At 42.4% G+C, this 142994-nt stretch overlaps 9 protein-coding genes across 34 annotated transcripts; 4 read left to right on the forward strand and 5 right to left on the reverse strand.

Annotated features, from left to right (window-relative positions):
* Positions 1-16769: 16769 nt before the first annotated feature.
* Positions 16770-19972, reverse strand: sod1 (superoxide dismutase 1, soluble). The gene is made up of 5 exons (XM_085798470.1): positions 19842-19972; positions 18469-18565; positions 18299-18368; positions 17652-17769; positions 16770-17169 (listed from the first exon to the last, which is right to left on the reverse strand). Exons 1-5 carry the CDS (start codon positions 19911-19913, stop codon positions 17062-17064), a joined length of 465 nt encoding a protein of 154 aa, XP_085654596.1. The 5' UTR covers positions 19914-19972; the 3' UTR covers positions 16770-17061.
* A 599-nt stretch (positions 19973-20571) lies between these two features.
* Positions 20572-32792, reverse strand: scaf4a (SR-related CTD-associated factor 4a). 2 transcript variants are annotated; one of them, XM_085798472.1, is made up of 19 exons: positions 32594-32792; positions 31067-31150; positions 30897-30941; positions 30631-30792; positions 30389-30521; positions 30023-30159; positions 29714-29905; positions 29507-29592; positions 29283-29367; positions 28856-29035; positions 28621-28694; positions 28283-28473; positions 27992-28092; positions 27488-27601; positions 27217-27373; positions 27007-27134; positions 26559-26712; positions 26056-26211; positions 20572-24132 (listed from the first exon to the last, which is right to left on the reverse strand). In XM_085798472.1, exons 1-19 carry the CDS (start codon positions 32621-32623, stop codon positions 22952-22954), a joined length of 3390 nt encoding a protein of 1129 aa, XP_085654598.1. In that variant the 5' UTR covers positions 32624-32792; the 3' UTR covers positions 20572-22951. The 2 variants fall into 2 exon arrangements, with proteins under 2 accessions (XP_085654598.1, XP_085654597.1); XM_085798471.1 differs by having other exon boundaries at positions 29720-29905; positions 32594-32763.
* Positions 32793-44774: 11982 nt separating this feature from the next.
* On the forward strand, positions 44775-55691 carry hunk (hormonally up-regulated Neu-associated kinase). The gene is made up of 9 exons (XM_085798473.1): positions 44775-45541; positions 48355-48647; positions 49415-49470; positions 49780-49915; positions 50030-50157; positions 51765-51891; positions 51980-52148; positions 52282-52444; positions 53246-55691. Exons 1-9 carry the CDS (start codon positions 45302-45304, stop codon positions 54034-54036), a joined length of 2103 nt encoding a protein of 700 aa, XP_085654599.1. The 5' UTR covers positions 44775-45301; the 3' UTR covers positions 54037-55691.
* A 4841-nt stretch (positions 55692-60532) lies between these two features.
* Positions 60533-66820, reverse strand: mis18a (MIS18 kinetochore protein A). 2 transcript variants are annotated; one of them, XM_085798476.1, is made up of 6 exons: positions 66419-66820; positions 65201-65267; positions 64814-64936; positions 64199-64301; positions 61207-61312; positions 60804-60928 (listed from the first exon to the last, which is right to left on the reverse strand). In XM_085798476.1, the coding sequence occupies exons 1-5, from the start codon at positions 66735-66737 to the stop codon at positions 61232-61234; spliced, it is 693 nt and encodes a 230-aa protein (XP_085654602.1). In that variant the 5' UTR covers positions 66738-66820; the 3' UTR covers positions 60804-60928; positions 61207-61231. The 2 variants fall into 2 exon arrangements, with proteins under 2 accessions (XP_085654601.1, XP_085654602.1); XM_085798475.1 differs by having other exon boundaries at positions 60533-61312; positions 66419-66816.
* A 585-nt stretch (positions 66821-67405) lies between these two features.
* haus1 (HAUS augmin-like complex, subunit 1) lies at positions 67406-70449 on the forward strand. The gene is made up of 9 exons (XM_085798474.1): positions 67406-67550; positions 67652-67826; positions 68504-68639; positions 68761-68895; positions 69092-69215; positions 69777-69842; positions 69958-70029; positions 70190-70237; positions 70326-70449. Exons 1-9 carry the CDS (start codon positions 67530-67532, stop codon positions 70368-70370), a joined length of 822 nt encoding a protein of 273 aa, XP_085654600.1. The 5' UTR covers positions 67406-67529; the 3' UTR covers positions 70371-70449.
* Positions 70450-72025: 1576 nt separating this feature from the next.
* On the forward strand, positions 72026-83235 carry eva1c (eva-1 homolog C (C. elegans)). Of its 4 annotated transcripts, none has more exons than XM_085798479.1 (8): positions 72026-72530; positions 74536-74741; positions 75021-75144; positions 75329-75481; positions 80498-80641; positions 81199-81276; positions 82312-82416; positions 82496-83235. In XM_085798479.1, exons 1-8 carry the CDS (start codon positions 72434-72436, stop codon positions 82852-82854), a joined length of 1266 nt encoding a protein of 421 aa, XP_085654605.1. In that variant the 5' UTR covers positions 72026-72433; the 3' UTR covers positions 82855-83235. The 4 variants fall into 4 exon arrangements, with proteins under 4 accessions (XP_085654605.1, XP_085654606.1, XP_085654603.1 ...); XM_085798480.1 differs by having other exon boundaries at positions 74539-74741; XM_085798477.1 differs by having other exon boundaries at positions 72172-72530; positions 82309-82416; positions 82496-83123.
* A 1098-nt stretch (positions 83236-84333) lies between these two features.
* Positions 84334-86979, reverse strand: cfap298 (cilia and flagella associated protein 298). 2 transcript variants are annotated; one of them, XM_085798482.1, is made up of 8 exons: positions 86816-86979; positions 86441-86610; positions 86151-86318; positions 85650-85717; positions 85404-85562; positions 85089-85220; positions 84893-84988; positions 84334-84804 (listed from the first exon to the last, which is right to left on the reverse strand). In XM_085798482.1, exons 2-8 carry the CDS (start codon positions 86577-86579, stop codon positions 84694-84696), a joined length of 873 nt encoding a protein of 290 aa, XP_085654608.1. In that variant the 5' UTR covers positions 86580-86610; positions 86816-86979; the 3' UTR covers positions 84334-84693. The 2 variants fall into 2 exon arrangements, with proteins under 2 accessions (XP_085654608.1, XP_085654609.1); XM_085798483.1 differs by having other exon boundaries at positions 86441-86607; positions 86816-86950.
* Positions 86980-87525: 546 nt separating this feature from the next.
* Positions 87526-113413, reverse strand: synj1 (synaptojanin 1). Of its 20 annotated transcripts, XM_085798503.1 has the most exons (35): positions 113203-113413; positions 112155-112312; positions 111904-111990; positions 111213-111480; positions 110728-110953; positions 109662-109745; positions 109288-109365; positions 106973-107034; positions 105099-105195; positions 104220-104395; positions 104055-104136; positions 103799-103951; positions 102308-102473; positions 101877-101900; positions 101278-101469; positions 100680-100767; positions 100276-100416; positions 99992-100184; positions 99278-99436; positions 98967-99123; positions 98611-98737; positions 98249-98461; positions 98082-98160; positions 97704-97869; positions 97131-97313; positions 96966-97001; positions 96503-96625; positions 96305-96343; positions 95156-95203; positions 94364-94402; positions 93531-93583; positions 93267-93447; positions 92863-93179; positions 92556-92579; positions 87526-91269 (listed from the first exon to the last, which is right to left on the reverse strand). In XM_085798503.1, exons 2-34 carry the CDS (start codon positions 112276-112278, stop codon positions 92559-92561), a joined length of 4182 nt encoding a protein of 1393 aa, XP_085654629.1. In that variant the 5' UTR covers positions 112279-112312; positions 113203-113413; the 3' UTR covers positions 87526-91269; positions 92556-92558. The 20 variants fall into 20 exon arrangements, with proteins under 20 accessions (XP_085654629.1, XP_085654612.1, XP_085654610.1 ...); XM_085798486.1 differs by lacking the exon at positions 92556-92579 and having other exon boundaries at positions 102308-102464; XM_085798484.1 differs by lacking the exon at positions 92556-92579.
* A 207-nt stretch (positions 113414-113620) lies between these two features.
* LOC146974823 (lysosomal proton-coupled steroid conjugate and bile acid symporter SLC46A3) lies at positions 113621-120543 on the forward strand. The gene is made up of 6 exons (XM_085798505.1): positions 113621-113686; positions 114198-114411; positions 115242-116121; positions 116642-116725; positions 116931-117087; positions 119267-120543. Exons 2-6 carry the CDS (start codon positions 114214-114216, stop codon positions 119364-119366), a joined length of 1419 nt encoding a protein of 472 aa, XP_085654631.1. The 5' UTR covers positions 113621-113686; positions 114198-114213; the 3' UTR covers positions 119367-120543.
* Positions 120544-142994: the final 22451 nt, after the last annotated feature.

A 142994-nucleotide genomic window follows, 5' to 3' on the forward strand; every position in this document is an offset into this window, starting at 1 on the left:
GAAAGAGAGGAGACAGAAGTCGCTAACCTATGTGTACTGTTTGTGGGGACAAGACACACACATTCACAGCTTTTTACCTCGGGGCACACGATGACATTTCAGCACCTACCTCAGACATTACAGCTGTGTCCCTTCTTGCCTATTTTCATTCTTTTGTTCAAACGTGTTTGTATGTACATGCACATATGCCGTCTGTCGGCCTGTCTCCTCTCCCAGCACCTGTCCTCTCATCAGACCTCTGTCTCCTCCTCCCAGACCCGTCTCCTTCCTCTCCGTCGCCCCGTTTTGTTTCTCTCTGTTATCTAACAGTGGAGCTGGAAAAGGTCGTGTCCTGCTGGAAGCCGGCTCAAACAGGAAATAACCAATCCAGAAGGATGAACAGCGACTTAGACAACCGGTTCCCACACTCCTACCCAAACACGCCAGTTATTGGGCTGTAATGCAATTATACAAAAGAGTGGGAAGGAATTGGTTAGTGGTTTAAAGACAATCCAGAGCAATAGCTGCGATGGCATGTTGGCACAGGCCGAATACTGAAGAGGTAATAATAACAACAACAGCAGGTGGAGGATGTTATGTAAGCAGAGACGAAGGCTGGAGATGTCATGGGGGGGGGGCTCTTTCTTTTTGTTTGCTTGTTTTGGTCTATCTGCTCTGGTCCCTCGGCGTGCTGCTTTTTGTAGTGCGAACGCGCTCATTGTTTGTTGTCAGCTGTGCGCTCTGCAGTTAGACGGCGAGGAGTAAATGAATATCAAAGCCCATTCGCCGGTCGTGGCTTTCTGTTGAATACACAGGCTATTTGGTAGCAGCGCTGTAAGTGTAGCTGCGGTTTTGGTCCCCCCCCCTCTCCCCTCTCTTCCTGCACACCTGAGCTGGCCTTTCAGCACAATAGACTCCACCTTTCAATCCTTATCAGATGTTATCACAGTGTGTGTGTGTCTGTGTGTGTGAGAGGATTGCGGGTGGCAATATCAGTAAAAAGGCCGACGGGATGACACACAGATTGGTTTCCCATTTCATGCCTGCTGCCATTTCTGTTGCTAAACATATCATATTGAAATTCATGAACATACTGTACTGGGGACAAAAAAAAAAGGTATGCACATATACACAGTCAGGATGCCCATTTTTTCCCCCACCCAACCAACACCCACCTTGCCAGATTTGATAAAAATCATTTTCACCAGCCATGCGAGTGGAGCTGATGAATAATGTATGCACTGCTGGGCCACAATAGCACATCGCTTCTGGCCTGCTACCTTTTTCTTGAGTCACATTAGCTACCGGTTGCTAGTTCCACTGCTTAGGGTCATATCAGCTAATCCCTGTCTGCCACTATTACATTTCCCATTAGCATGGCACACCTCTATATATATGCACGTACGCTTTGGAATGCTCACAAAGCATGTGCTGAATGTACGCACACACATGTGCACAGAGAATAAATTGGACAGGTATACTGAAAGACACAACTACATTCATTAATAGTGAGGACAGATGTGAGTGACAGGCCCTCAGACTGCAGAAGAAGCAGGCATCAGGTGTTCGCCTGCTTCCCTTCATCAGCTACACAAAGAGACGTTGATATGCATCAGGTGTAATGCTGTGATGGACAGCTTGGATTTGACACGATAGGTGACACGTCAATTACTTCAATCATTGAGTGTGATCATACATGGGCCCAGCCTCCTCCAAGGCCCCTATGCCTCACCTACACTGAGAAAAAAAAAACAACCACAAATGCGCACATGAAGGTAAGAGTTCATGCTCATTGTGTCTTGGATTGGTCTCAGTAAATGTCTTTGGCCCAGCCAAGTCAAAAAAAAAAAAACACAAAAAAAAAACAGGAATATCCTGTCTACTGCAGTGTTTTTCAACCTTGGGGTCGGGATCCCACATGGGGTCGCCTGGAATTCAAATGGGGTCGCCTGAAATGTCTAGTAATTGGGGAAAAAATTACTGAAACAAATGTTTTTTAAAACTAATTCTTATTTTTTTTAAACTTAAGATTAAAAACACCACACACAATCTTAAATAACTGTATTCTACACTTTCACTTTCTCGAATATAAATAGAGTTCAAATAAAATGCAGCATATAAAAATATGGCCGCGATCACGTGATCGCCAGAAATTTGTGATGTCAAAATGGGGTCACAAGCCAAAAAAGGTTGGGAACCACTGGTCTAGTGTAAGTGAATGGATCTGGTAAGAAAACAGTCAAGTTATTGTTAACATTTGCTAATAGACCAGTAGATTCTTGTCCCTTCAAGGTCACACAGCACACATCTGTGCAACATGCGCCCAGAGCTATGAGTCTAATGAATATTCAGAGGGGAGAGGTTAGCTCATTACCTGCAGTGCAATTAAAAAATCAGAAACGTTATATATTATACTATTTATTTTGGCTATTTTCACTGTTTCACTGCTGTTCCTCTCACAGTACAAACATGACCCTCAGCCCTTCACGTGTTTTCCTCGGAGAAAACAATCAGAGTTGGTTATATGTGTGTGTGTGTGTGTGTGTGTGTGTGTGTGTGTGTGTGTGTGTGTGTGTGTGTCTGTCTGTCTGACTGATCACCACACATCAAGTATTATGATTAGATTTCGGTAATATTTCAAAACAATAGCGAGAGCCAAATCATACAGGGAAAGGTGTCCTCAAAATTTGATGTGGTGTAGTAGTTTGGGTGGGAAAAAGTAGCATATTTGTTTTTCAGTGATAATGTTTAATGTTCACAGTTCTATTTTCTGTATCACACTGCATAAGAATAAACATAACAGTTAAAAACACAGTCAAAAAACTTAATCAGTTAAAAGATAAAATTCTAAATATTTCCCTCATGTCTTATTAAGTATAAAACTACAAAGAGAGAGAAAAAAAGCTACATTTATCCTAAACCAGGTGGACAGATGCTCTTCATTTACTTCAGTCCATACTAATAAAGCACTGACTGACAATACACAGTCTAATTATCTGATAACACACTGAAGTTGCAGTTGTTCCCTCGCACACAGCACAAATAGAAGCGTATAGACAGAAATCCTCACCCTGGGGACACCACACAGTTAATACTACACACTTGTGTACAGTATATTTTTCTAGTTTGTGCTGAGATAAACAGAAAGATGAATGAAAAAGAGTGAGTGCCACCGTCAGCACCACTTTATTTCAGGATCAACCCTGTTTAAGACATGATTGTGTCCGATGTGGATTGAGATTGAGACCAAGATAAGCAAAAAATTATATTTAAAGTATCTTGCAAGGAGGCATCATGTGGCGCAGTGGGTGTCATTCCCCCTCTCTCTGCCTCCCCATTTCCTGTCTCTCTCAACTATACCATAAAATAATGGCCAAAAATATACTTAAAAAAGAAAGTATCTCGCAAGAGCCAGAGAAGTAGATCTAACCTTTCAACAACCGACTACTCAAGGCTGCTGATCATTCCATCTGCAGGTCTCGGAAGATAGATTCACTGTAGCAGTGAAGTAGTCAAGGTATGTCTTTAAAGGTCTGATATTGTGGAAATTGAGATATTGATGTTCTTTTGTTTATAAAGTGCTTCCAGGTGCATATCAAAGCTGTGCCATCCACGGATAATGCATACAGCCTGTATTCAAAAAGTGTGCCTTTCGGGACTTGTGTAACTTTGTGATGTCACAAGAAAACAGTCTCCTCCTCCAGGTATGCCACCTGGACCCAGCATCGAACATTGCAGGTCTTGGTTCCTCCAATGGTTTACCAGAAATCAAACTGCACATGTCCTTAATGACTAAAATAAAAATAGCCAATCATAAAAAAACTAAGCCTTTCTTCTAATTGGCCGACTTAAACGGACAACAAGGAGTTTTTTGGGGGGGTTATAAAGAAGTCATATTAATGTGGATGAATCTATGTTACCCACACTTGTTAATGGATCCATTTTCGGTAAATACTGTATATTGTTTTGTCTTTATAGTTATTTTGATATTATTATTAGTGGTCTGCTCGCCCAGCATTTCCTAGTTTCGGTTTCGCGGACGCTGCCCGGTGAGTCATGAGAATAACGCCGCCAAATCGCCGTTTATGGTCGAAACTACGACGGTATCTGATCGTCTTCGAACCTCTGACTTTAATTCTTGATGAATGAAAACATGAGTCTGTCTTGCGCCGGTCAAAGAATTTCACGGTGCGCGGAGGCTCATAAATGTAGTGTGAAAACGCTTTGCTTTTCCAAAACTCCTTGTTGTCCCTTTAACTGTCATTGCTAGAGCTTCAGGGAGAAACACTGAGGAAGAGATACACTGAGTTGGTCTGTGATGGTTGAAAAATAAATATAAACAAATATATACATCATTTTATGGATATAAATGCTCGCGAAAAATAGAAAATATGAGACTTTTAAGAATGTCAACACTGGATAAACTTTAGTCAATAGCCAATAGTGGGAGGAAGATGTTCAGCCATACTGACAGCAGCACAAACACACAATTTTAGAGAGAGAATGGAGAATATAGACTGACACACAGTCATCAACTGGCATGCAGCATTATTGGCAAACAAAATCAGCATCAGAAAATCACATATAATAACTAAGACAAAGTATCACATAAAGACGTATTCTTCTTCTATACTATACATGCTGGATACCTTCAGATCAGTGGTGTAAATGTACTGTATCCTCCTCATCAATCATCATAATCCCCATCAGTGTAAACAGGGAGCAGCATTAATTAGGGTGCTGCACTCAAAGATGATTATCTGGGATACAGGCAGATGGGAGGAGTGGGAACAGTGTATGTCTCTTTTGTTTTCATGCTGAATTACAATTTGGGTCTCGCTTCCCCCTCATCTCGCTCGCTCTCTGATTCCCACTTGTTAAAGCAAAGAACAAACAAACAAAAGCGCGGCAGCAAAGGCATAAAAAGTGTGTGTCTGTGCGAGCAGGTGACAGCGCAGGATGCGAGGGAGTCGTCCGAGAGAGGGGGGGAGTGAGTGAGAGGCGGCTGCACACACCACACAACCTCCTGACCTTGTCACAAACTCATGAGCGTAAACTGCACAGTCCATTTCATTGCTCACACACCCCAGTAACCCAGCCTCTCTGGAGATACACACACACACACACATCATTCTGTGCTTTTGTTATTAAAGCACACTCCAGTCACATCAGACACAACGGGCTCAAACCTTTCTCACAAAACATCAAAAGATCTCACTGCTCATCAGAGACTCTTGGACAAGGACGATAATGGATTCTGACACGGCATCCTGGAAAAACCAGCTGGCCTCAAGCTCTGATATCACATGTAGCACTGACAGGCAAACAAACACACTTGTACATGTGAAAGACGTCTTTGCCACAGAGTGGATACGAAGAGGTAGAGGAAGATAAAAAGGGATCTAACTCCCAGCAAACAAAAGTTACATTTAAGCTGCTGTGACATTTCACAGGAAAGATAAATCAATGGGATTCGTTCTCTGGTAACAATGAATGTCTGGAAAAATAATAATTGCAGTCACTGAGGCTAGGTTGAAAAACATTCTTTGATTTCATTGATCTTAATTGGAATAATTGGAAATTGATTCATATGAACCCAGACATTTATCTTTTAGATGTGCTTGTGTGAAGCTAACTGTTTTAGTCTCACAGGATCTGGTCATGTGAAAGACAAAAACATGGCTGACAAGGCTGGGTCCACAGGCAGATTTTGGATTTAAAAATTATGAACTTGGATGAAAGCAAAACAATATGTAAGATGTGGAAAAAGAAGCTGGAAGAAGATGTGTGTACTTGTTGGTAAATACTGCAGCAGGGGGACAAGGGTTTGTCAGCAAAGCACATTACCTACCAATTTACTGTACAATTGACAAGAGAACATCAGTTCTCTTGGAGTCTCATTCATTTCCAAGCAAAATTGGTGCTGCAACTGAAACCTGAATCAAATCAGGAATCACGTCAAATTGGGACTTGTACTTATTGCACTTTCAGCCTGGACTACAGTGGTGAATCTACTATCATTTCCATACAAAAAGTCTAAGCTAAATATTATCATGTTTAATAATGTGTTGCTGTTTTTAAGTGTTTAACTATTGAATGGATTGTCATAATATTTAGAGGTGATGATACCCACAGTATGAGCTGTTGTTTTTTTCAATCTTGCACAACAACCACAAATGTTTGCATGTTTATGAACTAAGGTGGTAAAAGGGATAGTTCAACATTTTGGCAAATTGGCCCATTGCCATAATCCCTATAGTTTTAGGAGTAGGTTCATTAATGAACCAGTTCAACTGTCTTGAACTGTCCCTTTAAACATTACACCTTGTTCATTATATTTCATGTTGTATTCAACCCCACGTCTGAACTTCTTGCTCATTACAGAAACCTCCAGTTTCCTGCCTGTATACATCCTTCCTATGTAACATATAGTCATGTAAGATCACGCCTTCTGCCATGCGAGGCTCTCATGTTGCACAGACTGAATATTACATTATACAGAGTAAGAAATAGCGTTAAAGGCTAAATAATAGAAAGGAATTCAAAAACATCAACGCCGCAGTCACAGCATGTGAAACAATGGTACAATAATATGAATTATATTTCACACTGTGTGGTACCACTGTTATTTAATACTAATTCAATCATTTATATTCTTTTTCAAGCCTTTTGACATCAGATTAGATGATTTGAACATCTGAAAAGCACAAAGCTGACAGTTAAATCAAAATACCGCGGCACTGAATTCATCAGAAGGAGCTCGAGCATCATCACAGCTTTTAACATAACCACCGCTGCTGCATCTACTGACTTTTAGCCACTTCAGCTGAAAGTTGACAGCGCCAGCAAAAAAAAGAAAAAAGAGGAGGGAGGGAGGAGAAAAAACAGGAGATGAGGTTAAGAGGTTGAGTGTGGGAAAAGGAGGGGAGGAGAGGGAGGAAGGGATTAAAGCATCAGAAGGTATAGTGTTCCTCAGAAAGATGACGGGCTGATGGCTGCTCCCACAGGACTGACTGGAGGAGTAATCCCCCCAAATGGAAGAGTTTAACAGTCACCACCCACAGAGAGAGATACACAGAGACAGAGACGAGACGCACCCACACACACACAGTATACACAGCCACACGTACACAAACATGTGCAGCATCCACATAGGCACAGACAAAACATGTCTATCTCAGAGCGCTAAGCTGATATAGGGCATTGTGACAATGGAGAAATTACGTACAAGAAAAAAACAAACAAAGAGTGAAGACTGATGCATGCACACACATGCACACACAAGCACGCACAAATGCTCGTAATTACAGTGAAGTAATTACAGCCCAAAAATTTAACTCACAAAAAGCACATGTTGGCATGTCTTTCTACTGTAAAGACCCTTTAATAATAATATAATGCAATAAGCATTAAACAGAAGTAACTAAAGCAAAAACATGATCATCATCTTCTCGCACATTTGTGGACAACACTGAATACAGAAAATGTTCAAATATGCACTAACATACGAAATCCCCTTCAGCCTGCAGAGGTGGAAGATACTGTGCAGTGGGAAATCAGGCGAAGATGCCTGACACCCCGCTGCATCCTCCAACTCTGAAGCTTTCTGTGAGCATCAGCAAAACCGAGGATGTATGAAAAAAATAATAAAAAAATCAGGACAGTGTTTTGCTGTTCTCCCCGTGTCTGTGGCAGATTTGCACTGGTGTGACCCTGCTAACACATCAGTGCTTTGATAGGTTTATGCCGCGTTAGCTGGCAACCTCAAATAATTAGAAGCACAAATTGCCAGAAAGAGGCAGACAACAGGAGGCAGAGAAGGACGGGATTTAGTTGGGGCTGAGAGATGCTGCCAAGCTGGTGAAGGGTTTTAGCTCAGTGAACCCCACATAGCCTCAGGACAGCCCATACTTCATCTGCCCATTTGACTTCAGAACTGAGCACACAGAAAAATAAGAAATTATTCATGGTTATATTTAACCATGAATTCATCCAAAACTGTGTCTGTGTTTCCATATGTTTTTGTGTAGGACTACTCATGGCTCACTAGTTCTCTCCCATATGAATTGATTTTTTCGATTTCTTTGTTGATGACATGTTTAAGGGATTAATTTATTGTTTCATTGTCTGCTGCTGTCAATATTATTGGCCTACTTACATTATAGGTATTTGTGAGATATTGTTCCCATTTGACAAATTAGCTTTTTTTGCAATTACCTATCCGATACTGACTTAATGGATTACTGAATTGATTTTCAGTTAGTGGATCTACACGGACAGCACCAGTCATATGTCTCCATTACGGATCATAAATATCATAAATAGAGAGGCTTCTACACACATAGTTTACTGTGGCCCTGGGTTATATTAGAAGGATGGCTTTGACCTTTACACAGTGGATGTGAAGCAGAAGAAAGCTGTTCCCCATCCCATTAAACACCAACCGCTCGTTCCTCTTTAGATCACGGTGCTTAGAGTATAAATCAGCACATTCAGGTAAGATGACCTCTTCCCTTCGCAACTGATTTATTGAGCATTAGGGTTTAAACTAAAACAAAAAAAAGGCCAATAATAAATCAGCAGTTACTATAGAAACAAAACAAAAAAGACCTACATATAATGCACCAACAAGGGCATTATTGTGGAGTAGATAAAAAGGTGCCAGTCAATATTTTTAGTCACAGATCTGAGAACGCTCAATGTTAGATTAGTCAGTGAACTATAATTGTTATTGAACTATGCCAGTAGGGGTTACAGCTAGGGAGGGAAACCAACTGCTGGTGGCAGAAATAATCCATCTCACTCAAACCTTCTCCCTGTAATTGCAGGTGTTGATGTCTCACCTCCTACGGCAACAAGGCACTAATTATAACAGGTTAATTGCTGTCCAAGACTAACAAGACTGAGGGCCCCGCAAGTAATTAATACGCTAACTTTAACCACCAGTAAAAATGGATTTACACCCCTGCACACAGACACACACACACTTTATGACCGACTGACTGTGAATAATGTTATAAAAGTGACTAACATCTATGGTAGAATGAAGGGGAAACTTGAGAGAAGTATCTATCTGTTAGTGTGCTGTACCCCCTGGCTAATGCAAGCAGGTTTACATTAGCTGTCCTTGGATAAACCTAAGGACCCAGTAGAGGTCAAGAGGCCTTGGGCTGTACTGGCCACCATCGTGTCAGTATTGTGATTTAAAAATGAGAGAAGAATAGATATCTTTATGAGATCAAGAGCTTAGAAGAAAAGAAAATTCACATCTCAGACAAATGGGTCATTTGCAGATTTCTTTCTGGGTTTTTCCAGTTGAAATGATGAGCCAATTAATGAAGTACTATATCAACAAAAAATTGAATCATTTTTCAAGCCAAAATGACTTTTAAAATGTGTTGCTCCCAGCTTCTTAAATGGAGCGTCCCCATTTTCTGAGACTTTATAGGCCAAACGATTAATTGAGAAAACAGTCTGCAGATGCGGCCCCTGTCTCGTTACAGTTCAGAATCTCTGAACATACTTTACTTTCCAAAATCTTTTCAGAAGTAGATGAATAATTAAGCAAAAACGTGGGGTGAAGTGTATAATTTTGGCCTGGGTAATTCAAAAGAATGCAAAATATGCGCATATCAGAGCAGTAATTTCATCCTTCATCTCGGAGAGCGTGGGGGTCAGAGCCCAGACTCCCTCCATTATCTGTAATGGACAGAAAGTAGCAAGAAAGAAGAGCAGAGGAAAAGAGGAAAAACATCAGACACAGGGACTAAATGGTAAAGGAGAGGACAGTCTGTGATGGGGTAAAAAATATTCCCTCTGGTCTGGTTATGCACTGCAGAGTTTGTATTTTCAAGGAGATGAACAGCGGAGCATCAGTGACCTCTCTCTCCCTCTTTCATTCCCTCCTTCTCCCGGTCTTCTTCCTTCCTCCCATCCCCCCCAGTCTTCCCTCACTCCGTGACAAGAGGAGTGCATAGTGGTCTCCATTCTGCTGGGAACCGCAGAACACTTCACACCTGAGCAGCACATCTCACACACACAAGAGAGTCTTAAATGGAAAACTCACCCCAACACACGCCCATGCACACACACAGAGTGCACATCAGAGGCTCTCGTGAAAGAAAATAATATAGAAGCATGAAATCTGGACAGTGTGACTCTGCAGGAAAAGTCACCTTGTAGGCGAAAATCTGTATAACACACTAGTTTTAGTGTGGATAAAGACAGATGTGTGCGTCAGAGCCCTGAACACAATGTACAGTATCTCCTAACTGTGACACACCCTTTCCTTTTCACTGTCCTCCCTACGATTTAAGCTGACAACGTTTGGCAAACTGGTTTGCTCTTGTCTTGTTCACTACTTCCTCTCTCTCCATAACTCCCTGATAAATATTTGCTTTGATAACATTTGAGGTGGGGAATGAATTTACATAACAGAATCCAGACTGTGCCTGCAAGGGAAAATCAGCATGAGCAGGTTTTAGAGAACAGTGCAGAACATCTATAGTAAGATCTAATCATAAATCTGCTCGAAACAATGTGTGAGGAGGATTATATATGTTGTACATTTTATCTAAATTATGTACACAAACACAAAAGCATGTGTATCATGTCATATTAATGTTTAGTCTATTTTATATTATCAAATAATCTGCAAATTATTCTTAGCCATGCTAGCATCATAGGTCTTGGTATGACAGTGCCACATTTTATATACTTTTTATATGGTGGCACTATCAGGTTAAAATAACCAGTACTTTGGTCTTGGAATGCAACTCCCATTAGACTCAGCTATACCTTCAACTATTAGCACACTAACTTAAAGGAGAATTCTGGTCATTTTCTAAGTAACTCTCTACAGCTCTAGGTCCCCCAGTGCGAACATAGGAAAAAATCTGAGAAAAATATGTGCAGCCAGGACCTAGCTCTCCTCCTGCTAGCTGTGCTACACTGCAGTTAAACAGCGAAGTAATGGGGGCAGTTCTTCTAACCGCAACTTTGGCCTCTAGCCTATATAATGCTCAAAATATCACTACAACTGCTTTGCAACATCCACCAGTTCCTTACCACACAACACTGAGTGTGCATAACTCTGTTAATATGAGAGAGCAGTAACGTGTGTTTTTATCACATATCTCTGCTTAGCTTCCTGGGTAGACCTATTAGTCGACTGTCTCGGGACTGTTTCCATATCAACAAAGACAAAAAGGCGAGTATAACATCACAGAGCCACTAGCTCTAAATTATTTGTGACACTTATCAATTGATTATTTAGTAGCTCATTATTTCCTAAAGTTTTTAACAAAATTGCTTGTCTAGCTCCAAACACCAAAACTTTCAATTCATATTGACATAAAACAGAAAAAAAACAACAAATAATTCCATTAAAGGAGCTGGAAACAACATGCATGGATGCTCGATAGATTATTCAAATGATCAGTTATCATTAGCTATAAGCCATTAATTTTTTTGGCAACTCAACTCTGCTTAATCAACCAATTCTATAGCACGCATTTAGTTGCCAAAACGTGTAAATGGTAGGTAGAAAGGATACGGTAATAGTTAAATTAAATTTTCCTTCACACTGTTTTACTTTGCTGCGTCTACTCTTGATCATGGTCAACATATGTCATATTCCTGCCATTGACCATTCAGGAGTTAGACACAGGAGCATCTCTGGAATGTCGCACAAGGTCAGCGTCTGGCAACAAACCCAGCTGCCAAATATCCAATTAAGTCCGTCTCCCTGCTTTTCCTTCATGCAGCAACCTACTGAACGGTGTTGGAAAGAATCCTACAGACGTTCATCCGAGAAGGAATAATAAGCGCCGTCTTGAGCAAAAGTGAGAGTTATGGTTGGGGCAGGGTCTGCAGGTCGCTAAGTTCAAAGGTCAGACCTCGAGACTGCTGTTTGACCATGGATGAGAGGGGGGCTGTGATGTGTTAAATGGACCTGTGAATCCCTCTGGAGTCATCTCTACGCAGCACTGCCCCCACAGTGTGGCCCCACCCTGCAGCTTCTGGGCCACTTCCACATATTATAAATAATACAGGGTTAACACACCTTTCCATTTTCTTGCCCAAACAATGACTCTGAAGAGATGGAGCGTAAAAATGATGTCAGGTGCATCCGAGGGGAAAATGACCAGCACTGAAGAGAGACTGGCTGCTATAGGTGTTGATGGGCGCCACTCTCTCATGATCACATGACACAGAGCACTAGGGGTCAGAGGTTAGGTCACAGGGGCCTTGTAATTAGTCTTGTCTACCAACCAACCATGTCTCATAGGACGGGCACCATTTATGGCATCTCACCCCTGACCTGTGGCTCCTAGCCTCTAAAATATCCCCACGATGTCAGTGGCATAGACAGTGGTACCGGAAGGTGAACTCTCTCACCCCAGAGAATAGAGGAGAGTCACAAGGGAGTGAGTGCCAATATCTCAATAGGAGCATTCAGGCTGGAGAGCAGAATAGGTTTTTGTGTTTGTTTGAAAACGCGTGCATGTGTGCATGCAGTTAGCGGACTGCCACATGTCTCTCAAGGGAATAACAGCTGTACCCTAAATCACACCAACCTAATACAATCTTCCTGGATGAGGCCAACCGCTCTGTTAGGAAGCCACTGACCTAAATGAGCTTTTCATTTTCCCAGCGGCTGATAGCAAAGAAATCAAACGTACAGATTGTGGATGGGTGGGGATGTAGTATGTATATGTAACAACGAGCAGCTGTTAAACAAGTCAAAGCCTGTCAAAAGTGTTCAGCTCGAGTGGCTGGGGCCATACAGTACATACTACTGCTGCTGCAGCCCTGGGGGGGAGAACGGTAGGGAGCCACCTCCAGAAATGTGACCGCACCGGTTCTCGTCAGCAGTGCTGCAGAGCGCAACGCTGAATGCTTCTAGACCCCGGTGGTGGTGGTGACTGCTCATGGATAAACTATACGCCTACAAACAGAGGTACACAGAAGCACACAACTCCACACACGTACGGACACATGCCAGGAAAAGGGCACTTCTCTCCACTTACGTAACTCGATTGAAAAGAAGAACTTCCACCTCTGAGTCATCTCGGAATGAACACCAGAGGCGCAGCCTTACCACCTCTGAATATGACTGTGTACATGTGGGTGTGGGATATCAGTTATAGACTAGATATTCACTTTTCACATGCAGTCCCTGTAAACAGGTGTAACCCTGCAAGACTGGTTCAACAGTATTTATGGGAAGAACACTATGCAACCGCGGTGTCATATAAAAATCCTGAGGCAATGGCCGCTGAGGAAAGAATACACCTGAGGCATTACCTTTCACCCGAAAGCATGTTGACAGTGACAGTTATGTTCCAGGTCTTACACAAGAATACCTGGCGTGTATTTTCGTTGGCTCCAAAGTTTGACAGAAGTTGGAGGGTGAAGGCCGATGCTGATCGAGCTTTTGTTGGTATGTTTTTAGAAATCTAAAGCATTCTCCTGGAGGTCCTATGACACAACACTTAGACACAGGGCAACAGCAACTCGGATATTTCAGATGTGAATGCGGACGAAGTTTAAATGAAAAATGTCGTCCAACACAGTCCGTCAAATATGTTACATCTGAGATAGAAAATAGCGATAAGCTGATCATCAAAAAGGGCCAATATATTATGGACATGTCACCTCCAACTTGATATTCTGTCAACAGCTGGTTAGTCAGTGCTCTCTCTGTCTTTATCATTTCATTCAATGCTATTCTTTTTATCCGAGGTCTCTCCTGCTGTCACGGCCTCTCCCCCTCACTGTCAGCGGCATTGGTAGCCTCTATTATTCATCACCTCCACTCCCCGGCTATTTATACCAGCTTTTACAGTCAGTCTGTCTTTCCGCTCTGCTGGCTGCCTCTGTCAACACTAATACGGATGTTCAAACTTGTATATGCAGTTTTGGGGCTGCCTTTGAGTTCTTGGCCCTAAAACAGCATCACTACAGGTAACCAAAACATACAATAGGGGGAAACATACACATGCACTGACTAGCATATAGACAAACATATTCTGGTACCCTGAGAGGAGGGGATTGCATTTCTATATTGTAAAAGGGCTAGACATTCCTCAATTAAAGCCCACTGGTGGATTTTACTGTAAAGCAACAGCAGATGTTAATTATAAGGAAAATAACAAGCACTTGTGGTGCCCTATTTTTTATTTTTTATTTAGCACTGTCAACAATTTTGCTGCCTGACTTCCTTCAAAGATTAAATGTATGAGCAGTAGATTAACAGCTGCTGAGCAGGAAAGCAGTGAAAAAGACATGTTCCATATGCTAATACATCCATGTCTTGCAATATATGTGATTATTCCACTGCGCTTATTCAGAGCTAAACGTGTCATGTATGAATTTCAACTTCACACACTCTGCAGCTTGCCTCTGGATTTAAGTCTATTGAGGGACCCCCAGTCTCTCATTTCCCTAGAAGAAGAGTGTGCCAAGTCACTTCACATGGGAGCATCCGCCATTCCCATGCAAAGGAAACGGCTTTTAAAAGCATACAGTTCCTACAGCCGTGTACAGGCCTGTATCTGTATGGAAGGAGTGTGTGCTGTGTGAGAGGTTATCCATGTGTGTTACTGTGTGTGTGTGTGTGTGTGTTGACGACTGCAGGGCACAGCTGTTCTGTTTAATATCATGGATGAAGAGCAAAGACCAGATTTCCAATTTCAACACAAAGTTTCCAATCAAAAAGTGCTATTCATATTTTAGTAGGTCGGCTCACATGGCCTGTCTGAGATGTTCATGAAATGTAATGTTTTTATGTATGTGCAACAGCAAATTAATAATTAAAAAGGAGATCATTCCTCCCATTGCAGCATTTCCCATCATCAGTGCTGGACAAAAGTATTCAGTTGTGGACATTTCCCACCACTTGTATGCACAGCTGTACTCCTACAGTGTAAAAATATACATAACCCCCGGAGAGCATTTCTAACTCTTGATGAGGGTGAGCTGAGCTCTTTGTGTTGCTGTATCACAGAGTCAAGAAGAGGCACAACGCCCTCTAGAGGATGATATGCCTTAATACAAAAAACATATGAGGAACCAAACTTTATGGTGTTTCACTGTTCCTGAACCATCCTGCCTGAGTAACGCTTTAAATCCTACCTGGTGGTTCTTTTCCCAGAGCAATTTTAGGTGACAACTCTGAATCAAACCAGTGTCTCCTAATGAACCTGATTTGATTAACTTGTTTTTGTTATCCATAACTTGTATTGTTCTTACCTGTAGCCAGACTTGACTTGAAGATGTGATGTGCAGCATCATGACTGTGTGACCAACAATAACCCCGTCTGAAGTCTGACATAACTGAGGTGTCAGGAATCTGTTGTAAAATAAACACACAAATCAAACACCAACATTCACAATTGAATTCACATATTAACTCTTGAGTTAGATACAGTATGGTATTGCAGCCTACATACACTGTATCTGCTGTTTTACCTCACTCTAGGCACACAGTCTTCTCTAGGCAATGGATGGATGTATTTCTGCACTACTCCAGTGATGGTAAATTTACTAGAAAAAATACGTCTTCTATGCTCCAACTACAAGTCACCACAGAAGATGACGAATTACTGACACTAGACATTTATACAGATTAATACATTATAACACAGAACCAAAAACCAAAAACATGCTCATATGTCAAAAAAGATAAATACAATTTTTTGAACCTTTACCAGCCATATTAATGTATGGCACTAACATACACAATACCCTGGAAAATTAAAGTGAATTGTTTATTATTAAAGTGAAGAAATAACTTAAACAGCGCGAAAAGTTTATGTACCGTAACTGTAATCAAGCTAGCTACAGCTAGCGGTTTGCTTAGCTAAAGCTAACTTACCCACTTCTTCCTAAAGCCTGTATTTCAAAATAAATAATGCTATTGTGACTAAATGTTCTTACCATATACCATAAACATGTAGCAGGCATTAAATAATCGGCTACAAGGGAATAATGTAGTTTATGAGTCATTTCCTGACTTACCTGAGGATTTGGCAGATGCAGAGGTAACAGCATCTTCTGTTGGGCCTTATCAACACCCTCAATGAGGAAATTTACATAATTTTAATTGGCAACATTAATAATTCAAAGGAGTAACAGTGTTGGTTTAGCTCTGAAAATGTAATCACTTCATGCACATTAACATTAATGTTAGAGGTCACAAACAAAAGGCTTGAGAACCACTGTTAAAGGAAACATAAATGAGTTTTATTTATGACAATGCACACTTAACTGAAATAAGGTATTTTGTGAGTAGTCAAGAGGAACTGCAGCTGCCAACTTTGTAATCCAGCCCTAGTACTTCATTGTTAGTTTAAAAAAAAAAAAAAAGTAAATGCTATGATGCTGCCATAAACAGACATTAAGACTTCAATCTATTGTGATCACTAAGGTGCAGTCAGGCTGAAATTCTTAGTCAGATGACAAAAATGTGATGGCAGATGTCAACATGTCTGCTGATGACACAGACCAGACTTAATTTACCCAGACTGGAAGTTCCACTCAGTTCAGTCAATCAGCTAGATTATTGAGCAAACATCTGTTATCAAGCACACAGCACAGCTATTCATGTTACTAATCAAACACCTATGTTTAACAACTCAAAATTTCCACTGTGAGAGACTAGTCAAGTTGCCAAACCAACCTTTCTACACAACTGAATGACCCAGAAAACAAGACATCTACCTATCCTAGATTTATTTCCACTGTCAAACATCTACACACACTGCAAACAGAATCATCATACACCATTCAGATGAACTGACAATTTATTGATTAACTTGTAAATTGTATACATTTGTTTATCATTTGTGCGTAACCAATTCTTTGGGACCAAACCTACTCAGCAGACATAAAAATCCATACATACAATTGTCATAACAGGGGAGCAGGGTTAAGCATGGCTCATTTACTCTTGACTAGTCAATAAAAAGCCATAGAGTATTGAAAAGGAGAAAGTGTCACATCAAGTAGCTATGTTGGTCTTTATTAAGTGCTATGGGGAAAAAGCTATTTCCAGTGCTCTGAGTTCTGGCAGACACTTTACTGGGTGATGCCAATGACCCCACAGGCCAGACGTCCACCAGCATTTCCTGTCTTTAGACTCTCCTCGTTGCCTCCTTTTCCCAGGTCATCTGCCTTCTCATGGATCTAAACCACAGGACAAAAAGCACAGAGGGTTATTTACTCACAGTTTAGATGCTCAACTTCATAAAATATGACATCCAGCAGGTTTTATTTCCCTATACCACATACAACATGAGACTGACCCACACTTAGGGATTGTTTCATGGAGCCAAGATTAACAAGTTAACAGTTTGTATATAGCATGGTACTTTTACTCAGGCACATTAATGTTTCTTGCACCATTGAAAGTCACAATACCACAAATGCAACAATCAACCAGCAACTCCTGTGTTTTTCCTCAAAGGAGCCTTGTGTTTTTGAGCAGCACAATGAAAGACCCATTTCAAGTTTTTAAAAAAAGGGGGTCTGATTCTTTATCAAGTGGGCCCATCTCTGGTTTAAAAAGTCCCAGGGTCACCTCTGAACCTTAAGCTAAAACCTGGCTAACTAGTTTCCAATTTTGTTCAGTGGAAATTAAATAGAAAACGAGAGGCGATCTTCCTTACCACCATGGTTCGGCCAATGATGGAGTAGGGGCCAGTGAGGGAAAGCATCTTGTCTGAGATGTCGATCTTGGCAACATTATCTCCTCCAGCAGTCACATTCCCCAGGTCTCCGACATGCCTATTTTAGTAGAGAATAAAAAATATTGCATTAAACTCACTTTAAACCATGGCATCAGGTATCATTTGACTTTATGAAATTAAACAAGCTTGCCAAGAAAAAATAAAGTTTATTTCTTGACATACCACTTAAATCCTGATAATTTCTAACACCATAAATATTTCCTGTGCAAGGTCCACTCAAAATGCAGTTTGAACTTTGCTCTCTGTCTTATTTTCTACCAAAACAATAAAATGTGGCCTGGGCCACACTACACACACCTTTGTATGAGCAGACAATTTAGATAAACACGGGTAAATACAAGTAAGCCATGTTGTTTAATTCACAGGGAAGTTGTTGCTGAGCCAGAATGTGACTCAATTTATTGTACCATCCACTATAATTAATCAAACTTTCTGTTTGTCCCTCCTACAGAAACTCCCATATAAACAGGTCCCTCCCATCAACTGAAATAACAGGCATTGCCAAGTTTCATCTGCTGAACACTGTAATGGCTCAGCACACTACTACCGTTCCCTACTGAACTCACCTCTCTGCATCAGTAGGACCAGCATGATTCTTGCTGTGGGGATTGTAATGGGGACCTGCACTGATGCACCCTGGGAAAGAGAAAAAAAAATCCCATGAGAAAACACTTTTCACTGAGTTTGAGTGTGGGTATAATAAAACCAGAGAACACAGAAGCAGTTATTGACTTACCATTGGTGTTGTCTCCAAAAGCATGGACATGGAAACCATGCTCACCAGGGGTAAGACCTTTGATTTCTCCTGTCAGCTTCACAGGAGCTGAGTCACTCTAGCGGAGTAGGATAACACAATTCATGAGGAGAAAACAATGACACAAAGGAGCTGTCAAAGCCAGGCGGTTAGGAGTTGGCACTAAAGTAAACAAAGCAGGGATTATTTCTACATCTCAAAATCAGTCACATACCACAGACTGTTAGCAGTCCAGTGCAAAAAGTAAAGAGAATTCATTGTAATACCTTTATAGAAAAAAAGAGAGAGAAAAAAAAAGGCACAAACATGACCAAATACAGTTTGCAAAATAAATAAATAATTAATAATAATAATAGCCTACTAGTAATAACAAACTCTGTTGTCTATGCATGATTCAAGCAACCTAAAATTATTCAGTGTTACATCAGGTACTGATATTTTCCACCAAAACAGGATAACAAAATAAACTCACACTGAGCAAAATTATCCAGCACAGTTGTTGGATGTAAGGTTGAGTATGCAGGTTTATGGATACTATGTATAATCATCTATAAGGTATAAATATATGAGTACGCAGTAAATCACCTTCTCTCCCCTCCATGACTCATGGTTTTACTCTTATCAGAGCAAAACAAGGAGGAAGATACGCAGTGACTCAGCAAAAACGTCCAACCGTGGACCAGCGTTTATTCTTTAGTTTTTTTTAAGGCCACTTTTGGTAGTGCAGCAGGTTAAGTCAGCAAAACACCTGCAAGCTAAGGTGTATCATCCGTTTGAATGTGATCCAGCGAAACTACGTAAGACTGTTCATAATATCCGTGTTATCACAACAAACCGACACTGCAGACGTCCAACTTATGCAACAGGCGTTTTAATACACGCACCGTTGATCATTAACTAAACACAGGCCGTTAACGTCCAAAGGTTATGGCTTTTATGGATAGCACAGATTTCTTTTGACAGTTATTTATGACTGGACATCTATTGCATGTTTAGATGTTTACTCTGAATAAAAAAGAAATGCGCACTGAGCGTCAACGTTAATTGCCGTTTTGAGACGTCCAAACGAGGGTTAATTTGCATTAAAAAACTGTGCACACGAGTGGGCAAACCGATGCAAATTAGCGGCACGGGGCGGCTAAATGTAAAATCTGATGAAAATAGTTGCCTGCTCATTCATATATAACACACAGCTAGCTAGGTTAGCTTCTCCTAAAACACGACCTAACTTAGCTGAAGTGCTAAAGCTTGTGAATGGATAAGTTAGCTCGTGTAGCATGCGAGCGCTAACGCTCCCGGGAGCATGCACGCAGGCTGGACATTTCCTCCTCTAAATGCATGGTAGCACCCCTCACCTCCTGCTCAAAGAAAACGGTCCCGGTGGTCTCTCCGGCTCCTTTCAGCACACATACAGCTTTCAGCACCATTTTTGCGGTAGTTTCAAAGGACGCCCAAGTTCCTGTCGTGCGCTCTCGCTGTAGACACCGAACAAGCTTGCAAGCGCTTAATAGGCGGGACTATAACGGAGACAGCCAATCAGAACAACGCTCGGTCAAAAAGGCTCAGTTTGATTGGTCGCTGGCAATGACAGCGGTGAGCTGCGTATTAGGCCAGTGAACAAACTAGTTTTGACATATGATATGAATGGAAATGACCTAGGGCTTCTTCCATTCATAAGTTATATATTATCAATGTCAGAGTTTATATTATAAAGTTATACTGTCTCTCTTTTATGAGCATTAGGAACAAAAAGCATGTTTACACTAATTTGAAGCCCTGGGCCGAGGAAATGGTCTTCTACATGATCATGAGACTCTCAGGAGAGAATATGTGTGGCTGCAGAAGTGTTTGTCCCATTAACTTTAACTGTGGAGACCTAACGAATAAAGAAAACATTACCTGCTTCATTCGTTACCATGGATATTAAAGCATTAGCTGAATAGTTCAAAACTCAACAGCAAATATTAGGTGTTTGGTTAAATGGATCATTACAAATGTGTTGGAGATGATTTTGTTGAGTGTGGGATAAGAACAGAATATCATCTGAATGAGCAAAAATGATTTGGTAAAAAAATAGTTTATTAAAAACAATTTCCTCTGGTTGAAATATTGAAGATTTTAAATCCATGTCTTTTGTTGTTTTTTTTTAACAAATCATAGAAACATCTCTTTCAACTTTCGAACCACGAGGAATCAAAAACATTAAAGCAAAGGGCCTCTGTTCTTCCTTCCAAGTCAGCTTGTTTCTCTCTGATAAACGAATCACAGATTATAAACAACAATTACCATGACCTTAGAAGTGTCAGGGATACAAGCATATTTACAGCAGTGTCCCAAGCAGTACTCTTCATTCCATCACTTTAGCTTTTGCCCTCAGTGTTAAAATTATTCAAGAACGAGAATGGGGCTTGCAGAATCTGAGCTTCAAACGTTGACAATGTAATCAATATGAGATACAGTGTCTTTAGTGAAACACTAACACCAAGTTTGAAAGCTGTGTTTATCAAAAGACAAAAAATAATTCAGCCACAGGGTTTCACTTTGCATTTTCATGTGGACAAAAGGTATTTATGAGTTTGACTGATACACATTGGACAAATAGAGGAAGATACCAGTACAAAATGCAGCTCAGCTCTGATCTACTTTGCCTCCTTCTTTCCTTACACACAGGGCAAAGAAAAGACTTCCATTAACATAAAGGTTACCAAGTTTGTGGCCAACTTGTGTTTAGACTAAATGCTCAAAAAGCCAAAATGTGGCCTGAACTTTTTTTGCACATTTTTTGTGGAATATGGGTTTTCCTGTTGGAGGTTCAGGAGGATTTGCTTTATTTCATTTACTGAAAAATAAAACATACACCTTTTGGCAGGAGTGTGTAATTTACACTTAAGAAAAAAAAACATTACAAAGTATACACATTGGAGGATTTCCAGAGGAATTAACTTCAGCATAACTTGTATGATGTTAGTTTTGAAAAACTGACCATCTAAACATTTCACAGATACCTAGATGAGAATCCATCTGTTTTTGAACAGCTGTTGCTTATACGGGTCAAAATTCATTCCTTTTTATGTCCTTCCAACCTCTGATATGAAGCCCACTTACATAAAGCCACATTTCTTTATTTCCTATATATCCCAAGGGAGCTAAACCACGATACAACTGGACATAAGTTATCTTTCTCTGTCAGTTGTGGTGCATCTTACGTTGAAATGTCTTGTCTGAAATGCCTCTTTAGTCCATTAGTGACAATGTCTAAACAAAGGAAAATATATTATGCCAACGATAACGTTTAAGTCCTTGGTTTTCAGCCTCTACAATGATTGGTTTGTCCAATATTTCTGTAATGAAACTATATGAATAAAAAATTATCATAGCAACTTTACTGTAAAGTCACATCTGGGTAAATACAGTACAGTCAAAGAATGTAAAACATTCTTAAATAATATTAGAATGAAAATCTTTTTTTCACAAAGAATTGGGTGTAATTCCTGTTAACAATAAAAAATAAAAAAAAGTCTACTAAGTTAGATTCAGAAACCTTGCGAGAAAAAGCTCAGCTTCAAATCATTCCTGTGTCTGCAAGAGTCTCAGCACTGACGGTACTAAAACAATTCTTAAAAACTTAAATTAAACATGTCGAGAGTGGATTTTTTTTTTTTAAGGACTCTGGGTATTGGCCAGTAAATGTGAACGTCACAGATACACCAGTTACTGGACTGATGGATGTTACCACAACATCAACAAGGATGTTGTCCCCCAATTCATAAAATACCTACGAGCAACTTGACTGGAGTTTAAGGCCACCATAGTCCTTTCAAAGCTGTGCCTCACTGGCTGACAAGAAAAACAAGGTGAAATGAAAACCAAGGATTGATTAAGAAGAAATTCAGTGTTTGACATGGCATTTTGGCAAGTAAAAAAAAAAGAATATATTCACACTTTGTTGAAGAGTGCCAGCTATAGCACAGATGAGGCCATGAAGTAAAAATAAGTCTGTGCCATAGAAATCATTTTGTTTCCTCTGCATATCAAGATGAGTAAAATAATGTGAGCTGCTGTCATCACATTAACCTCTGATGAGCAGAGCTAAGTTAACATGCAAGCACTAGTATGTTTAGTCTTACAACTTACAGGAGGGAGAGAAACTAGAGGTGACAGCCAATATTCAACTACAGCCATTATTGCAAACAGACTTTCACGAGGTTGTGTGTTTTGAGACATCGATGCAAAGCAAAAAACTTTGACCGTGAATTCTAAAAAATATTATATGTTTGACGACGTGTGTGGGAGACGTTTGTTCACGAAATGCGTTATTTCCCAGAAAGTGTCAATCATCAACTGACAAACTGTGATGGTGAGAATTCGTCTGCCAGGAGTTGAGGTTGGCTACCATGGTGAAAAACACCGTTGTCATGTCTCAGTGGTTCACAGCAGTCTCTGGCTGAGGGAACAGTGAGCCAGTTTATGAAGCTGCTTCCTCTTGTGTTTCTGTGGGTGCACTAGGAGCCGAGGGTGAGGGTGAGGGTGAGGAGGGCGCCGGCTCTCCTGCTGCAGCGCTCGCCTCCGGGGCCGAAGCTACATGTTCTGATTTAGCCTTTTGTTCAGAGGCGTCCGCCGCGCTTGGTTCTTTACTGGTTTCCGCGGCAACTGCAGGAGTCACACAAGGTTGCTCGGTGCTATTAGAGGTCCGAAATTTGTCCATGTTTTCTATTTCGGCCAAGCGGTCGTCCCTGTCCCAGCGCGTGGTCCTCTCTCGTCGTTCGGACCGCCTCGGCCGGTCCCCTTCTTTCCCTTCGGCTCCTCTCCCTCTGTCTCGACTCCCTCCGTCTCCCTTTCCTCTTTCTCCTCCGTCCCCTCTCCCGTGATCCCTCTCCCCGTCGTCGCCCCTCCCGCGTTCTCTGTCGCTGTCCAGGCTGCTTCGCCTCTCCCTCCAGTCCCGTCTGTCTCTGTCCCGATCGCGGTCTCGGTCCCTATCCCTGTCTCTGTCTCTGTCCCATCCTCCGCGGTGGTTGCCGCCATCTTCCTGCCAGCCTCCGAGCCTGTCCCTCCCGTCCATCCTGTCACCACCCCCTCCTCCTCTCCCTCCGTCACCGAATGGACGCCTTCCACCTCCAAAACCTCTGTCTCGCTCTCTGTCCCTGTCCCGATCCCAGTCTCTGTCCCTCTCTGGCTCTCGGTCCCTGAAACCGGGCCTGTCTCCCCTGAACGGTCTGGCATCCATTTCTTCAGGCCCATCCAGGCCACGAGGACCCCCTGGTCTGATAAAAGGAGGCGGGGGGCCCTGTGGCGGAGGGCCGTGCCCATGTGGAGGGAAAGGAGCCCTCATGTTGTGGGGAGGGGGCATCCCAAACCCTCCTTTAGGCTGAGGGGGCTCGTGGTGCATCAGCTGAGGGTGCGGTCCCCTGGGCATCATCTGTGGGGGCATAGGGGGCATGTTGGGGTGAGGAGATCTGGTCACGTGGGGTGGAGGGAAACGCTGCATGTGTGGTAGTGGGGGAACAGGAGGTCGCTGGAGTGGGATTATACCAGGCCGTGCACCAAGCAGACCACCAGAGGGGGGCTGCATGTTTCCTGGAGGGCCGCCCGGAGGGAGACCCGAAAGAGCACCTGGTGGCGCACCTGGGTGTATACCCAGTTGGTTACCTGATGACAAAACAAACACAAGGTACAGCTTTAATTTCAACCCCTCAATCTACTGTACTGACTTTATTGTATAACAACTAAGGATTTTCAGAGTCAAATTTGATTCGTCAGATTTTGCCTTAAGGGGATAGTTCAACATTTTGGCAAAGCGGCCCATTGCCATAATCCCTATAGTCTTAGCAGTAGGTTCGTTACCTTGATTTGTCAGTGTAAGCTATTTTTAGAACGGCAGAGCAGAACCGAGAGCTGCTCACAGCTACGCTACGGAGGCTCATGCAATTTCTTGGTTTCCCTCATCAAACTCATCAAATACACAATCCAACAACTCCAAAGCGCTCTCGTGGACAAATTGTGACCTGCACATTCAACACGCTATGAGATAATAACGGAACCGAAGACCGAGTTGTTTTCGAGGCAAATGCAGAGACTGCTTGCCGAAAAACTCCCCCTGATGGGAACACGCATCAGCGGTTTTTCATGAGTTTACCTCGAAAACAACTCCGTCTCGTAACTGCTCCGTTATTATATAAACTTTAGGCCCTCCATTGAAGGGAAACGACATCAAGTAGAGAGAGCGAGAGAGATGGGTGCTCCAGTGCTTGAGCACTCACTGTAATGTTTGTATCAAAATAGTCACACCTATATTATAAGAAAACAAAAAAAGCATATGTAATATCAGATGTCCAGCAGCAGGGAGCACCCCTATATATTCAGAATGGTACAATCTTTTTTCATAACCACATTTTGCAGTGATTCGCCAATGAGGTTGATAGTCAAATCAGACCGAACTGACTCATCAAATAGTCCACTATTCGGGGTCGCCCCTAATAATCCAGGGATGCAAACGGGTCAGGACCAAAAAAGAGAGGAATTTCCCGGGGGGGGGGGGGGGGGGGGAATGCCGCTCTGCTCTCATCCGAGACTGGGATCAAAAGATCAGAGAACACTGACCAAAAACGATAGAAAAAAAGAAAAGAAAAGAAGCGAAAGTCTGTTTAACTGACGTGTTGTGCCGCGGGGGTCCGTCATCCAGCCGCAGCAGACTCTCTGTCCTCCGCGGTCCTGGTGCTCCAGGTCAGCCAGCCAGAGAGTCTGCCTCGGCGGACGGACACTCCGCGGCGGGCGGCTGTGGCATGACTGTGTGTGTCTCTTGCACCGCGGATGAGAGCGGGGCAACATGGTTGCTCTGTCTGATCCCCCCGCGGGGGGTCAGACTCGGCTTATTTTGGTCAGTGGGAAAGGGGCCAAATGCCGATTGTTAGCGGGTCGACCCGCGTTTAAAAAACCCGCGTCGACCCGCTAATTTTAGTGGGAAAACGGCTTTAGTTTCACTTTTTGAATTGAACACATTCTACATCGCGGAGGCGACGTCTTTCCACTCAGGGCTTCCTTCACCTCTGAAACGGGGCAGAGCTCCGTGGGAGACACCTGCCTGACACAGCAACGTAGGGAACCGTGCATGTCCACGGCGCACAGCTCCACGGACATGCACGGGGGGAAAAAAACGGCGTCGCCGTCGCACCGACTGCACGCGGCTACGCGCAGCTTTAATGAGAGCGCATGTTGCGCGTCTACATTGGAGGTAGGCTGTTCAGAGACAACCATGAATGAGTTCGCCTCAGTTTCACGTGATTGTCACTGTCAGCCTGTTAGAAAAACATTTTACTGACCCCAGCTGAGACGCTGAGACCCCCCCCGCCCCCAAAATAAAAAAAAAAACTCTTCGGATCTGAACGATTCACACAAGTCACCTAATTGGTCATGAAAAAAGCGAGTTTCGCTTTTCGGCGCGCTGTTTGCATCCCTGATAATCTCACACACAACATAACTTTTTTGAGGTGATGACAACTGGCCCTAGTTTTAATGGCCACATTCATGTTGACAGACTTTCTATGATGGGGTGAGAAACAACAAATCACTGACCCATAGGTCCCATCTGGTTGTTGAAGATGTTGGAACCCTCTGGGACCTCGTCATTTTTCCGGTTTCCCAGGCCTGCCAGGTCCAGAGCCGGGTCCTCAACCCCACCTTTGGAAGGTGGTGGGGGACCTAAAGGCATGCCACCTGGGGGTGGAAAGCCTGAAAGGGGAGGGGTGAGACAACTTAGGTTTCTTCCTAGAAAGTATAGTCCAGTTCAACTGAACAGAAAATCAAACAAACAGACCTCTATTACAGGAAATCTGCATGAGCATCATCACAGATGTATTAAATCATTACACATCATGACGTTCCTGTGTTATTTTTTGCAATTTAATATAAAAAAGTGAAAAAAAGAAACCTAGCAACTACACATAAAAGATCTTCTTAACATCACAGTACAAGACGCTTCCCTTTGACCATAATTTGAGAGCAGGCACTGTGTGACAGAAAGCGACTACATAAAAGCCAGTGAGAAAAGGTGTGATGACGGTCGTAGGAGGCGCTACCTGGAGGCATCTGCATAGGGTTGAAGCCAGGCCTGATGAAAGGAGGAGGTGGGACGCCTGGGGGGAAGGAAGGTGGAGGTATGCCCATGGGACCAGGAAACACAGGAGGCTGGAGAGAACCCACACCAACCATTGGCTGCTGCATTGGAGGGACCTGAGAACATGTGCAGGGATTTAATGCAGATTTCAAATGAGAAAGGATTTGTTAGACTTCTAAGTGATACTCTGGTTATACACAGCAGGTAACTTCCTGAAAGAATAAAAATCATGCTATTTTATCTATTTGAATGCAAGTACGGAGCAGATGTAACATCATTTTAAATATTACCTCCACAACAAAATGAAACACCGGCATAGATCAAGTTTTCTGTATCTTTACCAATATTTATTTCTTCTTAATGTTGATCTTGTAATAGAACAACAATACAATGTTGCAGCTGTGGTTTACCTGTGCAGGAGGAGCAGCTACAGCAGACACAGGTAATCCCTGTGTCTCCTCAGGCTGCTGTGGCTCTGAGCGGCCGTTGGGGGTGTGCTCCTCTGGGTGGTCTAGACTCTTCCTCGCTCCACTCCACTCTGGAAGAGATAAACAATTCAGAGTTGTGAGATAGCAAACAATTTCCTGTCCTAATATGTTTGTGCCTGTCAGGCATTTCACCTGGTGATAAGGTGTCCACATCCAGTATTCCTCCTTCTTTTAGCTCCTCCAACTGATCCTCTCTGATTTTAGACCAAGGTATGTAGGTGACACCCAGCTCCACATCCCAGTACTGCTTAAACTCAGGCTTTATGCCTTTATTCAAGGCCCAAGCAATCTGGAAATAAATAACAAAAAAACTCCCAGTCAATTAAACATTTCCCTATCTTTTATTTTCTGACTTTTGGTTTAACAGTTTATTACTTCACAAGCACCTGTGTGGCACACTCACCTTGATGGCCTTCTGGTTAACTTTGTATGATCCTCTACTGAGCTTCTGTAGAGCCCTGTAGGCATCTTGCCTGTGTATCATGACAATGTAGGCACAGCCACGTGGAGGGATCATCTGAAGAAGAGAGGACAAACGGATAGATGAGCAAAAAAAACAAGGTGATTGTGTTTTCCTCAGAGGCTTAGACTTCAAATTACTCCACTGTGGTCCCCCTTTTAAATAAGTTAGTATATTTAAAAACATACTCACATTAATTTAAGTATTAAGATTAGATCATCATCAACATCAGTAACTTTCAGCATTCACACTAACTACATAGCACAGCTGTTCAAGTAATGACTTACGCAAAAAATATATATTATACCATTTCACTACAAGAAGACTAGGAGAGATGTTAGGGAAAAAAAACCTTTTGATCTCTCACATAGATGGGAATATACAATTTCTGTTGCTACAAACCACAGGGTGTAGTCCCAGCTGGCTGATCTCTACAAGTCCACTTACATTGATGGATTCTATCTGCCCAAACTCCTCCAGTAAACAGGCAACATCTTGCTGTTGTGTTCTTTTGTCCAGCTGGCCAACCCACAGAGTTGTACTGCAAACTGAAAAAGGAAACATAAAAATGTATCATGAATCAGAATCAGAAATCCTGTATGAAAAACAACTCAGAAATTCAAAAATATATGAAATACTTGGTATCTGATGGATGCTATCATCCATTGTTTGAAAAATCTACTTTCAGGTCCCATTCTCCCTGAATAAATGGAGACAGATAAAAGGTTCATGACTCACTACTTAGTGTCTCGCTCTTGAGTGGTGGGAGGCCTTTCTGCCGCCGCTCTCTCTCCTTCTCTCTCTCCCTGCGCTCCTGTGAGCGAGAGCGTGGGGAATGGTGACGGCGGTCTCTGGAGCGCGAGCGGGATCTCCTGTGCCTGGACCGTCGTGTGCGGGAATTAGACCGTGACCTCCTCCGCTTTGGAGACCTGAAGAGAAATAAAAGCAACGCGATTCATATTACGGTTATCACAGATTCACATAGCAAGAGCACATGAAGGGAGAATAAATAGAAAAGAACAAATTACGCAGAAGAAACCAACTTTGAGAGGTAGTGACCCATTTCTAATTCTTACCTGGAGCCTGAGTGTGACCTTCGACCATGTCTTCCATCCCTCATGGATGAGCGGTCCACATCCATGGACATATCCTGAAAATGATAACAGTATGAAGAAAATACAGTCATGATGAGTAAACAATTCTTTGTCTTCCAGCTCAGCCGCCATGTTATACAGATATCTATTCACAGAATTTAACCTTGTTACAAAAATATAAATACATTAATATTTCTTGTATCAGTATAACGTCTACCTGTTGTTGTTGTTGGGCTGCGTTGTGGGGAGGGTATACACCTGGGAAGCCTGGAGGCCCAGCAGAACCAGGGAGGGGCTGCCCTGGCAGGGCATGGCCCATAGGAGGTATCATGACTGGGAAGTTTTGCCCTGGTGGTAAACCATAGGCCTGGAGCTGACCGTTAGGAGGGAGATGAACCTGACAATCAGAACCACAGTAAATATTCTCCTGCCATCCACAAATAAACATGTACTGCACAGTGCATAGTACATGTATTATGTAATGAAACATAAGCAATACTGTTAAATGTGAGAATTTTATACTATATTTTGCATTTAAAAATAAGTATGTTAAAAAAGCAACCGATCAAACAATGAATTAAAAGAACAAGACTTGTCAGGAAAGGTTATTCCTTCCACAATAAAAAAAAATACAATCCTTCTACCTGTTGTGAGAGGTCTTGAGACACGTTGATCATTGGTGGTTTAAAGTGCTCCACGTGCTGTGGGAAGGCTGGAGGCTGCTGCATACTGTCATGATAAAAAAAAAATACACCATCAGCTTCATAGCTTTCATTTCATTTCTGAGTAAAAAAAAAAATCAATCAAAGCTTCCCACTCCTTGGCATCACAGATTGGTTGTAATATTTGAAACACATCAAGCGCTTACAAGGAGGCCTGTGAAGCCATGTCATCCTTCTTTGTTTCTTCTCCAACCTCTGGTTCATCGTCATAGTCAAAACGGTCCAGCAGTTTCTGAAGAGAGAGACAGGTAATGGGTAATGTTTAAAATGGCCAAAAAAAATGTTTTTACTCCATCATACTTCATAGTGCTGCTGTTAATATAGCTGCATGAGTAACATAAAAGGAAACACACCGTAACCTTGTCGAAAGCTGTTTTCTGTTGGATGGGCGGAGTGGGTTGGGTGGGCTGGAGGAGCTGTGGGGTGACCATGCTCGGCATAGTGGTGATGTTTTGGCCCTGTGTTTGGATGGTATGGAGATGAGGCTGAGCGTTGGCGTCAGGCTTCGCTGGCTGCTGCTGAAAGTTCTGGAGCATCTGTTGCAGCTATAAATGCCAGTGATAAAAAAAAATCAATATTGTTTGGTGGTTTGTCTAAGAGATGTGCAAGAAATTACAACAATATAAGGGTAGACACATTGGGCCACATTAGTACAAACTCACCTGCTGGCCCTGTGAGGACTGGAAGAGCTGCGCCACAGCAGCAAAGGCATCAGAGGTTTGCAGCTGAGCTGCAGATGTCATGGTGGAGTTTGCCGTTACTGCGGTAACTGGCTCTTTGGCTGGAGGCGGAGAGGAACCTGACGGAAGAGAGAGAGAGCTTTAATATGTGTGAGGAGCACACAGATGCATTCAAATGCCAGCATTATACCCTGATACTTCCACCCATCTACATTAGATTTTTTGATGAAATATTGTGTTTGTCTTTTGGCTGATCACCACACACATGTTTTTGAATTAACTTGTGTTTTTTTTTCCTAATCAATCAATCATATCAGTTGTACACATGTATATATACACACACATTACCTGGCTCATCTGCACCTGTATAGGGTGCAGCAGCACTGCTAGAGCCGGCTGCCATGTCCAAAAGAGGCTGAATAACCTCGATCTTGAACACCCCGTTCTTCTGCCACAGATTCAACACCCGCACAATCTTGCTCTACGAAAGGGGAATTAAAACACAAGGGACAAGATGAAGCAGGGGCAATAACAGGAAGAGATAACAGAAGTATTTGTGACTGCAACAGTACTGTCACAACTGTTCTTACCCTGTCCTCGACCGGGCAAAGGCAGAGGTTCTCAAAAGTCCCTGTAATGTTTTTGGTAAACCTTGGGCCAAACACGTCCTTGTCCGATCCAAACTGATGTCTGGACTGCCTGACGATGGAATCAACCACATACAGGCCTGCTACCTTGTACTCAGGCTTGCACTGAGGAGAGCAGAGAGAGAGAGTAAACAGATTCCCGAGTGAGCGTACACAAATTTAGCATGGAGAAATAGTGCTATAACTGAATTTAGACCTGTGTGTCTCACCTTCTTGATAAACTTTTCCACAATCTGTACCACATGTTTGTAGAGCTGAGAAAAAGAGGAGCAAGAGATCATGTCAGAAGCTAGATATTGGCTCAAAAGTCAAGCTATATAAGAGAATATAGCTCAAACAGACAGAGAAGTGACCCACAACAAGGAAAACTCATTCTTACTTTCATAGCTTTGATGGCTGATTTGGTGATGGAGATCATCTTCGCCCGAGAGATCGGGGGCTTGGAGTCCATCAGTGAGAATAACTAGAGACAGAGAGAAATAATAGATGAATGACACAAGAGCAAGCCTGGGAGAGGAGGAAAAAAATGTACGAAAAGACCGAGAGGGCACTGGTAGAGGAATGACAAGAGTCGTCATGTCGTCGAGTTCATGCCCACTGGTTTTCATTTCCAAACCCACATTTCATTCAACCGTGATACAGTCAATGTTTCTGTCACAAAGGTGGTGGAATTTAATCTGGTATTATCGCAGTCTTAATAGGCTGACCATCATTTAAATGTCTATTTGTTTATGGGATAGATCTTTCACTGGATGCTACAACTGCATAATCTGAAAGATGACTCTCTGTTGGTTTTGTGATTGTTTTGCAATGTTAAGTTGTGTGACTGTTGTATTCTTCAGTATTCTCTGACAAAGACCTGGAACTGTGTTGGGACCGGTGATGTGTGTTGTAACTGTTCGTCACTTTCATTTCCCACCCACTCTAAACCCTCGATGCCCACAGACTCAAGTCTGATGAAATGCAGCGATACACCACCATGGATGCTCTCAGGTGAGGATCCAGGGGTTCAACACAGCTGTACAACTCTCGTTATGTTACATGACAACATTAAAACTTAGTTACTATGATGGAAAGAAATTGGAAATAAACTGCACACAGCAGATGAGTGTCAATGGATTTTGCTATCTTTACTCTGAGCTAAACAAAATGGTTGTGTGTCTGAGAGAAACTCCTTTACACAAGCCCACAGTGCATGTTTGCCTTTATATTGACAATATGGACAAGTATAGGCAGACATATCTGTCATGAGTCCTAACTGTGATTTGCATACAGGGTAGACTACCACTTTCTCCGTTTCTGTGCAATTGAAACTGATCAAAACTGTTCAAGAAGAACCAGAAGGTGCACATAGCCCTGGGGATTAAACAATGTGGTGCAACAAACAAGTATGAGCATGAGGACTGGCTACAGAACCGATAGCATCCTAAAACACCTTTAGGTGACTGGACCAGTCCACTAACTGAACTTTTAACGGCTTCAGCTGACTGGACAAACACAGATTATAGAGACAGGTCTGTTTCTAGGCTTACAAAGTGACAACAACCCCAGAACAGTGCATGCTGGGTGGCATTGTAATCAACAATGTTAGTGACCACACTCCCACTGCCCAATATTCACGCTGGTGCAGGAGCCAGTGTTGATTGGCTAACGTTGTGTTAGCTTCCCAGTTAGCACATAATACTGTAATTTGTTTGACTAACAGCAGTATTTGCGCCACAGGGTTGCAACACGGACGCTAACTCGGTTAGCCCATAGCCATTTAAGACGGACATGTCCAGCTAGCTCGGTGAGAGAGGCCCACAGGTCGGTCCTGCTCGGCTAGCTCCGCTGCTGCACAGCACCGTGACCAGCACCGCCGGGCTCGGTGAGTCCGGGGTCTCACGGAGCCCCGAAGGCGGCTTACCTCCTGGTTGAAGGCGTTGACAGCGTCCATGGTTGCCCAGCGCTCCGAGCCTCCCCCTCGGCTCCCGGTTCTCTACTTACAGCGGTGTTTATTCAAGGAAGGGTCGGTACAACATGTCCGCCTCCCGGTAGCTAACGGCAGTTAGCCTAGCATCGGTAGCTGCTCGGGTCGGCGGGCACGGCAAAGCATGCTGGGATTCAACCATGTGGTTACACCGCTTGTCCGCTGGGTGGCGGGCTGCTCCAGGGAGAGGAGCATAGGGCTGATGGATTACAGAGAACCAGCCATAGGGAACCAGCTCATTAGCTTACATTATTTTCTGAATAATCAAAAAAGAAACAAACTGTACACTGAAGCATGACACAGAATAAAAACAAGTCATAACAACAACCACCTCTGTCTCTCCTACTACTACCCAGTCACTTTAACATTCAGATTCAACATAGGGGAGTAAAACTTTGTCTCAGCTCCTAACTTCCTTGTGGTGGAATGAAGAGGTTGTGTGAAAAATAATTTCCCTAGGCCTATATGACACAGTAAAAGTCTAAAAGTTGGTTCATCGTAGGGCTCTCAAATTATAACACATAACTCATAACAATGCCTTAAACTTCGAGAGGTGTAAACTTCTCAAACTAGGCTAATTCATTATTTGATGTTAAATGCAAAGTGTGCCACTGTTACAACTGTTGTAACACAACCCTGGGGTCAAATTTAACAGTGAGATTTAAAAGTAAAAACTGAGACCACACCACAAAATATTCAACTATGTAAGTTTTATTGTGCATGTTCCAACACTAAAGCACTTTTAGTAGCCTATGAAGAAAAATAACTCATGACTGATGGTTAAAATGAAGAACAGTGTCAGTGTTTTTTTCTTTTTTTTAATTTAAGAAGGACAGTGCACATTAATGAACATAACAAAAATGTAGAAGTGCCAGTGTTAGCCAACGGCTAGTTTCCGACTCCTCCTGGCAAGGCGAAAAGCCATTAATGTTAGGATGGTGTGTGCATCCTAACATGAGAGCTTTCAAGAACATATCTGATAAAACCAGTGAATGGTGTAGTATGAATGGAAACTTTCAGTAGGAGGTCAGAAGCAGATCATAATCCCTGTACAATTCCAGGAAAGATTGTGACACTTAACACTTAATAAATAACAAAGGTAAAAGGTGTTACAATCATCCCCACCCCTGTGACTGTACCAGGACAATGGTTTGAAAGGAACATCGATGAAATGACTCACCTGCTCTTCAGTCTCATACCTAATTCAAACTTCCTAAGGAAATTAGTAATTAGTTTCTTTCCTAAAGAGAAATGTATTGTTTTGTTTTTTGGCTGTAAAACCTACACACTTCTTAATACAGCCATGCAAATTCACATGCAAGGTCAGGGAGTGGGTAGCTTACATGATATTGATCACATAACTCTAATGGTAACCCTTATTGGTGAAAGTGATGCTGTTACAACCATCTCCGGTCTCCCTTAGCCTTAACCATACCCATCCATCATGCAGACAGGGTGTTCATGCATTACCCCTACACACACAAGATAACATGTAGCCTAATCATATATTTTGCCCATACTCCCATAAAGCTACCATGCAGGGACACTATGTGACTCCAGATTAAACCATGAAACCAATATGAAGGTACACAATGCAGTATCGTCGTCGTCGTCATCATCATGTGAAACTTTTTAAAATGTGAATTATGTAGAGCAATGATGCCAGATTATTAGGGCCCGAGCGGCGACTGCAAGTCGCCCAGCGAAAGCCCTATTGTAATTGCTCTGTTTATTATTATTCTTTCTTTCTTTCTTTCATTCTTTTTCTCTCAAAAGGATCGCATTTTTGGAGGCTTCAACATGCCCCAAAACGCGTAAATTTTGGCATGCACATCAGGACTGGCGAAAAATTTGATATTTTAAAGTCGTTGGAAATGGGCGTGGCCAAATGGCTAAATAGCGCCCCCTAGAAAATTTCAAAACATCAGCCCCGCCTTTGTGTGTCACCTAGACGCATGAAATTTGGTGGGCTTATAGAACATGGCAAGACGCACAAAAAAGCCTCTTATGTCATGGTGAAATCACAACAGGAAGTCGGCCATTTTGATTTGAACTTTTGACCTGTTTGATCTAACTTCTCCTACAGATTTTGTCCGATTGACTTCAAATTGGCTGGAGACCACCGAGATGCCACTCTGATCAAAAGTTGTGCTCCGCAGGTCTCTAGGTCAAAGGGCGTGGCTTCTGGGGCCTTGAGGATTTTGGCGACTTTTCGTTTGCTCGCCATTTCACCTTCGAACAGCTCTAACGCCCACATGCTTTATCCGAGCAGCTTCAAACTTGCTAGACATGATGACGGCTCCGCCCTGAACGTCCCCATATATTAATTTCCTACGTCACTCATAGCGCCCCCCGGTGGTAACAGGAAGTGGCCAGGTTTTACCTTAACGTGTACAGATGGCACATAGTTCACCCCATCAACTTCATTCCACTTCTAAAACATGCAGACTAAGGTGGTGAAGCTACATCATGAACGCTGTGAAGCTACGAGTAATGGCGTCCGTGTGGCGACGCGGCGACCATTCCTCGCCATGACAATACGTTTGGCTTAATGATGGCTTTAATGAACTCGTATCAACATGAAAATTGGTACACAGGTCCAGGGTCACGACCTCAACGTCTACATATGCTCATAGGCGATCTCACTCATGTTGCCCCCTAGTGGAAACAGGAAGTGGCATATTTTACATCAACATTGTCCGATTTCCACGAAACTTCACATGTGTGATGAGGGACTGACCCTGAACACACCTGCACGCATCCCATTACTGCCCCCTAGTGGACGAACCTTTAACTGCTCATAACTCCCTCATGCTTTGTCTGATTTCCAAGAAACTTCACATGTGTGATGAGGGACTGACCCTGAACACACCTGCACGCATCCCATTACTGCCCCCTAGTGGATGAACCATTAACTGCTCATAACTCCCTCATGCTTTGTCCGATTCACTCCAAACTTCACATGTGTGATGAGGGACTGACCCTGACCACACCTGCACGCATCCCATTACTGCCCCCTGGTGGATGAACCATCAACTCATCATAACTCCTTCATGCTTTTTCCGATTTGCTCGAAACTTCACGTGTGTGATGAAGGTCCGCCCCTGAGCTCATCTGCCTACATCTGGTTACCGCCCCCTGGTGGATGAACGAAATATTGCGTTTTTTTGCTCCTGCCAGGGTTTTTCTCCCTTCTCACCACAGCCCCCGCGTGCCTAAGGCCCCGCGGTGGCGTGGAGTCGCGAGGGCCCGATCATCGCCGCTTGCGGCTTTAATTAGGGCCCGAGCGGCGACTGCAAGTCGCCCAGCGAAAGCCCTATTGAAATCGCGCTGTTTATTATTATTATTATTCTTGCGTTCTTAAAACCCCAATTTCGCCCCTTTCCCAAAGGCGAAAATGCGTCTACTTTTGCATGGGCGTCCGGCCGGATCCGAAATTCGATATTTTTGAGTGGTCGCACACGGTCGACGCAAAATGGCGGAATAGCGCCCCCTACAAAGTCCAAAAATGCCCATAGGGAATTTTGCTAACTTTGTCCTACGCTCACAAAATTTGGTACACATATGTATTATACCCAAATATGCAAAAAAGCCTCTTGACCTCATGACCTCAACCCAACAGGAAGTCGGCCATTTTGGTGTAGATTTTTCCCGCCAAAAATTAACTTCTCCCAGAGCGTTCGCCCGATCAAGTTCAAATTAGGTACACCACATCTCCAGACCTAGCTGAGCTTATCTTGTGCTCCGTGAGTCCGTAGGTCAAAGGGCGTGGCTGTCAGCGCTCATCAGACTTTGGCGTTCTCGCCATGTCCATACGTGTGGCTCTCACGCCCACATACTTCATCCAATCAACTTCAAACTTGCTGGACATGATGATGGCTCCGCCCTGAACGTCCCGATATATTAACTTCCTACGTAACTCATAGCGCCCCCCGGTGGTAACAGGAAGTGTACTAAAATTTGGAAAATGTACATACTTTGCCCCATCAACTTCATTCCACTTCTACAACATGCAGAACCAGTTGGTGAAGTTACATTACGAACGCTGTGAAGCTACGCGTAATGGCGTCCCTGTGGGGGCGTGGCTAACATTCCTCGCTATGACATCGCGCTGTTTATTATTATTATTATTCTTGCGTTCTTAAAACCCCAATTTCGCCCCTTTCCCAAAGGCGAAAATGCGTCTACTTTTGCATGGGCGTCCGGCCGGATCCGAAATTCGATATTTTTGAGTGGTCGCACACGGTCGACGCAAAATGGCGGAATAGCGCCCCCTACAAAGTCCAAAAATGCCCATAGGGAATTTTGCTAACTTTGTCCTACGCTCACAAAATTTGGTACACATATGTATTATACCCAAATATGCAAAAAAGCCTCTTGACCTCATGACCTCAACCCAACAGGAAGTCGGCCATTTTGGTGTAGATTTTTCCCGCCAAAAATTAACTTCTCCCAGAGCGTTCGCCCGATCAAGTTCAAATTAGGTACACCACATCTCCAGACCTAGCTGAGCTTATCTTGTGCTCCGTGAGTCCGTAGGTCAAAGGGCGTGGCTGTCAGCGCTCATCAGACTTTGGCGTTCTCGCCATGTCCATACGTGTGGCTCTCACGCCCACATACTTCATCCAATCAACTTCAAACTTGCTGGACATGATGATGGCTCCGCCCTGAACGTCCCGATATATTAACTTCCTACGTAACTCATAGCGCCCCCCGGTGGTAACAGGAAGTGTACTAAAATTTGGAAAATGTACATACTTTGCCCCATCAACTTCATTCCACTTCTACAACATGCAGAACCAGTTGGTGAAGTTACATTACGAACGCTGTGAAGCTACGCGTAATGGCGTCCCTGTGGGGGCGTGGCTAACATTCCTCGCTATGACAATACGTTTGCCCTTTGGATGGCTTTATTGAACTCCTATCAACATGAAAATTGGTACACAGGTCCAGGGTCACGACCTCAACGTTTCTATGTATTCATAGGCGATCTCACTCATTCGCCCCCTAGTGGAAACAGGAAGTACCATATTTTACATCAACATTGTCCGATTTCCACGAAACTTCACATGTGTGATGAGGGACTGACTCTGAACACAGCTGCACGCATCCCATTACTGCCCCCTGGTGGACGAACCATTAACTGCTCATAACTCCCTCATGCTTTGTCCAATTCACTCCAAACTTCACATGAGTGATGAGGGGCGGCCCCTGAACGCACCACACCACATGCGGTGACTGCCCCCTGGTGGATGAACGAAACATTGCAATTTTGGCCTCCTTCCAGGTTTTTTCTCCATTTCTGCTCCGCGCCACGGCCCCGGCGTGCCTCAGGCCCCGCGGTGGCATGGGCGAGCGAGGGCCCGTCATCGCCGCTTGCGGCTTTAATTAGAATTAGAATTAGAAAAACTTTATTGTCCCGCCAAGGCAGGAAATTCATCTTTGGTCTCACTTATAGACAAAACAGACACAATACAAACGCTTGCCAGCAAGGCTTACATGAGACAAAACAATTATTATGTAGGTACAATGTAAAAGAAGATGAGTAGGTGGCAAATTAAGGTGAACCTTATTTTATCTTCTCTAAACATTTGAATGCACATGATATTGTTCAGTGTTATAGTAGGCTACTTAATAACGTAACATGCTTTTCTCTTACAAGGTGATTAACCGCAAACGTCAGAACAAATGTTTGAGCCATGAATCCACCACTAACTGTTCTGGTTCAGTGACAGTTTCTGTGGAAACATCCTCTCCATCATGCTGTTCACATGTTGACATGATGAGACCAAGACAACGCCTAACCATCCATCAACAGCCTACCTGGACATGTCGAGGCTTCAGATGGGATGTTGTCAGAGGGAAGTGCACTGAGCTCAGAGTGTCACAGAGATTCATCAGCAGACTGGAAGAGTCACAGAGACACAGAAGTGGACGTCCTTTGGCCACAAGCCTTCCTGCAACATGAATTTCCCTTTGGGGACAATAAAGTTGAAAGTTGAAGTTGACCGCTGTCAGTAGGCCTAATTGTTTAACTGGCTGTCCCACAGCGGTTTGAAGTCAACATTGATGAAATGACTCACATTTTACCAAAGAACCTGCTCTTCTGTCTGATACAAGTTACCTAATTCAAACTTCTTCTGAATCACTGGGCTACTAATTAAAATATAGGCTTGGTCCAAAAGAAAAATGTTGTTGTTTGTTTTTTGGCTGTAAAACCCACACACTTCTTCATACAGCCATGCAAACTCACATGCAAGGTCAGGGAGGGAGTGGTACATGATATAATGTTCACATACAGCTTGATTTTATTGTATTTCGTGAAAAAAAGTGTTTTTCAGGGACCGAAGCAGCTTTAGAAAAGTTTTTGCATTTGTTATTTTTGTAGTTTTGCATGACAAGTGTTCTTAATGTGAAATGTCTTTTTAGCCTAATACAAGAGCTGCCATAGCAGTGTCGTACCCCTCCCAAAGCATTTATATAAAATTTAGATTAATTAATTTATTGTGATATATCATCATTGTCTATACTCCCTATTGTAGCAAAATTCCAGTCACAGAGATGGTTACACTTAATAAAACAACAAAGATAAAAGGTGTTACAATCATCCCCACCCACATGATACACTCCACTAATTTATTTATTATTTATTTCCTCGATTATATGGAACAGCTCCCAGTTTGCCCTCTGGGGTACTTGCCATTTCAATGTTGTGTAGAGTTTGTGTGGATGTGTTCTATGTTATGTGTTTTTTTTGCCTTCCTGCAACATGAAGTTGAAGTTGAAGTTGAAGTTGAAGTTGACCGCTGTCAGTAATTGTTTAACTGGCTGTCCCACAGCGGTTTGAAGTCAACATTGATGAAATGCCTCACATTTTACCAAAGAACCTGCTCTTCTGTCTGATACAAGTTACCTAACTCAGACTTCTCCTGGTTACTAGTCAGAAGGCTTGGTCCAAAAGATTAGTTTCTTTCCCAAAGAAAAATGCTGTTGTTTGTTTTTTGGTTGTAAAACCCACACATCTGGGGCGGTGCGTGGCACAGTGGTTAAGGCCTCCATCCCATGTAGAGGTTACAGTCCTCAACGCAGGCGTCCCCGGTTCGAATCCCGCGTCGGGCTGACCTTTGTCATTCCCCCTCTCTCTGCCTCCCCCTTTCCTGTCTATCTCTACTATGGCTATCAAATACAGGCATAAAAGCCAAAAAAAAAAAAAAAACTCACACGTCTTCTTCATACAGCCATGCAAACTCACATGCATGCAAGGTCAGGGAGGGAGTGGTACATGATATTTATGTTCATGTTCTTGATTTTATTGTATTTTGTGAAAAAAGTGTATTCCAGTCACAGAGATGGTTACACTTAATAAAACAACAGGGTACTTGCCATTTCAATGTTGTTGTTTGTTTTGTTTTTTTGTTATTTTTGTAGTTTTGCATGATAAGTGTTCTTAATGTGAAATGTCCTTTTAGCTTAATACAAGAGCTGCCATAGCAGTGGCGTACCCCTCCCAAAGCATTTATATAAAATTTAGATTAATTAATTTATTGTGATATATATCATCATTGTCTATACTCTTTATTGTTGCAAAATTCCAGTCACAGAGATGGTTACACTTAATAAAACAACAGGGTACTTGTCATTTCAGTGATGTGTAGTTTGTGTTCTATAGGCTATGTTCTGTGTTTTTTGCCTTCCTGTAACATGAATTTCCCTTTGGGGACAATAAAGTTGAAATTTGAAGTTGAAGTTGAAGTTGACCGCTGTCAGTAATTGTTTAACTGGCTGTCCCACAGCAGTTTGAAGTCAACATTGATGAAATGCCTCACATTTTACCAAAGAACCTGCTCTTCTGTCTGATACAAGTTACCTAATTCAAACGGCTACTAAACAAAATATAGGCTTGGTCCAAAAGATGACTTTCTTTCCCAAAGAAAAATGTTGTTGTTTGTTTTTTGACTGTAAAACCCACACACTTCTTCATACGGCCATGCAAACTCACATGCAAGGTACATGATATTTATGTTCACATTGGACTGCTTGATTTTATTGTATTTTGTGAAAAAAGAGTTTTTCAGGGATCAAAGCAGCTTTAGAAAAGTTTTTGAATTTGTTATTTTTGTAGTTTTGCATGATAAGTGTTCTTAATGTGAAATGTCCTTTTAGCCTAATACAAGAGTAAAAAAGCTGCTATAGCAGTGTTGTACCCCTCCCACAGAATTTATATAAAATGTAGATAGGCTACATGAATGTATTGTGATAGTATATCATCATTGTCTATACTCTTTATTGTTGCAAAATTCCAGTCACAGAGAGGTTACACTTAATAAAACAACAAAGATAAAAGGTGTTACAATCATCACCCCACCCACATGATACACTCCACTTATTTATTTATTATTTATTTCCTCGATTGTATGGAACAGCTCCCAGTTTGCCCTCTGGGGTACTTGCCATTTCAATGTTGTGTATAGTTTGTGTGGATGTATTCTATATGTTCTGTGTTTTTTTGCCTTCCTGCAACATGAATTTCCCTTTGGGGACAATAAAGTTGAAAGTTGAAGTTGACCACTGTCAGTAGCCTAATTGTTTAACTGGCTGTCCCACAGCGGTTTGTAGTCAACATTGATGAAATGCCTCACATTTTACCAAAGAACCTGCCCTTCTGTCTGATACAAGTTACCTAACTCAAACTTCTTCTGAATCACTAGGCTACTAATTAAAATATAGGCTTGGTCCAAAAGAAAAATGTTGTTGTTTGTTTTTTGGCTGTAAAACCCACACACTTCTTCATACAGCCATGCAAACTCACATGCAAGGTCAGGGAGGGAGTGGTACATGATATTTATTTTCACATTGTACAGCTTGATTTTATTGTATTTTGTGAAAAAAAGTGTTTTTCAGGGACCGAAGCAGCTTTAGAAAAGTTTTTGTTATTTTTGTAGTTTTGCATGATAAGTGTTCTTAATGTGAAATGTCCTTTTAGCTTAATACAAGAGTAGCTACTAGCTGCCATAGCAGTGGCGTACCCCTCCCAAAGCATTTATATAAAATTTAGATTAATTAATTTATTGTGATATATATCATCATTGTCTATACTCTTTATTGTTGCAAAATTCCAGTCACAGAGATGGTTACACTTAATAAAACAACAGGGTACTTGTCATTTCAGTGATGTGTAGTTTGTGTTCTATAGGCTATGTTCTGTGTTTTTTGCCTTCCTGTAACATGAATTTCCCTTTGGGGACAATAAAGTTGAAATTTGAAGTTGAAGTTGAAGTTGACCGCTGTCAGTAATTGTTTAACTGGCTGTCCCACAGCAGTTTGAAGTCAACATTGATGAAATGCCTCACATTTTACCAAAGAACCTGCTCTTCTGTCTGATACAAGTTACCTAATTCAAACGGCTACTAAACAAAATATAGGCTTGGTCCAAAAGATGACTTTCTTTCCCAAAGAAAAATGTTGTTGTTTGTTTTTTGACTGTAAAACCCACACACTTCTTCATACGGCCATGCAAACTCACATGCAAGGTACATGATATTTATGTTCACATTGGACTGCTTGATTTTATTGTATTTTGTGAAAAAAGAGTTTTTCAGGGATCAAAGCAGCTTTAGAAAAGTTTTTGAATTTGTTATTTTTGTAGTTTTGCATGATAAGTGTTCTTAATGTGAAATGTCCTTTTAGCCTAATACAAGAGTAAAAAAGCTGCTATAGCAGTGTTGTACCCCTCCCACAGCATTTATATAAAATGTAGATAGGCTACATGAATGTATTGTGATAGTATATCATCATTGTCTATACTCTTTATTGTTGCAAAATTCCAGTCACAGAGATGGTTACACTTAATAAAACAACAAAGATAAAGGTGTTACAATCATCCCCACCCGCATGATACACTCCACTTATTTATTTATTATTTATTTCCTCGATTATATGGAACAGCTCCCAGTTTGCCCTCTGGGGTACTTGCCATTTCAATGTTGTGTAGAGAAACCCACACACTTCTTCATACAGCCATGCAGCAAACTCACATGCAAGGTCAGGGAGGGAGTGGTACATTATATTTATTTTCACATTGTACAGCTTGATTTTATTATATTTCGTGAAAAAAGGTGTTTTTCAGGGACCGAAGCAGATTTAGAAAAGTTTTTGCATTTGTTATTTTTGTAGTTTTGCATGATAAGTGTTCTTAACGTGAAACGTCCTTTTAGCCTAATACAAGAGTAAAAAAGCTGCCATTGCAGTGGCGTACCCCTCCCAAAGCATTTAAAATTTAGATAATTGAATTTATTGTGATATATATCAGCACTGCCTATACTCTAAATTATTTAGTTAGTTTCATTTATTGTCCACAATGTGGAAATTTGTCTTTGGTCTCATAAAAACAACAAGCAGGACAGCGGCAACAACAACACTTACACACAAACATCTTCAGGGCAAAAAACCATGATATAAATGCCAGAACAAACTCTCAGGCCGTAATGTAACAGGTGCACATTTCAAGTATTCTTTGTCACAAAGTGAAGGATTACCAGTGAAATAACCACCTTGACCGTGAGGTTGGACGCCTCTCTGCATTAAATCAACATGAGCAGCATTTCCCTTTGACAGCTTAATGACCTAATGAAGGGCTGAGGAGCCCGAAAGGATGTCAGTAAAAATATTTGGAGCATAACGAGGTTGTGTGGGCTGTTTCTTTTTTCTTTTCCCCTTTGACAGCTTTCAAAAACAACCTTAGATTGAGAATCATTTATCCAAATGTCTGTGTCTCCCCCTTGAACGTTTCACCTTTATGTCTGGTCTCATGTATTTTATGGGCTCATGTTAAACTTCAAGGATTTATTCAAGGACTAAGCCATAATTTCATTACAGCACTACTTGCTGTCAGGACAAAGAAAAATGGCCTTCAGATCAAGTTCACCAAGGCCACAAGTCTTACTAATGTCTAGACTTGAAGGACTGACAGTGTGTCCCTGTAGTAGGCCTATATAATCATTTCCAATAGGTGGCGGTAGAATACTTTTGGTTCCACGTCTGGGTGTGTGGTTTAGTGTCTAGAAAGCATGGTCCAGCAGGCAAGACTAACCACATGTGTGGATACAGCTCTCACTCCCTCTAGGAACCCAGCTAAAACAGAGCACATGTGTATTCATAATGAAATCTGATGGCAACACCTCAAACTACAGCCATAAGACACCACAGATTTGTCTCAACACATTCCAGACAGACTCATAGGTAACACAAGCTTCAGTGGGTTTTTCTTTCTTCTTTCCTTTCTTAAATGTCCTTACACGGTCAGGTGTTTGTTATTCTTCCTCAGCTAGAACAGATTTGCATAAAACCACCCAATACAATTTAATTTGAGCCAAATGAACCCGAGCTGGGGCCAAATATACAGGAGCAAAACGTGTCTGAAATCGTGACCGATCCCTTCAGGTGTCCTCCTTTGATTGATGTACGTGTTAATTAGGTCAGTGAACACCTCCATGGGTGAGGGAGACAGGCTCCTTTGTGCAGGAGTCTAACTTTAATACCTGAAGGCACGAGATGAGCCAGACCCAACGTAATCCTGACATGTTAACAACATCTGGATGATGGCTCGTCTTTATCTCAACCTGATCAGTTCTCACAGGCAAAAATTTATTTGAGATTAACCGCAAACCACTAATGATGACATTCACCTCTGTGCCGGTGTGATGGAAACGCATGTGCGGCTGCCTCGTGCAGCGGTGTACGTTTGGGCATGCTGTGGACGCACAGTTCAACCTAAATGAACCTGGTAGAAAAAAAGAAAAAGAATGGGATGGATGCAGCAGACACATGCATCAGGCGGTGCTGTTGTGAAGGTGTTGCTGTCTCCCTGCCCCGCTACAGATGTAGTCTTTGTTCACAGACATGTACAGTCTGAACGCACCATGCGAATCGGAGCTCGGGGGCAGCGGTGCCGGGCGGAGTTGCCCCCCCTCAACCCCCCCTTCCATCCTCCGCCTTGTTCTCACATGCGCTCCGCCCGCCCCGCGCTGATTGGATTGAAACCACCACAGTGTGAGAGAGGGTCTGTGTGAGTGTCTCTGTAGCTACATGTGTGTGTGGGTTTTTTTTTTTTACACTCACAGTCACACTAAGCAACGCCCACCCAGATGACCGGGAAAGTCACTTCAAACTGAACAACACGCTGCCTGCTCACAGACTCCTCGGGAGGCGCTCATGTATGGAGTGTGTGTTCTTACCGGAGACCGACACACTACTGCTACTGCGGCTTCTTTTTTAAAACCCAACAGGTCTTAACACAGATTGCGTCAGTTATTTACTTTCCATGATAGAGTCTGGCATTCTTTTTTTTCCATGTGTGTGTGTCATTTCAATCTGAGCGGTGACACTAATAACTTGGAAACTGCTGAGTGCGCTCACTAGATGCTTTGGATGAACAGGTGGCGCGAGCTCCGGTTCCCTTAATTTGTTATTAGGGGCGAGACGCACGCACGCAGCCCGGGAGTTTACGCACTTTACCGGACGTTAAGTATTTAATACCTGCCTTGTCGCTAAGGTGGGCGAGAACTGTCTGTTCTCTCCCTTTTCTTTTTTCCACCACCTCCTCCTCCTCCTCCTTGTTAAAAGGAGACGCTTGACAGGGGAGCGGTGATGCCAGTTGCGGACAGCGACATGGTAGTGGACAACAGCCACGCGTTGTACGAGGGCAAGACCCCCAACAGCGCCGGGAATGAGAACATCCTCCCGGGCTCTCTGAGCAGCCCCGCCGCGGACATCCTCAAGAACTTTTACCACACCAAGCGGGTCGGGAACTATCTGATCGGGCGGAAGCTGGGAGAGGGCTCGTTCGCCAAAGTTAGAGAGGGTCTCCACGCTATGACTGGGGAGAAGGTGAGCAACAGTGTTTTGGATATATAAATGTAAATAGTTAAAGTTATAGCTAGCTATTTAAAAAAATAATAACTTTTGAAAAACAAAATAAAACAGTTTATTCTGACTATTTAGGGGGTCTGGTGTGGTTTTCAATTTCATTTCATGGACAGTGTCAGCTGTCACTTGACCTGTGCTTGCTTGGTAGGCTATTACATTCTCCTCTGCTGCCTGCATGTCATTGTCAACACTTCAACCTGCTCAGATCTGGAGCTGAGCCATGCTTGTGTGCTTATTACAGAGTGTCAGTCCAGGTCTTACTGATAAATCAGCTTTTAGAAAGTGATCAGCTCTGTTTGCAATGGGAGCCTTTGTTAATGAGCTCAGGAGGCAACCACCGGCTGTTGAGCTCCACCACATGCACAGTAGCTAGGGCTTGTTTTCTAGCCAAGGCTGTGGTGACAATATTTACCCTTTCTTTCTATGTGAGTGTGAGTGTGTGTGAAAGAAAAAGAGAAAAAGAGAGAGGTGTGTGTCTGTCTCCATACATGTGGCTGGATCATTTCTGAAACCTTCTGCTTTGTCTGCTGCTGCTTCTGCTGGTGGTGAGCTCACTGCTGTGGGCGCGCAAGCCTGTGATAGGGACAGAGAGGGAAATTGCCCGGCCTATGAGGGAGCAGAGTTGCTACTTGCATATGAAATCCTGTCGTTGATAAATGGGCTTCAGGCTCATTATAATTCCTCCAGCACAGGGCTTTGATATGGGCAACCATTGGCCACTGGTTGCCTTTGTCTCTCCTAGGTTTTTTTTTTTTTGAAGAGCAGCCAAGACATTTGCATTTTAGAAAAACAAGCACTCCCCTTTTCCGTACATGTTTCTACATGTAACCACTAGTATTGGCTCTATGTATGCACACAATAGAAAATATGCCAGTGTGCCACTGAAACTCACAATGTGCGTATTATAAATGACCTCATCTTGAGACCCCCTCCCGCACCCCAACTCCCATTCTGTTGCTGTGGGGAGGGAAAAAAAGCACACCTCTCCTCATCCCTCCTTCCCGCACTCTCTTTGTTGAGGATGATGCAAACACTGGCAATCTGAAAACCAAGCACATCCCATGCTCTCGCTCTCTCTCTTCACACACACTCACACTCTCTCTCTTTCTCATTCATTTGCATAAAGGGTCCAACAGGCGAAAGGGAGGGAGTGGAGGGCAGTGAGTTTATTCAAGCATAAGGGCAGTCAGGGGGGAAAGGAGCTGAGAGAGGACTCCCACATCCTTTTTTTAGCATCACTAAGAAACTCAGTGTGGATGCAGGGATGATGAGGAAGATGGGGTGTTTTTAGGTGTGTTTAGGGAGGGGGGAGTGAAAGTTAGGCGAGGTCAGAGATGGTGTTGTCATGGTCATGGGGCTGGGGAGGTCATATGCATGTGTTTTTGATGTCTGTAACCCACTTTCCCCTACATACTCACCCCTTCACCTCCCCCTCCCTCTTTTTTTCCCTGTCTGAGGGGCGCCTGATAAACAACTGAATCCCCCAGAAGCCCCCTGGCAGGGCACACCCCTCCCCCCCCTCTTATATCCCTCAACAACCCCCACCTACCCCCCTTGCTCCTCATATAGACCAGCCTACTGTAAATACAGTGCCCCATCCCCCCACATGCATACCCTACACCCCCCTCTCTTATCCACGCCGCTTGTCGTAAACATGGGCCATCTATTACTGTATCATGACAGCTCAATGAACACACACACACACACACACACACACACACACACTCAGCCAGCTTTAATTAGCAGCCGTAAAAAAGGTTTTCGGAGGTGAATCAATTATCAAAGATAAAAGGACGAAAGTAAAACAGAAAGACAAGCTGAAGGACAGAAGAAAGAGGGGACACACACACGCATGCACACATACACGTACAAAACCACACAACCACTTTGGCCCTCACCATTTCATTAATGGATATGGTGATTAGTTTCGGTGGTCATGCCTTTCCATGTCTGTGGGCTCTCCTTGAGATGATTTGCTGTATATGGTAGCCGCGCTCTTGAACTCGAGTCTAGACGGGACACAAGGAGACGCAGGATGAAATAGTAGTAGACGGGTGTGTTATTGGAAGCAATTAGCAAAGTGTTCGTCATTCAGGTAAAGGACGCGTCCCGAGGCTTTTTTTATGAGGAGATTGTTCAAGGTCCCACTTCTTGATTAGGCAACAACAACTGAGGAGCACAAACAGATGATGACACGATGAGTAATCAATGGAATAAAACAACAACACCTCTTCACAGGAAACTGAAATGTTTCAAAAAGCTGGCCCCCCGTGATTTAACCCCACTCGCTCTGAGTTCCACATTTGTCACCCACTCTCCTGTGTGTGTTCAGCTGCAGCTAAACTCTGTGGCAAATGGAGGGGGAATAGTTACTGTCCTTTTGGCCTCGGCGCCTTTCTCAGCGGATAGGGTAACATTTGCTTTTCCCCCTAGTTTATGATGGTTCAGTAACCCCTTCAACACACACACACACACACACACACACACACACACACACACACACACACATACACACACCTCCCCCTATAGCAGCCGCAAGGCCCTGTAGCGCCTGTGTTGCCCCACATTTGGAGCAGCTGTGAGGGAGAGGTCAGTGTCGTGTTATATACCCTGCAATGGAGACTGAGCAGCTTGTCACCTGTTACACGCAGTCCCCGAAAAGAAGAAGAAATCTAGAACCCTATTCTCCGCGGGTATTACTCACAATATCATATAGTGCAAAACGTCTCATCCTCTGTTTCTCCGTCTCTTCCCTCCTGTCCCAACCCCTCCAGGTGGCGGTGAAGGTGATAGACAAGCGGAAGGCGAAGAAGGACTCGTATGTGACCAAGAACCTGCGGAGGGAGGGACACATCCAGCAGATGATCCGCCATCCCAACATCACGCAGCTGCTGGACATCCTGGAGACGGAGAACAGCTACTACCTGGTGATGGAGCTGTGCCCCGGCGGGAACCTCATGAACCGCATCTACGACAAGAAGCGGCTGGACGAGCGGGAGACGCAGAAATACATCCGGCAGCTGGTGCTGGCAGTGGAGCACCTGCACAGGGCAGGAGTGGTGCACAGGTAAGAAAAGAAAAAAGAAATTGCACGGAGAAAAGAAAATATTCAGGATTATCTATAGTGTAATGAAGGGAGTTGTAATTGCAGAGTAAACATCAGAGAGATTTGTGTTAATGGGTTAAAGCTGCCTAAATGATCTCCGAGTCAGACATGATCCTCTTTCTCAAAGTGTGGGTTTAGACCTTATTGTGCACATTACTGTTAATCCATAAATAACTAGATCGGTCTCAATAACTGCAGTAAGATGATTAAAGAAAAAGAAAAGAAATTTAAAAAAAACAACTGTAAATCCATGCACTCTACAACAAACTAAAAAAAAATGTTTTCCTGCAAATAAAGTTACATCTTATATAAAATAAAATGTTTGATTTGATTGAAGAAAGAAAACGCGTAAATTGCATCTCTCTCATTGAAATCAAATTTCACATATACCGCTCTCCCCAGAAATATTTAATTCTCTGTGGCTCTGAGCCTGGGAACTACTTTTCTCTAGATGACTGTGTAACAGGATTTCTGACACTGACGACGGATCTTGGGGAACACAATAGATCCTGAAAATCAGCCAGTGTGACCCACATTGGGAGGGCTGTGTATATGTGTGTGTGTATGTGTCGGGGGATTGTAGGGACAGTGGGTGGGTGGGTGGATAAAGGGGGGGATTCCCACTGACCTCTGTCCTGCTTGTGCATTGTATGACGACAGCTCAGATAAGTGATCTAATGTAAACACCGAGTCTGTGCTGGCACTAACGTCTCCTCTTTGTCTCACAGGGATCTGAAGATAGAGAACCTCCTGTTGGATGAGCAGGACAACATTAAGCTCATAGGTAAGTCGCACGCTCTTACATTTACAACATCTATCTCAACTAAAATCTCAGAATTTCATTAAAGAAAAAAGATTTAGTTAAGTAGCTAATAAAAGACTTACTTTAAATGCCAATTATTGTACAGCAGAAAAAAAGAGAGATTTTCTCAGTTGCGGTGTGCCACATGTGGCGATGAGCTAAAAGCAATTCAATAAACCTTTATAGGCTCTCACCGTAGTGCTAATCTGCTTCTGTTTGTGTGTGTAACGAGTTTAAAAAGACAGCAATAAACCCAGAAACAACACTCACCCCACCTCTTCTGTCCTTCAGACTTCGGCCTCAGTAACTGCGCCGGCATCTTGGGATACTCAGACCCGTTCAGCACCCAGTGTGGCAGCCCGGCTTACGCCGCCCCCGAGCTGCTCTCGAGAAAGAAGTACGGACCCAAGGTGGACGTCTGGTCCATGTAAGTGTACTCTCCTTTTTTAAATTCTTTTAAATCACTTGTTGTCAAATATATATTTAAATACAGCTGTTAAAATGTGCATTCAGAGCTAAAGTGTAAATTTTCATTTTCCAGTGGTGTGAACATGTATGCAATGTTGACGGGGACTCTGCCGTTCACTGTGGAGCCCTTCAGTCTCCGAGCACTGCACCAGAAGATGGTTGACAAGGAAATGAACCCTCTACCCCCGTCGCTCTCAACAGGTAAATGCCAAACACACCTGTTATGAACATTATCATACCTTTGAGGTCAACAAGCTATGACTCAAGTCATTCCAACAACATCCACTGTGACATTGGCAGTGACATTATAAACCTGAATAACTGTCACACGACTCAGATAATTATAGGTAATACATACACGCAGGGACGGTGACATTTCTGACTTAAAAACATTCAAATGTCTGTCATGTGCAGCAAGAAAGGCAGATTGAAATTCAGAGCTGCTGTGTATCGCTGAAGAAACTGTCAGATGCCTTGTATGTGCGCGTAAATGAACGGCAGGCTCATGAAAGTATCTGCTGTATTATCCAACTGACCGTCAGTCCCTCATGTGTGGTCTACACAATCTGCTTTACCAACATTAAACTTAAAAAAAAGCCAGCCAATTAAAACAAAGTAAATAAAAAATTTAAAAAAATTACAAGAATAGCGTCATATTATATAATACCAGTTCAGTCAAAGCCAGCCAATTAAAACAAAGTAAATAAAAAATAAAAAAAAATTACAAGAATAGCGTCATATTATATAATACCAGTTCAGTCAAAGCCAGCCAATTAAAACAAAGTAAATAAAAAATTTAAAAAAATTACAAGAATAGCGTCATATTATATAATACCAGTTCAGTCAAAGCTGTCACATGTCATTATGATGATTTAAGACTTTATTTCCACTCCGGCGCTCACACAAACAAAGGGCAGCTGTTGAAAAACATTTCTCAAGAAGTTGCAAGGCTATCTTGGCAGAAATTCAGAAGTAAACATGATGAAACCTTACCTGTCCTGTTAAGCAAGGGTTGCAGAGAAGTCATTGGCACTGCATCAAAAATAATTTAAAACCATTGTTTTGACTGAGAATTCTTCAAATTTCTTCACAAGATGCACCTACTTATTTGCATACAAGTCAACATCTTCATGTTAACCTTTGTGTTCATATTTGACCTTTATTGTAGTGATCATATCTAATGCTGCATTCCAGGCAGGCTTTTGAACCTGTAAGTTACGACTTGAACCCACGACTTACGACTTTGTAGCGTTCCAAGCAACCCGTAACTCGTGTTTACAGCATATTTACATCTTTGCATATTTACAGCAGAATGTAGAAACGGGTGAGGAGGGTAAAAAACATGTCACAGCAACACAGGTGATTGATTTCACTGGAAGTTGTGGCACATGTACAGCGTCCTCACCGCCCCGCGTTGTCACAACAGTGTCACTGACTAAAATGCAAAGTAAGCGATGGATTAACCCACTTACATAAGGACCGGTTAATCAAGCTAATGACACAGATATGTCACCTCATCTGCCTTATGTAATAACGCAGCGAAAGCAGATGAAACGGATGAGGGCCGGGGTTTGTGTTGGGCGTGTGCGCACACCACGCTCCGACTACTCCTGAAACCGAGTGGTTTGGTAGACGGCAGGGAAACGAATATCTTCGGTTCCCCCAAAGCTGTCAACTATAAAAGCCGTCACATTTCTGACGATAAATCTATAGTAACATGTTTTAATATTGTAAAATCCTTGCTCTATAGGTATTTAGCTGAGCGTCGGTGGCAGCGTATGAATGTCTATTCTCTCTTTCTCTCGCAGCTGCCATCTGTCTTCTGAAGAAGCTCCTTGAGCCAGATCCCAACAAGCGTCCCAACATCCACCAGGTGATGGCCGACTCCTGGCTACAGCTGGCCAACAAGAACACCGGAGCACCGTACCTCAACAGGTAGACTGCTGCACATTTGTACTAGTTACTCTATAAATATCTGGTTTTAAGCATTAAAAAAACATTAAACGTCTTGGTCTGCGTTCAGGATCCACATTGAGGAAATAAACCACACGGTGTTGCTGCATATGACGGAGAAAATGGGCTACAAGCACAGCGAGGTGCTGAGCGCCGTCCTCACCAACCGCGCCTGCCACACCCTGGCCGTCTACTTCCTACTCAACAAGAAAATGAAGAGACTGTCTAAAGAGTACAGGGTAAGGGGAGAAAAGAGTTTTCAAAATGTTTCTTAATGACGAGTGAATTAATTCTGGTTTACACAGCAGCAACACAGTTTGTTGAATGCTGCAGGGTTTTTTTAATGTCGTCCGCACGTGTCTTCCTTTTAAGGAAATGCAGTTCCAGGAGAAAAAGAAAGGCGAGAAGCAGAAGAGCGAATACTTCCAGACCCAGTGGAGGAAGCACGTGGACAAGCTCACCATTCCCCCCAAACAGACGCCCGTCTACCTGGCCGTCAGCAAGGGGCCCAGCAAGGAAAAGAAACACAGGACAGGTGAGAATTCCTATGATGCACTATATTAAAAAATATAAAAATAAATGTGTAATACAGTTTATTTATTCAATCTATTTTATTTACCTTCATACAGGGTAGGTTGACTGAGCATGCATGTTCTTGTACATCAACGAGCTGTTTCACACATCTGTAGTTACCCAGTCATCCGTCCATTCATCCATCCATCCACCCCTGCCTTCCATTGTTTGTCTGTCCATCCATCCACCAACCCATCAACCCATCAACCCGCCCATCTATCCATCTGGGAGGATACAACTTGGACAAGTTGTCAATCAAACACACAAACACGTTTTTTGGGGGTTTTTTTCCTGTAATTTGATAGAACCTTGTGACTGAGAAAGTGTACCGCTGAAGCATTTAAGGGATTTGGAAGTCGCAGCTCAACGGGATTAATTAAATTCAGTTCTTTCAACTAGGCCTGGGACTTTTAACAAAGAGTAGTAGGTGGTTGGAGTCAGTCAGATAAGATTTCCTAAAGAAGAGCTTTCAAGTGACAGACAAGGACCTGGGGGCAAAGCGGAGGCCTAAGCTCCTTTGCCTGTCCTCATACAAGTGTGATTGAGAGAGCCCATCAGGCTTCCACACTGAGTGCTGATGTAGCTTGTCAGGACAGGCTGTTCTTAACAAGGTTAGAATTAGGACAAGCTGTACCGGCATCCTTACGCTTGGTTGTTACATGCCATCAGACGTTTATGCCGGTGAAAGCTACATATTCATTGAGGTATTGATTACACCTTATATGATGTACGAATATTAAAAAGATCCTTATTTTCTCCCCAGGTCTATTGCGTGCCATAACAGGAGGCCATCGTAATTCACCTCTAGCGCCCCCCGGCACCGTTGCTTCATCTTCGATGGAGTATCTCGAGATCCATCCGCTGTTTCCCAACACGCCTCAGCAGCGCAGGCGACTGGCTACCCTCCCACAAGTCAATACGAGCCCAGAACACAACATTCCCGCACCACCGGCACCGTCACCCATCGGCATGCATTCCTTCGGGTCCTTGGCCAAAGCTGAGCAAATCGAGGACACCCCGTCTTCGCCCTGGTACAAGCTGACAAACGGTACGCTGTCTCCGCCCCGCCACGTGTCTGCCTTCCAACCCGACTCCTCTTACTTGAAAAAGGCCACGATCCCAAGCCCTCCGGTCCTCATCGTAAATCCTCAGCCCAAGAAGAGCATCTCGTCAGATTGGTGCGGTTCCTCCGACACCAGTGGCAGCCCACCCAGCACCGTGGGTAGCCCCCCGGGGAGCTCAGCTTTCAGCCCTCCAAAGTCCGCCTTTAGTCCGCTCAACCCCACCTCAGCGTTCAGCCCTCCGTCCAACAGCAACAGCAACAGCAACAGCAACAGCAACAGCAACAGCAACAGCAGCAGCAGCGATCCAGAAAGCCCGACACACCGCAGCAAGTTCCCTTCCATGGGTATTGGACAGATCCTAAAGAAGAAGGTCCAGCTGCAGCCGTTCACCTTCCGGCCAGAACAGGTTGTCGAGGAAGTGGTGTCGCCGCCTCCCTACCCAATGCAGACTCTCCTCTGCGCTTCAGGTGCACTCAAAACCCTCTGTTGAGGGATCCAAGAGGAAGGAAAATGAAAGACAGTCAGACTGAAGTCAAGGCCCCTCGCAACATTTTATTTAGTTGGAGAGGTCTTCCAGAGCGGCCTTTTGAACTGTGAACTGTCCCTTTATTGCGACTGAGCCACTTTTCATTGAAAAACTTGATCCTTCAAATAAGAAAAAACAAACAAAAGGGATAAAAGTGAAAGTATGAATTGTTTTTATCTCTCATTACTGCTCTTGTTACGTAACAAGAGGTGGTGACATAGAGAAGATGAGATTTGAAACAGATCCCAGAGCAATGACTAACCCTCGCTGTGTCCCAGATAACGAGTGGTCATGGGACATCATGTAATATGGGCCTTGCCTGCAAGGTGTACACACACACATACACATGCACACGCATACACACAAACCACTGTATTATACACTGAGTCAAGAGATACTCTCTTATGTAATATTACTGTAATTGGTTACTAATTAAGCCGCAGACTGATTCACACCAGCTAACAGACCCTAACCCTAACCCTGATTACATGTATAAGTGTTTGTCTCTGTGAAATCTCTTCTTAAGATACCCACTGACTTCCAGCCAGCTGGCAACGTATCCTCAATGCTGACTGGACGAGAAGCTCACTGCACTATTCTTGAAAACCAAAACCCGTAGAAACAACAGTGTTTACCATCTTTTTACCTCACTGCATTATTCATACACTAATGTATAACCGCAGTTGATTGTGACATGCTTGTGTGGACTTTTGCCACGGTGTTGCAGTGTCTGAGCGTTAGTGTCATTAGAAACCACACTCTGAAATAGAAGTAGGTCCCGTGAGCAGAGTCATACTCTCACTTTTTTATAGTATTCTCAGAAACAGTCACACAACACTGATAATAAATCACAGCTATAACTTTTTTATACAAGTCTTACATCACCTCTTTAACCCACAGGGAAACTCAAACTGTTTAAAGTCTCAGTGACTTTCTCACAGCTGGATGTACCTATTCTTAGTCAGTTTTTGAAACAAAAAAGAATAAAGAAAATATATTAAAAAAAAAATAGAGCATCAAAGGCCTTATGAAACTGAAGAACCTCGGCAAACGCTGGGGGTCTGAAGGTGGAAAGAAAAACTGCTACTAGGATCACGTAACATCAATGAAAATAATTCACTTCCTTTTGTCTTAATGCTGTAGTTTGTGCAATAGTCTTAAGTGTTAACTGCAATGACGAGTATTTGCCAAGAGCTCTCCGAGAGTGATGTGAAAATTGTGCTTGTAAATAACAGTACGACTCCTGTGTTCCTGTTACCTACAGTACGTATGAAGGGATTCTGAAATGGTTGTCGACCCGACACCTTTTGCGTCTTAAATGCTTCACGGAACTATTAAACTATTAAAAGACTTCCACAGGCACATGAGGCTTCGCACTGTTAAGATACTACAGAATCTCTTCCTGTCCAAATGAACAGTTGCATGCAAATGTTTCACCAGTTGAACTGTACTGTCAACATTTGAAATTACGTCTTTGTACTGTCTTTTTTTTTCTCCTGGTTGATACTGAGATTGATACAGACTTGGGGGTCTTTTATAAGATTTTGTAATGGATGGTTTTGATTTGAGTGTTGAGAGATTTCTATGCTGTATAAAGTATTTTAAATATTTATACTAAATCCATTATGTGTCTGTCTGGTGCTTCGACCACATCTGTTTACTGTCTGGCTTTATGTTGGGCTCACATACATACACACGCATATGAATATATACAACTTTTACTATTAGCTGAAAAAATATAGAGAGAATAGTAAAAATGTGTTAATTAGGTGACTCTACAATTATCCACAGAATCCTAAAATGCTTCTTAATTTATGTATAATTCACACAATGCCTGGGGCTTATCATTTATTCCTAAAGTTCTTAGCTCCTGGAAGACTTAATGAAAATCGTCCGCTCTGCTCTGGAGAGGTCTGCATTGCTTTACAACCTCAATGTGTCACTTGTCTCACATACCATATACATTTCCCACAAGACACCTGTGGTGGGTAAAAAAAGAAAAAACACACCCTTGCAACAGCTGAAGGGTACACACATACTACAACCCCTCCCTCTTTAGTCATACACACACACACACTGTAGACACTAATCTACTCAGCTGTGGCTCCCCCGTCCCCATCATAAACCTCTTTGGGTGACACTGCCCTGACGAGACAAAGAAGGGGGCTCACCGGAGCTCTGAGACAAACACACACATGCACGGGACAACACAAACAGGGCTGTCCGATTAAATCGGCGTGGCTAAGCTGATAAAAGCCGAGGGGCAAGAGTGGCTCTGAAATGCATTAGAGCCGGAGCCTTTTGTTTATCAAAGACAGGCGGACAGTTAGTCAAAATCCTGGGGCGGTCTGGTGAGACAAACATGCTGAGGCTTAAGCACAGCGCTGAGGGAAAGGATAGAGTAGATGACAGAGGGTGAACAGGTAATACCTGCACCTGAGTGTTCAGAGCTACTCTGTTGATACCTGTAGGAGGTGTGTGCACAAAATCAAATATTAACTTCTGACAGAGCCGAGCTCCCAGAGAGCCTTCTCTGGTAATTTACCTCTCTACTGATGATTATGTTTTAAGAAACACATCAGTCAGGTGGGAGATAGCGACGGAGAATAGCAGATGTGGCAACTATTTAATGAGACTGTCATGGAGCGGAGAACTGATCAATAGCAATTTTTATAATTAATTAAAACAATATGAAACGATATGAAGATCTGCTCTCGATGTTAACCTCATATCTTTACGTCTTAGACAAAATGATCCCCGATGGACATTATCACTCATTTTATAGATGAAACTATTGAATGGAATAAAAAGCAGACAGTGTAATCAATAATGAGAATGTAAGGAATGCTTTCCATGGGACTTAGGCAGGTTATTAATCAATGTATCATCTCAGGAGGAGTTACTACAAAAAATCCATATTGATGAGATAAAGATAAAAAAAAAAAAATCATTTTACTTGACACAAATATCACTTGATTATTTCAAAGTTAATCTGTGTGTAAACGGGTCAAGTTACAATGACCAAGCTGTGACAAACAGACCCCCCCCCCATGCCACCATCCCAGCGGGGGTGAGCAGTAAGTCAATATTTTTCATCATAATCATATTATGGATATCTTAATATTATGGACAGTGACTTACAATTATGTGGTCTGGGACGATAGCGAGCAGTCGCCGCATCATTTGCTGGATGAAAACATTTGATGGATGGTTTTCCATATGTTCCATCCACATCTAAATTTAAATTTATATTAAAATCACAATGGAGAGAATCGTGCCACACCCTGAAGAAATTTAACAGAATATTAAACAGCCAATATAGTTGCTATATTCAATCTGAGTGATGGCATTTATAAATGTCCACAAGTGCCTGTTTATTAACGGCCATTGCCCAAAGAAAAATGTTTTAATATCCAAATTACTTTTAATGTGATGCCAAACTGACCACTTAGTGTCCAGCAGGACTTTGTTTCTATCAATCTGTTCAGGCTTAGATCCTGATGACATTAATCCTGTTTTTAGCCCCCATCTCGTCACATATACACACACACACAGACACAACTCACACCAGGGTGTCACTGGCAACAGGATGAGCCTTTGTGTCTGAGAAAAACAGACGATTAACCCGCTGCACAGTAACGGACGCCGGGGACGTTGTCACACACACACACAGACACACACACACAGAGACTACCTGGGCATCCTGGTTCAAGCTCACAGACCGGTACCCGCCTTCCTCTCACACACGCAGAGGACGAGGGGGAGAGAGTGAGAGGCTGCCAGACTACCTGGCAGACGCCGGCGTACACAAAGACACGGGGGGAAATAAACAAGCAGATGTTTCTAATGAAGTAGGAGGCTTTGAGCACTCACAGGGGATTTGGGTTATGCCGTCAGACGAGTCACTGACCGGCCGGCCATCCTTGTCCCATCACAGACACAGATGAAGGTGATTAATGAAACAAGGAGGCTGTGGCTTAATTGTGAGATCTGACGCTTTCGCCAAAGAAGTGCTGTTACTTACAACAAACAAGGCTACATTTCCCACATGCTCTTGACACCGAGATCATCTTACAACCACTGACTCTTGAGATTAATCTGATGAAGGAAGGTTTACTGACTGACCTGCCGTCTCGTCTGGGTGACACAGAGACAATGAGACCAGACTTACTTAATGACTTTAGATCTTAAAGGGAGATTTTGAGGAAAATAGTGGTGAGCAACCAAGTGGAAAAAATTAGTTGACTTCTCACCCAAATAGTTTTTTTTTAGTAGAACTGGTAGTAGAAGCGTGTTTAGTTGGTTTTTCATTATATCATAATTATTTTACATTACATTTTTTAGTTGGTTTTTGGTTATATCATAATTATTTTACATAGATTTTTTTGTATTCTGTTTAAAAAAAAGCATAATCAAAGTAAATATATTATAATATATTATTAAAAAAAAACAAAAAAAGATTTCACTTAACTAATGCTGAAATATCACAAGCACAGCAATGAGAAAATACACCGTTATGAGACTGTTATGGAGCACAGACCTGAGGGTTGTACTCTGTACGCTGCGGGAAGTCAAGAGTTAAACTGGAAATTGGTCATAAAGAGGCGATGAGCAACTGGTGGGGTGTGGTTCTTTGTCAGGGGATAACCACATCATATGATGGGGACGCCAAAAAATGGCAATTTAATAGCAATTTGTGATGAAAATGATCATTCAAATGAGGCAGTTTTCATTTGTGAGTGGACAAAAGCCCACACACTTACACACACACACACAGATACCTCAGCATGAAAAAAAAAGTTTCACCAGTGCTTCTTTTTGTTTTTTACAAGAAAAAAAGTGGCATTGAGTTTACATCTCTTAAGCCTCTTAGAAAGAAACATTTTCTTTCTCCTTCGTAATCCTTTTCACAAACATATTTTCTAAGTTGGCACACAGGTGGCACTCCTTGAGATTCTCTCTCTCTCAAAAACAAGATCAGAAATTCAATCAAAGAGCAGAGCTTGGCCAATCAGATCTCAGTGTCTGTGGCAACAGCAGCATCAGTCCGTGCAGCCATTGGTCCGATGTTTCACACAGCGGAGGCAGTAATTGGCTGATGGCGCGCCGAGGCTTCATTGCCTCCATGGCAACATTGCTTCCTTATTGCTTAGGGAAGGTGAAAAGGAGGGAAAGAGGGGAGGCGACTTTCACTCAGACGCTACCTCTGCATTATTCATCCTTTGTCCCCGAGTGCTCGTAGAATGTGTGTAGATGTACTGACTGATGCATGTGTGTGTTTGTGTGTTGGTCTTGATTTGCCTGGTAGTGATTGGTTAAGACTTTAAGGGGTGAACGGGGTGAACCCGGTGCAATAATTGCACTCAGCAGTGCAATGCATCCAGCAACATCATGTCTATATATAAAACGGCTAAATGAGTTCAGAGCCCATTCATAGTGATGCTGACTTCAAACACGGCTACTAGCCTTTAAGCTTTATTACTCCGAGTGGAACAACAGAACCATTTGGGACTTTATTCTCCAAAAATCAGTTTGGTAGAGGGAGCAGCGGCGCACATCTGGACCGCCGAGCGGCTTGCATCATCCGCATTCTGCTCAGGCACCTCATCCGTAAGCCAGGACTGGATGAAGACAACAACACCACCCACCAACAACACCCTCACCACCAGAAACAACAACAAAAAAAAAAAACACCACGCGGCTTGTTTGTTGTTGTTTTGACTTTTTTTCCCAGCAGTTGAGGGTGGGGAGAATTAGAGGGAGGGGGAGGGAGAAAGAAGGGTGAGGGTGGGGTTAGCAGAGAGAAAAACATCACACAGAGATTAGGGTGGTGGGATTGTGACGGAGGGAGGAGGAGGGATGGGGGGGGATTCAGGACTCCTCCCCCGTGTATGTGTCTGAGCATGAGTGGGGGGGTGTAACGTCTGTTGACAGGCATGCCGGCCAGCGAGCTGGCTGGCTGTTCCTCCGGCAGTGAACACGATGACGAGATGGCAACAGGCACTCAGCATAGCACGTGCTCTCAGTTGCCATCGCAACCTGCCCTTGGATACAGCGTGCTGGTTGGCCGTTTCTAACTGTTGTTGTTCTGTGAGGCTGATGAAACCTCGTGGGTGAGGGAGGGCAACCGCTACAGCATGTAGCTGCTTCTCCTGTCTTTTTAGAAAGTGTTGCTAGGCACATTAGGGGTCAGTTGGTAAACAAACACACCCATTAATATATAACCAACCCCCCCACACACACACACTCAACCCCAAAGACCCTTAACTTGCTGTTTAACTCCTAAATCAGATGGATAGTTCTAATTAGAGACAAAGCAGGATGATCCACTGACTGTTGGTGAATAAAGACAGAGAAACAGAAACAAAAAGATTATCCTGGCAGTTTTAACTTGTTTGTTTTAGTCCTGTATGTTAAAACTAATAACTAATGATATTAAAATAATTTCCTCTTTTTTTTTAAACAGGTGAACATTTTATTATACAAAAGAACAAGAGACAAAACAGGCATTTACAACTGTAACCAAACAAAAACAAAAATGAACAAACCAATAAGGAGGAATCTGATAACAATAAACGAAGGGGCACAAAGCTGTACATTTTAAATTCCAATGATATGTGATATCTTTTGATGATCCCAATAATGTGCCCAACCCTGTTGCAACTTGAATTCTTGTTGTTCAGTACCAGCCACTGAAAGCATGCATTCAGCAATACTGTCTGCCTTGGAGGAAGAGAACAAAGACAGAGTGTATGTGGCCTTGCGTGGCCCGATCGATACGGCGTTGTGCTGAGTGTGCAGCTTGCCTGATGAAATCCTGGACAAATAAACATTCTGCTCTCAGCTTACATTCCTTCTGCACCGAGACGCGCAGGGAAGATGGTGCCATGAGCCACGGGAGTTGAGCTGACAACATGATTGATTACAAGCGCAGGCAGTCTTTGTTTCACCATCGGTAATCAGAACAAAGCGGAGTGGAACATGCCTGTGTGTGTGTGTAAGTATTTGTGCACAAGGTGAAGCTAGGACAAAATATATGAGATGGAACTTGGAGGAGGAAGCTTTAGAGTAAAAGTAGGAAAAGGGAGTGAGGGTATCACATCCGTATATTCAACACCTGGACAAAGGACCCACCCACACAGGCTGACGTCCATCACTGTCACACCTCATCACAGTCGTCCTGAAGGCCGATTTCGATATCCTCCAGCCTCTGTGCCATGGACATGACCAGCATTTTCATCTGGGGAGGGTGGGGACAGAAGGTAGATTTTTTAACAGTGCCCGTGATGTACGTGCCAGCGAACAGGAAGGGTAGAACACAGCAGAAAGATGAGTTGAGAGCGGATGGAGGTTACAGGAGGGTTCAACAAGGGAAGAAGCGGAGGAGAAAATTGGACAGGTGGGAAATGAGGGGAGCAGCAGGAAGCAGTGAAGAAGAAAGAGAGGAGGAGTAAAGATAATTTGAAAAAGGGGACAAGGAGGGAGGCTGAGAAAACCCAGAGGGGAAGTGGTCGAGGATGGATGGGTATAGAAGGGGAGGGGGTGGTGGTGAGAGGAGGAGGTGGGGGGGGGGGGGGGCTGGCAGGTCAGTGAGTGTACAAGATGGAACACCCAAACAAGTGTCTAGGAGTCAGACAGACAGACAGAATACATTAACTCTGGCGGCAAGGTTGATGGGCATCGGCGTCATCACATACATAGCTGAGGACAAAGACTGTGTATGTACGACCTGAGTGGAAGTCGTCTGAAATCACTCGTGACGCCCCAGACAAACTTTTTTTTTTTCCAATAACCTACTTTGACAAACAGCAAGGTTTTACTTCTTTATGTAACAAAAGAAGTGGGGCAGCAATTATAGTGATTTTCCATCTCAACGTTTCACAACCTGTCAGCTCGAAGCTCATCCAATTAATCACCTGGTTAATAAAATCAGCTCGAAATGCCTCAGGTGACCTCTGGCATATCATGTTGTGTCCGACCGACAACCCCAAACCCAAAGATGTTCGATTTAAACTTGCTCAATAGTTTCTTTTTAAAAATCCCAATATTATTCTTTCCTGAAGCACTAAACATTACATCAAGCAACACTTTTTAAGTATGGCTCCCTTTGTGTAAACTACCTTCTTATTAGCACTGTTGCATGTATATACATGTTTTTAATGTTGTTATGGATAGTGTATTGTTACTCTTCTCTGGGAGAAGCCAAAGAAACATTTCCACTGAGGTGACTCATCCATTTAAATTTCATATTCAGCTTCACACTAATTGAGTCATCAATGAATCTACTGATCAAAAAGAAGAGAAGAGAAAAACTAAATAAAAGCTACACTACAGGAACTTTGTCCACATAACATACATTTTTAAAAAAAGGCACGACATTTATTTAAATCAGAGCTGGATCATTGACTTGTTGCCACAGACATATTTTTGAGGCCACTGAAAAGTGTTGGATTTCAATGCGTACAAGAGGTGCGGACGGAAAACTCATCACATACCAATCATAGTGTGTGAGATGAACTTAATGTCAAGCTGGCAAAACAGCTTTGGGCGCACATTTAAACACAATGCTGATGAAAAGTAATTAGAGAAGGTTATTTGGCTCAGATGCGATGAAGAAACCACTGGTTTAAGTTCTTGATGACATTAAAGGTCTCTATAATCTTGTTATAATGCACCAATGGGTAACGATGGATGATGGCGATAAGACCACGAAATATTAATACAATCAGTGAGCAGCAACAGTCAGATTAACCCTCACACTGATACTAAACACACCCAATGACAAGGTGGATTTACGTGCTAACCTACATATTATCATAACCTACATATTAACATAATTGTGTCTATTCATTGAGCCTTTTGTATGAGTGACACATGGTGAAGCTGATTCACTTAGAAATGTGTTTGTTTTGTTTTTTCCAAAGTGGAGCAGAGCTGGACGTAAGTAATTAATAATGGGAAATAATTACAGCCGTCACACACACAATAAAGACATGGTAATTAATGTGCTAATGCAAACACACACAGACTTTGAATCTCCATAACAAATATGAAAGTACAATTCATGCTCTGCTGCTCACATGCAGTGTTTTTTTTTCCATCCTCTGTTTATAAGTAGTCTAACCCGTTTAAAATAAACACGCTGGCTAGATGTCAGCTCTTAACACAATGGATCGGTTCTGACTTGCAGAAAACTCATTGAGCAGTGAAGAGTAAACAAAATACCACAAATACATCCAGCTATAAGGATAAAAGCACATGAGCAAAACATGTTTTTCCTCCAACAAAGATTCCTTAGCATGCTCCCCATCACAGCTATTGTCCCTGGTTCAAGAGTGTGGGAGGGCTGCTGGGGACTCCTGCATGCTATCACCACCTACTGGCCAATTTGAGCATTTATGGGTATTTTTCAAACAAAGGATGCTTTAGAATAACTTTGGGAATCAGTGCATTACTCCAATGAAAAATGTAGATTTTCAGATTTCTAATACTGACGTCCCAATTAAAAATATACAGTTAAAATATGAAAGGAATTAAAAGTGAAAATTATACAAATGTATGCTTAGAAACATCTGGATGTTGATGTTTGAGTCCTTCAAATGTATTTTGTTGTTGTTGTAATCTACTCTAAAACAGAAGAGAAAATAAACCTGTTTGCAGAGGGGTGACATGGAGAGATGAGGTAATGTCTGATTTAAGAGTCTGCCCATCAGAGCAGTGAGGGCTTCCCAGAACTGAGCTGATGTCATCACGAGTGCAACCTGTACATTGATAATCAATGAGAAAGAGCTGTGTGTAATTCACTGAAAGCAAGACGATACACAAGAGAACACTCACTGCCGCCGCCACTGACGTAATGTGTATATCTGCTCTTTCCTCATGTGTTTTGTTTTTTGTTTCAACCACACAAAAACAATACAATTCTTAAGGACTGAACTTTGTCTGTGTTTGGAAAAATAGGTGTGGTTATACATTGCAATGAGCTTTACAGCAACAACTCACAGCAAGACACTATCAGAGGAGCCAAACAAAGAAAAGCAGCAGCAGCAGCAGCAGTAGCAGCAGCAGCAGCAGCAGCAGCAGCAGCAGCAGCAGCAGCAGCAGCAGCAGCAGCAGTGTAATTTACCTCTGTCAGCTGTTGTTCAACAGCGCCTCTGTACTCCAGTGTGACCGGCTGCTCTTTGGGGCCCTCTGCTGCCAACATCTGGTTTGCAGAGCCAAGAACATAGCTGAAAAAGATTTACAGTATAATATTAACAGTAGCAAATTCAACACAATACACCAGCCAATGCATCACCTGTGTAAAGCTCATCACATTCAGTCTTATGTGCTGTGGTACTGTGCATAATTTTCAAATTCGGAACATGACTCACAGTATAGCTCATCCTACTTTCAATTCATTATTTAAAACATATGGGAGTTTGGCTTTCAGTTCCATATGCCCTTAAACACAACACCACTGGGTTTATTGCGATATCTCTAAATCTTGTAAATGGGACATTTTGTTGTGCTAACGTCATTAAGATGAAAGTTTTCCTACATGAGAGTCCATGTTCTTAAGTTTGGGGCAAGATACTGGTGTCCATTTTTCCAAATATAGTCAATGAGGAAACGGTTGAAATTAAGTGCACCTGCATGATGTTTATTTCATTTACAGGACAATAAACAGTGACTCAAGGAAATGTTAACTTGTGCCTGTGTATTCAGATATTCCTACCAAAAATCCGGGCATTGAACATACCTGTCGATGCTTGCTACATCAAAACAGAATGCAAATCTCTTGTGGTCCAGGTTCTTAGGTGTTGATGCATAAACCATACCGAGCACAGAGTGGCAGCCTTGGCAGAAGAGATCTGTGACCAGGCTGCAGTGGGAAAATTACAAGAAACATGAGCAGAGTTTAGCCCAAATCAGACAACAAAGTGATACAGATTCAATCAGATGAGTGACAAAAAAATGCACCTGTAATTTTGTAAATGAACCAAAGAAACACATTTTAGTGTTAACTATCAGGGTATGTTTCTTTCCTCTGTATTCAATTATTGAATGAAATTGTAGTTTTATGAGGCTGATAAAATTAGGTGGTAGTTTGTGATCCCGAGGGGTGTGGGGGGAACACTTTTCTTACCAGAGAGCTTTTTTGCCTGCTTCAAACAGACGAGTCTCGTCTCCAACCAAGACGTTTTCAGTGACCCCTGAGAACAAAACACCACAAATGTCAGCACCATAATGCAGCATTATCTTCATGTCGCATACTCCAAATGTGTAAATTCCTGACGTCTACAGCTGTTTGTGAATCAGTGCATCACTAAAGAGTTTTCAGGCAATATGCATCTAACAGTCTTAGCTGATAGCATTCAGATTGGATGACAACTGTTTTATGGTTAAAGAGGTCTGAACATATTTTTTTTAGAGTAGCTATCTTAAAGCAGAAGTAAGTGATATATTTGTGTTAATATAAGTCTTAAATAGTTATATCTTCCGACAGCAATCACTTACATAGAGTGTTTGGTCTGAAACACGGGTCTGTCAGTCACTCTGCTCTGCTCTGAGCCGAGGAGAAAACATTTATCGTATCCTACAGTTTTTATCCAATGAGGGGAGAGAACGGCATGCAGGGCTGTGTGTGCAGCCAAGGGACACCGTGAATGTGGTGACGTAGGGACGAGGACTGTTATGGTGCGTTCAAGGAAACTCGTAACTCGTGTTTTTCCGACCTGTGAAGTCATACCAGTTCAATCTGGTACGAGTTCACGGGTCGGAAGTTACGAGTGGCCGTTATAGTGACTTTCACAGGTAAAACAGGTCGGAAAAACACGAGTGGGTTGCCTGAAACGCTACAAAGTCGTAAGTTGTGACTTGAAGCTGTAATTTACGGTTTCAAAAGCCTACCTGGAACGCAGCATTAGCCAAAACGACCGGATCGCTTACTTCTGCTTTAATATGGATTTAATTGTCAGGGTACATTCAATACAATATCATTTGATTTTATGTAATAGATTGTGGTGATAACAGTGTGCTTAACAGTTTAAATCTTATCTCACTAAAAGGGTTGTGCCATGGACGATGATGCACTCTGCAACTGATCATGTCTTTGCAAACATACTGATATGATTTGCTTTCTTAGCACGTGACAGAGCTTTGTAAATACGTAATTATCACTTTCTGTCTTTTTTTATCCTATATGCTCATTTGTTCTCATTGTATGCCAGAATTTGCGTGTCAGGTCTTGGCTGTTTTATATCAGTGCACTTATTTTTTTTGTTAAGCTCTTTGACAAAATGATTTTTATTTCTATACCACAACAAAAAAAACCGGACAAAACCAGTATAACTCCCATACTCACGCTTCAACTTGATTTGGTTTTCGCCGTCCTCACTTCCATCCCAGGCCAGTGAGTCCCCGACAGGTAGTTTGCACTTCCCGCAGATGAAGACCACGGGTCCGTCCTCACCGTCCTCGTCCTCCTCTGCATGACCGAACAGCTTCGCTTCCACGGCGGTCGAGTCCACACTGGACGTTTCAAATGTGGTGTTCACTCGTCTCTGTCGATGCTTTTTCGACTTTGTTTCGACGATGGTAGAGTCTAAACTGGACGTGTCAAACGCAGCACTTACACTTTTCTGTCGGTGTTTTGCTTTAGTTAACTTTTCTCTTGTCGCCATTTTTACTAGTTCCCCCAAAACAAACCGTTTCAAACTTTGGCGGGTGGTTGACAGTGAGAGTTCACCTCTACGTACTTCCGACTTCGTCTCGCCACCCTGTTGTTTTTCCTGTTTTGACATCGGAAATTGAAGCAAAATTAGTAGTGGATATGAAATGTAATACCTCGGTTTTGCTTAGGACTTCTTTGTGAGCTGGACGCAAGCATAGATGTATGTTTTTAATCAATTTATTTTTTTGCACGCCTGATAACTCAAACGTATGGCAAGCCGGATATGGCAATGAGTTATATTACTTTTATACCTTTGTTAAACGTCAATAAACGAATATAAACTCTAAATGTATATTTTCAATGTTTCGTACATGCATCTTGACAACCTTATATTGACAATAAGAGACAGACCACGGAGTTTGTTTCCCTTCGCTGTTAAGTTTCGTGAATTATCTTGACCAGTTTTATTTATCTTTGAAACGTGGACCGGATAACATTGTTTAAAAAGTGAAATTAATTGTCTTCTATTGCCTATCTCGCTTGTACTCAACTTAATCAGTCACCAGTTTTCGTCTATTTCTATTTGGTAGTTTAAAATATATATATATATAAATAGTCGTTGTTGGTAAACGTCATAATGAACCTATTTTTCATTGGTTGGCAACTAGGAAGTGATTAGCATAATTGTAGGGGCGCGAAACCAAACATTAAATAGTTCTCGTTTTTCCTGGAGCTGCAGGACATCTGGAAGTTTTGATGAGATTCGTTGTTTTGGAGTTTTGCATCTTTTTTTTAATCCATAATGTGTGATAAGATCAAGAAGGTAACGTTTACTGCTTCGGTAACGCGATGTTGCAGGTTAATACAGGGACTGGGGTTGTTGCTAACTTATTTGTTTACCTCCGGTCCTCTGTGGCTCCTCAGGTGAACAGCTGGCTCAGCGCGGTGTTTGGGGATCAGCCGGTGCCGCAGTTCGAGGTGAACACCCGGACGGTGGACGTCCTGTACCAGCTGGCTGAGTCCAGTGAGGCCCGGTGCAGCGACACGGCTCTGCTCATAGAGGACCTGAAGCAGAAAGCATCAGAGTACCAGGCTGATGGTGAGTCAGTGGTAGAGTAGAGGCCAGTGCTCTGAAAGTCACTGATATCACTCTGTTTGTGCCACTGTGATATTATTCTTTTCATTAAATAATTCAAAATAAAACGTTTTACCTTTTATTTACTAAACACCTAGCTACACTGTTCTATAGGACACTAGCTTTGATCATAATTTCAGCAAATCATAATTATCAGATTTAAGTCCTGTTCCTGATGACATATCATCCACAATAAGAGTTGCTATTAACTGTGCTGAACACAATTTAGATCCAAAATAAAGCAATTCTTATTAACATTGCTACTGTGTATGATATACCAATACTGTCTCCTACAAATAAATCAACATTCATCCCAGTGGTCACTAGTGGGCCACGCTTATTTCACTGTCATATTTAGTTCTTAGTGGTTAGATTTGTTTTGTGAGAAACCCGCCTGTTGATCTGAATTAAATCTGTACCAGGAGAAAAAATATGTTGCCATTTCAAAAACTAGGATTCACTCTTTGTTTAAAAAATAATGTATGATCATTTGTGTTTCTTAGCAAAGTCTCTCCTTTTCCAGATCACGTGTTCAGTAAAATATTAAATGTTATTAATACTGACAGGAATAGCCAAAACTAAGAATCATTAACAAAGTACTGACAGCATGTCGGAGATCTAACATGTGTTTTCTCCACCAGGTGCTCATCTCCAGGATGTTCTTCTACAAGGTGTTGACCTGTCCCATGCAAGCCTGTCAAAGCCTGCTGCTGACTACCTGTCTGCTTTAGTGGACAACGCCATGGTGCTTGGAGTGAGAGACACATCACTGGGGAGGTAATGTATTGTTACACTGTCAGCGTCTGTTTCCTTGTCACCGGTCTGTGAGGAAAGACATGACAACTAGGAGAGGAAAGGAAACATCTTTGTGTCATCTTTGTTATCATTTCTTGCGTAGCTTCATGCCGGCAGTGAACAACCTTACCAACCAACTCCTGGAAGCGGAGAAGTCAAACAGAAAACTTGAGAGGGAGCTCAGAGGCCTCAGGAAAAGACTCGGTGCTACTCTGGTGCTGAGGGGCAACTTGCAAGAGTAAGAACATGCATGCTGCTGTACTGATGCATTATGTGATTATTTGAGTTTTTATCATTATCACAGTAAACACAAATAAACATCCGTGGGCTTTCACATACTGTATAAAGACACATGCCAAAAGTTAGAACAGATATAACATTTTCTGCTACCTGCTTGTTCTTCATCTTTACTCTCTTCTCTTAATCATCCTCAGGGACATCAATAAAACAGTTAAATCTCAAGCGGTGGAGAGCGCTAAGGCAGAGGAGAGACTGCTCAACATGGATTTTGTGAGGGCAAAATCTAAAGAGCTCAGCAACAGACGGGAGAGAGCAGAGGTACGTTGTTCTGCATCTGTACTAGCTGCATTGTGCTTCTTAAGGTGTTGGTACATGATACAATATACTGTTATGAAGGAAAAGGTTGTATTATTTCATCCTGTCTCTGCTGAGATATTGGTGTCTGAGTGGGGCAGTCGTGCTGGGTTAGGAGACTGAACAAAATGTTACTAATATCAAGTCACTATGCAGCTGAAAGCGGCATAAATTATTGATGTCCGCTGCCTCCAATTAAAAAAAAAAATCAAACAAGCAATGGCATAAAAATAATCAATTAGAAGGGTGAAAGATGGAGGGGATGAGAAGAGTGTCTAAAAACTGGAGAGGAGACAAACTTTGCCAAAAGTAAATAAATTGATTAAATAGTTTGCTGACTGACAGGGTGTTCTCTGACCTGGATTTAATGCGGGCATCAAGTTACGGCCTCTGGTTTAGAAAACAGAGGTGATGCCAACATGTAACGCCCTTCGTATCATTGTCGGGAGAGACCAGGATTTCATAATATCGCCGCCGTGCCAGAGTGTTGACGTGGAGCTTTATCCAGTTCTATCGATCCTACAGGCTCAACTTGTATCCAGGAAGATGGACAATTCTATCACCCACCAGGCCGTTGTGCAGCTCTCTGAGGTATTTAAGCTTGTACACATGCACCACCGTCATCACCATGGAAATGAAAAACGCTGTAGCGCTTTTGTGCTTTCACAGGGTTTAAAACGTGTCATCTTATTTGTCCTCTCTGCAGGAAGTCACCACTCTGAAACAAGAAATAATCCCCCTCGCAAAGAAGCTGGAGCCGTACATGGACCTGAGCCCAGTATGTTTGTTTTCAGTCTTGTCTCACATCATTCCCTCTTCTTCTTTCAGAATCCTGCTTTATGTTTAAGTCCATGAACACTGAACTAATCTTCACTTTTTAGGAAATGTGTTGCTGCAGTTGGTTTTACTGATTGTTTTCCCCCTCTAAACCTCAACAGAATCCGTCTCTTGCTATAGTGAAGATAGAGGAAGCAAAAAGAGAATTGGTGAGTATCTAAGAAGTCCATTCTTTCACAAACAATATATGGATGCTCCCTGTTTTATCTGAAGGCAACTGTGTTTCCTTACTTACAGGCTGCCCTCGATTCCCAGTTTGAGATGAATGTGGATTTCAAGTAAAAATGTTCTGTTTTATTAAAATCATTTCTGTTTTTCTGTTTTTGAAAAATAAAGTGTATTAAAGTTATGTGTCTGTCCAGAGAGCCCCTGTGTTATGTCAGCCGTTGAATGCCTTACTGAGCTATTGTATTATATTTATAGGAAACCATCAGATTCTCAGTTTTGCAAATTACAATTTATTATCCTCAAACATTCTTTTTTATATTTGCTTAAATCTCCAAAATCTATTAAGTTAGCTTTTGAAAACATGCACAGACACCATTAACAGTCCACGGCAAACAAATTATTACTTCTTTTTGACTCATTTACTGTACAAATCTTTGTAAGTTAAGAATATGTGTTAAACAACCTCTCGTCCCTTCAGTTGGACTGATTGTCTTTATCTCTGTTACACAAAACACTAATCAAATGTTTTGTCTTGGTCTCTGCAGTTCATTCATGGGGTTGTCTCGCCATGTGGTTGAATAAGTTTGTCATCATGTCGTGGCAATATTTTCTTTAATCAAGTTTATTCCTAAATTTGCCTCATCCATTAGGTATGTTTCTGTAGGTTGATAAGAATCTTTGAGATGTACCGAAGGGCCTTTCTCACCGTACCACAAAACATGACTCTAATCGTGTTATGAGTACATTCACTCCCATGTAATTTGCCTTCCTGTTTAACCTATATGTCTGAGGGTCGTCTCAAAAAACAAAGTCCAGGAAATTTTTTCCGTTTGACAACAAAATTCCAGCGGCTTTGGAGGGATAACAGCACATGAAAGGCTGTTTTTGTGGAGCCACTCCCTGTGCGCCTAAAGCTAAAGTACAGCAAACGGAGCTAACTCTGGTGGAAGAGGGGGATGTCTGCTGTCCAGTTTGTATGCAAAATGTCACCTCTCAATTCCATCCCCCCCTTGCCCGTCCCCTCTGAGCGTGGAGACCCCAACGTCTCCGTCAGCTTGACTGTTGTAGGTCTGACATGGAGATTGACCGGTTACCATGGAGTGGGTCATGGATGTGGGCCCGGGAGCTGTTTTACCCAGTAGGCCCCCCTGTTTCATTCAAACACACCACGGGCTGGGACATGAGCAGTTTATGAAAAGACACAGAATCAAAATATTGTTCACTTGAAACTGGATTCTTGTAGATTATAAAATAAAAAACTGAAAAGTGCTGAGCCAGTATTTTATGATAGATAGATAGATAGATAGATAGATAGATAGATAGATAGATAGATAGATAGATAGATAGATAGATTTTGCACAATTTGACACAAATTTCCCTAATATAAAATGAAAGGAGTATGAATGAATATCAACAATAAAAGCCTTTTAAGTTAAGTTTATTTGAACAGGTTAAAAACAGATCAATTACAATCAACTTTATTGTCCACCATTGTGGAAAATTACATTATTTTAGTGCAGGGAGTGGAAACAAATCCTCTTTAATCCTAAATAATTTACATTTCAGGAAATGAAAGTGGGGAATGAACAGAATGAGAGCATCTCTGCCATAATCCAGAAAGTAAACATGTGCCTCATGGGTAGGTGGGTGGTAGGTGGGTGGGGGCCAGTGCGTCATACCATTGAGCGCGTCGCCCCTCTCCGCTTTAAAATAGTTTTGATGTGCCACGCCCACTCTATAATTCCCACTCAGCTGTTACTGGAAGACGCGTTTAGTTTCCACACGCGTCCATTCACAAATCTACGCCGTGGAGCTACAGGACAGTCGGTCTGGGACTCATCATCACCATCACCACCATCCTCATCACCGCCATCATCATCACCACGCGTCACATTAATCAGCTGTCTCTCACTTTTGAACAACTTGTTGCGCAGCTGCTATTTCTCCCCCTGCGGTGCGTCGCCGCTGTTATTTGGCAGCAAACAGTCGCTGCTTTGTGTTGCTGTGATAATTTTTTTTTTTCTCGCACGTGAACGAACCACGTTTCGTCAGAGATGAGTCTCGACCCTCGGACTCGTTTCACCTTTCCGCGTGAGTCTTCCTCTCCATGTGAAGTCCCGGAGCCTGCGCTGGTTCCTGGAGTCTGGACCTCCTGAATATGAGCCCAGAGCCGGGGGATGCGTCCCAGTCCCGGACCAGACTGGAGCCACAGCCTCCTCTACCTGACTCTGCTGCTGTGGACCAGGCGCCTGGACGCACTGGCTGACTTCTCAAGTAAGATGATGGTGGTGGTGGTGGTGGTGATGATGATGGTGTGATGGGGGGGAGGAAGAGGAGGTTGATGTTGTAAATGGTTGTACTTTAGTGACCCATGTTTCTGCAGATGATAGGTCTATATGGTGCAGACTATATGCTGGTTGCAGTTTTCTTTCCACATTGCCAGTGTTCTTAAAATATCATCCATGTGTCCCCAAGATCCAATTTGAGATTTGGCATGGATCAGCTCTGCACAGCAGTCAAAGATGCCATGACAACAGTGTGAAGAGTGCAGTATATGTCTGCCAATGTAGATACTGTCTTGTTATAACACAATAAAGAAGCGTACACTGTTCTCGAAATTGTGCCAGATTCCTCCTCTGGAAAACAGATAATGTAAACATCACAAGATAAAACTGACTTTGAATCAGACGTAACTTAATCAGCATGCCACACAACAAAGGTGGGTCACATTAGGTTGGAGTGCCAGTTGGCAGAATTTGCCACCCAGGAAAGAGGACTGGCAGTCAGGCAGCACTTTGATGGGCGACTTTTCAGAGCAACATGAGACAACTAACAGAGCCGCAAGGAGGCCAAACGATCTGATCCCAAACCCAGATGAAACAGACTGGGTTAAAAAAAAGAAAAAAAAGAAAAAGAAAAGTTGCTTCTTAGTTAAAATCCTTTTTCATTAAGTTTGTTGTTGTTGTTGTTGTTGTTGTTGTTGTTGTTGTTGTTTCCTTTTCTGTTGCTCCTGTAAATAATAAGAAGCCTATAGGCTGCCCCTGGAACACACACACTTTGGTTATATAATGAAGGGGATTTAAGTTGTTCTCCAGGTGTTTTCTGTTGCTCCTCTGTTGAATTAAAGGATCCACAAAGAATCAGATTTAAAACTTAGTGGTGAAGATATAAAAAATAAAATATAAGTCTCATGCACCACCTTTTATGAGACAGCTTTCTCCAGAGCCACAGAAGACAGTAAAGCCCTGTTTTCACCATGAGTGAACTGGACTACACAGAACTCCCCTCCAATACAGAAATAGGCAAAGAGTAGTAATTTGTGTGGAGCTATAGATCTTGGTACATGGTACAAGCAGCACACCCTTTATTTTTAAAGACTTTATATGAATGAGTGAGTTGTATAATAATTCCACCCCTCCCTGTACAGTCGTCATGAGAGAGGAAATTAGCTGTAGAAATGAAACCAGAATGTAAACATGTCTATTTTCTCTAAAGTTGGCCATTTTAACATGGGAGTCAGTAGTCGCTTTTGGAACCAGTCTCAACTGGTCATTCACAGGATGAGAAGTTCTCCTCATATCAGGACAAGTAAACGCAACTTAATGTGTAGAACTGGTTGAGTGTCCCTTTAAATGCTCCGTATACTCAGAGATGGACAGAGTACTCCACCCCAGTACTTGAGTAAGAGTACAAACACTACTGGTCAAAATTTACTCCGTTACAAGTAAAAGTAGCTCAGTCGACATGTTACTCGAGTAAGAGTAAAAAAGTACTTGCTTTTAAAGGTAAGTATCCAAAAGTACATGCTTTTAAATTTACTTTAAGTAAGAGTAAGAGAAAGAGTAAATTTCTTATTTTTCACATCAATGAATTACTATAATTTTTCCTAAATGAATTTAAGGACCTTTTAACTCTTGTTTCTGAGAATTAATTCTTTGAAACCACCTGATGTGCTGCTTTTAGGGGTTAGGGTTTCCTTCTTTGACAAACACAGCTTGTGTCCAATAGGATTTTAGAAAAAAGAAAAAAAAGAGCAGACCTGAAAGTAACGAGTACTTTTCAGCCTTCCTAGAAACTCGAGTAAAAGTAAAAATATTTGTCTTGGAAATGTATTCAAGTAAGAGTAATAAGTAGCAAAGAAATCTAATAGCCTACTCAAGTAAAGTACAAATCCTCTTAAGTACAGTACTCAAGTAAATTTACTCCGTTACTGTCCACCACTGCGTATACTGGACTGAATGTGTACTACGGCCTATAATAACCAGTGTCCTGTGTGCAGCAGACTACCTGTCCAGGATCATCACCAGTCACTCTGCTCAGGCCTGTGACGGTCACCCTCTGCGCCTCCACTGCCCACGTCACTCCACCATCTCCATCCAGTCGGCCTTCTACGGAGGCGGCGAGTCGTGGCAGTGCAAATCCCACCTGGACCCTCCACCCAGACCCCACCACAACCACAGCTGCTCCGCTTTTACTGCTCTACAGGTGCGTTTTTTATGGGATATACTGTATGGCACGTTTCCACTCTCAATGGGACACTGTGAGAGGGTGGGTGTTCACCAGTTTCAGCTGATTTATTTGAGTGGTTTTCTCCTCCCCATGTGTGTTTTACATTAGTAGCGAACGCACCACCCTAAGGTTAGCAAATCATTATGAAGGCACAGCTCACTCTCTTCCATTTATTAGATTATTTCATTAGCCCACTGTGAGTTGAGGCATCACTTCCTGTTTACTGCTGAATGCTTATTGGTGTTTTCTCTGCAGAAGCTGCTGTCTGAGTGTCAGAGCTACAGAGACTGCCAGCTACCTGTCAATCATCTGCTGTTTGGGAAGGACCCCTGTCCCGGCACCAGTAAATACCTCCATGTGGACTACAAGTGTAAACCCAGTGAGTTTAGCAGCTCAGCTCCCATGTGTTCCTCCTCCTGTTAAACCTCCCCTCAGTCTCCATGTTTCTCCATCAGTTTCTTTCACACTTACACTGGGAAGTGGGCGTGGACACAGCCACACAGCCACACACATAAATCCCACCATGGCTCCCCTCACCCCCCCATGTTTCCCTCTTCACTCAGCTGAACACAAAAGACATGTGGCATGTGAGGGGGAGAACATGTTCCTGCGCTGCAAGCCCCCCAGGGTGCTGAACATCTACGCAGCTGTCTATGGCAGACGTCTAGGAGAGAGTGACACCTGCCCCTCACACCGGACCAGACCACCCCCGTTTGGTGAGTCGACAGGATGTTCAGTTTTTCCTCACATGGTGGTGACTGAGAGATGGTGAACCCAAGAATAATACTAAGTGTTTAGGCTGAAAATCTGTTTTATTTTAGCACTTTACACAGGGAAAGAGGAAGTTAAAGGGAAAGGGAAAGTGCAACATTTTGGCAAATTGGCCCATTGCCATAATCCCTATAGTTTTAGGAGTAGGTTTGTTACCTTTAATTGTCGGTGCAAGCTATTTTTAGAACGGCGGAGCAGAGCCGCGAGCTGCTCAGAGCTACACTACAGAGGCTGATGGGATTTCTTGGTTTCCCTCATCAAACTCATCAACTACACAATCCAACAACTCCAAAATGCTCTCGTGGACAAGTTGTGACCTGCACATTCACCACGCTATGAGATAACGGAACGTTACGAGACAGAGTTGTTTTCGAGGCAAATGCAGCGACTGCTTGCCGAAAAACTGCCCCTAACAGGAACGCACATCAGCGGTTTTGCATGAATTTACCTCGAAAACAACTCTGTCTCATAACGTTCCGTTATTATCTCATAGCGTGGTGAATGTGCAGGTCACAACTTGTCCATGAGAGCGTTTTGGAGTTGTTGGATTGTGTATTTGATGAGTTTGATGAGGGAAACCAAGAAATCCCATACGCCTCCGTAGCGTAGCTCTGAGCAGCTCTGAGCTCCGCCGTTCTCAAAATAGCTTGCACCAACAATTAAAGGTAATGAACCTATTCCTAAAACTATAGGGATTATGGCAATGGGCCAAATTGCCAAAATGTTGAACTATCCCTTTAAGCTTTAGCTTTAAGTATTACTTTACACTAATGTGAAAAAGAAATCAGTTTAAGGGTGCAACATAAAGCACTTTATAATGTATTTCCACTTGGTGTTTCTTCATTAATCCATATTATGCAGAAGATGTTTTGGTAACACTTTATAATGAGTACACACTATTAAGCATTAGTTAAGCATTAATAAATATTGAATTCATCATTTATAACACATGAATACTCATTAGTATGTAGTTAGTAAACATAGTTATAAATGTTTTACTCATCATTGATAAGCACAGTAGTTATGGATTAGTAAACACTGAATTCATCATTTATAAAGCATGTTTCTGACGTAAATACTCATTAGTAAGTGGTTTACAATCACAGTTGTAAATGTTTTACTCTTCATTAATAAGCTCATCTATATAAATGATGGATTCAGCATTTCCAAGCGCTCTTACGCGTTCAGTATGAATGGTTAGTGAGTGTTAGTAAATGATTTATAAAAACTCACAAATTTCATTTCCAATGGATGACTTATAAACAGTTATTAATGCAGGAATTCATGAATTCAGGCAGTTACAAAGCACTTACTACTTGTTAATTAAGTATTTTGTGTGAGCTCATCTAAAGTGGGCACTATCTATGCCTTATAGAGCATTTACAAATGAGATATTAAGGCTGCAATGCCTCAAGACTCATAAAAGTCTTGGTTATCTTAACAGACCAAGGAGAGACACAACACAAAGGGATAGTTCATATTGCATTGTATTTATTGCAACTTCCCAACATATTGTAACTGTTCTGTTGATGTAAAACAAGGGTAAGCATGGCAGAATAAAAACGCCAACAGTGGATCACAGAAGTTTAAGTTCAGCAAATAATTCTTTGAAAAAAATCCTTCTGTAGCCTATTTAATTTGTTTTTTTCTGTATCAAAAAATTAAGTCAGTTCCTTATATTTGCTGGGGGCAGCTCTCTGCGGTTGGAGCAGTGTTCCGGTCCATCCCAACACGCTTGAAAGCAGCAGACCAAACGGCCAGAGAATTTTCTTGTACCGGGAAACGGCCTGATCCAGATTTTGGACTGCAATTTAGAGAACAAAAAAGGAAAATTAGCAACAGTTTAAAAATAAAGAAAAGAGGGGGGGAAAAAAGGATATTTAACTTAAGTCACACACACACACACACACACACAGTCACACATTGGCTTGTAAAATCAGAACAGACATAATAACCTGTGATTTTCAGCTATGATTATCCTTTACAGCAGGCACATTCTGACAGGTGAGAGTCAGTTATTGTCCCCCCTCTATTAAATATGAAAGGAGGCTGCTCTGATGATACAAGTCAGCAGTCCTGAAATGTGTGTTTACATGTCGCGGTAGTACGTCAGGGAGCGAGAGCTAAAGCCTTCAGCTGCAGACAAGCTAACGTTAGCTATCATCCATGGACCATGTGTGGCAGCAAACAAAACGAACACATACTCACCACTAGTGCCGCTGACGACCGCCGACTTCGATATCCATCTCCACACCGGCTTTCTTCTGGGCCCGCGTCCGCCGGACTCGTCGATTCTGGGCAGAGTTCTCCGTCTCCAACTCTCCATTCATCTTAGCTGCTGCACCAGGCTGCACCGGCTGCAGTGTTGCCGCCTCCCAGCGTCGTCCAGGCGTTGTGACGTTGATGACGTGGCTCGTCGACGTACACGTCCAGCGGCCGCCGGTGCGCGTGCAACCAAAAACAGGGGGCAAAAGACTGCTTCGGGGTCATGGATGTATGTTCGGAGCTTTATACAGTCTATGGTTCGGAGTGAACTGATATCAGTGTAGATGCCGTATTGTTTGTAGGGCTGAAGCCGATATCCGAGTACTCGCTCGGCTTGGGCGGTACCCGGGTGCCATTTCACTACTGGGAACCCCCCCCCATGGGGGGCGGATAGCAGAACACTATAGCTAGCATTAGCATGTTACCGTCACAACACGACCTGTCCATCTGCCCGTGTGTGCGCGAGAGGGAGAGAGCAGGGAGAGAGTCGCGGCCGCCACAGACTCGTTTATAATACAAATGGTAAACGCTGGATGCGCTGGTTGATCAGTTTTATTTTTACCAGACTCTTATAATATTCCCAAGTTGCAATAAATACAATGCAATATGAACCATATCGTGTTGTGTCTCTCCTTGTGAATCTTAATATCTCATTTGTAAATGCTCTATAAGGCATAGATAGTGCCCACTTTAGATGAGCTCACACAAAATACTTAATTAACGAGTAGTAAGTGCTTTGTAACTGCCTGAATTCATGAATTCCTGCATTAATAACTGTTTATAAGTCATCCATTGGAAATGAAATTTGTGAGTTTTTATAAAACATTTACTAACACTCACTAACCATTCATACTGAACGCGTAAGAGCGCTTGGGAATGCTGAATCCATCATTTATATAGATGAGCTTATTAATGAAGAGTAAAACATTTACAACTGTGATTGTAAACCACTTACTAATGAGTATTTACGTCAGAAACATGCTTTATAAATGATGAATTCAGTGTTTACTAATCCATAACTACTGTGCTTATCAATGATGAGTAAAACATTTATAACTATGTTTACTAACTACATACTAATGAGTATTCATGTGTTATAAATGATGAATTCAATATTTATTAATGCTTAACTAATGCTTAATAGTGTGTACTCATTATAAAGTGTTACCGATGTTTTTACTTTGTGGTAAATGTGCTGAAACAAAAGCTCCCCCATTTACTATTTAGCTACTGCACTGTATTCACTCTCCATTTTAATTTATGTAAAACCTAAGCACTTTATACATCTGCATGGTGCTGACAGTATTAAATATGTTTTGTGCTGATGATTATTTACTCCTCACTATAAAGTGAACTATTAGTCTCTAGCACTCTCTAGCAGTCTGTGAAAGAATGAATGAGAGTGAGCTCAGACAGAGCCAGATGCCTTTTTCTCAGCTCATACTAGAACCTGTTAGGCAAAGCACAGGTGTTACTAATAAAACATTACAATGGTGTGTTCTGTTCAAGCATCCCAGTGTGACAGTGAGCCAGCATGCACAAGACCGGACCCTCAAACCAAATGATACTGAACAAGAATCCACCATCATTAATGTTTATCATCTACAGCTGCACTTTTCCTGTTGTAACACCCCACAGTGTCCTCTGTGATACAGCTCTATGACGGATGGGGACACGAGTCAATGTCCTCAGCGTCAGCCTTTGCACTGAAAGAGTTGTAGGCATTCAATGGAGAAAAGTAGTTTTTATAAAATAGAAAACTAAAAGGCGTACACTATAGCAAATGCTTTTCATTGTTTTTATTTTTGGCACGCTGCAGCAGAAAACACAGAGGTGGAACCAGTCACAGTAACGGCTGCATTATAATCAGGTGTGTTCCTGCCATCAGTGACATAACTGGCTGCACCTGAGCTTTTCCTGCTGAGACAGGTCAGAGCGTTTGCTGTGGAAAAGCTTGGTGTGAAACTCTGAATTATCATTAGTCATTAATTCTGCAAAATTTGATCAATTTTGCAATGAAATGACACAATGTCTGAACATATTGTGACTAATCCTCTTTTAATGATTTTTTGTTTTAATATCTTGAGAATAAAATGGTGCCAACAGTGGATCCTGGTTTATCCTGTTGGCACTGGAATAAAACAGGATTGTGATATTGGAATTAATGTGAAGGCCGCTCTGCAAGAGCTTGATTTAACGGGCAGATGCAGAATGAACTTCATTTTATAGTCTGATGTGGCTGATTGATTGTTTATTGAAGCAGTGTGGTTGATTTATTTTGGTGCTGTGTCATAACTGTAGCACTAAAAAACATGAATCAATGTCAGTCTTGCTCCGGCACTCATTCAATGAGTAGGTGTATGTGTGAAACCTAAAGGTAGCCTACCAGCAGACAGGTGCATCTTATGTGTGCTATGAAATACAATCCAGCTGGAGCCACCACTTCAGAATAAGCAAAAAAACATGACGTTATCTAACACAGATGCACTGAGTTAACTATTTGCTTTGCTTAATAAAAAAAAAAAAAACACACACACACACACACATATACACACCAGATGGCTGCCAAAGGAAAAGGTGATTTCATTTGAGTCAGAGACGTTCTACTTTGTTTGAGTTCAACTACAACCAATCTATTGCAGCTGTGATCGCTGGACACGCACTAACAGAAAGTGTCTCATTATTTGACTTCACAGAGTGTCTCAACCACGAGGCTGTGCACGCCGTGTCCAAGTCCTGCTACAGCAAACAGAAGTGCGTTGTTGCCGTCAGCAACCAGACCTTTAGGGACCCCTGCTTTCCAGGAACCAGGAAGTACCTCAGCGTGGTCTATTCTTGTGGTAGGACTCCTTGTGCTTCCTCATTCACAAAATATAATTACAGGCCTTGTGATGAATTAGAGAGTGGTCTAGAAATAGGACCACGTCATGTCTGTTTGTTTTTTCTTTTTATCAAACAGCTCCAACAGTCAACATGTGAAGTTTCCTTCTGTGAATTCTTATCTGATCTCAGCCATCAGATTTTCTTCTGGTATCACACCCAATAACACAGTTAAGCAGAGAATAATAAGACTGTGTGCTCAGATTTGACATCCTGGTAAACTTCCTGCGATTGGCACAAATGCCAGTGAGGTCATCCGGCAACAATTGTTCGTGAATCATAATTTGGAGAAGTGACTTTAGCCGGACGGTGGAGAGGGAATTCTTCCGACTGGCTCTGCCGTCTCCATCTGCCACAAAACAATGTGTGTTAACTTTGTAGAGCGATGATAAACACAGTAGGGGCAGAAACTGTTCATAATGTGAGAGTGGATGTGGGAAGTGGTGCACAGCTGAATGGTCTCTGAGTATTTATCAGCAGTAAAGACAGACTGTCTCCTCTGCCTTTCCTCCAACAGTACCACGGACTTTACTGCAGGAGGCCGACCCCGGCGTATTCAGCTCCACCTCGTCTCCCACTGTGTCCACACAGAGAGGTAGCACCATGTCATCTGCTGTCAGTCCAGAGTAGACGCAGTCTGCACTCATCTGTCTCAACAGGCTGCTGCAGACACAACTAAACAGGAAGTGCTTCTCAATTCAAAACATTAGGCTTAATTTAGGGCTGCTGATTGATTAAAATAAATTAACTGATTACACAAATTTCTTTGAATAATCACAATGGATGTTTTTTCTTCTTAAGATAAAATCACAAAATTATTATAGAATGAGCATAAAGGGAATTTACATTCAAATACTGTTGTTTAATATTGTTTACATTGTTTTAAGTTTGAACATAGATTCTCTCCTGTCAGCTACAGACTTCCATCTAAATTCACTGTAGCCTGCAAGGCATGATTCTTATACTGTATAAGGTAACAGTAACAGTTTCTTAACCCATTAGTAACAAGAACCAAAGTCAGGCCTATATATTTTAGTGCCAGTTTAATTCCAAAACCAGCAAGGCCAGTAACATTATCAGCAATAATTTGTAATGCACTAATGTAGTATTATAAATGATAGCGATGAAAAGAAATGTGCTCCATGTTATAGTGTAAATTGAATTTTAAAAATGTCCAGTAATAACAACAATGTAAAGTGAATTGCTGCAAAATGAAGAACATTATTATATGATTATTTTATAAATGTTATATCATTATAATAATTAGAATATATTTCAATCTACACGACCACATAATTGTTTATTATAGTGTATTAAATCTGATTAAAGCTGGGGTAGGCAGGATTTGTTTTAAAAACAAAATATAAACTTTTTTTTTAATAAGAAAATTGTGTTTTCCCATTCAGCTGTCAGGAAGGAAAGGTGTGTGTGTTTGGGGCGATCACAGTGTTTCTCTATGTCTCTGTATGCAGCAGCCTGAAAGGCCTACAGTAGGCTTGTTTTCAAAACAAATCCTGCCTACCAGACATTTTATTTGCATAGAAACCAAGCATCTACAGCCATGTTTAAAGGTGAGCTTCCTCTTATTTCTCTCCACATCATCTGTTCTGATCTCTGATGTTCTCAGCAGCTCCTCCTGTGGACCTGGAGGAACTGTTCCCTAAAGGGTCAAGAAGGCCAGAGAACTCAGGAGCGATGATGAGCAACTCTCTCCTGACCTATGCCTACATCAAAGGTACACATCAGCTGCATGAATGCATCAACACACACACAGTGTTTCCTTTACATCCCCTCCCTTCACTTCCCCATCACAGAACACCCAGAGATGGCGGCGCTGCTGTTCACCTCCAGCGTGTGCATCGGCCTCCTGCTCACGCTGCTGGCCGTGTCGGTCAGAGTGACCTGCAGAGGGCACGCGCTCAGAGATCACAGACCTGCAGCCAAGCCTCGCAGCCAGGTGGAGGACGAGCACGAGGACGAGGAGGACGAGGAGGAGGAGGACGAAGGGACAGATAGCTCTTTGATCTCTGCTGCGGAGAGGAAGGCCATATACAACTGGGAGGAAGTGACCTATGTGAGCGAGGCGGCCGAGCGGGCGGAGAGGATTGAGCGCAGGGAGATGATCATACAGGAGATCTGGATGAACGCCTATCTGAACGGCAGCCCGTCCTAAACACACGTGTGATCATAGAGGAAAAGAAAGGGACCTCTTTTATGACATTGCAAAGCAGTTTGTTGTGTGTTTTATCTTTTTTTTTTTTTACGCAAGCTTTCAATTTGTGATGAATGTAATGTTTAAGTAAACCGCAGTAGTAGCTATTTTCAAGGGACCAGCAGAGCTTTATGCTGAGAGACGTTTGGTTAAAACATTGTATTTATTCATATTCGCCACCAAATGAAGCTAAAATTTCAGGTTGAGTCTGTTTACTGAAACAAACAGGAGAGAATCACTGGCCACAGCTGCCACAATCACTGCTAACAACTGTATCAGTGGAGCTGATAGATCACTACAAACCAAAGAACAGGTCAGGGAATGTGACACACACACACACACGTTTGTATGGCTATCTTTGTGAGGACACTCATTGACATATTTTCCCTACCCCTTTACCCTAACCTTAACCATCCAAAACAAATACCTAACCTTAACCATTACTCTTAACCTAACTTAATTATAATAACCTACAAGTCTTAACCCTCAAAACAGCCCTTGGAAGAGGTCTGAGAAAGTGAGGACCGACCAAAATGCCCTCACTTTCCGAAAATGTCCTGACTCTGATGGTTTAAAACTTAAACTGGTCCTCACATGTATAGCTGTACAAGTACACACACACCTCCAGTTTGTCTAAAGGGACCATGAAACGTTACTTTCATCTCTGAACTCCCTCTGTCTTTTAACTCCAGGTGGGAACACCAGTGCTTTTCAATCATTGTCACACATTTATGGTTAAATAAGTGTCAGGGATCAGATTTCCAAACAGTGGTAAATATGTTTTGTTTACTGGAAAGAAAGGATTTATCATGACTGACAAAAATAGACACATCGTAGTGTTTTCCCTACAGTATAGCTACATTAGGGGTCATTAAAATTGGCAGCTGTTCATACCAGAGACTCAAGGTTTGTGTTCAAGTTTCACCTGCCACAGCTCGTCAGTGTTGTTTTTTTTAAAAAGAGCCTTCTGACATGGATGTAGAACAAGTCAAATTCTAATTCTTTGAAATCCACACATCATGTCCAGGTTTGTTTTTGTTGTTGTTAATGCAGTGTTCCCACACTTCCTCACAGCTCCACCAACTTTTCCACAACCCCTCCAAACACCCTCACGCCGAACTCATCAACTTCCTCATCCCTGCTGGGACGAGAGCTGGAACCACCGACTGCTATGTGGCAACTTCCTGCCTCAGAGCAGCACTGACTTTCAGAGGGTTTAAGTGTGTGTCAGCACCAGCAGGAGACAAAGAGAGGAAAGGTGTAGCATCCTTATCCCTGAACTCCGGGTGATGGAACACCGTGTTTCAGCTGAAGCACAACTTCTGAGACTTAACCATTTAGCACATCATTAACATAAATGTAAAAACACTGTGTATACCTTTTGAAACCCTTGTATTTGTATTTCTCTAAAACACTGTAAAAATGAGCAGTAGATGTAGATTAAACTTAAAATTTTAATTTTCTTTGCACAGTTTCAGTAAAAATGTAACTTTACAACAGGGTAATAACAATCAGAAGGAACACAGGGAAAACATTCAATAAACCAGGTTTATGATGATATCAGCCTCCATGTGACATCATTACCAGGTTTGTCATACTTTTAAATCCAGATGTCTGCTTCACATTTCAGTTTGGTTAAAAATAAACACAAGTGTTCATCCAGATACTGCGTCAGAAGCAGCTTTAGATGTTTGAGCACATCAGCTGTATGATGTCCTCTGGAAGACATCGAATAAGACAAAAGGTGACCACACACATTGTGATAAGGCATCTCAGCTGGTATCAGAGTGGTAGTGGGCTTCATTTCGGCCCCCATTTGATATTGGTGAGTCCTTGGAACTGTTTTTTCAGGGCCTGTCTGTCTGACCACTCCGAGTCCATGTAGCTATCATCATCTGCCTCCTCCAGTTTCTGAAAATGTTAGTAGAAGACAGTTAGAAATGCACAAAGTCAGTGCCAACAGGAAGCTGATTGTTTGTCCTCCTCTGCCTCTCCTCACCTTGAGCTCCTCCTGCCTCCTGTAGTAATGTAGCATCATCTGTTTCTGCTGCTCATCAGTGACCACAGGCTCCCGCGCTGGTGCCCCCTGTCCTTTCTGAGGGGAACAGCAAGTGGATCACAGTTTATTTTCAATACTAAGATACACATAATAAAACAACAAAAACACAGCCTGCGGTACATCACGTCATCTTTACCTTCTGGATTTTGACCACAAGCTTTGTCTTCTCGTTTTTACCAATGTAGTCCTGCAGTTTTTTCCCCCTCTGCATCTCTTTGGCAGCCCACCACAACTGACACTCGTCCTCCGTGATCACCTGCAGGGACGCCTGAGACAAAGACACAGAAGACACATGCAGAGGGAAGAGGGAGAAAGAGAAAGGCGTAAAAGACGTTACAAAGACAGCTGCATAGCTTCCTGAATTTAAAAAAAATCTAATTATCTGAATGATAATGTTATTTTTTATTGTACTGATCAGCTAACAGCTGCTGAACCTGAATCAGCCGTTCACCTGTGTTCCTGAAAGGTCTTCACGCTCTTCAAACTCCATCCTGATGGGGTCGTGAGGAGGCAGCCCCATGGGGTACACAATCATGACGGCACCTCTTAGCTGATCCAGGGCTTCTTTTACCGTCTCCATGGTAACGCAAACATTGGCTTGAGCCTGTTTCTACAGGGAGAGAGAAAGAAGGTAGATGAGTAGAAAAAACACGGATGATTGATGAACAAAATAATGGAAAATAACTCTGATACTCACTTTGGAGATGAGCGCCTTTGCCTCCTCCATTGTCTTCATCAACACCTCTTTCATTTTATCATTGGGAGCTGGTTGAAGGCAAATATATGAGACATCACATTGCCAACACCAAAACAACATTTTGATTTATTTATTTAGCCTTTATTTAGCCAGGTTAGTCCCACTGAGATCAAAGATCTCTTTGCCAAGGGAGACCTGGCCAAGACCGCAGCCACATAGTTGCATTAAAAACAGTAAACAACAGATTACACTAAAACTTGCTCATGAAACATTTGCATACAGACAAGGTAGACTGTAATGATTTCACCAGAACTCTAATCACATAGTTTCATGAAGATTAAAAGAAACTACTTATAGCTATGTGTCATCCTTTAACGAGGGGTTCACATGTATCACTTTTTGTGATTCAAAGCTACATCCTCATGCAAAAAGGGACAATCATATTTACCATGTATGTAAAATACTATTGTTTATCTATCTATCAATCAATCGGAGTCTCACCATGTCCATTCCTCCTCCCAATCTCATCCTTCCTCAAGACAGGCCCTCCGCTGGGAACACACTTGTCCTCCCACTCATCTCTCAGCTTCAGCTCCACTACCTGCTCCGCTGTCAGCCCCTGCATGTTGGGGGGCAGAGTGACGCCGTGGTCTGCCAGCTCTGGGATTTCTAAAGGTTAAAACAATGAACAAACAGGCCTTACACACTGAACCTGATGTTATTTACAACTGAAAACAAGTGAAATACAGTAGGTTAATGAACCCAGGCCATAGTGTCCATGCCAGTTTCACCTGAACATATCCTGTCCACTTTCAGTCTCCCGTTGTAAATGGCTGTAATTTGCTGGATCACCGTCTCCATGGACGCGTCCACGGTGGTGATGAAAAGGAACTGGCTCTCGTCCCCTCGCTTCACATGCAGCTGCACCATGTTGTGGAGGAGCTCACCGCCTGTTCACCTGCTGAAAGACACGATGGAAGAAGAGCTAAAGTCTGCTCCTGAGTAGTGAACCCGCAACCAAAACACTGTAGCCATAGCAACGGCCCCGTGCGGACGCTTCTAGAAAAACCTACAGATAGCATTTAGCGATACAGCTAATAAAAAGTGTTTACACTCACAGGCTCGGTGTGTTTACAAGTACATTTCTGTAAAGTGGAGGCACGTACCTTTACAATGAAACGGCAAGCACAAGGCAGCTCGAAACACAGATAACACTGGGCTCACACTCTGTTTACAACCGGCGGCATCCCAAGCTAGCAGCAGCAGCAGCAGCAGCAGCAGCACGTCTTCTCCTCCGTCTCTGACTCTTCTTCCTCTTCGAAGTTTAGCGGTTGACATGTCGCGAATCGGTGCATTACCGCCACCTACTGGACTGAAGTATGGCTCAGTATAAAAACTTGTAAGTAATTGAGTAATTAAATAAGTAAATACATAACTGTTCACTCAGTATCCACTGAGTTATTTTTAAGATATTGGCAGGGCCGGCCCTAGGACTTTTGTGGCCCTGAACAAGATTTTGTTTGTGGCCCCCAAAACACTCCAAGTGCAAACACTAAATCACTGCTTACAACTGAATGAACAGACACACACAGACATGTTTATGTGTTAATTAATTGAATTTAACGCCGGTTGGTATCTTTCTGATCAGCAGATAAATTAATTTAACTTAGGCCATCTTGTTTTAAACACCCTGTAAGTTAGTCTGCCTAAATATCTTCTTCTTTTTTTGTCTTCGCACAAATTAAAATACTATACACATTTACATCTGGTGTATAATACCCTATACATCACTATATAGCCTACTATACATACATATATCATACATTTCTCCATTACGTGTGTAATTTTTATGCTGTGCAATGAAAAGATAAAAACATCAGGTCAACGTACATTTATTTTTGCATACATACAACATAAACTGCTTCATACATAAATGTGCAATCAGCTGTGCACTTAAAATATGGAACGTTGGATATTAACATGAATCGCAGCTTCATGTTTTCTCTTTAATACATACAGAATATGTTCAACAACACAGACTCTTATTTACTATGGGTTATAGCCATAAAAAGGGACACCGACCTCACAAAAGGAGCATTTTGTTTCCTATAAAACCTCATCTTGAACATGACATGACACAAAGCGCTGGCTAGTCACCTACTGTTAATGCAGATACAGTTTCTACTCATATTCATATGTTTAAACAGAGCGCAAAAGCGTTATTTAGCTGGTACTTTCTTGGTTCGTGTGTTTTGTCCTCCTTGAACCACTGAAAATGCTTTTAAGACATTTCATTTAACTTCTGAAGGTTGAAGGGGGGAAATCACACCTTATTAGTCTACAACAGCTGACATGTGTCCTTTTCAGGGAGGATTGTACTCTCAATGACCCTATTGCTTGTCATCACTGTCGGCACAGACGCTGACCTGTAAAACTCAACAGCAGTGAAAGAGGGAAGTAGGTAGTACAGGAAGAAAGAAATACTGACACATCACCTGTGACAACACCACACACCCACACACACATACACACACCACACACACACATACCTTAAGAATGGTTAGGAAATCAGCAATGCTCAGTAACAATTAACTCTCAACTGGAGGAAACAGCTATGATATCACAGATGGAGTTCGACACCCAACACTCAAATCACACGACTGTCTGGAATGTGTGCAGCCTGGGAAGGACACAACAACCTGCCAACTTCGAATGTTATCTGGTGATGTGTGTGGGTCTGAGCTTACAGTGTGTATTTGCAGTCAAAGTGAAGAATCATCATCCAGTAGTGTTGCTACAGGGTGTGTGGAGGGAAGGGAAGGGGGGGTTCTCGCTCTGACGTTTGGTGCTGTAAAGGGGGAGAGAGAGAGTCCTTTGTGTTGTATTGTTTACATTTCCGCATACAGTGGGCAGAAATACAGTGGCAGCCACGAGTGAGCGAGCACACTGGCTGTTGGTTCAGAGCCTGAGAGCAAACACATCGTATGTACTCCGAGGGGGAGGTATCCCACCGCTTAGTCTGTCCACACACTCACATCCAAACACAAACACTGTCAAACACAACAACGGACGGTACGCACCTCAAACACGACACGTTACTTCTCACCACGGTATCAACAATAGATTATTTTGAGTAAACGTTCTTACAAATTAAAAGCATGACTTTTGCAATAAACAAAAGTTGAAGTAAGAAAAAAATGTGCCCTCATTATTATTATTATTATTATCATTATGCATGGCATACGTCTGATGCCATGCATAACATACTCAAATCAGACTGTCGTACTTTGAGTAACCGAAGCACACACACATACACGCACACATACACACGCACGCGCCACATTCTCGTGAATTTACAATGGTATGGTTTGATGCTTTGGGTAAATCAAGAGGGATCCAAACACTGTGGAGGTGGAAAAGGTTAAAACGCCCTCTGATCGGTTCAGTCCTCAGGCTCTCATCGTCGTTGTCGCTCTGCCGTCAACAATACACAACCAAGAGAGCACACACAGCGTTTTCAGTGCATATCAGTTACATTGTGCAAACCACTGTCACGGTTATCACAAACACACGCACGCACATATAGCGAGAAGTTTTCCATATTGAAAACGTACATTTATACATAATCACTATGTATAGGTTCTGATATGGAGCTACAAAATATATCCAGCTAAGCAGTAACGGCCCGTAGACAAAGAGAGTGAGCACAGAGTGGGTAGAGGAGAAAAATGTCTTCCTATCAAAGTGGCTGAGATGATATTACAGAGCGTCAGTCCTGCGGCAGTGAACAGTTTGACTTAATATGACACTGACTCATGCTGCTGCTGCTCGCATGGTGATGTCAGTGTGGAGGCTATGACAAAACCCAGTGCAAAAATAAAGTACATTCATGATAAAATCAAGCACACAACATGGCTTTTGTCTCTGCACTTCCAGGACCCCAAAACACAACGACAACAAAAAAAAAAACTCACAATGAACTCTGCGAGTCAAAGCACTCTCTAGTTGCTGTGTACAGCAGCAAACTGTGGGGGGGGCAAATGTAAAAACGTGTGGTGCATAGCCTTCTACTACGAGACCAAACCGAGAAAAACACAAGATTACCGTCTACTGAGAATCCCGCTCTTATGTACGGATAAGTCAGAGCGAGGGATATGAACCGCAGTGTGTTTGCAAATGTTGATAACGCGAAGGCTAACACTGATTTAGGTGAAACCTCGCAGGCGCATGCAGTGTGCTGCACGGCCACACAGACATGTCTGGATATTGCACAGTTGCTTACACACATGATTCGCAAGTATAGATATACTTTGTATAATTGTATATACTGTAGACATAGGCACGTTCGCTGCCATAAATAAAAATAAACATCGGAACAATTCATATTAAAATAAATGTTAATATCAGGGAACAAGCAGATATCTCTGTGGTAAAGATAGAACACACATTTAGGCTCATACACTTCTCATGTTACGGCTCCAGATAGAAATCCTTTCTGAGGGGATTGGTCTAGACTTCTTAAATACTGTCTCTTTTGTACATACACAAACACATTTACACATTTGTCATAGATCTATACATATCTTGATATGCCCTTTACATAATAATGGTAATCCTATCTTTCTGTGGACTCCCTGGGGAAGAAGCAGCTGTCACTGGGTCCCTCTGGTAGTTTGGGGTTCGCGGTTGCAGTCCTGGTTGGGATGGGAGGAGGGAGGGTGGGGAACACCGACGGGGTGGTGGATAACCAGTCGGGCTCTGAGTCAAACACAGAGCGGGACGGCAGAGTCTGAGTTTGGGGCGGGAGGGAAGTGAACGGGTTCTGTAGCGTTTTGGTAGTAGATGGAAAATCCAAATCTTCATCGAACGTGACCCATTGCTGGGTGGGTTTCCCTCCGGGGGGAGGCGGCAGGCTACGAGGTGCAAGGGGGAGTGGAACGGAGGAGGGCGGGGCCAGAGGCAAGGCTGGAGCGGGAAACTGGTCGGAGGTGAAGGGGAGCAGAGGAGCAGGTGTAGAATTGAGAGCAGACGACGATGGCGCAAAGAGAGATGCGGTCCTTTGCAGGTGGGGGGCGGGGGGGTGGGTGGGGATGAGTGGCTGGGTGAGAGCGGACGTGGTCCTCTGAAGGTTTGCCGTTGGGGCTGGACGCTGGATGCTGAAGTCCGGGGTGAGCGAGCGGTGCTGCTGATGCTGCTGGTGCTGCTGCGCCAGCGGACCAGTGAAGGGGTTGGTGCTGCTGGGTCGGGCGGGGAGCGGCTCGGTGGGGAAAAGGCCGGGGGAGGCGCGCAGCGTCTCCTGCGAGCGGCTGCGGGACGGGACCGGAGGAGGCGGGAGGAGGGAGGAGGCGAACGGCGACGGGGTGGAGAGCGAGGAGGAGGAGGACGAATCGAGCGCCTGCAGGTCCGACAGAGCGGACGACTGGAGGGAGAAAGACAGAGGGAGAGTGTTGGAGGAACAAGCGGACGGGGGGACGGAGGGGGGAGCGCGCAGAGAGGAGCCTCTGGTCAGGGACTGCGTGGTGCGCCAGGAGGAGGAGGAGGAGAGGAAATCAGGTGCAAGTGTTTCGAAGGGGTCAGGCTTCCATTGTGCTTCTCTTTGGATTCCATTCAGTCCGTTTATCTACAGAGGAAGAAAACAAAGAAAAAACCTTTTAGCCGTCACAACAAACTCAGCTGATATTATTAACTAACTAATAGACCATACGGTTCTTTATAATGTATGTTTAAAGACATCCCGTGGAGCTTTTTTGTAAACAAAAATTTCATTCAGTGTTTCTTTCTGTGCATTAAATACATAAAACATCTGTCAAGTAGATTCCTGATGATTTAGAAATGTGCATTGTTTATATCCATGTTTACGTCGTAACTCTGGCACATTGCTGGGTCAATCACCACAGCTAAAGGTCCAAACACAGAGGGAGGGAGTACTGTGGCTCTGTCTCTGTGCCGGCGGGGGCTGTAGTCACTGAGCCAAATTGATGAGTGTACAAAAGACAGAGCAGTCGTGGTGGGACAGGATGCTGCTGCTCCACTTCTCTAACACTAGCAATGCTGTCTACAGCCGCACACTGGAGCTGAGTTATAACAGCTTGTTGGGTTCAGGGTAAACAAGCAAAGATTGCAACAGGATGTCTGTATAAAAGCACTGAATAAAGGGGAATAATATACCTCATCTTAACAGGGTCAGTCTTATTTATTGTCCTTTTCTTATTTGTACTTTATAGCTTGCCTCAACTACACGTTTGCATTATTGCGCCCTGCAGTCAGCAGGAACGTGTACCAAGTCCTCCACACACGGGATGATACATATGCTGCACTGATTTGATAAAACCAATAGAGACACTGTGTCATTAGTGGTCAAAAACTCCACAGGGTACCTTTAATCTGGCTGATGAAAACACTTCCAAACATATATTTACTACTCTGACTACTGCTGACAACTGATTGGTGCATCACAGTCCACATACAATCACTAACTCTAATACAAATGAATGAAATAATACAAATAATTAAACAAAAAGTGAAATCAAATTATGAGGTCATTGCATATGTGCTCGTTTCACAGACCTGAACCGTTGGGAGAAAACACATATGGAAGGACCAGTGAGGGGAACATGGCCAACAACAAACACCACATTTTCATCCATTCTTTTTTTTTGTTTGATATGTTGACCGACAAAAACAAGTAATGCTCCATTTTGTAGTCCTAACACAAAACAATGTATGGCCTTGACTAAAAGCATCAAGGTTAAAGTAACTTGGGGGAAGAGATGTGAAAGGAAGGAAAATCATTTACGACATGAGAGGAGGAGGAGGTTACTGGGTGTAATGCATGAGTCATAACATCAGAGCAGGACTGTTGTGCTATGGAGGATGAGACAAAGAGGTGGTTTTAATATCAAGTACCTTTCACCCTGAGGGCTTCTCCAGCTTGTGAGAGAGAGACAAATGTATCAGAGACAAAAGCAGGAAGAATGACACAGACAACTAAGCTCATCTGATGAAGAAGCAGAAAGAGGCTCTTCTCCTATTGTCACAGTTCACCTCTTATAATAGCCACAATTTAGCAGAAAATATCATGTCTAATGAGCAGAACTGGACCAAGAATATCTTGTACATGTTTTAACTTCATGCAAAAAAAAATGGTGTTAGTCTTCTTCAATTTCAGCGGCTGAAATGTCAATGATTTAATGAAAAGGAGGTTGGCACCGACCTGTGCAGCTGGGGCTGTCTCAGACTTGGCAGCATCAGGCGGCAGAGCGTGAGAGGAGCGGGAACGTGGTGGGGGTTTAGGGGAGGCTAGACCCTGTGGAGGCCCAGCAGGGGGAGCGGCTGCAGCAGCAGCGGCAGCAGGAGCTGGGGCTTGCTGTGGCAGCAGAGGAGCTGGGAGCGAGGGCTGCATCGGCGGTGGGAGCTGGGACTGAGCTGAGGGGGCAGGGGGTTGGGGCTGCATGGGCGGCTGCATTGAAGATGGAGCCTGGGGTCTCGCTGCGGGGGGCGCCGTTGGAGGCAGTCCAGAGGGCGGAGGACCTGAGGGAGGACACAAGAGACGAGTTAAGGCTAAAATTGAATAGATTGTATCATGAACATTCAAGAGCTGAATATCTGGTTCGTTACCCAGAGGCAGGTCGGTGGGTTTAGCCAGCACAGGTCGGGGGGCTCCGGGATGGGTGTCTGGGATGGGCCGAGGCGCCCCAGGGTGCACCTCTGGGATCGGTCTGGGCGCTCCGGGGTGAGAGGGAGGTGCTGGGCGAGACTGTGGGGTCACACTGATCACCCCAGCTCGAGGGGGGATATTCTGGAAATAGTCAGACATTAAGTTGAGTAAAAACTGGTGTAAGAATAGTTACAATTAGATGATGATTAGATGAATCATCTCACCGGTCTTGGAGCACCTGCAGGCCCAGGAGCTCCTGCTGCTGCTTGGCCTCGACCTGAAAGAGTTAAAAACAAACAAACCCGCTACATAAGCAACAATAAAATGAACAAAAATGACTGTATTTTTCATGAACTATCTTGTAAGTGATACAGGGAAAAAAAGGAGCAGTGACAATTTGTGTGGATGAAAAACCTTCAGTTTTACATGAGCTGTATTAAATCAGACACGATCACACTGCTAACCTGCCCCGGCCTATGACAACCTGAATTCCCCATGCCTGACTTCATTAGGAATGATGACTCAGTCATTCCTGAGCTGCAGGAGATCTGGAAGAGAGGCAGGCCTTGTTCTTCAAGCCAGCTGCCACACACACACACACGCACTCACACACCTCTTCTTTCACTATTCTTTGGCCTAACTCCTCTCAGAGCCTGCGAACGTGTTCCCACGCCACTTAGATGTCTGCTTCTGTGTAATACTTAAAGCAACCCTGCTAACCACACACACACCCTTACTGTGACAGAGGGGTTTAGCCAACTACACACACACACAGTGCAAACGGGTCAGGTGAAGAGAAGCTAAAAGTCACCGTCAGGCTATGCAACCAGAACCCTGGGACCGGCTCCTCTGGGACAGGCTGGTTTTGTGCCAGGGTGTAAACACAACACACAGGATCATAACCTCACCCCCCCCATATCACTCCCTACGAGAGCAAGGAAACGCCCCACATAGCTGGGTTTCATCAGACTAATATGAACCTACATCTCTAACACTGCTTTGTCTTCAGTCGTCCACTAACTGTACGTGAGGCTGCGTCATGCTTTGTGCCACTCACCTGCGGCGTCTGGTCGGGGAAGAGCGGGGCTTTTTGGTCCTTTGCAGCACAAAGGAAACCAAACCACAGGATTGTTACACACAAAGTGGAATACCAGTCACGGGGGAAAACAGATGTTCCCCAGTGACAACACTTGACAAGAAGCACCAAGAGTAGCGTATGGTGGTAATAGTGAAGCAGAGCAGTGAAGCCTGAGATGCTGAGGATTTACCTGCCTAAGAATCCCCCCCCGTTAATAACCAACTAATAATCCTTTCTTTATCAATTAATAATCCTTTATGAAGACTTGAATCATATAATGAACACTTTTTCAGCGTACACACATGAGGTATCTTGCTCATCTACCATTTGAGTCACGTGGTTTGAAACATCCTGATACTTACTTTCAGACCTTGACACAAATGTTGAAAAAGTTTCATTAGCAAAAACACACTTGTTGTTATGCATTATGTAGTGACATATTACACTATCCATATCTGAATGTTAAAAGGGGAACAAGAAAATAAGGTTTTCTGGGTGGAAAAGTATGAATTGTCCATTTTGTCCCTGCAGCCCTTAAACCTCGTGGGTTTGTGCATCATTCCCAACTTATCCAAATAAGCTAACTAGGTTACATAACAGGCTACTAAAACACATCTCTCTCACCCACACACAAGGCTAAGATGGCCCACAATGATGCAGAATCGGTCGACAGTGAACCATCAATGTCAAAAGGCATCAGTAACATTGATGACGGGGTGTGAGACTAAAGGGATTAGATGACATTTAACGACACACCGCCTGGCCAGTTACCTTCACTGCCTCTCCTACCAAACAGTGGGCTGGGACATTCGCCACAGTCTTCAAGTCAAAGAGGGGAAACAGTATTTTCAAAATAAAGTAGAGGAGGGAACATAAAAAAAAAGCAATAGATTAAAATAAAAGATTTCAGTCGCAGTGGCTGTAGTACAATAAGAAAACACACAACTGCTACATGACAATAAATAACAATGTCTAGGAGACAGTGCTCATATACATAAAAGGGTAAGTTGTAAATGTTACTGTAAAGTCAGCTGCATTTTCTCCATAAGAACATCAACCAACACGACTTACTACTTTACCTTCATGGTCTTTCACTGCCTCACATCTCTAAAGCCTATTCCCATGTCAAATATTCTAGATTGATTTTTATGGAAATCTCCAGTTTTAAACAAGATGAAAGGGGGAAGCTTAGGCCAGCGAGTATAGTACTGTGTGATGTTGATATTTCAGTGAATAAATATGGTTCTCCACCTGTGTCCTGCAAAGTAGCTTGATCTATGCCCAGTAAACACTGAAGCAAATTCCTGTTAGGATGAATGAACCGCAATGTGCAAAGGGAAAGTCGTGAGCAGGAAATGCTAAGAGCCACAATACGATAAAGCATGATCTAATATACTCACATTAACTATCAATAATAGTCATACTAGTAATAGTCATAGTATTTCATATTAAAGCAATATGTTTTTAATCTTCTGAATTGTATGGAACTACAGATGTACTGTATGACATGAATCACAATGTAGGGGGGGGCTGAACTTGATAAGCTTTGCTTCCTTCAGCCCCTTCTCAAACTTGCACAGTATCATTATTGTTTTATTTCTTGTTATATAGATTGTTTGTCTTTTGATGTGCTTGTTTGAGACAAATAAAAATCAAATCAAATCAAAATCAAATACATGGAGTGAGTTTTCACTAATAAGAATATGTGTTTGCTGGATTATTGATAATAAGTTATGAGTACAGAACTCTATAGGAACTCTATACAATGCAAATAACTTGCAGTATAAGGTAGCTTATAGGATCAGCGCTAATGCAAAGTGATTCTGTGTGAGTTCTGTCGGATGGGAAACAGCAGCCACTACTCTGAATGCTTCAGCAACGTGAGCGCATAAACACACAGTTCCACAGCCATCACTTTACCTGCAGAGTCCTTTCTAACTGGCAGAGGGCTCATGCCGCCTTCGGGAATGAGGCGAAGCAGTGGGACAAAGGTGAAAATGTTAACACCTGCCTAAAGCGACTAAATCATAAAATCACACTTCCAAAGTGATTCTGTGATCAAAATGTCAGAAAATTGGGCTTTGATCAACTGAGACAGGGTTAAGGATGACGTGTTACCTGAAGGCGGCGGTGGGCGCTGAGGAGGTGCTGGTCTGGCTGGTGGGGCGTTAGGGCGAGGGGGAGGCGGGCGTTTGGGCTCCATAGACGTGGGGGCACCGGGCTGGAAGTCGACAGGAGGCCCTGAAAGGAAATATAATAAGAACACTTAAAGAGTGGTACAGTATAGCAGGGATTCCCTTATGTGAGAATTAACATTTTCACCCAATACAGATAAAGACTGTCAAATTTCTATAGAAGCATCACTTAATATACCATTTCTCAACATCCTTCACTTGTGCTCCTTGTGCTCCTTGTGCACAGCTGTGATTCAGTGTTGACCAAAGGAAAGATGAAACTAACACTGCACGCGTTCTAATACTGCACATGAAACATGTTTCAAAAGGAAACAAGGTGCTTTACTATAAGACAAACCACAAAGCCTCTAACACTACGCAGTCAGAATCCTGGAGCTTTACATTACCTGGGAATTCTCTTCTCATTGTTGACGGACTTAAATCTGCTTCCATGCATTACAAACAGAGCAAAATTGCAGTTTATATTCAGGCAGGGAGAGATGACAACCTGAACAGATGATGAGTCTGGACTTGATTTCAGTTATGTGTAATGCTGAACGTGCCATTCTCACCTTGTGATGGTCGGGAGGGTTGTCCTCCACGACTGGGCCTGCTGGGGGCGGACGGTTCTCCGTGGGTGGGGGAGGGACAGGGGCTGCTCCGGGGGGAGGGCAGAGGAGAGGATCCAGGGCCAGTGCCAGCTCCGGGCTGCAGGTGCTGGGGAAGGATCTCCTCCACCTCATCGTCCACGTCACCTGGTGTAAGAAATCAGAGATGAAGATTTAATATAGTTTAATGTTTTTTTGGGGTTGCTATAGAGTGAGTTACTTAATCATTTTTATTTATTTGAGTTATTATATAAATTTATGGTTCATGTATTAAAAGCTGAGAGATATGTAGTATGCACATACTGATTATATGTTTTATTGTAGATGTATGTTGTTGAATATGTTATGTTTTGTTGTAGTTTTATGTTGAATACATGTTGTTTTATGTTTGTTATTAAAAAAGTAAAAAAAAAAAAAAGAAAGAAAAGAAAAAAAGAAACAGCCTTTCGTACACCAGCAGTGACAATTACCACAAACAGAAAAAAAAATCTGATTTCTGGGGATAAAGCTTGGGATTACACGTCGGTCACTCCTCACCTTCCATATCGTAATCGTCATCTCCCATGTCTGTGTCCTCAGCCAGCAGAGTGGAGCTGGCTGAGGTGGGGATGCTTCCACAAATCCTGTCCACGCTCATTTCCTCCTCCAGACTCTTGATCCAGCCTGGGCTCTTCAGACGGATATCAATCATCTTGCCCAGGACCTGCAGGAGATGAAGGCAAACAAGAGAAGTAGAGTTCATGATACAACTGACAAACAAGTGAGAGCAGCAGTTTGTGAAGTGATTAAAATTATGCAATGTTAAGTCTAATGGACAGAGGTACTGTAGATACACATTTTATATTTCTAATGTTAGTACTAAGGAGAACATTTTTAAAGGTTAGAAGTAATTAATATTAATTAGTGAAGACTTACAGTAGAAGCACTGAGCGACAGAGCAGCAAGAGCAGAGTAACCCTCTAGGAAGGTTACCCACATTTTCTCCTCAACAAACCTGCAACAAACAAGGACACAGTTAATGCGGTCCGACCGTCTGAAGGTGACAGACGTTGTCTGTGTGTGTGTCTGGACAGCAGACTCACCTGATGAGAATGACTTCTCCAAAATGTGCAAATTTTTCCAGAAGTTCATCAATGAGAGGATCGTCAAAGTAGTCGTCAGGGCCGGAGGTGCAGAGTGACACCAGGATGGTGCCGTCTGGAGGGCCCTGCAGGGCGATGACGTCTTTGTAGACCTGGTGCCGAGCCTCCGGGTCCACCTCCAGGATGTCAATGTCCATTATTGCCACCACAGGCCTAGAGAAGCACAAGAGTGTAAGCAGAGAGAATTGAGTCAATTTATCCAAGGCACATTAAAAAGAAGAGCAAGAAATGTGACTTTTGTTATGAAGCTTCTTCAAACTTATCAGTTCTCTTGACTCTTACAGACGTATCTTTATATTTACCTGTGGTCTGAGGTCTTGAGCTCCGCCCTGCCATAGTACTTCAGATTGCCCGGGCTCCAAGGGTGGTCTGGATCATCCTCATTCTCCGCAGATGTAGAAGCTGCACCGACTACATTCATCTCCTCGGCTGTAAAACAAAACATACATTTTGGTACCAGCTTATAGTAATATACGACACATTGATTCTCGTGTAGGAGTGTAGTTTTGTATGATGGAATAAAAACTTTAAAATGTTTTTATTCTATCATACAAAAGTGAAAAGCAAAAGAAGACAGACAGGACAAGGTGAATAAGCTTCTAACATAATTTACTGTATGGCAGTGATTATGGGAGGCTGGTCTGTCTCTGTATCACACCTGTTTTGTCGAAGTTCCACTTTCTCCTCTTCCAGAGTATGCGGTCAGTCCAGGCTGGTGTGCGGCACTTCTCGCTGGTGTCATAGTCCTCAGAGAAGAGGTCATACTTATAGGTAGGAGCAAAATCTAACTTTCCTTCGATGAAACCTCGGAAGACCTGTGGAAGACATTCACAGACTTGTTAACAGCTAAAGGCTACATTATGTAACATCAGGTTTGTGTGTTTCTGCTTTGTTTTGTTTCTTAAGCAGAAGTGAAACCTCATTAGCAGCTTCCTTTGTGTACATATCCATGTGCTCTGTCGGCCTTACCAGTCCAGCATTCTTCTGGTCAAACAGTTGGTCCCCTGCTGTCAAAGCTTCCCAGTTCTGCTGCCTGATGAGCTCCTTCACCTCCTCGTTGGGCAGGCCGATACGATAGTTAAAGTCTCCACACCAGAACACATAATCGTGTGAGTATAGCAGGCGACCCTGAAGGACAAGAGAGAGGAAGTAGGTGCAATTGGGTCACTTCAACGAGGACTAAACCCAAAAGAAAAATTTACCGGCTGAAGCGCAAGAGTACCCTTCCTTTTGGACAAGAGAGAGGCTTCCTGTAAATGTCTTTATCATTCCCAATGGTGTTCACTCAGTTTCAACCCAATATATGCTTCTTTTATACCCTAATTTTATTATGCCCACCAGATGGAGACCTTTTTTTTAATGCCTATCAAATCTGATTCATTCTATATCTGATACTGTGAACTTCCTAATTAACCAGCCAGCACCTCTGAAAGCCTTGGCTTTGGACTGATGTCCATGGCCTCGTTTCACCCTGTCCCCCCTACTGAGAGTCTGTAGTCAAGGACTATAAAAGGCTCTCTCTTTCCCTCTATAGTCTGATCATGTTGACAGTGTTGAGGCCACTGCGTTTCCCTCCTCATTTTCCCTCCACAATTCATCTTGTTTTAGAAGTTTTTCACTTCATTCCTTTTATGCTTTGTTTTTACTGTAAAGCACTATTATTGCTCTTATCATTATTGTTACCATGGGGAAGGTGAGTCTGCGTGTGATCTCGTTGTAATCATCGTTCCTCTCCTTGACCTGTGATTGGCCGGCAGCAAAGTGGGAACAGACGAAGCAGATGCTGGTGGTGTGGAAAAGCAGGCGGATGGCCACGCCACCTTTATTGCCTGTAGCCCCGCCCATTCCAGTTTTTACAGTATCTACAGCTACATCCCTGAAAAATATATTAAATGACAAGGTTATCATTAAATCTGTGCTTTATAGTATAATACTATGTTTCTCATTTCAATGTGTACCGTCCATACCTGATGAAAGGTGCATGTTGTGGGCGGATGAAGACAAACAGACACACTCCCACCAGCTGTTCTGAAGCGAGCAGCACATACTTGTGGTCTCGGGAGATGTTTTTTTGGAGCTCAGCTGCCCACAGCTTCTGGTTAGTGGTGCTGAGACAAGGAAGAAAAATGCACATTAATGCAGAAACAGTATAACAAGAACTAAACATAATATTTAGTTTTAAAATATATTATCCAAAGAATTCACATCTGGGTAAGTCCTATTAGGCTTATCTGATCAAACCTAAACAGTCAAAGCTACTGAGTCTGCAAATTCATGGTCACCTTTGAAGTCAACTTTCTTTCTCAGGCTTGTACAACTTTATTTCTAAAAGTGAAAACAACATCTGTGCTCTTGATATTAGCTGGCATACCTGGCACTGACAATGTTGCCAGCATTCAGTTCAACCATCTCCTCAAAACCAATGGCAAAGATATCTATGGGCGGGTTGGCTTTGCTGTCTGTAAAGAGAGAGAGAAAAAAACAGAAAACAAACCCAAAATGATCAGTGCAAGTGCAGGATCAATGACTGATGAAAGGTAAATTTATTTTTACAACATTGGTTTTCTGTTATTGTTTTAAAGGAATTTTTAAAAAAATGTTTCTATCTTAGCCTAACATCTTAACAACCTTCATTCAAGGAGAGACAGGTGCTTCACTGGAAACATTATAATCACTGTAATAAAGGTTAGGCCTATCTCGTATCCTACATTATGCTCATACTGTATGTAAATGTATTCAGGTAGCAAATACACCGCATGGACAGTGTCAGTAGTTTGACCAAAAGGTATTTACAAAAGGAAATGGAAGCACATGTATTAACTTTTCCCAGTCTCCCTGAAGATTACATTTTCAAATTCCTCATATAAATTCCCTATATATCAATAAAACATGTTCTAACATAATACATGATATCAGATCTATGTAACATAATCCCATGAGTAAAGGCAGATAAATCAATACCAACATACCCTGGAACTCAGGATGCCCTGCCTTCTTTGGAGCATCCAACAGCCAGTCGTTGAGAGTCTGGTTGCGGAAAGCAATGCTGCGAAACTGTTTCCCTCCGTTGACATTCCAGGTGCCCACACACACCCGGATCTGCTTGGGCCTTGTGTATTTATGGAAGTTCTGGCACATTCCCAGCAGTACTCTTGGGGAGGCTGCAGATGGGAGGGGAGTATGATTAGAGCGTAAAACGGTTGAATATCTGTCTATAGGAAGGGAGGCATACAAGGAATCAACAAAAATGGGAAAACGGTAATCAATGGGAGACCAATTTAAATACAATGGAGGGAGTTCACAACAATGTTTAAAAAAAAAATGGGGCATCAACCTTGGTAATGGTCTGTTTCTGTCTTAAATTTCCAGTTAAGGAAATGTTAAATTTCATTGCAAAATTTAACATTCTCCTCATTTTATAGAGTGCTGCAGGAGCCTGATTGTATAAAACGGTTTTAAACCACTACCAACATTGAATAATAAATGAATGAGTAGCAAACACAGATGAAAGGACAACTACAGGGGATAAGAGGATCCATCCACTGGGGCAGTCTGTCAGTTACTATACCTGATTGTAAGACGGGCTCAGTGACTAAGATTGTGTGCAAGAGCAAGGGGGGGAGAGAGAGGGGAGAGAAGGGCGGGTTAACCAGATAATGCTAGCAGAGCAGTCGGTCAGCATTAATCTAACAGGGACAGAGATCTGACACATGGAGATTACACCTCCCACTTGACGTGGCACGGACAAACCCTTCTATTGTGCAGAGTAGCCTCTGGCTAACTGTGTCACATCAGATACGGGCCAAAACTTGTCAAAATATTCAAACAATTCCCCTTTGATGGAACAAAAACAGAATTAGATTCTTTCAATAATGATTAGAAAAAACAGAAGCTGCAACATATGGTTAAAAAAAACATTTGTTACATTTGTTTTCCGAAGATGTGATCTGTTGTCTCTTTTAAATTATTTATCCCACTATCCATTTTGTAAAGAATTACCGTAAAGACTAGATGTGGTGAGCAAAGCCCGAGCTTTGTCTGCCAGGTCACTGTTGAGCGTGGAGCCCAGCCTCAGGATGTCAATGGCCTCCTGTTTGGAGCTGTCAAAGAAGTTGTTCTGAATTGTCCTCGTCACAGATCGAGCTCCATCTTTTAGCTTCCCCGCCTATAAAAGAAGACACATTGCACACTAATTAGAAGCAGAGAAATCACCCAATCTTAATTATCTATCACCTGCACCGCCACTTGAAGAGAAAAGGTCTGAACTTTACACACCAACCATGGAAGAGAAGCAAAGAAGAATCACTTGAATAATATAGATTCAACAGATATAAAAGTAACACAGGTTTTTGAACTGACTGGGAAGGAAAGAAAAGGTGCAACTTCAAAATCTCCCTGATTGATGTGGAACATGATTTGAGTTTTTGCCACATGGAGGTAATTTTGATTGATTCCTCCTGGTTCACATCAATGGGACAACAGATGTTGCCAGATAATTCAGGCACCAATTGGATTTGATACCACAGCAGGTAAATGATCACCCAACCCTCCCTCCCAGGGAAACTAAGATTTCTGTAAATGTTACCATCACTTGACACATTAACACTGTAATCAATAAGGCACCGGAAATAGACCCACAGCTCAAAAAACAACATCGACTGACTTGTTAACTTACCACACAGGTGGAGAGGTCCAGAGAAAAGCAGAAAGAGATAGCACACAAGAGTTAAGAAACAGAAACACACAGTTTTTCTCACAGGTGGTCTTTAGGTCGTTCATGCAGACTTCACTGTCACTGAATGCACAACTGGCCACGATTGTTTTCAAGTGGCAGTAAACTGGGAGCATTTACACCATTTCTGGTTATAATATGCCCCCAGCCATGACCTCCCATATTAGGCTGCTGAGCTGGTCAAGACTCTGAGCCACAGTGAATGTCTGTCAGCATTAGTGAGCAGGCTGCAAAAATCTGTTGTTTTAGCAGCCAAAATGTCAGAGAGTAACTGTTTTAAGACATGCTGTGTTTGCTTTGTTTTATGTTTTGTGGTTTGCTTGTTGTTTTTTCTTACAGGTTACAAGTATTTACCAAGATTATCTGTTCAATATCCGCTAATCCATTTCCTACCCTTTACAGCTTTTTAATGGTAGCACTAATTCAGTTCAAATCCTTTTAGCTCAAGGAGCACAACACAAATACAAAACATACAAAACTAGAAAGCAGAACATATACAACACTGAAATCTGATGTTCCTTAAATCCACTGATGTTATTCACTGTGTCATGTGCTCGGCCAGTAGCAACAATTACCAGGATGCTGTTGCAACAGGCAGAGCTATGTGTAACCTAGTATGTGTTGAAATTTATAAAATCCAACCATATAATGTGAATCCTGTTTCACATGCAACTCTGATAACCTACTGTGGCTACAAGGGTGTACTATGGATTCCTATGAATTTGTACATGTGTTTTTGGGGTCTCCACATTGTGTACCTTGGCCTTGCCATCCAGGGCACCAGTGCCCGCGTAGATCTTACTGACGGAGTCTCCGTTGGCGGACCACATGGTCCTGAAAACCTCCTGGAACCTGGCTACCAGCTGCGGTTTCTCTGTCAGATTCATTTGCTCCAGTTGCTTTGGCAGCACCTGGGGTGGTGAGGAACAAACGTGTTAGCTTAAAACTAGCTATACTGTACGTTGTATTAAAAAAAGAAGAGCTTATTGTATAGTATACCATATAAATTCCTACCTCAAGAGCAAAGTAAGCCTGTACACTGTTGGTTCTGTCCAGACAGTCCAGACAGTTGGTCCTGAGGGTCCCACCTTGAGTCCTACAAACACAGAATATGTTCAAGAGGCTGTAACAAAAATGAGATTTACTTCTACTTCATAAACATTTGTATTTACGTCTCACCTTGCGATGCCCGTCTCTCCCGAGTAGTAGAAGAACCCACACTCCTCGACGAATTTGATGAGCTGGGGTTTCAGGACACTGTTGAGTTTGTCTGCTTTGCCGCCCTTCACGTTTTGATGGTAGTCGAAATTCACCATTTTCACTGCTGCTGCATGCTCTGATGCCTTCAAGTGACTCTGAAAACAGAGGAGAAGGGAGAGATTATTCCAGAAACTCATACTGGATGCAAATGTGGGATTTGTGTTGCCTGAACCTATGAAACAGCAATAATTTGCATTTGTTAAATGCAAAACCAGTGGTTTGAATTTTAAGGAAATCTTTGGTCATGACTCCTGACTATAATAAATCAAGTTCAGCCGTCAACATGGACACTAGTAAGCTGACAGACTACCACTACACTCTCCTTTAACAAAACCAGAGCAGATGATAGATGTTAAAGAGCCTGCAGCTTACAAAGCATTTAACATGGAATGAAAAAGATTGAATTCTTTGTGTTATTGCACTAAAATGTTGCCTAACCGGGAAGTGCATTTTTTATACTACTCAAAGATAAGTAGGTTTAAACCTCAACAGCAAGTCTTTTCAGCAGTTTTGTGATAGCTACAAGTTTAGAGATGACTAGTGGCCTGACATGAGTTCAAAGTGCAGAACCCCAGTGACTATAAAAAAAACATGGCTTTTTGATGGTGTCCACTGACTCCTCATCTGGAAAATATGTCAGTGATGCACCCTGTCTTGCACCACAAAGAATCCCTCACTAGAGTGTGTGTTTACAGAGAGAATAACACACTGTTTGATTTGCACTGATGCTTTCATCTTAGAAGCATCAGATAATAACTTACATGTCAGTATCAAGGGACAGAGAACAGTTCCTCTCACCTGAAATGCTTTGCTGAGCATGTGTTCCCCTTCCTTACTGCCAAGCAGGTTGACGATCACCTGTTTCCCGTACAGCCTCCGCAGTGCTGTGAAGTGTCTGCAAAACACACAGTCACACAATATACAAGTTAAAATTACATAATTTACCGATACTACGCTTTTTTAAATTGACAGTAGAGTATTCATGTTTGTATCTGTTATTCTTAAGCTTGATAAATACTGTGCACACAAGATGTCTGTGTTTCATAAACAACTGCTTAAGGTAGAGTGATGAAAGCCAGACAGTATTCATACAAAGAGAATATCCTGGGAGCATATTTGTTTCTATGAGCAACGGGCAATGTGGGACGGATAAAGGGGTTGTACAAAGCATAAAATAATCCACTAAATCAAACTGGTTAAAAAATTATGATAGGTGTGGAATGAAAGGCAACAGCAATCAGCAGTGGACTGCAGGCTGCTATGTGTTTATAAAAAGATGATCGATCCTGCTCAAGAGTCAGGAGAGATATACTTGGCTGTTACTGCAGAGATCTGGCCTGATATACAAAAGGGTGACTCATCATTCCTCCTCTGAAGAGACATTAGAAAATCTAGTGGCAGTGCCAATTACTTGGTGGTGAGAAGCTAATCTGTCATAAAATACTATTTGTGTACAGTCTGACATGCTTGTCTTAACATGTTCGAGATACTGATAAGCGGAAGAAAACGAGACATGAATACTGAGCTCAGCCCCACAGTGTCCATCTGTCTGCATCTTCTGCAGTCTCAGATGTCTGGAAATCAAAGAACCACTGATTGTCTTTGCAGCTTTCCAGCAAAATGTTGTCCGAGTGAACATCATGGCTACTACAGCCTTGATGGGGTGGCTACAGAAAGGTGATAAGGATAAAGTCAGGCACAGTGCTATCAAGGTGTGGCATAGTGAGGGTGATCATCTTTCCTTGTCTGCATTTAGACAGCAGCAGTAGTAGTCCGTGTGGCTTTGGTGTCCTAAAGCAAACTAACAGTTCTACAGGCCACTTTCTCCTGACCCTGCGTCTGTAATCTGTGTGTGAAGCAGGGAAATTACAAGTACTTAAAGACCGGGTAAACCAAATTCAGTATTTAGGGTTACAACTTTATGTAAAGAATTTGAAACTACAGTGTTTAGATTGTAGACATTCATTTAGTTGTTTAATGTTGATTTAGAACAAGAAGGTGGGTAGATGTAAGTAGGTAAAGTGGGTCAAGCACTAATTGGAGGGTCAGTTGAATTCCAGGCTTTTCCTGTTTGTATATCAGTGTCCCAAATTGTCCTGGCTGTAACAATGGTGAGTGCATGTGTTGGAAAATTGCTGTGTTTGTAGACAGAAGTGCTGTATGAATGTGTGGGTGACTGTGGTTTGCAGTGTAAAGCACTATCATAATGGATTAGGCTAGAAAAGCTATGAGTGCAGTCCATTTACAATTCCATTTACTTTACTAACATGATAATGTCAAAGTCAAACACTCTTATAAAATAAATTTGACCCCCAAAAGAGATGCTAATAACAGTGAAGGAAGGACTTGTACTTCTACCGTCTGCAATAAATATAAAATACAGGTTACAGAGGTCAATGGATTATCAAGGGCGACTAATGTGTCTGTTCTGTTCCCTGCAATAAACCTGCCTCTGTGGACAGTCTTCAATTAACATCTTCTCCTCTAGACTCTGGAGAGCTTTTCTCCATTGTAGCCTGGGCGGTAACTGCAGGACACATAATATTATGGTGTCTCCTATTCTCGTTGAGGAGTGGTAATCTGTAGGAGACCAGATAAAGCAGCTGGAGGCTGCTACGCGCACACGCACATACACACCCGTGTGCACACCGAACACAGCGCATTTTAATTACCTTTCGAATGCTGGCGCATTTGCCTCAAATCCTCTGGAGAGTTTGACACGATGAGAGCCAACCTACAGGACAGAGACAGCCAGAGAAGACAAAAAAAAGAAAAGAGACAAGTCATGGTGTCCTTTTTTGGTAAAGATCAAAAATGGAAACACGCACGTTGCAGGCGGCCAGAAAACCTGGTGATGAGGAACAGATAATGAGATAGAAGTTTTATATAATGTTTCAACAGCAGAAATGAAACCTTAATAATGTCCAAAAAAAAAGGGAAGAAAAAAGGATATAAGGACATGGGGCAGGACAGCAGCGTCACAGGGGCAAAACAGGGGACTTGTTTAATGAAAAGACACTGAGCAGCAATGAAATCTTGTTGACTTGCATCTCTCCAACACCTTCAGTGGAAAAGTTTGGCTTATTGTTTCTACATTTCAGCCTCTTTGTAATGTTCCTACATATTGGTGCTGGCTGAATCAAGAGAAACACCAGAGAGCATGACCACATATGACTGTACCTGGACGGGCTCAGCAGGACACAAGCCCGTTGGCTGTTACATGGAAACCTGCTCATTCTGCACTGCAGGTCTTTACTTGTTCCCTATCCATCACTGCCTGTGGACAAACACTCCCTGCTTTCCAGTTAACTCCCCCTCTTCTCCTGTAATCTGTTAATGTCTCTGAAAGCTTGTTTTCTAGTAAAAAAAAAAAAAATCAAAACGAGCCTGTTGTTTTTTTGGCTCCTACTAGTCACTTACATACACCCGATGGTCATTCATTATTTCCAATGCACTGTCTCTGAACATTATGGAGAGTCCTGAGTGAACTTCACTACTGTGTCCTTATAGGGTTTTTTCTTCTTTACACCGTCTGCTCATCTTTTCCTCTGCTTTGTATTCATCTGCTTAAAATATTTGTGAGTGCCTACTGCAGCTGGGCCTGCATTTGACAGGACTAGACATTTAGCCCATGCTGCTGCCATTTTGTCACTCCTTCCTTCCTCTACAGTTTTGCAGGTCAATTTCTATGCATATTTGATAACTTCCTGAGATGGCACCTGAAAGGACTCAGGTTACAGCTGCTTACACCTCAGAACAAAACTTTCCTCCTGCTCAACAGATAACAACCGGTGCGACAAGTCCAGTCCTCCTTTTAACTTGCTCGTTGCTCTACTCAATTATGCTATTGAGTCTTTAACATTCACAAAATATTTTCATGGTATGATGTTTCACAGCACTTCCTATGAGTTGATGTCTGATAATAGAACTACTAACAAGTGGTATGTATTGAAACACAGTTCATTAAAAAAACGACAACTCCCAACCGCTTATCTAAGGGTCACCGAGTTACTATTTTCCACTAGTAACTAATTCCACTAATTGCTTTATCTCCAAAACAACCATACAAAATGATTACTAATATTCTGCCATCAGCCAGGACTCTAAAAACTAACCAGCTAAGAGGGGGCAATCCTACCACTTTACTGATTTACATCTTACCTAGCAGGGTACTGTGATATTGCTCTATTACGCAAATACTAATTCACCACTATTTGTAATACTAACTGTAAATATCAGTTATTCTTCTGGATAAAGAACAAGTCTATCCATCCTGCTCAAGGAATGAATCGGAGAGAATGGAGAAGAGAAGGTAAACCTACAAGCCACAGTTGGTAGACAGGGTCTAAGAGCTAAGAGTGCTTTAAAAGCAGGGGGGGGGGGCAGTTCTGTCTGAAAACAACCCCGAGCCAACTACCCTATGTTTTGACCACACCGAAGAACTTGTGGACTGAATAGGGGGATTATTATGGTCTTGGCTTGCCTTAGCCCTCTGAAATATTGAACAGCTCAGTCTTCCATACTACCAGTCAACACCTATCTGGCTGCCTGGGCAACGCTAGCAGCCTTTGAGAAGGGAAGTGGTTGGGGGATGTTTTCAGACCAGGCTCTCACCTGACCAAAGAAGTCTGGGAGCTGAGGAAAACAGAAAAATGCCCTTTACCAATCGCCGCATCTATCATTAACCTCCCCACGGCTGCTCTAATCCACCAGTCTGTGCAATGTCAGGACAAGGGCAGGAGATTCCCAGTAATGTTGCATGAGGTGTACAGTAAATGGATGATCCTTGTTCCTTCTTTTAACATCCAAATCTGCCTTTTCTGGATGGGTACTCTCTGTATGGCACCTTGATAAAAAATCCACATTGGGATTGCCTTGGTTTTCACTCCTGGCCTTTGGCATTGCACAGAGAAACTCCCATCTGCAGTAATAAAGCGCCAGCACCACATAAAGCCAAAAAAACCAAAACAAATACAACAGGTTGTACCAGGTGGGGGTTTTCATCCAGTCCATTAATGTTCCGATTCTCATTCAGGTACAACCAAACACCTTTAATGGACTTTTTCTGAACACAGCATGGACAAAACATGTTACAAATAGGATAAACGTATCCAGTGTAATGACTTCTTATTTCCCTTAAGCTGTCTCAACAGATACAAATGACAAGAACATGTTATGATGGAAGCTTTTTCTTATTTTGAAGGACTTTCAAACCTGAGTGAACCTCATCTAGAACAACTTTAGTACAATATGTTAAGGATTAAGACTGTTTCTTTATTTTTAGGTAATGTGACTTAATATGAAAACGTCATATTTTAGAATTCAAGTCTGGCTGCGCGGAAAAGGTTTTGTTTCCATTACCTGAATTCCTGGCTGCTCCCAGAAAAGTGGAATGGACCCACGGATCTGAATGAAGGCTGAGACTCTGTCATCGAGGAAAATAACCTGTATAAAACAGAGGGAAGCTTGGTCAGGTTCATTTGCAATGTGACAACATGGATGTTGTTCCAAAAATTACTATAGACAGGAAAAACAATCGAACAAAGCATCAGAGCCTTTGTTAACAAATAAAACCATGGGGATGTGACATCGTTAATTCCTCTATGAAGAGAACACAGCACACCCAAATAACCAGAACGGCTGACAATCCAATATAATCCAACACAAAAACCCTGCAAATACCACCACACTAGTGAAGCCTTTAATGTTCACTTTCTATTCAGACTTTTAGGCAGCAAATAAATTAGTAGTTATGCTGCATTTCTCCGTCTTTTCTCCATAATTGTAGTGGTTCCATAACTGCGTGTGCCCAACCTGTAACTTTCTTTTTGTTTCTTCGAGCTGAAACTTTAAAAAAGGGAAAATGCTAACTGAGTCATTTCCAGAAGAACAGAAGCTTCCACATTCAAATATAAATCTGTTTTCAGACCATACGCTGACTCAGCAATAAAAATACTGACTGCTTTAAGATTTGCTCAGTGGCGTTTACTCATCACTAAGTCACTGTGCCAAGATACTATCACCACTTACTTACTTCCAACTGGGTTTTCTTGAAGTTTTAATATTAACTGTGCATCTCTGATAATTATTAGACAAAAGAACATGTTGGAGCATTAGTGTTACATCAGTCAATGGATAACCTGTATTCAAATAGACTGTATTAACAAAGGTTATGCGGCTCTGCAAGCAAATGCATATGACGCATTATGTAAACATTAAACTGACAAAGCTTTTCAGTGTGTGGTAGGACATCTTATCACTGCCTCCTGCTCTGACTGACAGAGGACTGCCATGAGCCTAACACAGTGAATCTCATTTACTAAAACTGATCAAACTACTGCATCAAACTGATTTCTGATAGTGTTTTATCGGGACACCTCACAAAGATAAAGAAAGACCGAGTACAACTGTGAAAGACCTAATTCACCTGTTCAGTCTCCACAAAGTTGGCCACTTGTCCATCATCATTTGTTCCTCGGACATTGAATCGAGTGCCGGCTCGCTCTGAGCTGAGGCGGGAGAAGATGCAGGCCTTAGCCTGTTTGTGACCCGCATAGATGGTCCTGATCTCCACGCCACCACACATCAGCCTCAACAGCCAGTCATCGCAGTTAACTCCATAATGTTTCAGGTGCAGGTGCAGAGATTGGTTCCTATTGATTCATAAAAAACACACACAAACACGAGTCAACACACAAACAAATTCACTGTGAACTGTTCATTTTCACACATCAGTTGCAAAAAAACACAGCCGCAATATCACACATTGATAAGAAAACAGTTCCCCACATATTAACCACTGAGGATTACAGAGCATTTCTTTACATCACACAAGAGATTTGATTTTAAGATCCAAATCCTTGACCGCTAATCCCCTATAACCGTGGAACCGTCATCATTTTGTGCTCTTACCAAAAAAAGCGGTTGTCTGTAGTGTCTTCAAGGATCCTGCGATGTGCGTTGAGACTTAAGTCCATGCTGACTCCGGTGGAAGACCAGGCAAAGTAGAAGTGTCCTGAGTTGAGGACTTTGCGCACTTCAGAGATCCGGTCCTCATCTCCTGGATCATTCTTCAGCGATATAAAGTCTGTCTGTGTGACCCTGAAAACCTCAGAGTCCTGCACCTTCCCCACAGAGCTGCATCCTGTCACAACCACCAGACTGTGGAGCATGGAGTCACCTGCAGGAGTAAAGGCAGAGTTTTAACAGGAAAAATTAAAGAAAAATTAATGGAAGCAACCAGTATGCCAACAGATATAAAGCGCTCCATTGCAAAAGAAATACAATAAAAAATTGAGCATCAAGTGATTGTATAATAAGGCTAACTAAAATCTGATTCAGTTATAGTCATTTACAGAAAGTGCCCAGCCAGTCAAATCTCAGCCATCTATAAGTCTGAGCTTTAATCTTTTACACAGTGTTTTCCCTGTTGTGATAACAGGAGCCTTCAAGGTCACGTGGAGGACAGGAGAAAGCAGCTTAGAAGTAAGAAGTGACAAGGCTTCAAACCAGGGGGGCATTACAGTCCCACATTAATTAAGGGGGCAGAGCCTAGACCACACCCAAGACATTTCTTCAACGGGACGATGTTTCTGTAGCTTACCCAGATTTAGGCGGAGAACTCCCAGGATTCCATAGGCATCAACAATCTTGCTATATGTGTTTTTGATGGCCTCCTTTTCTGCTGCAGCTGGAAAACAAAAAAAGCAACACAATGTAAATTAAAATACTGACTGTATTTTCCTGATCACATGCATCATTGTGCATGTCCCTTGTGGTGTCCTTATCAGTGGCAAGTGTTTACAGACTACTTGCTTCATATCATTTACAGAGTATTCAAACAAGATGTCTTACAAAGAACAGCAACAGCCCCTGACTCGAACATGAGGCATTCTTCCCTGGTCCTAGTTTCCACTATGACACTGTAGGGGGGTGGGTCCAACTTGTGGTAAATGCGATATCCCTTGCTGAAGGCCATTGTTGATCCAAGATGAAAAAACCTATATTATGACCTGGAAATCAATGGGGGGAAAAAAACAAAAAAACAGACATTATTATCATAAAGAACACCAGTAATTACATAGAGAGATAATTCAGATCTGATCCAGTTGCTGCATTTTCTATATGGATCGAAAATATTAATACTTAAAAACAAAACTACGCATTGATAACTGTACGCCACAGACTATTGTGGTACAATATTTGACCGTGCATTTTGGGAAATTCTGCAGAAGTTCCTACTGACATTAGACACATCAGTCATGTTACTCGGCAATATGTTGCATGATCCAGACTGACGAGGGGAGTACGATTGCAAAACCAGAAGCCTAACTTACTACTACATCACTAGCTTAGGCCCAGATATAAATGGCAAACACATCTTAGTTCAAACCGAGCATCCCAGGTGGTTGGAGATCATAAGCAGCGGGCGCACTGTGAACGATATTATTAGTTAGGCCGGGAGACTGAGACATCATCCATCCTGACACGGACAGTCACGACTTTAAAACACAACTGCAGCAGGCGCAGCTACCGCTAACGGATACCCGCCTGCTAGCTGTACCGCTTGGTTTTGCTGTGATGGAAACCCGACGACGAATGCACGAGAGATAAAATGATAAGACGAAAATACCCTGACATCTATTCGACGCTAGCTGGCATCGTTAGCCAAGTTAGCTAGATTAATCACAGGGGTAGCTATCATTCGCTAGCTTAGGATACTTTGATGGTGGTACTACCTGCACGTCCGGGAGGATAAACTCCCGTTTTCTAAGAAATACACTTGACTGACACGGTCCCGTTAAACAAATAAACCAGTGTAGACATTTGAATTATACTATTATCTGACAAGTGCAGGTTTTAATGGAATAACACGGACGGAACACTGCGGTTGTCTTCTTACCGTTTCCCCCCACCGGGTTGTGACTCCGCTGTCACAACAAAATCCTTCCCGGTGTGTTGGCAAAATGGTACATTCCGACGCAAAGCGCCTACCTGACGTTACCGTGATATCTAGTGAAATTGGAGTATGTGTTTTTGAAACGTAACGAAAACACTAAAATTACGAAAGAAAATGATTTTACTAGCTACATTTTTTTTTTTAAGTGCGTTAGCTGTATTTCCAATGTCGGTGAACTACGTGTGGAAGAAAGTGACAAAATGTTCTCGTCCAGTTTCGCTCATGAGTGACAGTTACCGTGATCGAATCAGCGCGCGTCTCCTGGGGCTGTGGTCCAATCAGAAACGATTAGGGGTGGGGCCTTTGTTTTTCATAACAACCCCGGACGCTCGCATAAAAGAAGAGCTCTGACCGAATTTCTTTTACAATGTCTTCTTAAAAGCGTGAATTTATCGACTAAGACATGGCTCTGGCGACTGTCTGAACGGTAGGTGTTATACTGCATCTCTTTCAACATCTCTCAAGAAAACAAGTCATAACCCTAGGCTACGCTGTAAACATTGACCTGACCCTGCTCAGTCTGCAGCACACTGTATTCTCACTAACAAACTGCACATCGCAGGGTTATTAGCTACTATTTCACTATATTTCTCAAACTGTCAAATAATGATGAATCAATCATCTTGTGTAGCCTAAACGGGCTCCCAGGGGTCAAAAGACAACCAAAGAAATATCATCTGCACCTCCACGTAGACACGATCTTATGACTTTAATTAGTTATTTAAACAGGAATGATGGGGGTGTCATGTGCTTACTGTACCTGAATGGTGAAGTGTTGAAGGTTGCAACATTAGAAAACACCTTTGCAAGGTGATCTTGTGTGCAAGATCCTAAAAGAATGTTTTTAACAAGAGCAATTAACGTTTCCTTCTGCTGAGACCATGTCTTTTTTTTTTACCCTGTGTTAATCTCTCAATTCACATTTTCTTTTTTGTCAGGGAGACATTTCAGCTGATGAAAATGAAAGGCCTTTTCCTTGTGGAGCCTGTGGTGGCCCTGTATGCTTTCTCCAGTTTTCTCATATATCCCCTGGTGCAGCAGTATGTGTACCGGAGGCTGTGGCAGGATCTGACAAACACCACCTACCCTGTAGCTGACAACATCTCCAGATGTGCGGCGACAAACAGCAGCAACCACACAAGCCATCATGGGGTGAGTCAAAAAATCATACATAAAAGTAACTGATGGTTTAAAAGGGTGTTTCTTCTTTACAATCAGTTAGGAGCTTAATTTTCTTGACCTTTGAAACTTGCTTAAAGTTGATGTACCCAGTGCTATTATTTTAATAGTTTTTATACATGGTCAATCACACTTGTCAATCATTGATGTCATGGCTTCTTTGGATTGATGGAAAAAAAAAAGCTCAACACACAGTAAGGCTCACAGTTTGTGTTATATCTGTATTCAACCTTTACCATCCTGACACAGCACAAGTTTTTCATATAACATTTTCAGATCCCCTCTTGCAACACTGCTCAGTTAAAAACCACTGATTCAGCTACTGCTTATTACGCATTGGGAGACACTTGTGACCAAAGTTTACTACTACTGCTGTTTCTAACTCAGTTCTGCAATACAACACTGCAAACTGCAAATTAAGAAAGAAGAAAACATTCTTCTGCAAACATTTTATTTTCCACCTGTATTTATATAGGCAGAATGAAAACCCTACAGGGAAGTGAGACAAAACCCACTTGTCTTGAAATAGCCACTTTTGCACCTGCAGGAATTTATTCATTTTGGCTGTGACTGAAAAAACACCCACATTCATTTTCTTTACAAAATTTGGTTCGGTTCCGTTTTATGATATGAGATTGTCACAATCTCTGTTAAACTTTTATTTTGGCCCTGGTATTACAGTTTGACCCAGACAGTCCAGTGTCAGTCCACTTGTTATTTTTAGACTTGACTAACCAATTTGCTTTGTCTTCTTATTTTTTAGACTTGACTAACCAATTTGCTCTGTCTTCTCTGTGTTTCAGGAGGTGCAAAGACAGGCATCTCTCTTCTCCCTCTACACAGAGCTCTTCTCCACAGTCCCCTCTCTGGTGGTCACGCTCATGCTCGTGGCCTACAGCGACCGGGGAGGCCGCAAGATCACCATCATAATGCCACTGATTGGCACGCTGATCTACACCCTGGCCTTCCTGACGGTGTCCTACTTTGAGCTCAGCATTTACTTGCTCATCGGCTCCTCGCTTCTCAGTTCTTTATTCGGCGGCTTGGGCACGTTTCTGGGAGGCTGTTTCGCTTACATCGCCGACCTGTGTGAGGACGATAAACAGAAAACACTGCGCATGGCCGGACTGGACATGATGATCGGCCTGTTGGCAGGAGTGGCCTCTATATCAACTGGCTACTTCCTGAGAGCTGCAGGCTTTAACTGGCCTTTTGTCACGTCTGCGCTTTGTCAGTGTTTAATTCTGCTCTATTCAATCTTCATACTGGAGGAGACGGTGAAGAAGAAACCAGATGACGCCCTTATTGATGGGTCTCCTCAGCACTCGGCCCTGAAGCAGATGACTTACGGGGTCTACAAGATGTTCACAGGTGCCAGCCGCAGGTGTAAAACTGTTTTAGTCCTCCTGATGATCATCTTCGGCAGCTTCTCCTTCGCATATGTGGGTGGGATGTCCTTGATGACACTATACGAGCTGAATGAACCGCTATGCTGGACTGAGATTTTGATTGGCTACGGTTCCGCGCTGTCCACCACCGTGTTCCTGACCAGTTTTGTAGGCGTGTTTGCGTTCACGTACTGTGGTGTACCAAAGCTGCTCATCGTCCTGATCGGGATCCTGTCTGTGGTATCGGGGATGGTCCTGGTGGCGTTTGCTAAAACCACTTTACTGATGTTTATAGGTGAGAAAAACCAAAGAATTAATTAGATTAGATTAGAATTAGAAGATGCACCCAGTTTAAATTATGTTTCCCCTGTTTTTAGGGATTAATAATGTTAAATACTTTTATGATGATGATAAATAAAATAATTATAAATTAGTTTCAGGTCTGCCACACAGGTAACTGATTGACAGGGCATGCCTTTCCTACCATCTTTATGAGGCATAAAAAATTGTACCAGGTTTACAATCGTAAGATTACACAATCTTGTGTAATCTTACGATTGTAAACCTGGTACAATTTTTAATTACTGCATGATACACTGGTAAAACAATATACATAATTATGATAGATTATCACTGCTTTGGTAATTTCAGGTACCATGAAGCCAGTATCCAGATGAGAGGACTTACATCACAGTTTTATAATGTTCTTTACAATGTCCTTTTTTCAAACGTTTCAATTTTGCAGTTTGATTCTGTTATATTTCCTGCAATGTGATATGTGATGTAATGTGTTTGCTGTTGTGTCTTTACCACAGTGAGGGTGCCAATGCTTCTCTCTATCATGCCTTTCCCTGTTCTGCGCTCAATGATGTCAAAGATCATCTCAAAGTCTGAGCAGGGTAAGTGGGCTCAACACGAGCTGTAGGTCCGTATCATGTCTGTGTTTGTAGAGTCAGAGTCCAAAGTTGCCTCATGCTGCATTTGAAAACACAACAGACGCAAAAGATCTTGAAACTTGATTTTGGACAACACACATGTTTGTCAGTCACCTTATCACTTCTTTAAAAACAGTATTTCTTCTCTCCATGTTTTTTTTTTCAACAGGAGCTCTCTTTGCCCTCCTTTCCTTCTTGGAGAGTTTAACCAGCAATGTGTCAGGCGCTGTTTTCAACAGTGTCTATGCTGCTACAGTGGCCTGGAACCCTGGCTTCATCTTCCTGATGTCTGCAGGACTGTGTGCCATCCCTTTGTTTGTCCTAGGGTAAGTTGATTAATGCTAATGCACATTACACTTTATTAACTGACCTACTGCACCTGCAAAAATTATTAAGGTAACGGTAACACAACCATAAATCTCCAAACTAATTACCTGTTGTACCTTGTGGGCACATTCACCCCTTGTTGTTTTTGTCCAAGACATAGCAAGCAGTAACTGCGCTGCCGTTGGCCTGTGTGGATATGCTTCAGGTGTAGGGCTGTACTCTGGGTTAGGTTTCATGAGAAACACCCATTTTTTTCTGCTGAGTCACTGTTTGCCAGTTTGGCTTGGCTAGAAAAGGGAAACGCTCTGCTTGGTTTTGGCACTCAAAAAACAAGAACTCTCAGTTCCTCTTTCCTAAATTCACCTAAACCACTTCCCTCACCAAACTACCTTTTTTTCATTGTCATTTAAATCTCTGACATTTACATTACAGCTTTAACCTTACATTTTGACTTATACACCGTTTATGCTGATGCTTCATCATATTTAAAAAAAGGGAGGAATGGCCATTGAAGGGGCTACTTATCTATGGTACACTGTGTTCTTGCATATGTTTTGTTACACTGATTTGACAGAGAAGTGCTGCTGAGTCAGTGTGGGAAGTGTAGCATATAGCCTAAGTGAGTCCACCTCTGTCACATGCACCACTTCTTCTATTACATGGTGGATAGTTACAGAATAACAAAGCCACAACAATGCTCACGATCTTAGGCCAGAATGAGATGTAGTGATATGAAGCCTTGCCACAAAAACATTACATTTTGTCACTTTAATCATTTCTAAATCCCTCATACTTTCAGAAATCTAGTATTTGATACGATAATAATAAGTAGCCCAGGATGAGCCAGTCATCTTACCGGTATAATTAGAAGATCGGTGATTTGATCCCTGGCTCTTCCAATACAATATGTCAAAGTATCTGTGCATGATACAACAACAACAAATTGTATTTGCGTAGTACTATTCCTATAAGAAATGCAAAAAAAAAAAAAAAGACAGGCATCATCATTATTATGAAAAAGAAGAAAGAGGAAACTGCATCGGTGCTTAACACACAATAAAAACAATGAGAAGGACACGAGTGCTGCTGGCCTTTCTTCTTTTTCATATTAATGATGATGCCTTTTGCATTTCTTATAGGAATAGTACTACGCTATTATTAAAGTGACAAAATGTAATGTTTTTGTGGCAAGGCTTCACATCACTTCATCTCATTCGGGCCTAAGATCGTGAGCATTGTTGTGGCTTTGTTATTCTGTACCTATCTTCTAATTATACCGGTAAGATGACTGCGTCGGCGCTTAACACACACAGACCGGTCTGTGTGCGCTTAACACACACAGACCGGTTTCGACAACGTCTTCGGAAGACGGTTTCGACAACGTCTTCCGAAGTAGTAATTATACCGGTAATTATACCGGTAAGATGACTGCATCGGTGCTTAACACACACAGACTGGTCTGTGTGTGTTAAGCGCCAACGCAGTTTGCAATAAAAACAATGAGAAGGACACGAGTGCTGCTGGCCTTTCTTCTTTTTCTTTAAATACAACTTTTGGCCGTGCACCTCTTTAGTTTGTTCCTGAAAGTTTTTTGGAGAGTGCGTGTTTTTATTTGTTTTGATCATCATTAATATGAACAGAAAAAAAGGTTTTAAAAAATGTATGTAAAAATAAGAAGGATAAGGGATTTTTTTTAAAGCAACTGAAAATGAGTGGATTAAATAAAGTGAAGAAAATTAAAGCAGAAGTAAGCGATCCAGTCGTTTTGGCTAACTTTCTGTCAGCCGATGGAGTTAGCAGTCCCCGCCCTCGTCCCTACGTCACCACATTCACACGCATCCCTTGGCTGCACACACAGAGAGGACCGCCCCTTTATGCCGTTCTCTCTCCTCATTGGATAAAGGTTGTAGGATACAAGGAAAGTTTTCTCCTCGGCTTACAGCAGAGCAGAGTGACTGACAGACCCGTGTTTCAGACCAAACACTCTATGTAAGTGATTGCTGTCGGAAGATATAACTATTTAAGACTTATATTAACACAAATATTCCGCTTACTTCTGCTTTAAGAAAGTAAAAAAGGAAACTTTTTCTACTAACTGGTGTCTTTCCTGGAGGCAAACAGCACTACAGAACCACTTTACCCAACATGACCTTGGTTTGCACCATTTCCTTGTTTCAGGGTGGTTGGTCTGATCGGAGTGGATGTTGCAGAGGAGGTCAAAAAGCCAGAGGAGGATGCTGTTGAAGATCAGAATGACAACAGTCCTCTACTGAGCTGAGTCGCACAAAACCTCACCAGCACTTTGTTCATTTATTGTCTTCAGTCATTTATTTTCTAAGCTACTTCTCCCAAAGTACCTCAGTAACTCTTATAGGTTGTCTACATTATTAATACAGGTTACACATTCATCTCTCCTTGATTTTGTTGCTGTGGTGTTTTTTTTTTTTAAACTATTGTTGGATACACACTAGGATAGTAGCAACAACAGGATGTGCAGCATCTCAGTGAAGGGAAATGTGAATATGTGGATATGTGGTACATAAGAGCTAACAGGTCTGTCAGACATTATAGGCTATACCTCAGAGTGACCTGACTTTGACCTTACTAATATGAAAGGATTCCATGTGTTTTCATGAGGTTTTACAGTGTGATATGATTTGCACTTTTAAAAATATTTGCATTCAGGGTTCCAGTTATGAACTGATTTGGGTCTGTGACACTTTTTGTCTCTGTGTTTTTCCTTTTTAGTCCAATGTTAGTTACAAAAAGCTACACTGCCCTTTTCTTTTCTATAATTCTAGAGTTGAAATATCATGCAGTGCATCGACTATGCAACATAACACAAAACTTGTTCACTATGTGAAGTTGCTTATATCTGTGAAACAAAGCTACAGTTTAGATGCATTTTAACCCACATTGAGTCATGTAAGAATAAACTAAATTATCACATGCATTTGAATGTGAAATTAATCTGAAGTGAAGCGGGTAAACCACTGAGGAATAAAAGGGCTTTTAAAAGGAACAAATAACTCTTGGCCAAGGTGACAGCTGGAGTTAAATGTAATGTGAAAAATAGAGAATAGATTATTAAATTGGAATATCTCACTTCTATGTATCTGCCCTTTACTGTGCCAAAGCACCTGTATTTGTCTGATTAATTGTCACTTATAATATTGTTATGTGACTCCAAATGTTGTTCCATAGAAATCTAACAGGAAACATGGGGTTATTGTGTGTGGGTTTTCTTTTTGTCTTTTGTAAATTTTTAAGTGCAAGTACAATAAATAATATTATAACTCAAATGGTGGTTGGTTTCTATTGGTTCTGGTTGTGCAAGTAAAAATAAAAAAACAATAGTCAATAGTCAATAAAACTATGTTTTGCTGTTGATGTGCTCTATTCACTTTAAGCTTGTATTGACATGACTTAGTTAAGTACACAAAGGACCTTCCTTCAGCAGTTTTTCACTCGTGTACCCAGTCAATGAAAATATATAGACTTTGTTATCTCTCTCTCTGTTGAGTTTGAAATGTAAAAATGAAGTAAGAGAATGCCATGAGGGAAGTAAACCAAACGAACAACAATCAAGTTAAACAGGTTTTGAAGTGAATTTGAAAAGCTCACCAACCTAGGGACACAATCTAGTTCAGTATCAAAGACAACAGTGGACTGAATTCTAGACCTTATGAATTGCCTCTTATTCTGATCTTTGTAAAGTGATCCAACTCGACTGAAGACAGTGAAAGAATTGACAGTTCAGTTTTGTTTATTCTGTTGCAAGGGAATCTTTCTTGGCTGGTGAAGAAGAATCTTTAAACCTTTTGACAATAATCTGTGCCCATTTTCTCAGGGCTGTCTGTAAAGTTATAGGCTCCTATTTTCACACTACTGTTGTGTTCTAATTACTCTGTATCAAAGGAAAAGTTTGAACTGATTCAAACTCCCATGAAGGCCAAGATCAGAGCTGTGTAGACAATGCTGTCTTTTCTACATCAACCACTAGATGTCACTCTTGGTCAGGACAAATGGACATGCTGCAAACCCACCCATCATCATCATCAGCCAATACCATGAACTTTGAGAGTGTTTATCACTGCTGCTGCTTTTTTATGTTATAATGAATTGCTGACCAATCACCATGTTTCCTTATACCCTGACTCTATATGAAGCCTATACATTCCTCTCCATTATACATGCTGAAGAGCAGATTGTAAAGATAAACCAGTTTTACCGCCCTGCTCTGTAGATTCTCTGTTTTTCACAGGTTACAAAAGGCCTATTGACGACTCTGTGTTCCCCCATAACAAACTTTATGTTGTCAGTGCAGCCACAATTTAATTTAATGGTCCGATAACCACTTAGGAATTGTAGCCACATAATGTTGTGGTCTGCAATAAAAGAAGAATAAGAATATAAACTCCCCCGAGCAGTGAATATACTGGAACTTATGTTGGTAAGCAGTGAATGTTGATTAAAGTCCATCTGAAAAAGAAGTGTCTGTTGTTTTCCCCAGTAGCCTATGTGCTCTGCTCTTAACACTTAAGCTTTAACTCAGCACACTTCCCTGTCCTACACATAGCAGGGTCGTGCACGCACGAGTGTATGTGAATCTAGTGTGCAAGCACGCAAAGGATGTGCATTTTATGGAAGATGAATGGACCTCTGAGATACTGGCGGCGATCCCATCAGATTGCATGGCTGTGTAGTTACTGGAACAGTGGGTTAGAGGAGCATGTAACCAACGGCTGACACTACAAAAGATGAATGAGATCACGTGAATCTGCGCTGAATATGCCTCACATAATCCGATTAGACCTACACATGATGCATCACAGGGTATGGTTATGGGGTCAGCTTTAAATTGGGTTGTTGGTTGACAAGTTAAACTGTACTGAAGAGATGTTTCTTAGGATGGGAAACCTTGATGAGCACGGAGCAGGCCACATTTATACCTTGAAAAACACAGCATTAACACAGCTAAATTTTGTCATAGAACATAGCCTATAACCCCTAGAATTACACATCAAATAGGATTAATTTCCCACCCATATTGCTGATTTTGCCCCCAGGGAACCATTGGCTCTTTTGCACATGGGAATGTCCAGGGATTTTGGATTTATGGAAGAAGAAGATAATGAAGGTAATTAGCATGATAGCAGCGCTAACAGGGGTACAGTTACCAATGAAACCTGCTATACACCTTCTGAATGATGGCTCCCAGCTTTCCAGAAGAATCTTATATCTGACCTAACAGAACTTTTATTGAACTAGCACACTGTTGGGTGGTGGGTGGGGGAGGGAGGGAGGGAGGGAGGGAGCGGGGGATGGGGGGCCTTCTGGGGTTAAAATGTTGAATATAAAAAGTGGAATGTAATTGGAATAGATCTGTTGCATTTGAAGTTCATATAAAAAGTTAATAATAATAAAAGATGAAGAACACGCTTGGAGATGCTGCTTCGGTGTAAAAAAAAAAAGTGTGGCAGAAAAAAAAATCTTGTTGCTTCTGAAAATTGTTGAAGCGGAAACATGCCAGTGAATGTGTGTGTGTAATTTCCCCCCCTTTTTCCTTTTTTAAGAATTTATACATGGCACGTCAGTTTGAATTGGCTTCATCCATGGAAACCAAAATGACGCCTGATCATAATGTGCAGTTATTTGATTTCCACCCTCAAGTCTTGAGAACCGTGACTTCAGCCTGATTGTAAGGTAACGCTGACACTGAGTCTGAATGAAGCTCGGGGGGCTGTGGGGGTTAGACCGGGGATCATCTGAGGCAGGGCCTGCTTGGCACCAAAACGTGAGGTTTCTGGTTAAATTAGAGATGGAGGTGTGGTGAGCACTGATGATGGTTTCGCAAAAGGAGGAGACGGTTTTTTTCTTTTACCCCCGAGGGTAAAAGGGCTCAGGAGTGGGGAGAGAAAGGCGTGGTGGTTGCTAGTAGTGTGTGTGCGTGTGTATGGGGTCGTTGAGGATTAAAGAAAAGTTTGACGTGAATATATGGTGGAGACTGGAGGCAGAGGGGGTGGGGGGATGAGGGTCTCTGGTTTTTGGTTTCCAAAAACGCGCTGAGTCAGCAATATACGATCATCTGCGCCACACCACATCACATCACCAATAGTCTAATCTCTGATGTTGATCCAGTGTAAGTTGCTAACAGACCTCTCTTTATCTCAACTCTCTGTTCCCCAGGATGAGATAATTTACTCCTATATGAAAAAAATAAAACACACACACCCATTTGAGGTGGTTTGTGTGACTGAAGCTGAGGGGGAAATAGAGGGGCTTCCCAGTCTGGGGAGCATTTGATCATCTAAGGATCATTTCATCACACCAGGGCCTGTTGCATATTTATTTTCATTCACAGGTCTCATACAGTAAACAGCAACAGCACATCCTATGAGACTTAACAGTTGAGAGGTGGAGCCTCCTCTTTGTTTTAGATTTTGCTTCACCACAAAAATGTATATTCCTAAGTGTTTATCTACACTTTACACATGGAAACTGACCAACACTGATACATTTACACACAACTTCACTGACTCACCTCCCTAAAAGGCACTTTGACAGCAGTTGAGGCAGAACAGTTGTATTATAAAAACGCAACAGTACCACAACCTTGAATGTACTATAGCGTTTGCAGTCGGTCTATGAATCACGCAGACAAACCTGGATTCACAGACAGACACACACTCCTCCACCTTCCCTCTTCCTCTCGTCTCCAAAGGTCACACACTGCTGTGTTGGTTTTCCCCTGCTGACAGCTCTGCCATGTGTTGTGGATAATGTGTGTGTTGGTGATTTTCTTTTTCTTTTTTTTTTTGTAGCTCCGATCACTCACTGCTCCCCACATGTTAAGTGCGTGTAAGCCGGGGTGAGCGTGATTGTGTGTGCTTAGTCGGCTGGATGTTTTTGTCAGAGGTCCAGCAGCTCTGTCCCCAATATATAATCACAGCACATTCTCCCCAGGAATAAAAAAGAAAAACACTTGTTAGCTGAAACAATCAGTGACTGGATTATTTGGATTGTCTCTCTGTGTCTGTCTTTTATGCATCATCATCGCTGTAATCAACTTCAGTCCTCTACCTGCTTCTGCACCCATCTGGACTCCATGGCTTCATGTGGTTACCCACTCCCTCCACAGATGTCTCTAACCACTCCTAACTGCCAATAATGTCTATTCCCCTGTCAGCCCTACTACCTCCCTCCTCCACATCCTACTTATTTTCTCTCTCCACCACTTCACTTAAACGAATCGACTGAGCCTTTTATGATCTGTTTCAAATATAGATCCTGCAGCCGCCATTGCTGGCACATGCCCCGACCGCAGAGCCCCTCTTCTCTGCTCCCTCTCCGTTTCGCCGTCGTCCATACTGCGCTCCAGACTATAGAAGTGGTTTCACTGTGAAATCTCGACACCCTGCACCCCACCCCCCACAATGCATATCCACTGTAAGGGTCTCCTGCCCCCATCCTCCTCACACACTCTCACTTGAATACAGTTAGTATCTTCAGGATAAAGAGAAAAAAAAGGTAAAAAGAAAAGATAGATCGAGCTGTGTCCACTGCTATTTTGCTTGTTTGTTTTCTTGTTATTATTATATGTTTCATCATCTTTAATGTATAATATTGGTGTTGATATTAAACCGATGCAATTATAACTATAGAAAGGGGCATGTACTATAAGTTTTTCTTCATCCTGCTCCTTTTCATTTATGGTGATTATGTAAATATGTGCAATTGTGTGGAGTATGTAAACCATGAATGGAATAAATCGAAATGAAATGAAATTTAGCTGCTTCTGAAGCAACAACACATTCTCATATTTATGATATTGACGCCGCTCTATAGGCTACCACATTAAATACAACTGTTGTGGACAGAATGATAACACAACTGGAGCAATATCTATGATTGCATGTTACTAAAATAACACACAAGCTGCTGCCTCCCTTGACCACGAGGAGTTATTTACCAAAGATGAGTTATCCTGTTATCATCACCCTCACTTAGGGGGAGGTTGTTGTTTAGTGGTGCAGTCCCACTGAGACCACGATGATTACAATTCAGTATGTGAAATCTATGTCATTTGTTCCTCCCAGCCGATGCTCCCCGTCCTCAGCCTCGTCGGCCCGCTGCCGAGCCAGACACTTAAAGAACGGCAACAACCCCCCACATCTGAGGAACAGTGGCACAGTGAAAGGTCACTGTGACAATCAATACACTGCTCCCTGCTCGCCTGGTTCTGCCTCAGTGCCTCAGACTAATCAGCCGACTGCTGGATTGGAAGAAAATGTCAGGACTTGATAATCAGAGAGGAGAGGAAAGGGGAATGCTTGACTAACGGTGATATATGGGCAGTATTCAGTGTCTGTACTTTTAAGGGATTATAGTGACCATTAGTGACACTGTTAATGTCATTATTACCCTCCTCATGATTTCCTGTGCAGTCCAGATTCTTCTCTCTTTTTGGTCTTTTTCCTCTGCTCTCAATTTTGCCTGTGGAGGTTTTATTGTCTCTCTGGGTATATTAACAGCAACGTGTGTCTTAAGTGGGCTCACACTAATTGCATTAGGTCGGGGCGTGCTCTTAAACACACAGAGACACAAGCACACAAGCTGACCGAGAGCGGTATCTCTGGTGGAATCAGAAGCTCTCCGCTTTCAGTCTGACATTACAGGAACCACAGAGTCAGTAGGACCTTCTGTTTTAGCCGCACTGGCAAACAGTAAGCCAGCACGCTGTGAGCACACACACTCACATCTGTATTTATCAGATTTTCTCTGACCCAACCCATGCCTCTGCTCTTTGCAGTGAGCTCATTTTTTTTTTTTTTTTTTTTACAGCCTGCAGTCGGCTACGTCTGGTTTTCACTAGTCTATTAATAGACATTTTCATTTCGGTTTGTATTAGCACGGTTTCTGCAGCGCTCTCAAGCATCAGGTTTCTGATTATGGCCTTGGAGTGGAAACTGTCTGCAAAAAAAAAAAAAGTTCAAAGTCAGTATAATCAGCACAGGGGACTATTTTCTCACAGAAATCCAGAAATTCAATTGCGCAATATATTCAGTCAAGAAAATCCAAAATGATCAGTCATTATTTAAAAATAATAAAAATGTGTTATTGGTTTGTTATTGTCAACAAATTATATTAAAAGACTGAAGACTGGAACCAACAATGTTTGTCTGATTCACCTCCCCTCCCTCTAGTGCTCAGCTCCTAACCTATTCACTCTCACTTAAAACCTACATCTATAAAAAGTGGTCACAAATATGTTTTCTTGTATTTCAGCCAAGCATCTCTGTAGGTTTGTGTCAAACCCCCCACAACCAACAATCTCTGGCTGGGCCCCCCCACCCCCCCTCATCATTGACCCTTTAAATATTATTGTTTTGCTTTCATTTGTCCGAATTACCAAATCCCTCGATGTTCAACAATGGAGTCAAATGATACATCTGGACCAAGTTTTAATGAAGGGAGTTATTTGATATGGATTGTATTTTGTCTATCAGGCCTCTGCCGTGAACCTAAACATGAGAGAGGAAGTCTCCATCACGTTCGGTATAGGGAAGCAGATGATAGTACTGTAGACAGGGGTTGGGGTTGGGATGGAGGGGACACTGGGATATCGTGGTGGATTTGCTGTCCGTGCAGTCCCGTGGGATTCCTCCCTCTCTCCTGTTTTTCTCTCCAACAATGAGAGATGTTTTGGAGGGATGCCGGCAGTCAGAGTGAGGCCGCTGCAGTGTCCTTGAAAGTTTCTTTGTTCTGACCGAGGACAGGGCTGGGACAGAAACCTCCTGGAGTATGTACAGTAAAGCCAGAAACAGAAACTCTCAGGACACAGATAGTATCCCAAGGGTTGTTTTGCCCCTATCTTCTTTTCAGAGGTCTCTTCTATACCAGCTGTTAAGACTTACTTGATTCTACTGGAACACTGCAAACATCTGTCCCGTGTCTGCTGGTGATTGATGTCAGCCATGTGAGTGATATCAGCAAATATCACAAACACGACCATGTGCGTTTACAGTACGGGGGAACACATGTGTCCGTATACATGACAGCAAATGCAGACATCCAGACATGTGCGCAAGATAGCTTTATTGACTGTTACACCACAATTTGAGCTCTTATTTTGGCAAATTGGCAATACTTCCTGGAAATCTGTAGGTAGTACCTGTAATTGGATGTAGTATGATGACTAAACATTCATCTTTCTCTGCTTGAAAAAATAAATCAACATGTTTTGTCATCAGAAGGATTACATGGGGAAAGAATGTCAACAAAGGATTGTTGTTCAAGGAGCCTGTTGCTGCGGTTTGGTGACGTGGGAATGTGTTTTACATTTTAGCTACTTTTTTCTCACCAGAACAAAAGCCAAGACTCAAACTTACTTACCTCAAATTATTTTTATTGTTTACCTTCCTAAACAAACCTGTAACCTCGATCTGAAACCTAAATAAAGTCGTTCGAGTGGCTTAATCACAATCTGCCTCAAGTTATTTTACTTGCTGTAATATAATCATGAGATAACCCTTCACACCCCCCTCGCACACTATCATCACAGCTATCCCCTGTCTTTGGCCCAAATGCTGTGTGCTCATTTCCTGAGCTGCTAGGAGATCAGGCTGAAAGTTTGGCCTTCGGAAGATGTGTTGATATGAACGCTGTAATATGAACCATGCGTCCAAAGGAAGAATCATTAATAATTATCTACATTCATCAATTACAAAGTTAAAAATCCACCTTACAATTTTCTATAAAATAATTAATTAACATGGAAATGGCCCGCTTACAATAAGGAGGCCACACCTTCTGTACATCATAAAAATAATTGCATCCATTTTTCAAATATGTGAAAACCATCCTTCATTATTTGGATTGAATCCTATGAAAAGTTGTAATTGTGCCAGAAAAAATACAAAAACCTTCCTTTAAATGGTATTTCAAATATGTTGGAATTGCCTGATATAGCTTGAAGTACTCCCACCAATCACAATCAGGTTTTTGGCAGAGCAACTGTAAATCTAAATATAACCCCTGATAATACCTCTTTTTTTTCTTTCTTTTTTTTTTACAGCCATAATAATCTATAATGTTATGGGAAACATAATGTCGGGTATTTCCTCCTCTTAAATGTCTACATAGTCTCCATAGTTGAGATGTCATTGAGCATCTGCTTTATGTACCGTTCAGTGAGAGGAAACCACTGGAATACCAGTCTATGTCAGACCTCCAGATCTAAGTAGTATGGTCAGATAACAGCTTCAAGATCAGACTCTCAGACCTCTGACCGACACACACACAACAATTGTGAAATAGCTGACTACCCCAACCAAGTGTGGACCTCTATTTCTGGCCAGAGAGGCAGTCTGGGACTGAAATACAAAGAAAATACAAAGATTTTCACAACTCGGTTTGACAAATATTCTCACAATGGTCATTAAGTGTTGCAGTAGAGTGGGCAAAGGGAATGACAATACAGAGAGCCATTGAAGTATGTGATTGATTACCATTAGCAGCTCTTTATGTAGTGGTCTAAAACCTTTCGCACCACAGTTTTATGGCCGTTTCAAAAATCTGCCAACATATTTAAAAGGCTCCGTCCCACCACACCCCCCGCTGCACTGGCAGCTTCTTTCTGATCGCTTCACTTGGGTGTTGGACTTCAAATTTCATTGAGCCTTGTAAGTATCAAACCCACATCTTTAAAAGTTCCCTATCACATTATTTGGTCAGTGACACCCGAGAGCCATTTATTAGAGTACCGTAGTTCAGTCTTTCATCTGGGTGTTGGACTGCAAAATTCACCAAGGACTCAACCCACAACTTCAAAACTTTAGCAGAGTCTCCTAACACCCTGAGCCATTTGATCAGCCACTGCTGAGTTCTGAGAACCCACGGCATCAAAACGTCCATGCAGTAATCTATAACCCAGAGTGAAAAGACTCTTGACAAATATTTGTTAGAGTTTTCCGAGTGTTTACGTCAGCCCGGTTCATGGCAGTGCCAAAGGACTGAACCAGTGGATTGAACTCAAGATGTGAAGATATGAGCCTGAGCCTTAAGATGCTCAGTCAATTTCCAACACCCAAAATGATGAGTGAAAAGCACTCACAGAGAAGAGGTCGTGGACTCCTGGTGGTGTGGTGGGTTTGTACACAGGCTCCACAAGTCTGGTTCGATTCTGCTCCATTGCTTTTACCTACAGTAGAGCATCAAAACAAATCCCACTGCAGAGAATAAGATAAACTTCAGAGGAATAGAAGCACAAGGTTATGCAGTAGAGTACTCTGAGTAAATATGAAGCAGGAGACTAGTTAGGACATTAGCTGAAATCTGTTAAAAAGCTCCCACATAAGGCTGCAAACCACTCACATTACAGACTATAGTGTGTCTGGGTGAGTCATTAAAATCCCTGCTCCAGCCTGGGGAGGCAGTGCTGAGTATGAACTTTGACACTCACACACCTGCAGGTCTCCTCTTGGCTGCAACTGTAATAACTGCATCAGTTTTAGACACAATTATAGCATGATTTAAGGTATGACCAACAGTGAACCCCCAGAATACCCCCTGTTGATTCACCAGTTCACCGTTGGTTGGTGTGTAATGATGGGGCGGTCACTGCTGGATGTGTAGGCAGACACACACACACACACACACGCACACACACACACACACACACACACACACACACACACACACACACACACACACACACACACACACACACACACACACACACACACACACACACACACACACACACACACACAAACTTGCATGCAAACACATTTACACACCGTCTGCCTCGCTCGTTCCCAAAGCCATTAATGTTGCATTTGAAGACATTATATTTCTTTTCTTTCCCGACAAAAAGAAAAAAAAAAGTAGTTAAGGGTGCTTTCGACTTCCCTGCACCTGGAAATGTGCAAACCCTGCCAAGATGTTTCCTGGATTTCAGATGTTACATGCTAACCACCACACTAGGAGGTGAAACCAAATGCTTTAGACAGGAATTTAATCCTTTTCTTCCACAATACTCACTGATATGGAAATGACCTTTCTGGATAAAAGAACTTCATTATAAACTAAATGTTCAAAAATCCCAGCAAATGCAGGCATGAGATCTAATCTTTCTTTTATGGATGAAACGTTTTTGTTTGGAATAATCGTTTGGGGTTTCCTCCAATTACAGTAAGATATTTCGCCTAAAAAGAAGCTGGCTGCTTGTCAGCTTTTCACTTTACATGTGTTGCCATTTTAGTGAACTTTAGTGAAAGTGAACTTATGTGACCCAAATTATCAGGCTGTGGACTATTATCTTACCAGCACCAGATGCAGTTTTTTTGTGATACAGCTTGCACTGTGCTGACTGTGATGTTTAGCAGTGATGCAGAGAGCGGTGGTTAACCTTCATTTGACCTTATTGATTATCCTCTTTATCGGCCTGGTCTGCTTGTATACACTGTTTAGCAAGCGTTGCTTTGCAGTAAAACAGGAAACAGAGATGGGGTAGTAAAGTGCAAAGTGCTGACGTTTCAGCAAAACATGCAGCAACATTTAAGAGCGGAGAAACTCCGTGTCAACACTGACCAACACTTTCAATCACTGGATCTCCATGTCGTGCCAGACTCTGTAAGGGAAGGGAAGGTCAGTTTAACGGGAATAGAAAAGAAAAGGGTTTTATGCCATTGGTTTTTCCATCCCCTATGCTGCACAATGGTTACAGTTTCCTAAAATCAGCACTTCCAATCTTTAGGAAAAAAAACCCCATGAAATTTTCAGAGCCAAGTACCTTCTCGTGTCCAAAGCCAGATCTACAGATGGACCGAGTCCATTGTTCTGTAAGATTTATGGACAATATGCCATTAACAGCCCTGCTGAAATATTTCCTTCCATTTAGCGACTGAGGCTAATGCTGAACCAATTGGTGCAAAACGTCTGCAGTAATTTAATTTTAAACAAACACCCGCCTATAAACGCTTTTTCTATTCATCTATTTTTTCTGTTGGAAGTTAGACGAGAGCATCAATATCATTCCTTTAACCACTATAAAACTGCTCCCAGCTAGCTTCACATAAGTAGCAGGGGAAGTCTATCCCAAGATATCTGTCCATTAGCACCTACAAGTAACTTATTAATATGATATTTGTGCATTGGGGATTCTCCAGTAAGCTACAGCTAAGATAAGCTATCTCCTGGTAGTGATACGAACCTATAGCCAATAAGTACATCTTCCAATTCTTCTTGTTTTATAATATCTGAATAAATAATAATAATAAAATAAATTATAACAACAACAATAATAAAAAAGATTCTCCAGAGTTGTTTTGACCTGAGTTTTTCTTTGGAGGCTGTGCTACTACGTTGACAGTAGTTTCGTTAGCCAACAGTTGTCATGTTTATCTCTCTGTCGGTTTTACGTAGACTTATGGATCAAGATGTCTGTGTGTTTATAAATAAGGTTTCGTGAATGGATACGACCTTTGAAATACTTCAGGGAGTGAGTTTAGCAGGCAGCGAGGAGTTTTAAACAGTAGCCGAGCTTTGATGAGGTCTGTGACTACCCACTGTATTTTAAGAAAAAAAAAAGAAAAAAGAAAAAGCCTGAGCCAAGTGGAGAACCAGCCCCAAGCACACACAACCCAAACACAGATTTTGTAAATTACAGCCTGCGCATAGAGCTCTTTAAAAAGCGAACACTTTCTCTGGTGCTGCTCAATGGAAAGCAGGCCACCGTCTACACACACACACACACACACACACACACACACACACACACACACACACACACATACATAGCCTATGTGTATGTGCAGTGGACTGAGGTCTACTGAGGTCAACAGTGTTGGTATAGGATGTCCTGTTGATGTCACTCCAAGGATGAGGACGTTGTTAAGGGAGGGAAGACGCAGCTGGAGCCGCTAAAGTGACACTTTGATCTCGATGCGTTTGTTGGAAACACAAAAGTTAAAGCTCACAAACGTCTCTCCCGGGGGAGTGCCTTTATAACATTACAGCTCAAGGAAAAGCTGGAACTTTGAACCGATGACAAACAAATGAGAGAGGAAAAACAGACAGAGTTATTAAATGTCAGATTCCCTCACGGTTCTCTTTGCTGTTTTGACAAAGATAAGATGTGTCTCTGATCAGGTCAGATGGAAAACTGATGGAAACTGTAGTAAAACGAGTGTAACACAAAAGGCATAATCATTGCCTTGATACCTGGCTGAAAACCCAGTGGAGACGTCCTTGAGTCTCTGGCCTCACAAGAACCTCAATCCTCTTGTGTCTGTTGGGACCTAGAAAACAGAAAAACAAAACCACATGCTGTCTCTGTCTCTGATCGCCCTTGTTTAATTGCATTGTAAATATCTGTTAAGTGTTAAGATGTATACTAGAAGTTCTGCTAATACAAACAGTCCATCTATTGTATCTGGACAAGGAAGTTAGTCGCAGAGGAAGAGACTTTCCAGACTCATCTGGTCCCGCACAAAATTAGGAGATGATACAATTAGGTGAAGCACAAAGAGATAAAGACTGAGGAAGCCTGTCAACATGCAACTCTTTTGACTTCATAGAGTACGAAAAACCTCTGGAAGCTGTGACCGTGTTTGGTGCCGGGCTACAAAACTGTGGTGTTTCCTTTTATATTTCACATTTACGTACGTCAGAACTAATCGCTTGGAGAGGCCGCCTTAAATGTGACACGTAAAGCACTTTTAAAATCCAAATTTACCATTGACGACATAACTCTCGCTATAATTCTTTTGTGTAAAATTATCATGAGCAAGAAACGGGGCCATGGTCAAGATGATTTGCAGCTTCTATCCCACAACAGTGGCCGTTTACTGTAAGTGTTTCTTAAAATTATGACCACATTTTCCATAAACTGCTTCCTTTTGCAGAGAGCAGCTTTATTTCTTCTGGCTGACGGAGTTCGTCTTTGCTTTACTCAGGAAGGTAAACACTGGATAAACATTGGAGATCTTGCTGAGGGTCCTTTAAATCTTCCCATCTGCCAATGCAAAGAACTGCAGCTCTGTTTGCACTATGAGAGCTGAGCACAATCCATCTAAACCAGTTGGTTTAATGAGTGAGTCTCACCTGAAAGCACAAATAATGTGTCTATAGTGATTAAGAATTCAGATCACAATTGGGTGACAAAGCATTTGATTGTTTTGATAGTTTTTTTTTCTATATGAAATGTTCTCAAGATGGCGCCTTCCTTCTTTCGGTGCAGCTTGAAAAGAGACAGAGAGAAAGCAGAGAAGTGGAGAAAAAGCAGGAGTTCAGAGAGGGTAAGTGGGGACACAGGCGTTAGGTAACACAGAAAAAGAGGGTGGGTCTGAGTGCAGGGGCCAGACAGCTGAAGAGGACAAGAATCTGAAGATGATACTGTCACCAAAATGAAAACCACCTGCAAATTACTGAAGCAATGGATTCTTCCCTGTGGCCTGGGACTGATCACAGTGTCCCTAAGGGAGGAGAGGGTGGTGAAGGGGGGGGGGTTACATTTTCTCTACGGTATTAGCTCCAAATTACACCGTCTCATACCAACAGATAGATACACAGCAGAAACGAGATCCTGTATCCAAATAAAACTGACATATATTAACATTCACACGCACACACACAAGATGCAGGCGCACAGGCAGACCTGCAGAGCTCAAAGAAAACACAAACTACTCTGTTTTTTTTTTCCTTCTCCCCCTGCTACATTTCCGATAATATCCCTGAGGCTTTTCTGGACTCCCCTGTTCATTCACCTCCATCTGAAATCATCGGGCTCGTTACCCGCCTCCGATCTCCTGTTGGACCGCGCTGCCTTGGGAGAACTACCACATCAGAGGATGACAGACCTTCGGCATTAGCCAGAGCCGAACAATGCTGGCATGTTCAGCAGTGTGACAGATGGACAGAATGAAAGAAAGAACGAGAGAAGCCACAAGCCATGAGAAGGCGCTCGTAAAAATCGCAGCCCCCCCCCACACCCCCATGCCTTCGTTATAGGGCCTCTATCATCACAGTGGCTCAATAAGAAGCGATAGATGCCTGGTTAATCTTCACAGGGGATCAGTTGAGCTCAGGGAAGTGTTTCATATTATTGAAACCCATTGACATAATACACAGTGAGATATTGTTGCATTATTCCATTAGTACGAACAAGAACTCCTGTGTTCAGCGTCAAGCTTCTTTTATGGTCACGCTGAACACCTGGAGCACACTGTGTGGTGCCCCAACAGTCATCAAAGTAGTTTGAGAGCGCGCCTGTAGCAGCAGATCAAATGGTGTACAAATGAGCGGGCCTGTTAGGCTTCCTCTAACACCTTCAACCCCACATGGCACCCATATTTCCCTTCACACACATTCATGAACACATAGAAAGAGTGCTTAGCATTGCACAATAAGCTCATAACTATCAAAGTCCTCCATCTTTCAAACCCTTTCCCGTCTTTGTTGTCAAACCCACCCCTGCTCTCTCTGATGTGCAGGAAATTAAGTCTGCGTCTGAGGATGTAGGTTTGATACTTATGAGGCTCTGTGAATTTTGAATGCCAACAGCCATGACGAGCCGAGACTGAAAGGCACTCAGAGAGAAACTCCCGGTGAGCTCGCTAAAGTGTGTGGAGTTTGTGTGCAGCATCTTATTAGCATCGTCTTTGTTTTTTCATACTAAAAGGCACATTTCCACTGCAGAAACTTTCCCCAGGAACCAGGAACCTTTCGAGGAACCACAAGCGTTTTGACCGCAGGAACCAGGAGCTACATTTAGTTTCAGGATAAAAGATTTCCCCCAAAAAACGGGGCCTGGTCGGGGGATAGTATACTTTCTGAAAGTTCAGGAACTTCGAGGGGTGTGGTCTGCATACTGAACAGTACTCGCAGCATTATTTCACCCTTTCCAGCTGCAAGCCCACTGTCAAGTTTTTTTTTACGTAGATTCATTTGATTGTTTTCCACCATAGATAGAAATAAAACTGTAATCCTCTAAGATACCATTACATCCATTGCATTGTAGTGGATTGATAAGACATTGATAAGACTTTTAACACTGAAACAACACAATGAAACACTAGTACTGTAGTGGCAACTGTTATGTTACAATGATTGTTCATATTACTTGAGAAGTTGTGTAAGGGCGTTATAGTCAGGAGCATTGGCACAAAAGCTGAGTGATATGTTGCTGTGGATGCAGCCATCTGTAAAAACATGTTTTAGCCTCTTGAAAATATTTTTACAGCTTTATCTTGTCATTAAATAGTTAATTCTTTTGGAATCGAGGTGTGAGCTGCTGATCTACTGTATTTCTACACACATATGCAACCATGGCCATGCTGTATTACTTAAGTTGTTGGAATCAGACAGAGCTAAATAGCCTTTAGGTGTGCTTGTGTGGTAGTTCAGTGGTTGAAAAAAAATGCATTTCAAAAGGACTGGGCTGTTTGACAGCCAACCCTAACCCTAAACCTAGCGCTGTTAATCTAATAAACAGTAATGCGTGTAAAGGGAAACGTTACATGTTTTTTTTTTTTTTTTTAATATTCATTGAAGCAGGATGTGTAAATGTGATGAAGAAAAACAGTATAGGTAAAGAATGTGTTTTAATAGCATTAAGACCTTTGTATGTCTTCATGTCCCAGTCTGTACCACTGCAGGCCTACGGTCCCCTCTTTGACAGATAGACAGATAGACAGGGTCACATCTCCTACTGACAAACAGTCAGAGAGAATCACAAAAGAAATTTGCATTTATTATCTAAGAGAAGACCTTGAAATTAAGTTTTAGTAAGATGACATGACTGGAAATAGATCTCAGCAGTCCACTGCCGATAAGGTGGACTGACTGTGTGTCTCAGGCCAAACTGGTTGCTGTGAAATGCGTTGAAGTTAATAACAACAATCAGCGGTCTCCTCAGGCAACAGCACGGAGTCAGAAATCATCAATGTCCAGCTCTGATTGATCTCAGTGGGCTCAGGAAAAGGGAGGATTTTGGGTCAGGCTCTCAGTGGAAGTTTCTCTCGAGCGTTGGAGTCCAACCCTTCATTCCTGAAGTTAATAAAGGAGAAGTGAACTTTCTATTTGATTTAATTAAAGAAAAAAAGTCACACAGAGTTTCCTTGAAGAATCCTGCCATTAGATTTTTTTTCTGGAAGCTGATCAGTTGAAAAAAAAATAAACTCTGACCATGACCTCTAGAAATCAACTTAATCTATTGACTCTTTCAACACCCAGTTGCTGCTGAGACGATTCATTGCACGGTCATGTTATTCCTCCAGTAATGTAAACCACTATCATTGAGCGGGTTCTTTCTCTTTTGGCGTGATTTGCATAGCATCTGCATACTTAGTGACTTTACCAGCACTTTGGATCTTTCGTCTCATTAATGAGCTCTGACGTGCCGTGATATAAAAGTTGATTGCAGAGCCGTACACTTAATATATCCATCATGCAGCGTTATTTCATCACAACTTAAGATAACATTCCTCACAAAAGCAGAAAAAGATGTGTGTCTCCTTCAATTGTTATTGTTGAAGTGCTCCGCTCAAGTTGTGTATACGTGTTATATTTTGTCCCTGTGGCGGGTGGGAGGCAAACGACAGAGGATGTGGCGGCGTTAGGGGGATATACTGTATGTCGAGGTTTCTAGTTTCAGTCATGACTAACAGAATATCTTTTTTTGTTTGTCGGTGTAAAACACGTTCTCATTGTTTATTTCCCTGAGTATCGGAAAGATGGCTCACATGCTGTCTAAATCTTTTCCGTGCTGTGTGTGTGAATACGTGGCTGATGCATACTGTGCGGGGTATATGCACGCCAATCTCCCAGCCGCCTGCCAATGGATGGGAGTCACATTTAATAAACACACGATGAAGCGCTTAAGGCCGGGGGGATTGTGACAGAGTTTTCACATTCTGATTCATTAAAGGAGCGAATTGGTGCCTTTCATGACAGTTGCGACCGCAAGCTTTGTAATGAATTCAACTTGGGGACAAGTTTTGTGGGTCTCCCGCACATATGTGTGAGCCTGAGTATAAACATTTACAGAAATGTCAGCTTGTCATTACACCCAGCTGATTAATAGGAAGAAGTCATCAGTCAGACATCCACGACTGGAGCTGATTAAGTGTGAGGATGAAAAAAACAAAACAAAACAAAACGGTTTTTGCCTTTACCCAGCTTTGTTGTTCTATCCATCCCATATAAAAACCTCCTTCTCCTCCTCCTTATGTTTCAAAATAAACACATACACAAACACACACGCTTCTCCAGCTGCCACCGCTCTCAGGCCGTCACGTCTAATCTTAATCTTACTCTGTTTATTATTCCTTACAAGAAACTTCCACCCTCTCCATGGAAACGCTCACTATCCCTGGCAATTTGCTGTCTAATCCATAGTCAGATTGCACCGAAATAGTCCTGTGTACAGGGTGATTACAGAGCTCAGAAATCAGTGGTCACTCTGATGTGGACAGCCGGTGGGTAACCTAAGCGGTGCAGCAGATTTTCTGGTCGCGGTTGCGCACACACACACACACACACACACACACACACACACACACACACACACACCACCTTGCTTTTCCATTTAGGGCTATCTGAATGATGGGAAACACAGTGACCACTCTGTCCTCATGTAAGCACCACTGACAACGGCCTCTCTGGCATGGCTATGATGGTGCGCATGTGTACGGCACGTTCGAGTGTGATTGTATAAAAGCTGCTCTAGTTAAATAATAATTGCCTAAAGCATGGAAAATTTGGGAATAAAAGGGTGGTCGCCTGGAAGACAGACGAACGCAACCCCCCTGCCTCCAGTCCCTTTTTTTTTTTTGGCCACAACCTCAATATCCCCCAATCCCTGCACCCCTCTCTCCCAACACACTCCTACAACATGAAACACACAGCCTCTGCCCAGCACGGTGATATTTCAGAAGAAAGCATGAAGTCAGGCCTCAGAGGCAAACTGAGAGAGAAAAGCAACCATTAGTTTTTAGAGCAGAGGGGAGCGGCAGAGAGGGAAAAGAAAAGTTGAGAGAGAAACAAAATAAAGACAGAGAAGGGTGCAAGCTTTGTATATATATATAAATAAAATATGTCAGCACACACCAGTATCCAAGTTTACAGATTTCTGTGACTCTGGTTGATTTCAAAAACCAGAGACCAGGCAAAAACAAAAAAAAAATGAAGTCATGATGATGTCAGCGCTGTACTCCAAAGGTGCCTGGCAGTTCACCGCCTGCCTGATAGGCACTATTACTGCAACAGAGGGAACACATTTCATGCAAGCGACTGAGAAAGTGCCCAGAATTAAGAAAATGTGGTAGTTCTCTCTCATAAAGTATGCATCGCGCACGCACACACACATACACAACAACAACTTCACAGCAATATAAACACGTTATTTATTCTTTTTATAATCAACTTCATATTTCATTGCTGGGATCAGAGCGAGCTGGCAGCTTCATCCTTTAGTGATCAGTCGTCACTGTGCTAAGCCCTCTGCTAATCAAACACAGTGGATCTATGTGTGTGTGTGTGTGTGCATGTGTGTGTGTTAGCATGCTCCGCAATGACATAGACAGAAAATGAAAACACAGGTGGAACTAAAACCGTTCTTCTTGTCCGACAGCACAAATCTGATCAAAGAGGGGCCCTGCCAAGATGTCAAAACGACCTTTTGGAGCAGTATTTTACTTCTGCTGAACCGTGCAACCACATGTATTATATTCCAAATCCATATAGGAGCAGGCATGCTGGGGAAAAAAAGAAAAATTAGCTGTCAGTGTTGGCACCCTTTAACATTCATAGTGATCTCATTCATTTAGTCTGTTATTAAAAATATGCAGACATTGGGGGTTTTTTTCGATCAAGGCTATAGTGAAGAAATGTTTTGGAGCGTTTAGAAACATCTACACTACAAGTCAGAGAGCTTGCTGCTTTATGTCGAGGCCTGGTTATATTCATGAACTCGCGGAGGTATGCATGCTAAAATAACAAACGTTCAATAAAAGAGAAATACAGTTGTAAATTGGAGAATACCTCCCTTGTGGTAGGTAACTAGTAGCTCATACAGTGCTCTTTGTAAAGCCAAAGGCCCGCTTCCAAAAAATACCTCACCACGCTGTCGGCTCCAAGCGACGTACCTGGACCTTGACTCGCGCAAAAAGTAGTGTTTATGATTTCCTCACCAGTCAGAATGGTTTACAGAGAGTATTTAACAAATGTCATACATGCATCCAAAGTTTCTCCCGGTCTGTTTTGAATCAAAGCCTTCGGGACTTTGCAGTTGTTGGTGGAAAATGCTCACAACTTGGCCGAGATCTGCAGTGCTCTTTTTGTCTCTGTGAAATGAAGCGTAATTGAATAAATATGTCATATAGAGAGGGTGTTTCGATGGCGGACAAGAAACTGTAAATATTTGGGTCTTACTGACTGCTGAGCTGCCATGGGACAAAAAAAAAGTTAAATCCTCTGCATGGTCTAAACCTGACCTAAGCTCTGAGTGGGCTGGCATAATGACATTATAAGAGAACTGATGTTGATCTTGACTCATCGTTACTAGGAATTTCGTCACTGTACATCTTTCTCTTTGTTTATTTCCTCCTGCTTATGATCAACTCACATGTATGACCATATGTCCATAATGTTGCCATACGTCATCTGCAGTGGGATATATAATTATCAGATAGGCTATATACATATCCAGTAGTAAAAATCTATGTGTGTATACTAAAACTATATGCTGAATATTTATATGGTTGTGAGAATATATGTTACAATATATCTAATTTCAAACAACACATACAGTATAGAAATAAATATATAATTAGATGCAGTGGTCTCAGACTTTTGGGCCCTATATATTCATCTATCACCTATCTAAAACTTAAGCTTACATATATAAACATACATATTTGAATGGGCTAGAAATAAATGCACTATGTTTGTACAGATGTGTCATTGTACAGAATACTGCAAAAGGTTTTACACATGTGTTTTTATGCAACTATGTTCTTACTGTATAGCCCTTTCATTTCAATTACAGATGTTTACGTATGGGAAGAAGACAGGCACTGTTAGCTTGAAATTGAGTTTAGCGAGTTAGCTTAGGGAAGAAGCACGACCGTCATTAGAAACTCTGAATCTGACCAACACGGTGCATCATCAGTGGCTCCTGTCCGTCTCCAGCTCTTATCACTGTGGAGTCTAGACTTAACCTTATTTACTTTATTTACTATGCACCCAGGTCTGTGTAAGTGTGTTTACAAAAATGTAGTTCACCAGTGTGTGAGTATGTGTGTATATGTGCGTATGTGAACCGTTTAGTAAAGGGAGACTGTGGATGATGTGGCCTCCACGGTCCAGGTCACATGTTGAGGGACAGGCACAGGTTACATCTGTTACATCAGCAGAGATAAACAACCCCCCTGTGTAGCGGCCGCCACGCACTGGAACCAGAGGAGATCGTATGGAGACACTGGGGTGCTGAGGGGGGTTCGGGACGGCTCACGGCTTGTTATTCAGGCTTGTTGGAGCAGTTGTTGGTTTTATTTTGTCCTTCTCCTTCGCCTCCTCACGCAAACTCTGTTAATGGCTGCAGCAGTTGAGAGCAGAGAGGCTTGTCTGCTACAGTCCAGTCCAAAAGAGATAAAATATTGCCTTTGAACAAGCATCCAGTGATCAGTTCCCATGGAAATTTACAATACTCGTACAGGACCTGAGCTGCACCGGTTTCTCCTGTGTTTTTTTTAAACTATGGCCTTAACTTCACCGTTGCTCTCCATCTTTCTCCAAGTCTGTGTATACTTTTGTCACTTTGCCAAACTAGCCCAAACATCCTTATGAACAAATATGAGCTTTGCTGGAGACTTTCCATCCCCTGGCCCTAATCCTTCTAAAAGCTCAGACAGCCCTTTCATAATGTAAACACACTGTGACCTGCACTGTGTGTGTGTGGCACCAGGGAAACAAGCGTTACCTTATCTTGCTTATTGTCCTTCTGCAGACGGCAATTTATTGGAAAAGAAATCCTAAACTCTTCCAAAATAACAAACAATCAAACACAGAGGAAGCAGTGGGAGAAGACCGGACCCGACATAAATCACACTCTAGGAAGGACGGAGAAAATTCTCCAGCTTCTGCCCTGGCTCCAGCCACAGACAGCTGCGAGAGTTACAAAGCCGATTTCAGAGTTTTTCTTGACCATTTTCCAGACTCAAAGTGGCCTTAAGTTCCCGCTCTCTGATTCCAAGAAGATAAGTTAAGTTTTCAAGAACACTGTATCGTAAAAAAGTTGAATGTGATCCATCGGCTCCTTTCTGTCTTAATGGAAACATACACCCTCGGTTTTATTGAAAGAATAACAGATTGGGCTTAAAGGATAGTTTTGTGCTCTGTATGGTAAAGCCAGGTGACCAGCTGAGTTTTATACGCTATGTCAAAGGCATTCGAAGATCTCTGCGCAAATTCAAATAAGCTGTGCTCATTTATTTCTAAAGGTTAAGGTTAAGGGTTCGCACAGATTCCACGTGTTAGATTTCTCCCTGTGGTGCTTTTGAAAAATAAAAGGGGGGTTTGGCGTTGGCTGTAAACACACAAAAGTTTGCCATTTAGTCTACATCCAACTAAATTACAGCCCTGCCCATGTTGGCTGACAATAATTACAGTTCAATGATGGATGGGGATTAATGAATAGAGTGATAATAATGACAAGGTAAACACATATTTTACAGGGAAGCCATGCTGCACTGTAACCCACTGTGACGTACAAACTTTTTCCAAATGAGAGTAGCTGTGCAGGTCACGGCGGTTGCGCGATGAGCAAGTGATAAACCTCTGAACAATATGGCATCCGTCGCAGGATGTGCTTCTGTTCCGCCAGAGTCAAAAGTTAAAGCCTTGTTATCTTCATAGGACAACCCCTCAGCGCAACAATAAACAGGAAGCAGCTGATTCGGAGGACCAACCTGAGGGGTCGACTTATCTCCCCCTCCGACGCACTTGACCTTCTCATCTTCCTCTTCCTCCGTAGTCCTCTGACACACACACACGTCTTCACGGGCCGAGCCAAGGTTAGGGGTTAGGATGTCTAATAACACACCCACCACACACGTACGGACATAAACAAAAGAGTAACTGTCACATTAAGCTGCAAATTTTGTTTGGAGGGAGGGACAGGGGGTGATGGAGAAACAAAAGGGAGTGTGTGTGCGTGTCAGGTTTATTGCGGGGACATGTATCCGGCTCAGAGCGTTAACCTTGGTCATGCAAATAGAGATCAGATCGGTTTGGAAATGTGTAATCTAGCAAAGCAAAATAACACCCTTTTTCATCTTTTTTCAGCCACATACACACACAGAGAGACTTGTTATCAATCCGTCATTCACTCAAAATAAGGAATCACGTCGACGATCCATGTGGCACATCGGCGGCCTTCAGGTCCTGACAGCACAAACACGGAGTCACATCTGGCTCACAACATCCACTAAATCTGTCCCCGCCTCTGCCGCTTTATGTGTGTGGTGAGTGAGCAAGTGTGTTGTGCAGAGGTGAGACTCGCTCTTTCCCACGATGCTGTGCAACAGGAGGTTGAGGGCAGGGAAGGAAGCAAGAGGGGATGGAATGGCAAACACACACACACATAACACACACACACGTTTGTACAGCAGTCGTTGTGAGGACACTCATTGAGATAATGCTTACCCTAACCTTAACCATCCAAAACAAATGCCTAACCTTAACCATTACTCTTAACCTAACCTAATTATAACCTAAAGTCTTAACCCTCAAACAGCCCTCTGAGAAAGTGAGAACCGGCAAAAATGTCCCCGCTTTCCCAAAATGTCCTCACTCTGATGGCTTAAAACTCAAACGGGTCCTCACATGTATAGCTGTACAAGTA

The sequence above is a fragment of the Trachurus japonicus genome, chromosome 14 (genome assembly GCF_045865225.1).
Source record: "Trachurus japonicus isolate A0001 chromosome 14, Traja_1.0".
Classification (NCBI taxonomy): Eukaryota; Metazoa; Chordata; class Actinopteri; order Carangiformes; family Carangidae; genus Trachurus; species Trachurus japonicus.

Coding starts and splice junctions, on each gene's coding strand:
- eva1c (XM_085798477.1), top strand. CDS start 72,434: ATGCGTCCCAGTCCCGGACCAGACTGGAGCCACAGCCTCCTCTACCTG. Junction 72,531..74,535: donor CGCACTGGCTGACTTCTCAA/GTAAGATGATGG, acceptor TCCTGTGTGCAG/CAGACTACCTGTCCAGGATC. Junction 74,742..75,020: donor CCGCTTTTACTGCTCTACAG/GTGCGTTTTTTA, acceptor TTTTCTCTGCAG/AAGCTGCTGTCTGAGTGTCA.
- hunk (XM_085798473.1), top strand. CDS start 45,302: ATGCCAGTTGCGGACAGCGACATGGTAGTGGACAACAGCCACGCGTTG. Junction 50,158..51,764: donor ACCCCCGTCGCTCTCAACAG/GTAAATGCCAAA, acceptor TTTCTCTCGCAG/CTGCCATCTGTCTTCTGAAG. Junction 51,892..51,979: donor GGAGCACCGTACCTCAACAG/GTAGACTGCTGC, acceptor GTCTGCGTTCAG/GATCCACATTGAGGAAATAA.
- sod1 (XM_085798470.1), bottom strand. CDS start 19,913: ATGGTGCTGAAAGCTGTATGTGTGCTGAAAGGAGCCGGAGAGACCACC. Junction 18,369..18,468: donor TTTTGGAGACAACACCAATG/GTAAGTCAATAA, acceptor TCTCTTTCCCAG/GGTGCATCAGTGCAGGTCCC. Junction 17,170..17,651: donor TCATTGGCCGAACCATGGTG/GTAAGGAAGATC, acceptor CCTGTGGTTTAG/ATCCATGAGAAGGCAGATGA.
- synj1 (XM_085798484.1), bottom strand. CDS start 112,278: ATGGCCTTCAGCAAGGGATATCGCATTTACCACAAGTTGGACCCACCC. Junction 109,366..109,661: donor GGGAGCAGCCAGGAATTCAG/GTAATGGAAACA, acceptor TGCTGTGTTCAG/AAAAAGTCCATTAAAGGTGT. Junction 96,626..96,965: donor AATGAGAAGAGAATTCCCAG/GTAATGTAAAGC, acceptor ATTTCCTTTCAG/GGCCTCCTGTCGACTTCCAG.
- scaf4a (XM_085798472.1), bottom strand. CDS start 32,623: ATGGACGCTGTCAACGCCTTCAACCAGGAG. Junction 28,695..28,855: donor CAGCCCAACAACAACAACAG/GTAGACGTTATA, acceptor TATCATTTTCAG/GATATGTCCATGGATGTGGA. Junction 27,602..27,991: donor GGCAGATAGAATCCATCAAT/GTAAGTGGACTT, acceptor TCTCTTCTTCAG/ATGATCCCTCCACGTGGCTG.
- haus1 (XM_085798474.1), top strand. CDS start 67,530: ATGTGTGATAAGATCAAGAAG. Junction 69,216..69,776: donor ACAGACGGGAGAGAGCAGAG/GTACGTTGTTCT, acceptor TCGATCCTACAG/GCTCAACTTGTATCCAGGAA. Junction 69,843..69,957: donor CCGTTGTGCAGCTCTCTGAG/GTATTTAAGCTT, acceptor TCCTCTCTGCAG/GAAGTCACCACTCTGAAACA.
- mis18a (XM_085798475.1), bottom strand. CDS start 66,737: ATGGCGACAAGAGAAAAGTTAACTAAAGCAAAACACCGACAGAAAAGT. Junction 64,937..65,200: donor GCAGGCAAAAAAGCTCTCTG/GTAAGAAAAGTG, acceptor TTCCCACTGCAG/CCTGGTCACAGATCTCTTCT. Junction 61,313..64,198: donor TTGAACAACAGCTGACAGAG/GTAAATTACACT, acceptor CACCCTCCCCAG/ATGAAAATGCTGGTCATGTC.
- cfap298 (XM_085798482.1), bottom strand. CDS start 86,579: ATGGTGCAGCTGCATGTGAAGCGAGGGGACGAGAGCCAGTTCCTTTTC. Junction 85,718..86,150: donor TGGGAGGAGGAATGGACATG/GTGAGACTCCGA, acceptor GCCTTCAACCAG/CTCCCAATGATAAAATGAAA. Junction 84,989..85,088: donor TTGTGGTCAAAATCCAGAAG/GTAAAGATGACG, acceptor TGTTCCCCTCAG/AAAGGACAGGGGGCACCAGC.
- LOC146974823 (XM_085798505.1), top strand. CDS start 114,214: ATGAAAATGAAAGGCCTTTTCCTTGTGGAGCCTGTGGTGGCCCTGTAT. Junction 114,412..115,241: donor ACCACACAAGCCATCATGGG/GTGAGTCAAAAA, acceptor TCTGTGTTTCAG/GAGGTGCAAAGACAGGCATC. Junction 116,122..116,641: donor CACTTTACTGATGTTTATAG/GTGAGAAAAACC, acceptor TCTTTACCACAG/TGAGGGTGCCAATGCTTCTC.